Genomic DNA, 132748 nt, shown 5'->3' on the forward strand with positions numbered 1-132748 from the left:
GGTAATATCACTGTCAGGTATTTATATGAACGAGGTGAACTCGAAGGTGGTAAAAAAGAGCGACTGATCCTATTTGGAGTGTTACCACACATATGATATCTAACATAACAAGATCCTCAGGTAGACCAGCAATCTACAGATTAGATTCAACTGCTTCTCAACGTGGATTTACACGTGAACAATTACAAGTAATTCCCGAGGACACACAATTACCACCGCGATCACTTAACTAGGTCCTGTACGTCGATTAGATTACACTCAAGACAGGTCAACATTATATTTTCGCGTGTATGACCGCGATTGTTATCTTTTCTATCTACGGTAAATTGTCTTGGATTATTGCTCGAATATCTCCATAACATCACACAATTACAACTTGCACAGTGATTATTCTGTTGCTTCAGCGCGTTGATAAATTCAACATCAAGATCAAATTCTCGATTATTTTTTTTTATCAGATTGTTTATAACCAGCTAATTTTTTTCTTATTATATCGCCTAGATATTTATCGAGGTCATTACTAGTCACTGACTCTTCCAAGACAATTCGTCTCAATTGAGATATTTTTCTGACTCTAGTCACTGCGAGATAAACTAAGTTTGACCACTCGATACGATCATCTATAATCCAAACAACTGTATCGGTCATAGTTAATCCCTGAGATGAGTGAATCGTCATTGCATATCCTAGTGTCCACGGAGATTTGTTCAACGATAATGCATCTTCAACAACATCAACATCAACTGTGATAATATCATTTAATACTAAATTCTGTTTCTCGATCTGTCCTGGTATATCAACATCAATATTTTGCCGCCGTGTATCAGCTGGTTGATAACATAACGGAACTGGCAGCGTCGGAAACTGTTCTCGTTGTAACTGAAACAACTCTCGTTAAAGTGTATCACGAACTATTTTTCTACTTGCAACTATCAGATCATTTGGTCGCCACGTTTGTAGAAAGTCGTTCATGGGTGTTTCTGGAATTATTCCACGCATTACTTCACACTGAATTTTATTCGGTTGTAGTCTGATTAATTTTTTAAACTGTTTTAATTCTGCATCAAGCGCTCTATGATCATCTGTTATTTCTTCATAGTAATCAACGAAATTTTTTAGCCATCCATGTGGAGATAGTCCAACAAACGGTGGTGGTTGACCGTGATCGCCGCACATTATCACAGCAGTATTTCTTGTTAACAACCAATCTAGAAATATTTTTAATGTTTCTAACGGCACCGTGGATATTTCATCCCATATTATAATCCTCGGAATATATTTCTCCCCCATCCTTAAAGATGTCCATGCATCACCCTTCCATCGGAAGAAGCTATGATAAGTACATGATTGTACTCCTCGTTGCTTCATCTCTCGCGCGAGTCTGTGTGTAGGTGTTAGCACGATCATATCTGAGTTTTGAAATAGTTCGATCGCTCGAGTGGTTTTACCAGAACCTCCAGCTCCGTTTCGATAAACCGTTTTATTTCTGGTTATTGGATCGTATACCGATGGTGCAGAAGATATCTGATTATTTCTGCCTGATTTTATCAGGTAAAATCTTTAACCGCAACATCAGCGGATTCGGAATAATTAAGTATATATTCCTTTTTTATTCTCCACGAACCCCACGATGCACAAGTTCCTATGCTTAATTTTTCTAACATTATCGAATATTTTTTACTTATATAAAACGAATTCGTAACAACTCTTACAGCGAGTGTAGAAACTTTATTTATCATCGATAATAGATTTATCGAAACGTACGAGAGCATTGAAGATCTTAAATGAGTATACTGAGGTGACTCACCGTCCATATAACTTACAATTGTACCTAATTTAGTTCCATTTGACAAGAAAGCTATTTCTCGACTTATAAACGTATTTCTGTTCGTTGTATCAGCGATTATAAAATCTAACTCAGCATCATCCACAATCAATCTTGTACAATGTCGTCTGTGATCATATGCTCCTCCTTGGGTGAACTTGCCGAATATTTTTCTACCAAGATCTTTTGTAATTTTATTCTCGTAATCGATTATATACGGATTTTCATCATCAGAATATTCCTTTTGCTGTGGTAACCAAACTTCGGTTTGTTTCCGGTATGATAAAATTGCTTCACTTACAATCAACCGTGTTAACATCGCACAATCGAGCATATACCGTAACAGTACTATTGGTGCCCACATTTTTTCTAAACATTTTTTTCCAAACCAGGTATAACAAATCGCATGGAGCTCTTTAGACATTTCAAATGACTCGATACAAGCAAATCCAGTTAGGTCAAAATCCGGTAATGGTCCATTTATCGATACTCGTGTCATCTCGTGCGTCGGATGACCGAATCGCTCAAAGTACACAGAACAACCTCCGTATTCGACACAACTCAGTATTATGTCACTGAGAAAATCAGACCGAGTTGGTTTCCACGATTTTTTTTTCTAGCAAAATGAGTCGCAACTGACGGAACAGTAAAACAGTTGCTCAATAGTTCGTCAGTGTTATCAGTATATTGCAGTGCAAGATTTTTCATTTTTTCGTGGAGAAGATCTGCTCGATAAATAACACCATTTGGTCTTACAAACTGATCAAATTTATTCTTTTCTTCTATGCATGATTCGTCGTTAAAACTCTGAAATAACCATACTGACACAGGATCGATTTTACTTATTTCGTTAATAAAATCAAACATATCTCCATCAGAATTGTCTACGGGATAACATTTAACAGTTCGATCTGGTGGAAACACTCTTACTGCGTTAGTCCACGCGTGTGCGTTATGATCAATAATTTCGATCGAAGCTCCTTTTGATTTATATTTTGATTCATACAAAATCTCTCCTGTTATCGTCGCTACGGTTATTGGAAATTTTAATCTTTTTCCTAACTCAGCGACATCTTTGATGGACGCCCCGATGTCTTTAACCATCTCGCCCCACTCGTTTATTATTTTACGTTTTAATCTGTTAAACCGTTTCCACGGGTCGCGTTTGTAAAATGTTCTGGTACTCGTTCAGCTACACAGCTTATTTTTGAAACTTTCATCGGCGCCAGTTTATTAATGCTGGGTTTTTCATTTATCACATAGATTCCATAAATAACCGCGGTCACAAGATATGCTCGTTCATAATACGATTTGTCAATACCAGTCAGCGCTCCTGGTTTGGAATTTCTACTCAGTATGACAGTTTTTTTATTACTGTGGACAGGATCATATCTGTCACGGATAATCCAATTATCTGTTTCTGTCAACACGACAAATTTTATTCTGAAAAGATAACTTCTATCATCGAGCTGCTCAATAACAGCTGCCGCTCGTTTGTCATTCATCGTAGCGTCGATGATATCTTTATCGCGTATAATATTGAACATTGACCAGACACGAGATGCGCCATCTGCGTGAAATTCTTTCTTGGCGTAGTGAATTTTATTGATCAAACTTTTATTTTTCTTATCAACTAGATGTTTTATTGGTAAATCAGAAGATATCCTGTCCAGGTTGAATTTACTTGTTTTCCAAGGCTTGATTCTGGATTCTGGATAATCTCTCAAACTCAACCAAATTATATTTCAGACAAGTATTTAAATAAAAAATATAACATATACAATGTCTCAACAGGACAAGTGCAAATGGTTGATGATCGGATCATTAACTCACTGTAATAAATCCTGCAGGAAGGAATTTTGTGGACAACACATGCAAAACGTTCACCGTGGAAGCTTAGGACCAATACCATGTCTGCGATGTGGTGTTGGAGTATGAGGTAAAACAGAGTTGTGTGCGTGTTGTGGTGGTAATAAATATCGCGAACTTAAGAGATATTATGATTAAAAAAATAACGTCAATGACTGAGCTATAAAATCCGTGGAGGATTAGCTAACTAAGTTTTCAGACAAATTATGATTTAAACAAATGATATCATTATACAATGGAGCAAAATATGAACCACGAGTTTATAAAGCATCCTACAATAACAAACTACGAATCAAATTGTGATGGTATGATTAGAAATTGCAGGTTGAAAAAGCCAGTTGGTGTTATTAGTAATACTGGTTATCTAAGATTTTGTGCTGACAAAAAGAAAAATTATCTCTGTCATCGTTTCACATACAAGTGTTTCTTTGGGTTGATCAAAAGACGGTCTTGTGATCGATCATATCAACGGGGTGAAAATCGACAATAATTTATTCAACCTTCAAGCTGTTACACAGAGCGAGAACTCTGCACGTGGTAATACTGGTAAACATGAAAAAGTTGCAAGATCAGTTAAATCTCAAATACAGAAACCGGTGAAGAAATTATATTTCAATCAATGAACGCGGCTGCGAAATACTTTGATATTAACCCGCGTGTAGTAAAATATGACGCGGAAAATATAATCAGATCCACTCTTTCCAAGAAATATAAACAGAAAATCACCTTCCAATATTGTTAATGAGATAAACTATCATCACTATCAAGTAATTACGTACAATTATATTTATTAACTATTTATTTAATTATTTATCCTTTTGTCAGAAATTCCCACTTTTATACTACTTATTTTTTCGACTTGAGCGAAAGGGAGATTACTTCTGTAATATAGATTTCGTCGTAGATTTCTGATTTTTATGGTCGTAATTTGTCAATTAACCATCTACGTCGTAATTAATATCAATAATTATACTAAAGAAAGATATTTATGGTTTTTTAGCTCACAAAAAAGAAGAATAAACGTATTTCACATCGTACAATATAGCGAGCTATTCTTAAATCTGTTACGAGAAATCCAGGCAAAACACGCTGTTTTAATGCAGATATTTACAGTCTGTTCAGAAACCGCTGTTATAATACAAAAATATTTAAACCGATCTGCAGGTGGTAAAACGTCTGATGGTGCAGTGGTAGTATCTAAATATATTTTATTAAGGCAGAACACGCTGTTAGTGCAAGATATTTACAATCTGTTACGAGAAATCGAGGCAGAACACGCTGCTCATTTACATATTTACAATATATTTAGAAACCGCTGTTTTACTATATCTATACAGAAATATTTACAATATATTCAGAAACCGCTGTTTTATTATATCTGTACAGAAATATACACAATCTATTCAGAAACCGATCTGTAGATATATAATAACTTCTGAAACGTATATTGTTAGATGATTCGATAGCTCAGTTGATAACGTATCAAACCGTGATACTTGAGGTCCCAGGATCGAATCCCATGACTGACAACTGTTGGTGGTTTACGCTTATTAGCGACTTTTATAATTAATTGGGGCCCCGCCAGCCCTCGCCTCTCAACAGAACCCCTGCAACCACACGTCACTGGTGGTGGATACATGGGCTGATTATTGGGGGGTGGGTGTTCTGTTGAGCGAAAAGAATGGCCCCATATATGTTTGTGCCGTCCTTAATTAAGATTTCATTCATTGTATATATTTCATGTCATTCATTCAATGTATATGTTTGTGCTGTCCTTAATTAAGATCGTCATTCATTCATTGTATATATTTCATTTACCTACTGAACTTGCTAAAACACTCGAATAGAGGTTCATATGGGGATCGTCATTCATTGTATATATTTCATAAATGTTTGTGCCGTCATTCATTCATTGTATATATTTCATGTACCTACTGAACTTGCTAAAACACTCGAATAGAGGTTCATGTGGGGATTATCATTCATCATAGATGTTGTGTTGTGCCCCTCCTGAGCTCGCTAAAACACTCGATTAGGGGTTCACATGGGGATATATATTTTTTCATTTAAATAAATATATACCGTATAATAATGAACTACGAAAATATTAATGATGTAATTGTTGCTATTAAAAAATTGGAAAGATGGAATTAATATCTCTGATGAACTAAATCCTGAAAAAATTAATTTCTGACTTTGAAATTTTACAAGAACCTAAGAACCAAGGAATACACACACTATCATCTGAATACAAGTTCATAAAACGGTTTCAGGCGGCGATGTTTCAGTCGCTAGCTACTGTAGAAGATGATCAAGTGAAGGAATTCGTCCCTGTCTCTGCTGCAGTAGAAAAAAATTAGATCGGAGTTATCCCACGAATACGAGGCAAAAATATTAATTAGTACTCGTATAAGACAACTAAGAAAAATTATGTCAGCGAGTAACTTCGTTGGTGAAACGACCGAGCACGTGTAATATTTTATTTTATCAGAAATATTTTTATTTTATTTTATCAGAAATATTTATTTCATTTTTTCTGAAATATTTTATTTTTTCTTAAATATTTTACTTTTTCTGAAATATTTTATTTTTTCTGAAATTGATGGGGTAGTTGGTACTCAGAATCGTGCAAACCAATCAATTTCGTAATTTTGATGGGGTAATTGGTACTCAGAATCATGCAATCCAATAAATTTCGTAATTTTGATGGGCTAGTTGGTACTCAGAATCATGCAAACCAATCAATTTCGTAATTTTGATGGGGTAGTTGGTACTCAGAACTATGTAAAATGATCAAATTTTCAGAAAAAATAAAATATTTCAGAAAAAATAAAAATATTTCAGAAAAAATAAAACATTTCTGATAAAATAAATATTTCAGAAAAAATAAAAATATTTCTGATAAAATAAAATAAAATATTTGTGATCAAAGATCTATGATCAAAAATCATTACGATAAAAGTCTTTAAGACAGAAATCTTGCGATAAAAGTCTTTAAGACGAAGATCTACGATAAAAGTCTTTAAGATTTCACATTTAAATTTCCATGTCTAGCTATGATATTTAACTTCATATTACAGAATTAAAATTTCCATGTCTAGCTATGACATGAAGGATGAAAAAGGAGCCTACATGATAAGAACTTAAAGGGGAGGTAACTGTGTTCTGACCAAAATAGTTATATCAGTCAAAAATATTAATGTTCATTCACCTATTTAAATTAATTTTATTAGAACATACAGTAATTCATTACCCAGCATAAAATATTTTTTCCTCTTTATTAGTCTGTCCTTTCCTCTGACCATGGAAAAGTGTGTATGTGAGTGTGGGGTGGGGGACACACAATGTCAGTAACAAACAACACCCACTCCCATCTATTCAGACTTTCTCTCAAGTGCAGTGTCCACACCGTTAATAAAGAGAACGTCTGTATAATTCTCCCATCTGTTGTAGTTTAGACATATATGAACCGAAAACCAAATATGGTTCATTTTCTTTCCAAAGAATAACTAGATAATCTTTTGTTTTTCCATCGATTCTCTAATATTGCAGAAGGGCAAGAAGTACCACCACATCGCTAACAACCGAACACGGGTTTAGGAAGTTGTGTAGCAAGCAGTCAGGTTGATTTGTTTCTTTTAGCTCGGTGTTTAATGCCACTGTAATACACTAAAGTTAGGTCGTGTTGAGGCACGTAGAGCAAAGTGCCTTGCCCGTGGACCCACCACGGTAACGCATTCAAGCTTACTCGATGATTGGACTCGAACCCACTCCTTTTTGTCACAAGTCCGACATCTTATTAGCTGGACCACAGCAGCTATGGTAGCCAATCATAGATGTGGCCTCACCCTAATCTCTTTCTCCTTATTTGCAGCCCTATAAACATTTGCATTGGTAATAATTAACACAATGGAAATAATATGTATAATTAGGTCTTAGTTCTAGCATTTGATATCTTAGATTCAATTTAGTATCATATTTAAGCTCGTTCTTCTAATTATTCGTTCCATTCGGGTTGTGAGGTCTTGTCTTGTCTGTTTTGTATTTGCCTTTGAAAAAGACTCATTAAGAGTCGAAAGCGCTTTGGCTAGTTAGATACTAGTTGCGGACTGTTCGTTATCAGTTTATTGCATATATATATATATATATATATATATATATATATATATATATATATATATATATATATATATATATATATATGCCTGACAACAGACGCCTGCATATTGGTGGCTGAGATCAAGGTACGCCTGACATACAACTCGCCGTGATTAATGGAAGCCTTACCGGGAGCAGGGGGGCCCCGAGTGGCCAAGTGGTCTAAAGCGCTCGCCGTTACGGATCACTGCCATCTCACCTCTGTCTGCGTGAGTTCGAGTTCAGCCTCGGCTAACGTTGGTACGTGAGAAAGCCTGCCAGTAGCTTCTCGTGGGTCGGTGGTTCTTCCTGGGGTTTTCCAGAGTTCTTCCTCCGCCAATTATACTGGCCGCCATGTATAGCCTATCTTGTGCTGAAAATGGCGTTAAACCCTACAACAACAACAACAACAACAACCGGGAGTAGGTTTAGATCAAAGAACGCTTGATAAAATCAAATGGCGCGAAAAGAAAGACAATCAGTGTTCAAAATATTGTAATTTCTGTCATTGTTTTGGACTGGGCTACGGCAGTGTGAAACGGAAAATAAAGGGTTTGTACAACCAGTCTGGGCATGATATTGGAAATAAGTCAGAGTGGTGGTATAATGCGAGGTACTATAACGAGTGCATACTTTGTATTATTCTTTACTCATGTATCGCTCCGGTATGTCGCCTATATGATTCGTTCTCACTGACTCGTAAACATGACGTAATTGTCTCTGTATATTGTGTATTGTTAGCTTTCCAATGATCTTGAAGCATATGTTCATAAACATGTTTACATTTTAGGCCCAGCGAATCTACCATAACATATAAATATGTTTACATTTTAGGCCTAGCCAATCACATGATAATAAGGGGATGGTATGCAACTCATATCGTAAAATGAATTGTCTGTATTATGCGTCATGTGTGCAACTGTCAGCTAAAGCCTCTCTACAAATCGTTAACGACGTACACTGTAACGGATGAGTGATCTTCTTTACAACCTAAGCAGACGATAACTTACATTTCCCACATGACTCACGTAAACAATGTGCATTTGATAGGCCTTCAGCTATCGACCGTTTTAAGTAAATATCCCTTTTACCTGGATTTCTTTATGGTATATAAGCAATGTTCCTGATTTCAAACTTTTGAAATTGATTTCAAACTTTTGAAATTGTAAAGTTGAACCGTTGTATGTGAACAATTATTTCACATTGCACACATTGCATTCACCTTTCCAGGACGAAACTCAACGAAAAGGCACTGTTGTACCAAAATTAATCGTTTTAGAAATAAAGTGTAAGCTGTTTCGCGCAAATTTTTGCATAACTTTGTCATAGAAAATTCTTAGATATGTAGATCTGGTACCAGGAAAAAAAACACAGCAGTAATACACTCCCCTTACATGTTAGGCCCGTGTAGATTCCCTGTTCCCAACAAAAAGTGTTTCGCACCCTCCGGAATGTCTGATTTCTCCGCTCTTTAAAATTGCCTGACACCAACTTCTGGAAAAGAAATTATATATATATATATATATATATATATATATATATATATATATATATATATATATATATATATATATATATATATATATTTTTTTTTTTTTTTCAAGATGGCCGCTATCGCTTAAAAAGCTTGAAGCAGCTGTTCTGTTTTTTGTGCCGTTTTCATGGTGTATGTGCTTGTTGCCTGTCTTCGTCTACGCTACTGTGTTCATCATGCATTGTTCAGTTCGTATGTGTTTCTTCATCTCCTTGTTTAAGGAACGAGAATTAGACTTTTTCTCAGCTGTCTTGCTCCATTGCTACAACTTCCTTTGTTTTTGAACAAACCGCCATCACGTGATACTCGCCATTACCCTCATTAATTGCTTTAAATGACCACTCCTTGACTCTCCACACTACATTGTGCTCTAGACTAAACGAAGTGGGACTACATTCATCATTACCTAAATGTAAACAGAAACGAAAAAAGAAACGTTTCAAAGCTGGCCGGAGTAGATCAGGAAGAAGAATGCCAGTTATCTCCATTATGCCCTTTCCGGCACAACAATTTAAAAATTCGACCGTTAATTTAGATAACCTAATTCAAATCCCTATTAAATCGTCAACCTTTGTGTCAACTATCCAAGAGATACGTTTGCGTATTGCATCATTCAATGCCCAGTCAGTAGAACCACCGGAAAAGCGCACAGAATTAGTTAATTTTATCAACCACCAAGATATCAACATATTTTTCCTGACAGAAACATGGCTAAAAACAACAGGCGAAGGGCCCAAGTGAGCGGATCTAACACCCACTGGTTACTCCATCAACTCGTTCCCCCGCCACTCTCGCGGAGGTGGAATTGCTGTCATCACAAAGAACTCCATGACCAAACGTCTTAACCACACCACAACATTCAATTTCGAGCACACATCGTTTGAACTAGTCCAAACCACACTCACACTGGAGCAAAGGTCAGTCCATTTTCTTTTCTGCCTATACCGCCCTCCTGCTAGTAGAAAAAGCAAGCTGACTGAATCTTTCTTTTTGGAGCAGTTTCCGAATCTCCTGGAGTATGGAAATTCGATAGGTGGCAACCTGATTATTTTTGGAGATTTCAACTTTCACTTTCACTGTCCTGGAAACCCAAACACATCAAAAACTCCTAGATTCCATTAATGTTTTCAACCACAAACAGTCAGTTAACCAACCCACCCATAAACATGGTCACATTTTAGACTGGATTCTTTATAGACCTGATGATAACATTCTACCTACAATCACCTCAGCAAAAGAGTTCATGGTTATAGTCACACTACTCCACATTCGCACAAAACAAACACATTGGGCAGGGACAAGGTTTTTCATTTTAGGTAAAAAACAAACACACAAACACATACAAACGTACGCGCGCACACAAACAAAATACACACAAACACAATACACACAATCACAAACGAACGCATGCAGACATAAACACATACACACACACTTTTTGGTTAAGGGATAAAAAGAAATTAAGGGAAGAAAACAATCACACATACCCACACATACAAATATACATAGAAACGTACACGAACGCTCACAAACACCACCCCCCCCACACACAAACACTATATTTTGTAATTTAGGGATCAGTGTTTTTTTGTTAAGAAAAAACAAACACACAACCGTATGTGCGCACAGATAAATACAAACGTACGCGCACACACACATACACACATATACACACTAATGTACGCGCGCATACATATACATACATAAACGTACGTGCACGAACCCAAACAAAATACATACACAAACAAAATACGCACACACAAACGTACACGTGCATACAAAAACACATACATACACTCACTTTTGTGTTTAGGATCGGTGATCAACATAAAGGCCACCTACCGGCAAGTGGCTTGTAGAATAAAAATGAATAAAACGGTTTACATGCTTGAGACACGTTAAGCTTTCTATGTGTAAAATAGCTTGTAACCAGATCTTTTTTGAGATCGACTTTAACACTGTACAATTTTGTGTATCGATTAAGAAGTCTTTACAATTCTCGATTTTCTATAATGCATAGAAGGACACATCGTCTAAACCCTGGATCAACTTGCGTCACAGTTACTATAGAGATTCGCACCGATGGATACTAATTAAACAGGACATGAATGCATGTGAATACTGTAGTACCCGACAGAAGGAGGCTTCTTTTATTTCATTTTGGAAATTGGTATGTCTCGATTTACATGTACATAATACAAAGGCCGACCTGAATGTGCAGACGGTATGTAGCTCTGTTATATTACAAACAAGTTCGACAAAAAACAAATTATCACGCGCCATAACCACCAGGTCAATTTTTGCAAAACACAGTTCATTGTTTTCAGAGACAGACTGTGTCTCACTAACAATATCCAACAGACAAGAACGAAGGCAGATTGGAAGCAAAATATGTTTGAATTCGTGATTGTGCATATGGAGGGGTAAATAAACGCAGTTAATGTACCAACATTCGTTTATGATTGGTACTGCGCCAACCCTCACTCACAGATTGCCCAGTTTTGAGCTAAATTATATTAAGTTCATAGCCGTTTTTAAAATATTCTGAAAATGGAGAAAATCTATATCGTTAAATCCATTGCTCTATGTATCTATCTATTTCGTTCGTGCAGAACTAATGTGGAAATAATGAAAACGTTAAAAGAAATGAAATATCTTTTCTAGAATATGGAAGAAATGTAACCTTTTTCTCAGATGAATTTTATCATATAATCTTGATGGATACTGGTAGTATTGTGTGGCCATATGGCAACACAATGATTCTTAGAGGGCAATGTTGAAAATGGCAATGGGGGGGGGGGACAAGGCAAAATTAGCATTGTATTTATATGGAGACAGTGGTAGAATATAATGCCAGTGGGATTAACATTAGCATGGCACTCTTATTACAAAGGAAATAGCAGACCAGCACCAACACTTACTAACCAATACACCCTATTGCAGACCATCAATTACCTTAACCAGTCAATAATCAGTGTTACCGATCAACACCCACATCTACTGACATATACCCACTGACTAGCAGCCACGCGTACGAGAGAGAGAGAGAGAGAGAGAGAGAGAGAGAGAGAGAGAGAGAGAGAGAGCGAGTGTGTGTGTGTTGGTCTTTGTCCCTATAAAACTCCCTTTGTCCCTATCAGATTCATTTTACCTACTTACCTACCTACAGTAGCGCGTCAGCCACATAGTCTCTAGAAAAAATTGACCATGAAATACAAAACTAGGGACATAGAAATAGGGAAATAAAATTAGCATACTTAGCGACACTTTAGGGACACTATAGAGACACAAATAGACATATAAATCCAAGGGATATAAAATGAAGCTAACTAATCAAATTTATAAATAACCCATCTATAAATAACTATGAAATATCAAGCTCGGATCAGCTAAATCTCGAAGCGTCTCGAACAGACCACTTCGTGTTACTTACTTAACGACACCTTAGCGACACCATACGAACAAAAATAGGGACATAGAAAAGGGACATTATAGAGACACATTTTGGGACATTGTAAGTACATTAAAGCTACGCAACAATTTCCGCATAGCTATAGCGTGCTTAAGCATGTGTCTCTAAATAAACAAATATTCTAAAGCATAACGGATTACATATACTAGCTCAGCTGTCTATTCAAATTTATAAATAACTTATGGATAATTAACTAAGAGATCAATTGCTCTGTTCAGCTGAAGCTCGGAGTAGTTGTGTGCGTGTGTGTCTGTTTGTGTGTGTGCGTGTGTGTGTGTTTTAATGTTTTTTTTGGTGTGTGTATGTGTGCGCACGTACGTTTGTGTGTGTATGTGTGTTTTCTTCCCTTAAGAAAAAAACAACTTGTCCCTAAACACAAAAAGTAGTGTGAGTGTATGTGTGTTTTTGTATGCGCGTGTAATTTTGTGTGTGTGCGTATTTTATTTGTGCGTGTATTTTGCTTGGGTTCGTGCGCGTCTGTTTGTGTGTGTATTTGTATGTATGCGCGCGTACGTTTATGTTTATATGTGTGTATGTTTGTGTTTGTGTGTGCGCGTGAGAGAGAGAGAGAGAGAGAGAGAGAGAGTTACGTGTTTAGGCTCGAATAAACAGTAACACAAGAAAGAGTGAAAACAACAAGCTTTGAAAACTTTAACAAATAATGTATTTCCCTGGAAACATACTGTAAGAATGGACAAATAAGAACTTTTAAGAATCAAATCTAAAAATAATCCAAGAATAATCCACGAATATCATTTAAAGGTCCTAATATTGAAATGTCCTAATCATTTCAAGTTTGAGTCCCGACGAAGAATCCAAGATGGAAGGCAATGACGTATGATGTATCCTCTTCAATGTTGTTGTCTACAGTTCCTTGTAGAAACACAAGAAGTGATACTCCGGTGTTCGAAATCCGAATAAACACAATGAAGACAATGAATTGAAGCAATGGTATATCAGCGGCAACAGAAGTACTTCCAGAAGAGGTGGCCTTTAATTGGTATTTAGTCGATTTTCTTTCTTCTTCGCAAGAGTTGGTTCCAGTACCAGTACCATCACCACCTTCTCCTTCTTTACCATACGTCGATGATTTTAAACAGAGACAGAAAGAAGAATTTGAGAAAATTTTACAACAGCAGAAAGAAGCAGAACAAGCTTTTATCCTTCAACAGCAGCAGCGAGAAGAAGAAGAGGCAAGAAGGAAACAACGGGAAGAAGCAGCAGAGAAGAAATAAGGTCTAGGAGAGAATAAGAATATTGAAATCCAAACGGTAACGGTACTCTTAGACATTTTAGCAGAGTTAAGGAGTCTGAAACAAATGTATCAGACTTCTTTATTATGACCCAAGAGAAAAAGACCTTCCCGAGCCAAGCAACCCAACCCTGTTACTACGCCTACGATACCACCCCTAGTTATTTCTAACAAATCATCATCGACAGGATCCAGTCCAGAAGTAGGCCTTGTCCGTGGCAAACGCTTAAGGCAGTTAAAGATGATTACGTACCGTTCCTGAGTTTGTTTCTTTAAACAAATAACCCAGTCCTTTTCAGGGCCACCCACTTCTCTCGAGAAGAGATATTATTTCAATTGCCAAAATCAATTAAAACTCAAAAGCCCTTTGTACGACTCTGAATGAGTGCATGAGTGTAGATCCATATTCTAAAAATCAAAACCAAGAGACACTTACGTTTTCTACCTGGTCTATTCTGGTACAAATTTTACAATTTAATTCACAGCACAACACAACACTTTAAAAAGTTCATAAACCTCTTCTGTGTCTTTGTTCACTTTTTTTGTTTCTTGAATTTCTTCACTGACACAGGTTTTTCCTCCTCTTCTACACTTTCTCATCGTCTTCTTTTCTTCTCTTTTTTCTCTTTCTTTACGTGTCTGAGTACTTCCTTTGGGAGGGTACCTCTTCTTCCTGTTCCAAACCACTCTCTTCCTCTTGTTCCTGTTGTTTCGTAGGGCATTCTGAAGACCGTTGTCCTTCTTCTTGACAATCAAAACAGGTATCTTGACTTTTGTCTCTTCTGATACCTGTCTTGCTTTTTTGACTGTCTGGACACTCTGAAGACCCATGTCCTTTCTTCTTAAAGATATAGCAAATATCTTGACTTTTAACTCCAAAGGAGAGACAGTAGTCCGTCGGCTTGTCTGAAGAAAACTTTCTTATGACACCTCGCAAAGCTCTGATCAGAAGTTCGATCTGTGTGGGCTCTTCCATCGTTATTCTCTGTTTGACAGTGAAATGAATATTGGAAGGGAAGACACACACCCTTTATATATACGCTGGTCTGACATGGATATAAAGTGACCCATGGCGTTTAAAATGTAGTCATTTGACATTTCGCAATTAAGATGAAACGATGTCATCATATCGTGGAGAAAGAAGAAGTAAGTAAGAGGCAGAAACGTGATTTATCGCCTCGTACAGTAGCTGAAGTCTTAGCACAAATTCATGCCAGTGATTTTGAAGATGACATGAGCCAGAATCCAAACCCAGAGAGTCTACACCGAGACAAAGTTCACCACCATTAGTAAACCCTGAAAATTACTACCACATTTTAGAGACGAAAAAGCGCTCCTCTAGAAAATTTAAAACGACGGCTTACACTTACAAGGGGAAGTTTAAAGATTTCAAGTCCAAAGTACCGTTGGAGAAAACAGAGCGTTTCATCACTGAGGTGTGGGATTCTTTGTTAACCACACTGAAAAGACAATGTCAAGCCAAAGCAGACGATAGCTTGAGACTTTCCATTCATCACGACAGTTTAAAGTCCCCCGTTTGGATCGCGTTCAGCAGCCCAGCAGAATTATCACCGCCCAAAGTCATCAACAAGATTGAACACGTGCAGCAATTCAACAATAAGTTTGACATCACAGATGGAAAAGTCACCCTGTTCATGACCCACGTGTCCCTTCCCCAAGGGACAGGAGGCAAAAAGGCCTTTTTGGTGGACGACATTAGTAGCATAAAGCGTAGCCTTGTCTAAATTGACAACCCTCAAGACCATATGTGTTTAGCCCGTGACATCGTGGTGGTACGGGGTATGTCGACAAGAACGAAACGGCAGAATGGAAAACAGCTTGGCAAACGTTTCAAAAATAGAATCATGCCAAACAACGAAGACAAAACAGAACTCCTGTTACATCAAGCGAGGTTATCCAAAGATACATCCTGTGGCATTCCTGAAATGCAAAAATTGCAAGACGTCTTGGCTTCACTCTATACCTTGAAACTATACCCTTAAGAAGTGCGGAGACCTTTGTTGTTTCGAGGTAAAGGTTTCGAAGACGAAAATACATTCACGTCTATAATCACGATGAACATTTGGATGTCATTACCAGTATCGCCCCATTCCTAGGATACAGTTATCACTGTGCGAAATGTGACTATGGCTAAAACAACCGAGAGCAACACAAGCATTGTGGATCGAAATGCTCAGGATGTTTGGCTTCTCAACCCTGTCTGGACGAAGGACAAGAACGAGTGCATTGCCTTGCTTGTCAGCGCACTTTTGTTAGCTCTACCTGTTACCAACAATATCTGAAGACGCCATACGTACCAATAATGTCAAGGCACACGTATGTTCAGGAAAGAAACGATGTCACATTTATCACCAAATCGTGGACATGGAACACGAATGCTACATTCTAAAATACCATTCGAAACATCAAGAGGAAGACGATGACCAGAAGAAAGGCAATTTCATCTTTTTCTATTTCTAATGCATGTAAGAGACTGTCATTCACATTCCTAATTTCTGCGTGGCTCGTGCGTATGCGAGAAGCGCATCCAATAACCAATCTTTAGTCATTGCACTCACTGCAGCAAGACTGCTAGAGGAAGTGAAAAAATCGTTTGGGGACCGAGCACGCTGGTCGATTTCGCTCAGTGGATCTTAGGCCCCATCGACGAGACTGGAGCCAAGAGGATATCGAACGTTACGGAGATTGTCATCGCCATGCCACGGTGATAGCTCACAATTTCTCGGGATACGATGGGCATTTTCTTTTGAGATACTACAGGGAACAAAATACCGAACGCCCTAAAGTGACTTTAAACGGAGCCAAAATCATTTCATTTCCATGCAAGTGGGACAAGTGCAGTTTAAAGATTCAATGAGGTACTTGGCCATGCCTTTGAGTCGAATGCCTAAAACGCTTCGACTGACAGAAACGGCTAAATGTAATTTTCCCTACTATTTCAATACCGAAACTAAACAACACGCCATTCGACCCCATTTTCCTGAGGCTCACGACTATGACCCCGACAACATGTGTACTGAAAAACACGGAGGGATCTATCCTTTGAAAGAAGCCTGTACCATTGCAAAGCGTGTTCCTTAGTGTACCGTCAACGATTCATGCCCGAGAACACCCTAGCTGTCATCAGTCCTCAAACAACCAACTTTGGCAAGCGTCAGTACTCGGTCAAACGGTCAAAACCCTACGCTGGCTGCATTACTTGTGCGACAATGAAGATAAATGGATCCAACACGCCCGCAACGGAGGAGGTGAAAAGACCATCGGAACGTATTCAGTGGATAGCTGCGACTTATAAACCTCAAGATCGTGTATGAGTGTAACGGTTGTCCCCTTTGCTACCCTCAACGTAGCACCAAAAATCAGTTTTTGCAACAGACTATGAAATACTTGTACCAGAACACTTGTCAACGGCGGTTGAAGTTAGAACAGAAGGATACTAAGTGGTTGAAATGTGAGAACACGAGTACGATCACCGTTTGAAGAAAAAAAAAATTCCGAGTTTAAGCGCATCGTGGAAAGTTACAAGCTGGTGGACCCACTGAACCCGAGAGACAGTTTGTAAGAAGGACTGACGAATACAACCTAGTTGCTGTATCACGCTGACGAAGAGAAAGGAGAAGAAATCAAGTACTTGGACGTGTGTTCGTTGTGTCCTTATGTGTGCAAATATTATCGCTTTCCTTCAGGGCACCAGCAGTTGCTGACAGAACACATTGATCTGGACAACAAACGACAATACGAAGGATTGATCAAGTGCAAAGTCTTGCCTCCCACGGACTTGTACCATCCCGCTGTACCTCACCATTTCCAGGGAAAACTGATGTTTCCTTTGTGCCGTACTTCAGTTTAAAGGTGCAACCAAGACCGACCTTGTGAAAACACACAGGAAGAAAGCGCCTTGATGAGAACGTGGGTCAGCGTAGAATTATTCAATGCTCTGTACATGGGATACCAACTGTTAGAAGTGTACGACATTTACCATTTTCCCAAGACAGAACAGTACCACAATGGCGACAAGACTCAGAAAGGAATTTTCGCAGACCACTAATGCCTTTTTGAAACTGAAACAACAAGTCAGCGGATATCCTTCTTGGTGCCTCACTCCCGAAGACCAAAATAAATTTAAAGAGAAATACTGGGAGCAGGAAGTCATCACTTTAGACCACATAGAAAAAAAACGAAAACGAAGGAAGGCGATTGTTTGCCAAAGTGATGTTAAATTACTTGTGGTCCAAAATGGCACAACGACCATGTTTACCTAAAACGGAGTATTTGACAGAACCTTCCCCGTACTTCCAGATGATTCACAACAAAACCAAATACATGAAACACGTGGACGTCGTTCGTGAGGATTTGATCTTAGTCGATTATGAAGAACTGGACTTTGTATAAGCCGACGAATTTGGAACTGTCATCATTGCGGCCTACGTGACAGCCCATGCTCGCTTAAAACTGTACGAAACTTAGGAACTGTTAAATGATTGCATCCTGTACTTTGACACGGACAGTTGCATCTACATTGATCGCCCGGGTCAACGTCACCCTGACATCGAAGGAGGCTGTTTGGGAGCCTTGACCGACGAACACCCGGACGAGGATATTCTAAATTTTGCTAGTGGTGATCCTAAAAATTACGGCTACGAATACCGGGACCCACAAGGTGAAGTGTGCACAGAGTGTAAAGTCAAAGGATTGTTATCGCAACAGTCAAGTTGTGAACTTTGGCATATTGAAAGAAGCCGTGCAGTCTAGACAGGATGGAAACTTTAAAGTGACCACGTACGAACCGCACATGATTGTACGTTTAACCACTGACCAAATTTTTAGTCGACCTTTGGAAAAAGTGTATCAAATCGTGTAACACAAGCTAGTGCGGTTTCCCAGTCACTTCACGTTACCGTATGGACATGTCGGTATAAAATATGGTTACAAGAGGATAGCCACCAACAAGAAGGATGACTTCGCCACAGCAAGAATCGAGTGAGAGACCCATTGGTAACTCCAAATTCAAACCATACCATTTTCCTGTGTTCTTGTATGACTAGTGTTATTGTGCCCGCCGATTGGAAACGTTTAAAAAAAACATGGACAGAGAAGGATGCTTTACTTCAAATGTTTTAGTTGAACAGGATTTGTCTACTTGGGACCTGAGACTGGATTGGGATACGAAGTACAGTGTTTCATGTTGTGATCTGAACCTGCGAACGGATCGATGTATCTATAAAAATTCAGCTATTCTGGAACATACTCGGTGGTCTCCGCACTGTCCATACCGTTCTAGGACCGTTTCACCCATCACACTGCGGTACATTTATGACGGTACCTTGGAAAAGGTGATACCTTTGTCCAGTCATAAAAAAGGAACGATGTACAACCAAGAGACTTAATTACGGCTAGTATAAAAGGGACAACGTCCAAGACCGATAGTTCATTGTAACTACCAAGACCAAGCGAGAAAGATGAATCCTTTTAAACAGACATCATTCAGGTGTGGGGACTCTCAATTGGAGTGCCATGCTGTGCCTTGCAATGAGAGCGATGCCGTACGCTGTGACCTTAGCGACGCAATAAAGCATCATGTGAACTTTGTTATGATTACTACTACTACTACCACTACACCTACCATGGAAGGTGATGCTGTGCGTGTGAAACCTGACGGATGCGATAGCGATGCCACTCGTTATCGTGGACTCTTGACTGTTTTTCATTGTCAATATCAACCTTCGCGTAACAACATGCAGCTACCACCCTACGGATGTCAACCAAAACTCCTACGGTTTTCACCCTACCCTCATCGAAACTTACCTGTAAAGGACGAATATTCGTTCCCTGTGCGTTTGTCTGAATACTGTGACTTTGAAAATCGTATTCAAACATTCCAAGGAAAATGGCCTAAATATCTGGGAGGACCTACACTCGAAGAATTAGCCAGAGCCAAATGAACAGCAAGAGAAGATCTAAAAGGAAGTTTGGCAGGGACTTGCCAGAGCAAAATCTCAATGGGTGACTGTAGAACTTTTGTGTCGAGAAATTCACAAGAGGAAAGTGAAAGAAGTCAACAAACGGGTAAGATTTGTCTGGATCAAGTGTGTGTTCATCCTATTATTCCGCCTTAGACCGTTTTCATCAGAAGATTTTATTGACATTCTTGATTGTTACCCTGAATGGCAGTGGTCAGAACTTACATTACTTTCGCTCTAGGAGAAGATTTTAAGTAAAATAATACTGACTGACATGATCATGGATACTTTACAAGAGAACATTAGTGGTTTGCCCTTCGAGTTGAGAGAACGCATTTACCGAAATCTGGTCAAAATACAAGTTCAACGCAAAGAACAATTGCATCCGATACGTCACCGATGTTTAAACCACTAGTACCTGAATCCTATAAGAGGACTAATTCAGATGAAACTGTTCCAGTAGTCAGACATTGTTAAACTAAACGTGGTTTGTTGTGATTCGTACTTTTTACTACAAGGTAGATTTACTGCAACGAATTCCAGAAGAAGAGTTGGAGGATTACCAAAACCTTTTACACAACGTAAACTTAGTTGAAGAGGAAACTTTTGAACGGTGTCTTATGATGTGCAACTTAGTAACTAAACCATTTTGATTCGCCACTGGAGTAAAATTATCTATCTGTAGAAAGTACACTTGTTGTCTCCGACATAAAGAGGTATAAAACCAGCCTACCATGCCACAACCTTTATCAGAAGTGATACAATATATTCCGTGGAAGGAAATCAATGACACCATTCAAACAGTGGAGGATTAACAACACTTATTGCGAGAACTGTGTCCATTGAATTGGGGTCAAAGTGTTGTGTGTGTCTTAGTGACTTCCTTTCTGATATTTCGTTTACCAGCCAATTCCTGGTGGACTCTTTATTAACAGTACTTGCCACCAAATACAATATGAAAGTGGTTCCTTTAAATGTCCAGAAGAGACGCATTTTGTTAAAAGCCTTGCGCTTTAATCTTGATACTTCTCGACCTCTACGGGAAAAAAGATTCGTTAACTTTTAGGTACCGAAGATGTGTATGACGATGTGTGTGTAGCTTGTGACTTACACCGACAATGGACAGATGTACGTGACTAGAAAAATTGCGGTTTTGAGACTTGGACCAAAGAAGTGGCCCATTATGCTCAAGAGTTGTGAACCTCAGTTGTGTCAAAGGAAAAATGTCACATTTAAACCTGTGTTAGTGACAGTGCTAGAAGAACCCGTCACCGAGGACAACCACTCCCTTAAGGACTGTCATGGACATTCCCGAAAGATTATTCCGGGAGGACACCTGTGTTTTGTGACTGTACCTAATGTAAAAGCATTACACACTGTCCCTAGAATACCTTGGTTACCAAAAACATGTTGTACTGTGACTTGTTTATATTCCACTTTGATCGTTTTGATGTTGTTTTTTTATTATTGCTGTGCTTAATAATTTGGCTTTTATGTATTTTTGTCTTTCGTGTTGTTCCATTTTAACAAGCAAGAACTGTCCCGATTTAGTCCCTTGCGAACCCTTCCACGACGCGTGATGCCTGTCATCAAGTTGATACAACGTAAAGACAATCAGTGGATAAAAATATAAAGAATAAAAATGGCCTAAGATAAAGAATGGGAATCAGTGATTTTGTGCTCATGAACACCCAAAGATCTTATCCCCCCCAAAAAAAACCATCCCTCTTCTATACCGAAAGGAAAGAAACGGAAAGTCAAACATGGGGACATGTTGTCCGTCCTGTTCAAAGCTTCTCCACCAAAACTCATTCTAACTGCCTCCAAAAATGTCATCGATACCGTGTGAGAATGTTGTTTGAAAATCTTCAAAGGCACGTTACCTTTGTCTAAACACCAGAACCAATGCTTAGCCAAACATCGTCACGTTGTTCGCCAAATGGTTCAAAAGAAAATACCCATTCGTCAAAAGAAGATGTTGGTACAACGCAGAGGAATTTTCGCTCTGTTGTTAGGACCATTGCTAAAAGGAGTATTGGGAAAGATGATGGGAGGACTCGTGGGAGCAAGAAAAAAAGGACCAAGAAGATAAAAGGGACTTCTGGAGTCCAAAAATCTCAGACGTGACCCTTGAAATCGAATGGAAGGACTAAAACTAGCTTTAGTGCCTTACAAATGATGGATGGAATACCAACGTTGGCAGGAACAACGGATCCTGCTTTTGCATCGCAATCCGAATTTGACCTAGATGTCCCAGTCACAACATGAATTGCAGTCGTTGATGGTCACAACGATTTGTCGGAAACAGAAAAATCGCAAAAGTACGGTCAAGTCTTGCATCGACTACAACTCTTTCACCAGAAAGCTTTAGACGAAACAGTTCTACCCATTATGAAAGATTTTAAGGTCTTGATGGAAGTACATCATCATCACTGCCACCACCACCAAGACAGACGCAAGCCCACGAATGCTTGAGGAAGAAGAGGTACGAGAAGTCTTTCAAACACATTCAGCAGCTCCCATTCCTAGTAAGATTTCAGCGTCCTTGTTGACCCGTCCCCCACACCCCAACGAGAAGAACTGAAAGCTTGGGTTATAAAGATGATGTCCCCTCCTCCTTCGACAAGAGTGAAAAGAAAGAAGGGAAACCAGAAGTAAAAAGGAAATGAAGACCAAAGTCATTCCATTACCACCAGCTCCACTGCCCTCGACATCTACTCCCGCGGCACATCAGACACATAAAACCGTTACCAAACAATCATCTCGCCCCATTCATAGTAGCATCAGCGAAGAGTGGGCGACTTATTAAAATATGAAGAAGGTGTTAGCCAACATATACTACGATCCATCCCATCCTACAGGACACGGAGTAGTTCAGAGATTGTATCGTGTTGCCAAAACTCGACTGAAAAGTCTCCGTTTGCCTCAAATGCAACGATGCTTGCAAGAACAAGCTACCTACACTTTACACAAACCCATTCGTCAAACCTTTTCCAGAAGTCGCTCTCGAGTGGAGGGCATCGATCGATCATCAAAGGCAAGCCGGCTTAGCCGATGTCTCTGATTAGGCCACCTACAATCGTGGCTAAAATATTTGTTTTGTGTCATCGATGTCTTTTCCAAATTGGCCCGGGTCGTGCCATTGACTTTCAAATCGATCAGTGAGTTAGTGCGAGTCCTCCAACTGGTGTTGAAACAAAGCGGTCGTCACCCTCCTCGATGGCAAACCGACAAAGGCATCAAATTTCTGAACCAAGCTTTCCAAAAAGAATTAAAGAAACGTGACATTCATTTTTTCACCAGCGAGAATCCCGAAACTGAAGTTAGCATCGTGGAACGTTTTCAACGTACCTTGAAAGAACTCATGTGGAAATATTTTACGCATCACCACACTCTCAAGTACATCGATGTTTTACCACACTTGATCCAATCGTACAACCAATCTTACCATCTTACCCCCCAACTAACGAATCCCGAAAACGAAGTGACCGTTTTCGAGCGCCTGTTTGGTACTTCCCTACGGTGGCTGTCTTGGGGAAAGGTAGAGTGTTGGTAGTAGGAGATTGGGTGCCCATTGGCAAAACCAAACGCACTTTCGAAAAGGTTACTTACCCAACTGGACCACCGAATTGTTTCGTGTCACTGGACGAGTGCGTGGCCGTCATCCTATCGTCTATAAATTGGAAGACATGGACGGGGAAGTGTTAAAATGAACGTTTTACTTGCCCGAGTTACAATGCGTCACCAAAATAGAAGATGAAGTGTACGACATCGAAACCATTCTCAAACGAAGAACCCGTAAAGTGGGAAAACGACGTGTCAAATAAGTTAATGTACGTTGAAAAGGATATCCTCCCAGTTTTGATTTTTGGATCGACGCTTCGCAAGTCATCGACTATAAAAGAAATGACCGTCATGCCCTTCCAAGCAGCCTCAGCTATCGCTACCACTGCGAGGACCACTCCTTCACACAGTTCTTTTTTGCAAGATCTACAAAATTAATCCTTGTGGGTGTGGTGTGGAGAACCTGTGCAGAGCAGCAGAATGTAAGAACCACACGACCCACAAACCATACTAATTACCTAAATGACCATGCTCACCTACATAGGTCACCGGGCGTCATAGTAGATAATTACAACACCCACCATGGATAACACAAGTAAAAAAGAACTCATCATCTGGCAATGCAACTGCAGGGGGCTACTTAACAATCTCCTAGAGCTACAACTTAAGCTCAATAACGTAGCCAACAAACCTGACATTATCTGCCTCCAAGAAACTCACTTGACTTAAAAACAAAAACGCCTACCGAAAATAAAGGGTTACTCCGAAGGAATATTTAAACACCGTCCCAATGGCCAAAAGGGAGGCGGCCTAGCAATATATACAATAGAAACTCTAACCTATTCGGAAACACTACCAGTTCCAATTGCCCTAAATAACCAAACTAATATAGAAGCACAGTCAATATTAGTAAGTACAGGAAAAAAAAAACACCCAAATAATAATGTACGATCCAGGAGGCAATAACTACCCAGTCAATTTAACCACCTTTCGCCAAATTACAAACAACACTACCAACAACTTAACAATCTGTGGCGACTTCAATGCGCACAGTGAATTATGGGGTGGGGATAAAACAGATATAAAAAGAAAAACTATCGAAGAATGGATAACTGAATGTAATCTAGTCATCCTTAATGACGGGTCAAAAAAACAAGATTAAACCCTGAGAATGGCTCCCTCTCAGCCATAGATCTGACCATAAACACCCCCAAAAAATAGCACAAATTACTAACTGGGGTTGTAGATCAAGGAGATACAATAGGTAGAGATCATTTCCCAAATATCATAATCCGCCAAATAAAAACTCAACATAATCCCATTGAAGTCCCCCTAGATGAAACTATTACCAAACAGACTGGGGCCAGTTTAAAACTATACTAGCTAAAAAAACATAGAAAACCCAGAAAATCCAGACATCAACATCTATCATGATAATATAGAAAGTGCAATCATCAATGCAGCAAAATTAAGTATACCAAAAGCCACAAACCCCAAAAATAAACAGGCAGTTCCATGGTGGAGTGAGCAATGCAGTACAGCACTTAAGGACCAAAAAAAGAGCCCTAAATAAATATAAACGAACCAAAACCAAATTGGTATCCTCCAATATAAAGATAAAGAAAAAATGCTAAAACAAACCATAAAAACAGCTAAAGATAGTTCATGGCAATCCTTCTGCTCCAAACTCAATCTAAAATCAAACTCCAAACAAGTTTGGGATATAATTAGAGCCATTAAAGGGAAAACAACCTACTCAAACCCCAAAACTAAGAGGTGCTACCACCAATAAAGAGCTGATATACTAGACAATCATTTCGCCAACATGAGCAGCATTAATAACCATACTAAAAAATTTCAAAAACAGAGGCAGGAAATATAAAAAACACAACCCCACCTCTTTCAAGACCTAGGAACCCATGATTTGAATCCAAATAGCGAGATCACTCTACATTAATGGGATATACCAATTAGCTCCAAAAAAAGAAACATCCCCAGGCAAAGACCAAATAGGATACATAATCTATAAAAACCTACCCAACGATATAACAACAGCCATTATAACGTTATTAAACACAATTTGGAATAATGGTCAACTACCTAATAGCTGGGAACAAGTCTTAGTTATTCCCATCCCTAAACCGGGCAAAGACCCCAATAACATAAATTCATATAGACCCATCTCCTTACCAATAATATATGTAAACTAATGGAAACCATAATCTCAAACAGATTAAAACAACACTTTGAAAACAACTACCTCTTATCTGAAAACCAGTGTAGCTTTCGAAACAAGCGCTCCACCATCGACAAACTATTCCGACTAGAAGCGGATATAAAAATAGCATTCAACTCCATGAGAAAAACCGACAGAAACCTCATAGCGGTTTTCCTTGATCTAGTAAAAGCTTTTGACCTGGTCTGGACTACAGGATTGATTGCCAGACTAAACCACTTCGGAATAACGGGGCGATTATTTAACTGGACAACTTTCTAACAGGTCGCAAGATTATAACAAAAGTAGGCAACACCCACTCCGAAGAACTGTCACTTGAAAATGGTACCCCCCCCCAAGGGAGTGTACTCAGCCTTACGCTCTTCAGTCTTTGATTAATGAAATAGACCATAACATAGCCACCACTAAACTTAACCTTTCGCAATTCACCGACGATAGCGGAATATGGAGGGTAAGTAACCCAAGCCGGCAAACCAGTTATTAAAGAAGTCAAACAAAGTTTTGATAACATAGGGATATGGGCATATAAATGGGGGTTTAAAATCTCGCACGAAAAAACAGTAGCCATCGTCTTCTCCCTCAAATGAAACTATAAATTAGAGTAACCAACCCTATACATTCAGGATCATCTAATTAAATATGTAAAGGTGGCAAGGCTCCTATGTATGTTTTCTTGACAATCACTTAGTATGGAACCACCACATAGATCATCTAGTACAAATTTTCAGCAAGGATATAAACTTATTTTTTCGTTCAACATGGGGATCAAACCAAGAAACATTGCTAAGAATCTATTGATATTATATACGGTGTTTGTCTTTTTTCCTTCCCGTGAGTGGATAGTAAAATATGGTTATGTGGATAGTATAGCAAGTGCTTGTTTTTCTCCTTCTCGTGTGTGGATAGTATATTTGTGGGTTTTTGAATGTATATTTTGGGTTTGTTTTTTCTCCTTCTCGTGTGTATGGATAGTAGATAATATGTGAAGTGAGTGTAGGGGATGTTTTCCTTCACGTCCGTGCTTGACATATATAAAGTCAAAGCGTTCTTCGTTCGCGCCTTTCAACGTTGAATAAAGGAAAGTGGTGATAGAGATTTTTAACCAGTTGAAAGATAGTTGGTATTGGATGGTGGATGCCGTCTATGTGGTGGAAAGGCTAGAGAAGGAATGGAGGTATCCGGTTACTAAGGACTTTGTGACAAGTCAAGTGACCAGCCTGAAAGCTGTCAGGGACCTGGTCCAAGGCATGATCGAAAAGGAAGTAAAAGTTAAGATGTTTCATTCAACTTCCGTATGTGAGAGTGGGTACATTGAAGGAGGCCCTTGATAATGTGATGAAAGCCAGGTGTTGTTTTAAAAGACCTGCTGCATTGGACAGAGTGGTCCGTTGTGAAGTGGGGGCTGAACCAGCTAAAGAAAGCAGAACTAATGAGAAAAGTGACGGAAGAAGAAGTGAAGAAGTTAAAAGAAAGGTGATCTATGGAAAGAAAAGAAAGCGAAAACAGAAAGAAGACTAAATGAAATCTGGATGAAGGTGCAGGAGAAATTTATATTGATTGGCCATCCTGACTGGATACCAGAGAAAGAGAAAAAGAAGAAAGGAATGATTGACAAAGTGAGGAAATGGTGGAAGACCTGGAGAAAACAGAAAAACCCAAATGCCTTTTTCAGGGTCCCTCATATGCCTCGAAAAGATTTGCTTTCTTGCCTAAAAATTGTTATTCGGCAGTTGTATAGGTGTTTGTTGTATGTTGCATGTTGTATGTGTTATCTCTGTCTCTGTTCGTCCAGTCCCGTTCCCGCCAAGCGTTCTAGGTCTCCCCCCCCCCCGCTGTTTGCTCCGATTGAGGTCAGCTCCTTGCTACATTGTTGCTAATCGTCAGTATCGTGACGTCACCTTACCTGTTCCATTCCTATTGTCTGTATATAGCCCCAATACTTTTGTCCGTATATAGCCCCAGGTATAAGTTTTTTCCGTAATACAGGCCCGGGGGGGGGGGGGCTGTAATGTATTTTCCCACTGTCCGTATACAGCCTCCCTTCACTACTCGTATACGTCGGAAAAAATAACTTTAGTTCCATATAAAAAAGACGTTAATGGAACCCTACCCCACTAATTGCTTATCACAGTCTCACAAAAATGGCAGTCTTACAATACAAGATACATTTGTTACTAGATAGAACATATTTGTCAGAAAACATATTGGTTGAGACTTTCATTTCAAACTTTGGTCCGACATTGAGAATTATTGATTTTTTAATGTACATAATTGTTTTGAACTAATCGAGCAGGTTTACAAGCAGACCAAAAATGTAATGTTCTCTCTTTTTACGCTGTGATCTTCCAATGTTTCATTTGAATATATATTCCAGTTCTAATGTTTTTTTTTTTTAAACAGATGGCACCTGTACAAATTTTTCACACTTAGACAACAGTATATATTGCAGAATAGAGGGTGGGTGGCTGATGTTGAGATGAGTAGGTGAAAATGTATGTATGTATGTATGTATGTATGTATGTATGTATGCATGCATACAAGTAGGTAGGTATGTTTGTAGGTATGTATGTATGATGCATGTATGTATGTCTTGGTATGCATGAATTTCCACTGCAGAATGTGCTCTTAGAATGAAGAGAATTTACCTGAACTAAGAACGATAATGAGACGGCAGAAATAAGTAATGTTTTTACATTGAACGTTGTCACCTTTATGTAGACGCGTAAGTGGTGCAGGTATGCGAAAATCAATACCTTAGAAATAAACGTTAACACACTTCAGGCCTTCGATACTGAGATTTACATGCCAACAGTAATGAAAGATTATGTTACATTATCTAGAATAAATATACGAGTGCTCTGTTAAGTGTACTCGTATATATTTTAATTCCTGGTATACTATCTGTATACTTCTCCAAGACGTTTATTTGGTTTTGATTCGATAACAGATCAGTATAGTTCAAATTTGTCAGAGAATCCAGTAGAATAAAGGGAAACGTGTTGGAAGTTGGTTAGAACAACGAAGAAGGCAGGTAAGGTGACATATTGACGCACTACTGATAAACTACCTTTGTGATTACAGCTTATTTTGACCATTAACAGATCATACCTTATTGATATTAGTTGGATTTCTGAGATATTATGTCACTAAATAGATAGAATACCGTTGGCGGAAATGTTTAATGGGTTATAGTGCTTTCTTTAGAGTTCAAGAATATTTAGAATAGACCTCGTAGAGTATAGCGAAAATATATTATCTTTGATTACTTCTTGGTGGGATTGTGGTTATCTGCCCATGGTTATTGACAAATAATATTTAAACCAAGGTAACTCGAATACATGAAACAGCTATGGTAATTAGGAGGAGAGTAATTTGACAATTCAGGTAAGGACAAAATGCTTGTATTTATAAGACACCTGACTATCTACCGCAGAACAATGCTAAAAAGACATGGTTTATTATGAGTTTGGAGAACGTGCAAATGAAAGTTATAAGAAAGGTTGATGTGACCTTCCTATGACTAAAACGGTACAACAGTTGAGAGAGAGAGGGTGTCGTTGAATACGATTTGCTTTGCATATAAACGCTTCGAGCTGCACGAAACTTTGCGCAATGCCTGCAGTTTTGTACTGGTTCTCGTGTCCATTTTCATTTGTGTTATCATTATCAGATTTTCTAGTTCAGAAATCATCATTTTAATCTTTTTTCTTGTTTTAACTGAGTGTCCGACATTGACAATATTCCGATTGCGAAAAGCGGTTCAGGTATGGATTTTGTATAAATTATGTATGAAGATGAATCGACATGCCGCTTATAACAATACATAATTCATATGTATATTTGTTTTATTTATATAATAAAAATGTTAATAAATATACAGGACAAAATTGTGTAAATACGAAAATAGAGAAGCATTTTTGATTAACGTAGACTCAAATACAAATGTATACACTGTACACCATAATTAACCGAAGACAGTGCAACTGTCACGTGACGGGAAGAAAGGGAGTTTATTAAGTTCATCTTGGAGCACCTGGCTAGAGTAAATAGGTTGTGTCCCTCTAATTTCAACCTCTACCTTGATTATTAGCCGATTAGACACCTCTTTGAAATTTGGTACAAAACTTAAGTTTAATAAGTTGTAATAAATGATAACAAATTTTGAAAGCTGCATTTTTCGTTAAAGTTACCCTAACATAATTGTGATGCCCCAGTAAGTATATTTATGTTTTTAATGGGTACCATATTGCCAGTATTGTATCGACGTTACGTTAAAGCCAACATCAAAAGCTATACATCTAATATATGTTCGTGTTTTATGCCGGCACAGCGACTTAACGTTATGCGATCATAAAAAAGAAAAATACTGTAAATTTTCATAGCGCTGTGTATTTTCATATTTTCATGAAGATTTTCGCTAAGCGAGCATCATGTTTTATATATATATATATATATATATATATATATATATATATATATATATATATATATATATATATATATATATATATATATATATATATTGTTAGTGGCCTGTCTGTATATTTTCCCTCCGACTATCTATCCATCCTTTGGTTCTGTTTATTAAACTATTTACATAAAAACTAACTAAGAGCGTTATTCTCTTATTACTGAAAAAGTGCACTATATTGTTGTACAATAAACTACCGTTACATATGTGTAGTAGAATTTTGACCCCTTTTCGTCGATGGATATACCAATGGATATGCCAATGGATATGCCGAGATCCTAGTGTAGGATATACTTTTTTGTTTATTTTTTTTTGTCTAAATATCACTGCGTAGCAGTCTTGAGAAAGGTGAAGGCATAAATTAAAATTTGTGCAAGGTATGTTTCTCAAATACCTCCTTTTGGATGATAGAGTCGAAAGAGTTGAAAACTTTACTAAGCTGATTAAGGGAAATGGGAGTTGAAGTCTCTCTTAATGAACATTGTAGGTTGTGTTTGTCTCTCTCCACCCAGTTTTTTTAAATTATATATATATATATATATATATATATATATATATATATATATATATATATATATATATATATATATATATATGTGTGTGTGTACATAAGGAAGAGCAATCGATATAGTTGATCAGGGCATCTATGGATGAGCTACATGGTGGCATGAATTAGAATTTAGGTCTTAGGGATAGGAAAATCTAGCAATCCCCAGAGAATATCATCGAGCATGAATGAACACAAACATACTTTTTTATGAGCCAAGAAAATATTTTTAATTGATGAGAGAGAGAGAGAGAGAGAGAGATCGCACTACAGGTTAGAATGATATAATTATAATAATTATATAAATGCGTATACATTAGATCTCGAATCAAGTTTATATTAATACGTATTGTCTAAGAAACCTTATTTGTCATGCTAAATCTATAAAATCTCTCACTCCAAGGAATTCACTGCTGCATGGACACCGGGCTGTAGGTCCCCACTGGTACAATAATGTGTTCTCGACGAGTCCATTATTGAATGTACAACATATAATGTGTGTCTTCAGCGCCGTCTTTAAAACTACTCATAAGGTTATAGTACTCCAAACATACTTTGCCAAACATTTTTATTTTCATTATTAGGGCCAATTAATGTTAGAATAAGCGGATTACTGGTATCGGATGTAAATCGAATTTGACTCAGATTTACTGTTGTCATTTTCATAAGGTTGCATCATGACTACAAAAATATATGGACTATAGAAAACTTGATGGACACATGCCTTTGTCGCACCTGAATTTTCACATGAATTGTTGGTCATAACGGCCTCATTTGTTTTACCTGTTACTGGTCGATCAGTTCTAAATGCATGTCTGTAGATAATGGGAGAGATAAAGTGATTATAGTCTGTACAGAGTTATATTTACTGTTAAGGAATGACTTGTAACTTATCCTAGCCGAACTAAATCCCATAGCAGACTTATCTTAGCCGAACTATATTCCATAGCAGACTTATCCTAGCCGAACTATATCCCATAGCAGACGTATCCGTTCGCACCAACAACCAATACAGAACTTCTTGCAGTCCGTCCTCAAGGGCAGTTTCGTTTTTTGTAAAGCTTGTACGGAAAAATAAATATTGGGCTTTCCCAATCCTAAAGAATATACATAATCATTCCGTCAATTGTAAAAATAAATCAATTGCTGATAAAAGATCATAGGGTCTCAGTGTTATTTCTGATCCCCTATAATATATTACTAGCCTATCCGGATTACGAGTAAGTGATTATTTTACCATAAAGTTTAATATGATACATATAAAATGAGGTTTGACGGCTCATAATTACTGTTTTAACGCCACTTTTGCTAGACAACATTATTATTTTTACGACAATGGCAGTAGGGATGTTGAAAAATAATTGATTAAGATTATTCCTCAATCTTGTATACATCTGAGAGAGAGAGAGAGAGAGAGAGAGAGAGAGAGAGAGAGAGAGAGAGAGAGAAGGTGACCCCTATACACTAGTATGATTATATATTTGTATACCCTTGTAGTCTTTATTTTCCCCTTCTTTTAATGGGACCATAGGGAATTCAGTCGTATGTGTTTGTTTAAATAAATTTCGGCACTCATTATATGTACACATGTGCATATAGGAGTATAAATATAAAGTTGCTTCATAAGAATCTATATGTAAAAGTACGAACGTTCACGTGTCATCTTGTATGCCTGTACGGTGGGTGGGTGGGTGGTTGAGTGGATGAAGGTAGGGATCTGATGGTCGGACGGGTTCATGCATGTATGTAGGGATAGACAGACATAGTATGTAATGCATAGGACCAATATACTTAAAGCTTTTAGCCTCTGTAACTTAGGCACTGTGTTATTTAGGTACTGTATTATTTAACAACTGTGTTTCGATTTGAAAGAGGAAGAATACATTTACGTGTTTTGCTTTCTTCTTCAGGGTGAATTAAATTTGAAAGAATTCCGACCACACTGATCTGTGATAAGAAAAATAGCATCACAATTTAATATGGATAGCAACCCAAAGGGAGGTAAGTGATCATCAATAAAACAGTTAAGCCTCCATTATCCAAAATGTGGTTAGCAGCTGCCCCTCTTTGCGCTCGGCATTAAGTGGTTAAGTATTAGGATTGGTTGGCCTGGTGTCAGGATAATGTGACTGGGTGGAAGATGATACTTCATGTCGGCAATATGATGCCCCAGTGCTTGACAGCAATATAAACTGCCTCACTGCAGACATCGTAGTGATACGACTAAAATTGTTAAAGCTACGTTAACAATCTAAATCACACACACACACACACACACACACACACACACACACACACACACGGGAAAGAAAACAAACTCTCTACGGACTCTTGTGATACAGTCGGTCAAGAATGATTCAGTCTCAGCTATACTATGACGTGTGTACGTACGTTTCTACGTCTGTTTGTTCATCTGCCGTGTTGCACATTGGATCTCAAGGGCAGGGAACGATATGTGTCCCTCACCCCCCACATTTGGAGGGGGGAGGGGCACACACAATTTAAATTGTAGTAAATAGTGCACCTATAGTGCTGAAAAAGGAGTGAAAGAAGAGTAAATAGTTGGAATGTTTTACACATTGACAAACTAATAGCCTTCTACAGACATACAAACAAATTGGATACACGAATAAAAACACTTAAGAACTGATTCAGCTTATTTATTGGTCCAGTGTTGAAACATCTGATATTGACATTAATGCAGTATGTAGCCATGTAGTTTCTACAATAAGGAATAATGTTTTTTTTATTTATTTTGAACCATATATTTATTTATCTCAAAATTTGGGGCTCCGAGTGGCCTAGTGGTTTAAAACGCTGACCGTTACGGATCATTGCTATCTCACCTCTGTCTGCGTGGGTTTGGCCAATGTGGGTATGTGAGAAAGATTGCAAGTAGCTTCTCTTGGGTCGGTGGTTCTTTCAGGGGTTTCCCCGGTTCGTCCTCCACCATTTATACTGGCCGCCATGTACATCCTATCTGTGCTGAAAAATGAAGTTAAACCCTTCAACAGCATTAACAACAATAACAACAATCTCAAAATTGGCACCCCCTTGTCACTTGAGAAACAATGGCAGCAAGTTTTCTTGCAAACCTTTGCTAATTTTGACAAGCGAGGATTGATAATGTGATCGATATGGTGATAGCTGAAACTCGTTGCCAGATATTACTTACAGACACGATAAATTCAATAATTAAGTTTCCGAGTCCTGGTAATCAAACCTATATTTATCAGTATAGATGCATCTTGGATGACAGCTTCTGTGTGGAGAAAACCATATGAGCCGCGGTATTTTGTGTATCTACATGTGTTTGAAACATATGTTTTCAATTCCGCACCAGTCAGCTGTTAAATTCAGTAATGAGTGTTCAAACCTCAACTCTGTATAATGACTGAAATTCAATCTTATATATATATATATATATATATATATATATATATATATATATATATATATGGGTTTGGCTGGTGGCCAGGATTGATTGTAGGAAAATGAAGCTTTTGAAAGCTTGTAATTGAGACCTTGGCGAAAATTCACTTTAGAAATTACAAATCAATGAAAGAAGGGACTAAGTTTGTGCATTTTTAATATCCTTGATGCTTTTCGCTATAGAAATCGACACGGGGTACAAACAAACGGAGATTGTGCGAATACTGAAGTAAAAGTCATATTGGACATGTAGGTGCATTTACTCGACTCGAATTAAATTTTCATTGTTGTTATAAAATTTAATAATAAAATGGTTTAACCAAAGTCTATTCAGTCCTAAATGCTGAATGTTCTGCACGTTAAATGTCATCATACATCTTCGAGACGAAAATTATTGATCGCTTTGGAATTTTATAATGGTAGCCAAGTCAAGAAAAGATGATATCGTGTATATTGTAAGAAATAACAAGATGGAACATTCAATCCGGTTTGTCATGGATCACAAATTTAGATTGACCTCGTCCAAAAATGTCCACATAATTTGCCATTAATTTTGCCGTTAATTGCGTCTCGGGGTTTATAAATAATGTTCTTCCAAACATTATTAAAAAATTAGCATCCAAATGAAGTGAGTAATTGTTATTCAAATGCACGTGTAATCAAATTACATTAAGAAAGCAACCATTACTGAAATGGTCGGTTTTAAACGCCTACACGTCCTTTTACTTTACTGCTATTGAAAAATTGCCATCTTTTAAGTTCTGTTGTAATTTGTGCATTACAGTCGGTACGAAATGTTCACGAGGGGCTGGGGGAGGGGGTTAGTGTTTTACCTTGTTTCAGAATTTGCCAATTCAGTCCAGGCCCTAGGATGTGCGCCAAGGCAGCAAGCGATGAGTGCGGGGCCACAAGCCAAAAAATTGCATTGCCGAGTTGATTTCCTGAAAGCGAGGGGCCCAAGGTGGTTGCCTCGTTCGCTTTGCTCTAGAACCGGGCCTGTCGTAACTGTTGATTTTGCTAAGTAATAATTGAGTGAATTACAGAAATTATTCTTAAGTTGGATTTGAACTAGAGACCTCTGACAGATGCAACGACCTCTCTACCAGCAGAGCTAAACTGATTATTTGGTTAGTCTCGCTCACTTTCTACCGTCATATGATATATTTTTTAAAACTATGTTCAAAAACTAATATTTCGCACAGAGCGCTGTCATCTACCTCTACTATGTAACAGTAAATTAATTTTTGATAGAAGATTCTTTGGAACAAACTTGATGGAGGTATTCTCTTGAGTCTCGAGTAAAAGTTGTTTCTAAGTCGGACCCCCCCCCCAATTTTTTTTTTTGTACAATCAATGCATTTTAAATAATCATTATCGGCCGAAAGGCAATATTTGTATGGTGTTGATTTGTGAAAAATGTGTAAAAATATTCTATCTTCTTTAAACTTTTCGTTTGCATTTAAAAACCTGCTCATTTTGGAAGCAATCAATTTTCATAAAAATATACATTGTTCCCTTCAATTTCTCCGATAAATTATATATATTCTTTTTTTCAGGTTAAACCAAATTTTGAGAGGAGCTATGCAATTGTATATAATGTAGGCTGTGCAGTGGCTGAGTCGGACCGCATTGATCTGTGATAACGCAGAGAGTATGACAAATCAACATGGGTACTGGCAGGAGTACGGATCAAAATCAATCCAAAAAACAAGGTAAGTAATCATGAACAGAAGAGATGACCTCCATTATCCTATCTGGTCGGCTTGAGGAGAGTGGATTAAACAATCGATAATTTAGACTAACGAGTCTATATAAAAATATTGTTGGGTCATAATGCAGATCCGGAAATACGGATAGCTTAGATTTTTCTAATAATTTGTTACTGTCAGTTATTAGTCCACCATAACCTGAAAGAAGCGGCTATATCAGAACTTTTGTAATGTCCGTGAGTGGCGAATGTTGTGCCAAACATGTGAGGTATTTAATTTACGAAATAAACATGAGACGCCAAAATGAAGTTCTCTTGATTATAGAAGCAGACGGAATAGATTTTATTTGTTAATTAGTTTTTGTCTACGCATTAAATTTTAATGCATGGTGACTTGGTACCATTCAGATAGTTTTTAAATTACCAAAGGGAGTTGATGTGGCTGAGTGATTAGTGTGCCGATATTGTGACCAAAAGAGTGCGGGTTTGAATCATGTGCAAGGTTGGCAGGGTGGATCGCACGGGTATGTCTCTGGGCAAGTCAGTTTTCTTTCCTTTTATTGCCTTTGCACGATATAACCCATACTTTGATCATTAGTCCTTTATTGTAACAAAACGAAATATGTTCTAACTCTTAATTCGTGAACAGGACAAAATCGGTTTCGTCTTTCTTTCTAATATCCCAAGTCTGGTCAAACGTTTATGTCCAATTAGCATATGACGCAAGACTTAAATTCACAAGTAAAGGAAACACAGTCTTATAAAAACGTTTATTGCTGAGGGATCCTTCATGTCTCAAGAATTATAGATTAGCAAGTTGGACAAGAAAGATGCTGCATTAACGCAGCATATATATATATATATATATATATATATATATATATATATATATATATATATATATATATATATATATATATATCCAAGGGTACACTGATGCAACACGTGAAATATAGAAGCATGAACATTAAATGCTCAAGCAAACCCACCCACCCCACAAAAAAGAAAAAAGAAAAAAAGATAAAGCAGAATCGATAATAATTCTATAACTCCTACGTGTAGATTTTCAATAATTGGAATAAGGTCAGGCAGGTCAACATTTATTGTAGAATTATGCACTATGTCATCATAAAATAGTTTTTCCATGCCTAGAAGAATTGATGTCATAATTAGAAATTAACCTCAAGTTGACAAAGCGTTTTTTCTTCTTCTTTTTTGTTGTTGACAATTTACACCATCCTTGTGGATTGTATTTCCAAATAGTGTTAGAGAACATGCGCGTAGTCAACTATTTGCCAAATGATTGTTGTTCTGTTCCATCGGTTGGCATGAAACATATCAAACATCATCATGACAAGTTCTTTTCTACGCGTACTTTTTCCGATTTCCAGTGGAAAAAATGTTTTGAAAACATGACATTTTTTTTCTAAGTAAGATATAATTGTGTTTGCGGCATTTTTACTGTAAATTTTCTCTAATGTTTACGACAGGTGTCATTTAATTAACCACGAAATCATCTCCAGGGACATGTAACCCTGGTTATATGTATGTACTATTTACTTTTTGTACTTTGCAGAATCGTTGCTTTTTTCATTATTAAAATTGTCGTATTCAAACTCCAAAGAAATCAGTAATACATCCACTAAAGGTTGAACTATGCTATACGTACTTTTTGCACACTGGTTCTGATACATACAGTATCTCAGTCATCCCGTGTATTCCTCAACCATGTGGCGAAACATTAATTAACATGGTGGATAAATTACCCATCTAAAAAACATTTGTGGGAGGGTATGATATGAGACTCCTTTGTTTCGGTTGCTAGGAGAATGGACAAAGGTAAAATAAACAAAAGCAAATACGCTGAAAAAAAATTTAAATTTTGTTCTATTATTTTATAGCATGGTACAGTAACATTTTCGTAGCATGTAGGGGCAGTACAGGGCCAAGGGAGGGAAGGAGTTTGCAATAACACCATTGGGAATTTGCCATAATTAGCAATGGAACTAGTTCCACTTCATGTTTTAATCTTTTAAAATTGAAATACACTGTTTGTCACCTGTCTCCTTTTATTAATATTACTGCTTCTAAGAAAGCGTTAACGAATAAAAACAGAAAGAATACCACAGTGCTACCACATGTTTTTGATGCTGATAAACACTCTTTTAGTTTTCCAGCAATTTTTCATTAGTTAGCTAGAATATTTTTATTAGGTTTCACGTTCTTTCTTCTTTAGAGTGAACGTATCTAATTTAGTAGATTTCCAGATATTTGCAATATCTTTTTTATGCTGTTTTTGGACAAAGTTGTTTTCTTTGCCGGAAACTAATGATCATGTGACAGGTGTTTAATAACAGGTTTTAATGACTATCTGACAGCTTTTACTTTTAAGTTTTTATTTTTCAAGAACCTCAAAGACGACAAAAAGATCAAGAGAACTCAAGGGACTGGAGATGCATGCAACAGTGTTTTTTTCTTCTTGTAAATAATAAACCGGCAACGACAAGTTTAAAATATATTTTGTTTAAACAAAACGTCCCAGTGTTGAATTGTTATTCATTAAATTAGTTAGACGTATTTAGTCAAGTTTGACATCATCAAGATAATACCGCGATTACCTTAATGATGTTTAAATGACGTCAGGATAATTATATCACTTAACAATTGTGATATCATTTATCCTGCCTGGTGTAAATTTTCATTTTCTTTGCATTATATGTATTAATTAACATACGTTGTTTTTCAATATTCATTTAACTTCCTTTAATCTGATCTTATAACATCATCGGCTTGCTTTTCCTCACTTCACCCCCACCCCGACCCGCAGCCCTTATTGATGTGGCTTTTATGTTAACGTAATATTATTGTCGGCATAGGTGAGATGCATTCTTTATTAGTCTCAGGTGTGGTATTTTGCATCTCGTATACAAAAGTTAAACTAAGATCTAGTTCCATGGCTCCACTTGGAAAATCATCACGCTTTCACCAAAAACCTCGACATCCAAAATGTATCTTTTTTCCTATGTTTCTGCATGTATAGTGTTTGCTAAAAAGAAGTATTCCTAAATGTAATTGCAGTGATTTTTACGGTTGACATCGCGTGGCCCATGAGGATGCACATATATAAGACGCTTGATTGAATTACCGTTTGAACGGACAGAGCGACACACGCTATACAATCTAATGTTTCCGCTAACTCTACCGAAAGTTTGTTCCCCTTCCCCAGCAATTTTGAAAACGAAAACAAAACCCCATTAAGGATGGTAAAAAAAATGTAAAAACCATCTAACATGACTAATGCTGAGGTGGGTCTTTCCTGTAAACAAACAAGCCCACCATTCGGCTGGCTTGACTCTGGCCCGCGGGACGTATGTTGGAAACCCTGCTTTAGAGAGCTGTTTATAGCAACGGTACAGCTTTATTGACACTACGGTAAATATTGAAGCTATGCAAGCATGTCAGAGATTACAAAGACATAAAGATGCCAGAAATACTCCTCAACGAGAAGTAGCAGTTTAGCCGCAACGAAAACTTTACTAGATGCAGTTTTATTTACGCCATCGTTATTGTAAGATGTTGAAAACAAAAATAAGTAAATGAAATCTATTATTGGTGTAATTGACCTTTGATCCTCTCCCAAGGGACTCTGGCCCAGGGAGACAAAATTATAGCTCTGTCACAAATTGTCACCACATTGATAATCCAGGCAATATGTTTTTGAATCTTCTTCCACCATTTAGAACAATATTTTGATACGGACGAATGGACGGACAGTAAAACGATAGGTATCAGAATTTTCCTCGTTAAAACATGTGGATAATTATAAAGCCTCTTTGAGTAGTTTTATGTTTATTTCTACGTATTGTCAAAGAATATTTCTGTACCATGAATAAACAAAATCTCATGCTGAAATCTCTTACAGACAAGCCGGACGGAGAGCAGACCGAATCCAGATATGTGATGATAACTGGAGTAGGAAACGTTGGCAATAAAGATATCCTGAGGATACGTTTGGAAAATGCCTTAAACCAAACAAATTCAGTGGATAAGATTGTCTATGGGAGCAGTTTTGATAAAGTGGTTGTCATCTTTAGAGATCGAGTCAGTACGTATACACGTCTATTAGTATATGTTCAAGCTGAGTTTATTTATTTTAATCGAAGAGGTGTAGCACTATGAATCTGCAATGCAACGAAACCAACAATACACCAATAAATTATTTTCCGTTCCTTGTGTTTTTGTGTTCCACAGATGATGAGTACACAGTCTAGAAGTTAATAAGGGAGACAGTTAATATAGACAGAAACTACCGTCTTATGGCCAAGGGAGACAGTTATTGTAGACAGGAGCCATTGTCTTATGGCTAAAGGTGACATTTATTGTAGACAGAAATCAAAGTCTTATGACTAAGGGAGACAGTCATTACAGACAGGAGCCACTGCCTTATGGCTAAGGGAGACATTTATTGTAGACAGGAACCACTCTTTTATGACTGAAGTATTTTGTTTATTCGTATGAATCTGGAATTATGCTAAATAGAACATTAAAAGAAAGTGCCGACTTGGACACTATACAGCAACCAATCTCTCCTCGGCAAGGGTTTCTTTAAAATGTTGATAAGCCATCTCGGCAGCAAAATTCAGTCTAAAGCATTCTTTTAATTTAATATCGTCAGATTACGTACAATCTTTAACCGTCGTACATTTTATAGGCCTAAATTTATAACTATGGTATATCAGAAATATCTCAATAAACATTTTTTTTAATTAAAGTTTTACTATTTCACATGTTCCTAAAGATTGCAAAGAGATGAAAATTAACTACACTGTTTGACCCATACACACACACACACACACACACACACACACACACACACACACACACACACACCTGTAAAACGTAAAGTCTGGAATATTAAACTTGTTTTGCATGTTCTTTGTGTTGACATTACCGCATTGATTTTACCGCATACTTTGTTGTTGCTTATGGATGAAAATCATGTTACTTTAATTTATAGATCCCAAGTTCCTCGAGAAGTTTTTCGAAAAACAATCCCTTCGCTATAAATTCGAAACAATTAAGGAGCCAACAGTCGTTCAAGTTCTTGACATCCCACTTGGCGAAAAAGCGTTGCTTGCTGTGAAATTATACATAACTAACAAAACAAAGTCAGGAGGCACAAAGGAAGCGGACTTTTATGGAAAACCCGACCCCACCTGTGGTTACTGCTTGATCGACCTAAAACGTCCAGATGGTATGAAACAATTTTTATTTATCTATTTTCCTCTGATTTTGAGAAGACAACACACACACACACACACACACACACACACACACACACACACATATATATATATATATATATATATATATATATATATATATATATATATATATATATATATATATATATATATATATATACATCCAATTGAATCTTGAGAAAGCTTGCCAGTAGCTTCTCGTGGGTTGGGGGTTCTTTCCTGGGTTTTCCTGGGTTCTTCCTCCACCATTAATATTGGCCGCCATGTATAGCCTATCGTGTGCTGAAAAATGGCGTTAAACCCTACAAAAACAACAACAACCAATTGAATCTGATCAGTTTCTCAGACTGTGTACAATAAAGCCCTTCGATTCTCTTACTGTATTAATTTTGTTAACTCTGAGATCATATCATTTACTAACATCCTAACTATAATTGGGCTTAGCACACATGGGTGTGTTATCCTAAGAGTATATTAAAACATCTTTTAGAACCGTAGGGGTTCTAGCACGACTATTCAAGGATGCATACGTTTTCCTTAAACACATTTATTAGTTTATATTGGTGACCCATACTCAAAAGTGAAAGTCAGTTTTCCATAATTAATTTTGTCGAACGCATTCTTAAAATCAACAAATGTCAATCAAATCTTCCCCATCTTTGAATAATTAGGTTTTCACATATGACTTTATATTGAGTATGTTATCAACAGTTCTCTATTTCCTTTTAAATCATGCTTATGTCTCATTGGTTTGAATGATTTCATCTACTCAAGAAAAATTATGTTGTTCAAATATTTGTGAAAGATTAAATACATGACTTGATAATTATTCGGATCAACTCCCAATTATATTTATTGGACCGATAAAACTTTCAACTCCCTTATTGGGAAAGTGTCCAGAATCTAGCATTTCATTAGAAAAAAATTAGGATTGGTGGGACAGTCTTATTAACTGACTGATTGTAGGTAATTGGAATCATACGAGGTAATTGTAATCATACGAGGTGGCTGGAAACATACGAGGACCAGGAGTTTAAGCTGTGTTTGATCTTTTGGTCAATTTTGATATCATCTAACATAGTTTCAGTTATTTTTTATGGCAATATTACCATTTCGCCATCATTAGCACTATTTTAATCATGTTGAAGCTTTTCAAAAATAATCGGAACAACTGATTTTTTTCCAAATATAATTTCCGTGTCATTTATATATATATCCCGTTACACACGAGGTGAAAGGGTGTGCGTCATGTTAATTTGTCTCACTAAAATTTCCAATAATTTACGATGTGTTTTCTGAGTTTTGGGTGAGTTTTGGTAGATGTGAAATTAACAACTTTAGCATCAGAAATATGTATCGACAAATATGTGACGACAAATATGATGAATTGCTAAAAAAATGACTCTGTTTAGATTGAAACCATGAACAAAGACGTTTAGTCAAATATACAAACCCGGACAAAGGTGACTTTGGTTCAGACTTCACGGTCATAGAGTATACTGTTCACCTATTGTTAAGCTTTAAGATTAGTATTGTTGTTAATTAGTGGAGGTGTCGGATCAAGTGTCTCTTTCAGCCAGACAAATCTCTGATATCGACATCACTTACAAACGTGGAAATCAGATGTGTACCTTTGGCACTTAAATGTGTCTGGTATTTCCTGTTAATTGTACACGGTATGTAGGCCAATCCAGGTTCTGGACCCAGGGGTAGACACCCAAATTCCGACCAAAGAAGCAGAATACTTCCACAAACGTTGCAAATGTCATATATCCCTCTTGATATTATAAGCCACACCAACATCCCCACAAACTTGCAAAACATATTATTTACATGGGTGTGTAACAATCCGGTTAATCGAATACAGCCGAAATCCCTTTTCACCGCTCATAATATGTGAGAAAGGGGAAATATGAATGATAAGAAATATATAGAGAAGGCAGAAACAATATATTCAAGCATAAGAAACTGTATGACTGAAATAAGAAATGAATTGAGGAAACTTAACGAATGATTTATTTCCAATGCATGTTCCTAGGTGAAGTTGGAAAATTAAAATGAATTGCTTAAATATCACAAAATAGTCCCGTGCAAAAAGATTGAGACTATAACGGAGACAGTTAATGAAATGGAAACGCGATTGCAGGCGAATGAACAAAGCTAGAGCAATACGAGACCCATTTAGTCTTTATAGTGTTCTTGAATACGGGGAGAGAAATGGCATAGATGTTGCTAGAGCCATCGGCTGCGATGAAAAGAAAAATCAAGAACCGCGATCATCAGATTTTCCAAATTTCCGGAGAAAGAAAAAGTGTCGAGAGGCTGAAGAAAGAAAATGAAAGAAAGAAAGCCTAAAGCAGCTGTCAGGACCACGGCTGAGACTGAAGATACAGCTGCAGCTTACAAACCACTAATTGTGCGCATAAAGCTGAGGACTTCCCATTCAAACTGAGAAAGGCTCGTGCCAACCTTTACCCGATGTTGAAAAAAGATATATAACAAGAAAATTCAAATACGACAAGTTAATAGTAGTTAAAGGTATATATTTCATGTGGTTAGAAATGATGACAGCACTCCAGCCGAGGTCTACAAAATCTGTATGGTGAAGACTTATCTAATTCTGCAGTTTGTTTAGTAAGGAATATATCTGGATTGTGTCATAAGTGTTATAGTGAGATAATATTAGATTTTATTAACTATTTTGAAAAATTGGAAATACTAATCTTTGTTGAAATGTAGGCAGAAACCGTATATCAGTTTCCTATTAATGATTATAAAAACGTTGATATCATAAGAACTAAATCTCAAACAGCTAAAACAAATTAATTTGGGATCTAGGAATTTGTTTCTGAATCGCTCTTGAAGCATTTCAATATAAACAGAGCACAATTACGTCAAAACTATAGCTTGGTTAGTTGTATCATCTAAGTTAAGCATGCTGAAGTGGAATTTAATGTTTGTTGTTTTTTTTCCTTCTATGTCTCACCTGAAAACTCTGTTCACTCCGAGGTAAATGTCTGTATAGTTGTAGGTAAATGTAACAGCTGACCTAAACGGAAGTATGCTAAGTATAAAACGATTGCTGGTGATTTCAGTGATGATACGGATACGGAAACATGATAGTGTTATAGACCTACTTCAAAAAGTACAGTAGACGAAGATGTGTATGGTCGGGCTCATCAGGACTCAAGGGAGATAAGTCACTATGGAGAAACATTTCTACAACTATGCTAGATGACTGGGTTAATGATTGCTAATGTTAGACAGATAAAGGGATAGGGAAATATATACAGGGCTACTCAGCTCAGCAATAGATAATGTTTTAGATGACGTATGTCTATTAATAAATATATCGTCCTTTCACATGGATGATTGGTTAGAATCTAAACATATGCTCATTATATTTTCCCATGACAACATGTGCAAATTAGAGCAGAAAGCTATAAGTGATTTTGAGATAAATTAGTAGATAAATTCACATGGAACAAAGAAGAGCTGCCTTTTATTCAAAATCGCACGGATCTATTATCTCAGAATGTTTATGCATTTTTAAATGATACAGTGAATGCGTCGAAACAATTGAAGGTATTTACCATGATGCTGCATCTTCAATGAAGACAGTCAAAACACAGAAGAAACTAGCAGCGACAAATCCAAGAAAATTTTCGTGAGATCGGTCTTGTTTCGACAGAGATTAAGACAGTTCAGAATACAAGACACAACTGAATCATTTCAAAATTATACATTCTGCAGACATATGTATAAATCTCTTACAATAAGCAATCAAAAGCAATTTGAATAATAAGAAGAAAAAACTGCCTTTAATCTGCATTATCATTTAACAACACAGCTCTTTTGGTGCCTGATAAAGATTCTAAGTATTCCTGCACAAAACAGTATCACATTTGAAACTTTGTTTGAATATTTTTAAGAATTTTCCAAGTTCTGTTGACCTGTTAAAGGACAAAGAAAACGTTCATATAGTTCATGATACTCCAGACTCCAGAGTAAACTGAAGCATGGCAAAGCTTGGGGAGTAGATGCTTTATCCAGCAATTTCGTTATAAGTATGAGGCAACGTAATTACACCAATATTAACAACAATATTGAAAATAAACTATCGATATTGGATAATATCCAGAATATTGGTCAACGACTATCATTATTTCGATTTTAACAAAACGTGATGCGAATGAGCCCTCCAACTACAGAGGCATTAGTTTGCTACCTCTGTTAAGTAAATTATTTACATCGATTTTAATTAACAGGATGAATGAATGAATGGAGGAAACTGAATTACCTAGCAAAGAAAAGCCAGTTTTAGAGCGGGTTATTTCTACAGCTGATGCTATATTAGCATTATGTACAATACTCAGTAAATGTTTAAGAAATCATAGGTGGAGATCCTATGCTGTATTTATAGACTTTGACAAATTCATTAAGACGAGGTCCACTGTACCGACGCCAGTTAGTGAAAATATTAGTGTAAAAATGTTACAGATTGTTAAGTCATTTTATAATGATGTGAAATTATGCGGTAAGTCCAACACTATTATTACTGAGGTGTTTCGTTTTATTGCCTTTAGTCCTGTCGTTATTTTTGAACGATCTGAAATTGTTCTTAGCTGATGAAAACACGCGTTTCGGTAGAAACGTTAGAACTGTTTTTACTGTTGCATGCGACAATTTAATTGTCTTTGCTGATACAGCTCAACAGTTGCAATAATATACTCAGTAGACTGCATACATATTACTATTAGTGAAAATGAAAAGTGAATATGGAAAAAAAGAGTGATTGTATTTTGCAGAGGTGATTATCTCAAAATTTAAAAAAAGATGTGCTGTGGCCCTACAGAGTAACATATTAAATTCTATTAAAAATATCTAGGATGCATATTGCCTTCAAAATCTCCCTGCATATGTGCCAGAAAACCATATCTTTCAAACGTTGACGGATATTCATGTTTTAAAACAAAGTCTTTCAAAATTTGGTAAAATGCTGTAACGGGATTGCGTCATCTGTTTTACTCAAATATAGCTCCCATTCTTAATTATGGAGCTGAAGATAGGGTTTTTATGATGCCAATGATATTGGAGAAGTTCATATGTCATTTTGTAAATATATTTTTGGTACATCTAAATCTGCTCCAAATGCATTCATATATAATGAATTCGAAGAAATTAGTATACAGAATATACGATATAAACATATTTTGAAATACTGACGTAAAATGCTAATAATGCCAGGAGACAAATGACTAAAAGATATCTATAATGTTTTGGAGATGGAGATTTTTTTGTTACATAATCAGTATGCTTTGAGGGAGTGACTTTCAAGTTGGAGATGATACATTATGCTATGAAAATATATGTTAACAAGAAAGCTTGTATCAAATTTATAATGTTAATATAGAAAATGAATTTCATTTTATAACCGCTTGTCCGCATTATGTAGAATTACGAGGAAAATATCTGCCCAGCTTATATATAGAAATTCGAATTTAGAAACGATCTGGACATTTACACAAAAATTATATACGGTAAATTGATAACTACTTTAGCTATGTTTTCCAAAATCTTTAAAGATTAAAGTTTGCTCCATGCAGATTTTAGGGTTCTCTTTAGTTTAAATTGTTTAACTGATGTGTAATATATACATCTATTTGTATTTCAACCTAGATAAAAGTACAGTATTGATTAGTTGTACGTATGAAAGTTCGAATAAATGAGATGTTCTTCTGTTACATACTAAAGCACATTTTTGTATTGCATGATGCATGGATACGTATCATGGGCCAGTTAGCTATATTATAAATAAACAATATTATTCTACATTATAATTAATTTATTACACTTTCTAAACTTAGCATCGTCTACTCTGGCAAAAATCATTTTCCCTTATTGCTACAGTTAGCGTATTTTTCGACTTGTTCAATGTCATATCTAGAACAAGAATACATGGGAGTTGTCATTTCAATGAACTGGCTGCTTTAGGCAATGTGTTGTTTCATGAATACCATATGTAAACAAACTTCATTTACTGTACATGAAGACATTAAGCAGGAAAAAGGTATGACAATATTCTCTCCAATGTGATAGCTGCAAATGCACGCAACTTTACCATTATACCTGCTATGTTTTCAGATTCGAGTAATAACTGTAGTGCGGACCCACGCATGTTAAGAAGTTTACATCTTGCCCTATAAACAATGACGTAATTGGCATAATAATGACCGAAGAAACCATGCAAGACTATTCACGTCCTTGACTAAGTAAAGACTGTTTTTAATGTACAAAAACGCTCTCAGTACATGTATTATTAAAGTGCGTCAGTATATTGATGCAATGTGTAAAGTGGTCCATACAAATTAAAACAGCCGATTATATATTTTCTATGGTCGTCCTATAAAAATGTACTAGAGTATCGATACAATATAAAAAATTATACAGTTTTAATTTGTCATGATTCTCGGATAATTAGCATCACTGTTAAAGTTTGTTACCTATGAAATAAAGCTCCTGTTCATCTCTTAAATATTAATTATCAGAAACAGTTTATGTAATGGAAGGACTTTGAAGTTTCCTTCTGACACAATTATGTATACGTCTATTAACTTTTTTTAATCTGAGGTCTTCGGTTCTTGTTTGCTATAAAAAGCTTAACGTTTAGAAACATCAAGGCATACTCACAATTTTAACAAATGCAATCTTCATATCTTATCACTGTAATTTAATCGAGTTTCATTGTGTTGTATTCAGACATGTTTTATATTTACTTGTACCATATTTGGTTGTTTGGGCCTCTTTTTCAATGAAGTTAAATTTGGACTTCGTAAGAATTTGTTTCAAATGTTCGAGTTGTCTCTTACTAATTGTTAATTCTTTCCGAAACATTTCTGATTTTATCACTTTTTCGATGTAATTGTTCATATATTCCTTCAGGCGGGAAGATATTAGTGTTCAGTGTTTCATAAATTCGAATCAAAGGAGTTACATTTGATGCTGTGAATGTATTCACGGTCATCAAGTTTAATCGGTCCATTCGCTCTCAGTAATATTTGACTAATACGTTGATCTTGGTGCACGATGCAAACGAATTTTCACTTTTGTGTTTTGCATGACAAGATTTAAAGTTGAGATAGCTATGCGTATAAATTGTTTACTATAGATTTAAGTAGAAATACGTGTTTCAGATAATTTGACGAGTATGTCGACAAAAGTATTATTTATTTTACTCTGACGTTTTGCAAATTTTATATTTTGAATTAATTTATTAGGTTCCTGGAAAAATGTCTCTAGGTACAGGTTTATTCCATATTATGAAGCAGTCGTTTACAAATCTCTTCCGTTTTGTTCTCAAATAATTCCTAAATTCGTGTCAATGTTTATACCTCTTTCTATCAAATAAAGTCTTTCGTGGCTCACTAAGACTATAGAACCATAAGTTGGTGCCACCTTGGTGCCCATAGACTGTAGCAGTGTCAGACTGGGTGTTTGTCTTTTTGGGCTCCTTTGGGGTTTTGACCAGTCGCTACAGTCTCTGTTTCCCATGACTTGGCAAGCAAGCTGAATACCATGTGCAACCAGTGGATGATTAACATTAATGATCTACGAAAGTGACTAAAACGTTCACACGTTTTTGTGGCTGTATACAGTATGGCAAGCAGCAGTGTTGAATCGGTAAATACTTGCCCAAGCTATACATCTGCGTAATACATTAACCAGTTACAACCCGGTACATCTTAAATCACTATATCTCAGTTCAGTTGCCAGAAAATTCAGCTATTTTGATTCAATTTAGCAATGATGCCACACTGATTGACGTGCAAAATCACGTGCGCGATCACACCAACTGTCACCACGGTTATTTCTCTGAAGTTGATTTAGAATATACGAAACATGTACATGATGTACACTACCATTATCCGCCAGCACCACATTCTTTGTCAGTTTCTGGTACACAGTTGTCCCCATATCAGTGAGACATCTTTCATTAATCTGGACGTAAATACACTGAATGTACCAAACCTAGAACCAAGTCTCAGGACTAAAAGCAATTATGTATTACACGTGCACAACTGTCAGCTATATATGCTATTGGGAATGCTTATAACCAAGATCCATCGAGTGCTTAAATTTTGCCAGCATGATTGTATTGCCCCATACATTCCGATGAATAGAGCTATGAGAACTAAGGCCACGAGTGAATTTTAGAAGGACCTTTTAAAGCTCGTGAACAATACTGTGAAAGACCACGGATAATCTGAGCAAACGAAATTGAACTGACCTTATCCGTGATAGTCAACAAGACAAATTTCGAAGGCTTATTTCTGACCCGGCCTTTGAGTATCGAAAAATATTGATGTTGAGCTTCCTGTCGATCACGGTAAGACATCTAAATTTCGAAATTCAAGTTAAAAAACAAACAATCTATGCTGGTTCGTTCGTGTTGGACTTATCGAAGCTGCTAATGTATGAGTTTTACTATGATAAAATCAAATCGTTTTACCAAGATTGGTTCAAGATGTTGTACATCGACACTGACTCGCTGCCGATGGACATCACAAAGAACAATGTGTACGTGGACATGGCACAAAAATGACATGTCAATGAATCTGATAACATCGATTATCCGGAAGATCATCCGTTCATTTGTAGCACCAATCAAAAGATTGCTGGTAAATTCAAAGACAAATGCTCGGGTAAACTAGTGAAAGAAGATGTAGGGCTGTGACCTAAAATGTACTCGAGTGTAGTAGGAATGCATAGCGGTCTCTGCTCTAAGATCATAGAAAAGGCAAATGGTGTTCTACGAGTTCTTGTGCAGAAAGATCTCAAATCTATTATCGTAACGTGGAATGTCTTCGAGAGCGACGTGAATCTGCGCACACGCAAAATATGATAAATATTGAATGGTGGATATCGATGCGTCGAAGTGAGATTGTCACTGCTTAATACAAAGTGATTGATATTCCCCTAAGGAATCACCACTTAAGCGTTTGGCTATCATGCTGTATATATATATATATATATATATATATATATATATATATATATATATATATATATATATATATATATATATTGTCTTCGAGTGGTTGTAACGGTTATGAAATCATTTTCTGAGTGAATGTGACAGTATCTGTCGAATCGCATTAATTGGTTTTAATCAAACTGTGTGTATCATTTGGTTGTTTATTGATGCTTTAACTAATGAAGCCATGCTTCCCATTTGTGGGACCGCTGTAATGTGCTAGCACTCAGAGATATTATTAAAATTCCTGCGCGTAATGATGACCGAATAAACGTTTTGCCAGTGTGCGAATACATAGCCTGGTCACGATGTTTATTAACATATCCAAAACGAATTCGCACAAGATGTTTGGTCAACAACGCAGCAACAAATCCGAAAAATACTTTGTTATGGTCCGATTGTAACGATCGTAGCCATTTTATAGGTGAACGTTTTTAGATGCATTCGAGTGCATGTGCGACACTTGCATAATCTTTTAACGTCAGTGACTCAGTTTCTTTGTATCTGCTGGCAACATCGACAATGGTTAGCACATACTTGAAGGTGCGCAATCGACCTTGTCTCTCACTGACCATGTAGAAGAAATGAGACCAACCTGATTAACCTCACTGGGATTTTGGACATCATACAACCCGCGTGAAATCTGTCTTCGTACACGTACTGGTACTGTCTTGGTACAGCTTACCTAACAAGATTCGAGCAAAACCATGAGTGACCTTTGCCGAGCTTGCGAACTTTTCTAAGGTGGCGTCACCTCTCCAATGCTCACTCGACCTGCAGACTATTTTTTATAATGTCTGGATTTTGTATCCATTGTTTGTTTGCTTATATCAGTACAACTTACTTTTAATGAGTTGACTTTTCTCCACGAGACGATCTATCAGTTTTGGAGGCTTTGCCGAGTGGATTTTGTCCAGCGAGTACAATTTTGAATTTCTTACCTCCTTCGACGATCCATCTTGCAGTTCGTTCTCCAGCACCTGGTCCTGCATTTGTATTTAAGTCACGAAGCAGATACATCTCGGCACGTTGACGTGAACTGATGTCATTTGATGCCTTGTTAGCAATTTCATTTCGGTAACATGCAGCATCAACACAATTTACGGGTGCTTCACCATTCTTTGGTTAGTTATTAAAATCGACTCGTATATATAGGGGTGTACCGGGTCAACATTAACTGTATCGAGGGATTTTCTTTTCACTTATATGTTTATTTCATAAAGCTCCTGGTAGTTTTGTTAAAGCAGCTGCGATATCACCCCGACCTTTTTTTATAAACGTGATCTTCTTTGCTCCACATTGATTACAAATTCCAGTAATCGCAGCTCGTCCATTGCGTGTTTGAACTCAAGTTGGATTTGCGGTACGTGTTTTTGCACGATATTGTACATACTATGAAGACCAGATTATACTTTAATCTGTATTATTCAATGGCATCACGAAAAAGTAAATTTGCTGAACATTTATTAAAAACAAAGATTTTAAGAAAATCAAAGATTTCACCTTCATTGGCTTCTCTGCACAGCAACACCTAAGCTGTCCAATCATGGTGATATATTTTCAAACTCAGTTCGTGTACTGACCATTGGTCCCACTGGATTAGGTAAAACAAAACTGTTGCTGAATATGATAATACGATGGTTGAAGCTGGATCGCTTGTACGTGATTTCACCATCCGCTGATGACCAACCATGTCATGATGTTTTACAAGTTTTCAAAAAGCGCTGACTGACAAGAGTGGCAGGGCCACCATTGATTTATTTTCCTCCATCGATGAAGCATAAAACTTGACGATTTGGATGCAAACGAAAACAATCTTGTAGTGTATGACGACGTAATGCCCGAGAGCCAATTCAATCCCACACAAATATTTTCACGTGGTCGGCATAGAAACACAAACGTGATTTATTGGCCTCAAAGATACGAGCATGTGCCTAAAGTGATCCGTGACAACCATAACATGTTGATAATATTTCACGGCATTGATGCGCATGACTTTGGAAATATTCATTACACCTGGTACGTTGCCGACCACACCCCGGATTAATTTCGTGACATTTTGCGTGGATCACAAATAATACGTATATTTTTCTCACTACTGATTTGACTGGAACAGGCAGTGGTACATATTGTGCAGGTCTAAACGTAAATTAGACAATCATAATGGTCATATAAGCTTTCTACCAGCTAGGTCATAGAAGAGTATGAAAAGCGACGCCGTAAAGCTGCTTGTGAGCACATGTAATTGATTCAGATTGTTACAGAAGGCCGCCCAAAAGTCAAATATGTGTTACAGTAACGACAAATTGCGTGAGAGGACATCACAGTGGGCTTGAACAAACATTCGCACGGCTTGTTAAACAAACAATAGAAATTGCGGTTCCTGCCGAAGCTATTAAAAAGGCGACAAACACAACAGTTTGACAGGTGGCAACGCTAAACGGAAAAGAAAAAGAACCAGGACCAGTTTATAAGATAGCGAAGCTCATCAGAAAAGAATATTCAAGCAACAACACAGGCAACTGCAGAAGTTATTAGATGCTTGCCAAATGCGATATCAAAGAAGGCGTTGGTGAAATTGGATAAGCCGTTGCTGTACTTGAAAAGGCACCCCGTGTACTACTTAATGAAGACGTGCAAACAACGGTTCAATACTTTAAAGAAAATATGCGCCAGATGATCTTCACAAAACCTATAGAAGTCGCTCTTACCAAACGTTCCATCAAAGACATCTCTCTCTCTCTCTCTCTCACTATCTATCTATCTATCTATCTATCTATCTATCTATCTATATATATATATATATATATATATATATATATATATATATGTGTGTGTGTGTGTGTGTGTGTGTGTGTTGATAATCATGGAATTTATTGGAATCAATTTGTACAAACATATAATGCATTTGCAAGCGTAAAAACTGAAGAAGGTGACAATTTATTAGCAGAATATATGACATAGTATGTATATCATCCAATGATGCAATTACAACCACAACAACGTTCTAAAGACCCAGACGATCAAGATGTTACAGAGGAAGATCTGCAGTGTAATCAGGAGGAACAATTCACATATCAGGAACAACAAAGACGTACAGTACGTACCCCTCGAAGGGAAGAGTTAGCTCTGCTTCTACCAATAACAATTGAAAAACATGCAAAAATGTAAGACGAAAAGTAACAATTTCAAAATTGGCCTGAGCAACAACCTAGATCCAAATTTTGCTCACATAAGGAATATTCCGAATGAGGGAAACGAATAAATAAAAGCGTGGTAACAGCATCAAAGAAAATAACCTGCTGCATCCACACCCAAAACAAGGACCTGCTATAACACAGGAACAGCCTAAACAAGGAGAAAGCATTGGTGGACTGACCCGAACAACCTCGTGAATCAACTGGAAAAGCTTGTGGGATCCGTTCGAACAAGCAACAACGCACCTGAAGTAATTGATGCAGCTACACTGCTTTGTCAGCTATTATTGACCAATGACATCATGGACAGAAACACATATCGAGCTCTGAGGCATGAAATTGTTAAAGATATAAATGACGCATACAACAAACGAAGTTCGTACACCCACGATAAGTTGTGAGAGATATTTCGTAAGGAAACACTTCGTGTTTTGTGTGATATGTATGCTGCCATGCAACAGATTGTTGTAAATACAACCCAGAGCGTTACCTCGATGATTACAGTATTATCAACGAAACAAGAATTCAGTGTGGTTTGTTCCACCTGTTACTGCTGATGAAAGTTAAATCACTGACGCTTGAAAATGCATTATCATCGCTGAGAGTTTATTACAATTGGCCTAATATTCGATCACAACCGTTTGGTGGTGTGTAGGAAATATCTCTCTTGTTTTCGATAGATAGTTGTACGATCTGGCAAAAGACTGAACTTAATGCCGGCGCATACGACAAAAGAAAAGATCAATACAGAAATTCGACAAAATATTTTGTTCCTGACTGGTAAATACTCTACAGTATTCATACGCGAGAATGAACCAACGCTTAGCGCTATTATCTCAATTAAATCTCTGTTTGAGGCTGAATTGCACGGTTGTCAATAAGATCCAATTTAGGTTAGCCTGACATTATTTCACATGTCAAATGAGTTTTACGCATAGGATATCATATCGCACATGACATTGTAAGGATTACTTCAACAACGCAGATTAAATTAACTCCTGACGTGTTAGTGGTAGTTACAAAAGCAGGTCTGAAACGACAGGCGTAGTTGTTCAGGGTTATGTAGTGTTTGATTATCGATTACACTTGCACCACACTTGTATCGTTCACATCATAATAATCGGTTGATACACATTTGTTTTACACTTGTGTTTCACGACGTACACGTTGTGGATCAGCGGAGTGAAACATTGACGATACAACTGTACATTAGAGATCGTCCTGACATTTAAATATAATGACAGTCGTGATTGGACGTGGGAGACCCATGCGAGTTGTTAGCGCAAGAAATCCCACTTACGTGATATATTACGGAACTTGCATCGGTGATGCTGTTCGTAGATTGTTCACAGGCGCACACAAAAGTGCTCAACACTCTGACCTCGTGCGATGCACCAATCTCTAAACATGTTCCAATACGAGTCGTTCATAGCATCGACAGTGCTGCTGTGTATCGGATGAGGCAACTGCGATCGCAGGTAGAATAATCTCTTCGAGATCGACAACGAAGATTTGTGACTTGAGCACCACCAAAAGGGGTTACACTACCATCGACAGAAATTATGTAGCCTGAGTTAGGCAAAATCATTAATGAAACCGTTCAGCAATGATTGTCAGAATCAGTGATTGCAAAACTGGCAATGGGGTGAAGATTCGGAACTCGGAGCCTTCTAAAAAGGTAATAAACAAAATCAAGACTGTATAAACAATAGTCCAATTCAAAGGTATATCCGATCATGCATTTGACAATAGTGTGCCTGTGTTTGTGGATCGAAGTATTACTCATACCCGGCCAGACCCCTATAAATTGAAAATAAAATTGCAAGTGATAGGCACGTCTAGGTTCTTTCGTCCATGTGAGACATTCTTAAGGGAAAACTTGCACAGGTCCACGATCACAATTATACTGCCAGTACTACAGTTGGATTTGTTAGCAACATAATCATGGCATTATTTAACAGAGCACGTTGTTCCATCGTAGGAAAGGAAAAAGAATCAATTCTTGACAACGTAGACGTAGTCATGAAAATCGTTGGATTTGCTAACTACAGCGATAATTACAAGAAAACAGCTGATGGAACTATTGTGTTTGTCAAGGATAGATCTGATAATGCGGATTCTCAACAGTATACAATGCGGCGTTCTCATACACACACCAATCCTGCTAATGATGCAGATGTACAAAACGTAGTCCTTGGCCCTAACGGCACGTTCAATTGTGGATTTGCCCAGCGTCAAAGATAACTTCGCGAGGCCTATTAAGATTTTCTTGTGCAGTTCCCCTCAATCACATAGTTGGGTTTTGATTTTTGCAAGGTTAGTTTTGGAGCTAAACACACAGTCACATTAATCCATAAGAAAATCTCCAACTATGCAATTTAGCATGATGCAGGTGCCACTGATGTTAAAGTTGCATTAGAAACATTAACAGTGTGGATGCCCTTGTTATCTCCTTCGCTGACTATATAATCATGTTTTTTATCGTCTTAATGCGGCCAAGCGCAATAACACTTAATCGACATTAAATTTATCGAAGTCAAAGGTGACACAAATGCAAAAAACATGTGGAATGTTTCCATTCCTTACAGCGATTCTAGCGTTGTTATCAGGAACAGCTGCTGCAGTTGCAGAAGCTGCGGCGTCAGTTCCTATCGGAACTATATAGGGATGGCGCCTGAATATATGGTGGATGGTCACATAGCGCATCGTAGACGTGCAGGGTCTATAAAAAAGAAAAGGCTCTCGATTACCCGGAATAAGTCGTCGAATACCATAGGGCAGAGGTTTTCGATTACACTGTACAACACGCAGAAGGTCACGCCGTTGACCAATCTTGATTTGCTCGCTATGAAAAAAATTTGTGAAACATTTTCGTGGTGTCTTTATGAAAAATCAATTTGCATCGATGGTGCCACACCCACGTAAAACGGTATTGTCAGTCTGGATTTGAAAACAGGGCCTGGTACTCATTGGTTTGCTTACGTGGTATCACTGTGACATGTTTGTATTTTGACTCGTATCGACTTGCGCCACCAGTTGCGGACGACAACCACTGTTTTATTCGATTTTACCAGTATACACTGGATGGACCAGTATGTAGCAATCTTGTTGTTGAAGCGTTGCATGCACTTGAATGTTCGCCAACCGTGGGAACACTGATTTCACATTAAGGTACGTTTAATATTATACAAAATGTTTCTTAGCATTTACTGACGCTATGCAGCTCGACGACAAGGAGCTGACGTGGCTCTGTTTAGATTTTCTACCAAAGCGGATTTATCTGAATTGGCCAGTTGTTTTATTGTTGGTGTTGATCCAGGCGAGCTTGTGATTTTTGAAGATCAAAATGGAAAAGTTAAAACGCCTCATGTTGATATTCAAAATGTTATTGTTAAATTCAAAAGAAAACTTACTAAAGTCACTGAAAACGGTGGAATCAGAGTCGCTAGTGTGTCAATTGCTTATATCTAATAAATTGATGATATTAATTTTACAAGGAGACAATAGGAGGACGATCAAATTGCTAATGTGCCCGCACAAGCAGGCGTACTAACTTGTGTGTGTGCTTTGGATTTTTAGCGTAGGTTTAACACATTATCTACTAACTCCATTTACATTATATTTGCTGATAACCACTGATGGAAATATAATAGATATTAGCAAATAATTACTGGTTGAATTATTTTTCATAATGTAATTGGTTTTGATAAACCGAAATCTAACATCTTAACAGCGCGCAACTGTAGATCGTATTTATTTATTGTATCAAGTTATTATATTGGATCGAGTCAATGAACAACATTAATAAACAACAATCCCGGTGAAAGAGTAATAATACGTAACTAAAAATAGACGGTACTAAATCTTTCGTATTTACAACAGCAGTATTGTTAGCTAAAGATAATGTTCAGATTGAACTATTTCACATTTTCCGGCCGATTTCTTAACCGTTTTATGTATTTGTGTTTAACATTAGATTTATTATATACGTGACGGATTCTCGTCGCGGTAACGAAGTTGCGGATTTACTAAAGTGGTGTTTGAACAATTGACGGCGGATAATAACATTGATGATAATTTTGTCCGAATTGTCGCCGGTTATCTGCGTCAGAATGATGTTACCATGCATCGTATACACTCAAATATGATGACGATGCTAAGCGCCAAACAGAAATTGATGGTTGGAACCAACCTAATGTAGAAATGCCAAATCGAACCGACCTTCAAATCATTGCATTGGCACTTGAAAACGCTTAATCGTTAGCGGCAGAACCAGGTGCGAGTAAAGACTCAAGATTGTTCCTACAGTCGCGATCCGTTCACCCCGGTTACGTTCATCAAAGAATAGCATGCACCAACATTTTCGCAATTGGGAAAATAAAGATCTCAAACATTTTTAAACAAATACGCACTTGTGCGGGCAATAACTGTTGGGCAAAGAGAAGAACGACTGTTTTAGACATCATGCAGTGGTACAATCAGTACAGTCCAAAAGAAAAGGGTAAGAAGCCACCATAACATACACTTGCCGGTGTTACAAGTCTATGCTCTTAAAATAAGTAACAAAAAAAGAGTGAAGACAACAAGTTTTGTAAAATGTAACAAATAATTTATTTCCCTAGAATGCAAAGTGAAAAATGAGAAAATGAACTTACAGTATTGCGAATTAAATCCCAAAAGACACAGCTCCTAGTAATAAAAAGTCCTGAATAAAACTCAGTTCAAGTCCCGAAGAGATTCAAAATTGAAGGCGGTGACGTGTCTCCTATAGCCTGTGAAGTACTGATGTGTCAGGTAAACAGTATGTTGTTGAGTCATAGAAATATCATTCCAGGTTTGAATTCACTACAAATACCAATGAATATCTTTATTCAAGAATTTTATCAAAGCACTTTTGTATATCCAGAGAAAATATTCACTTGTATTCAATAATTTGAGGAAAATAAAATTCAACCAAACCGGTCGCAACATAATACAACTTGAAGTTGCTAGATGTTAAAGCTTGACTGGTAGAATCCTCACAGATACAAGATAATATATGTCTCTGCTTGACCTCAGGTCACAATTAACATTTTCTAAAAACAGTCATTACCTAATGGAAAATAATTAGCCTTGGTTACTTACAAGACAATAAACTACAAAATTCACTTAGGAATCTCCAAAGCCCGACCCTGACCAACATATTTACGCCTTCTTGTTTACCTGAATATTAATCCTAATAATAAGCTGATTCACATAAAGAATAATGAAATTATTATTAATATTTTACATAAATTATTTTAAAAGGTCAATAAGGCCAAGCAGACAATGTTACATTACAATAACATGTAATGAAATAAAAAAGTAACAGACTAACAATTAAATTAAATATACATAACACAGGAAATTAAAATATCTCACAATCAGAAATTTGCTATCTTTATATGACAGTTGTTCCAGTAAAAAGGAGTAATTGGATAGATGTACATGTACATGTTTCACCTGAACCTGGTGAGTCCGGACAGGGTCTGCCATTCATGCAATTGTACTATGCTATTGTACTATGCGATTGCATTATTAATAGAAGAACTATGATAAACCCTCAACGTTACAAATGGCAGATCAACACCTACCAGATGAAATCACAAAGAGAACCGCGTTGATTGTGAAATACAAACGCGCGTGTTTGGTCGTAGATGTTATTTGTGGTCTTGATGCAGCAACAACTGCTGTTCTTGGTGTCGCTGAGATAACAACCACAGAAACCATCGTAGGTGTACCAATCGGGGAAATGTTGTTTGAGCTATATATAAAGTAATCGATGTCACTAAAGTTAGAAGCAAATTAATGTCGTTACGATTACAACCACGAGTGTGTATCTATGCAGAACTACTTGCAACGACACAAAGCAGTCTTAACACGATTAGCAACTGGACTCGGTGGTTATCAAAGATAAAATGATTAGCGTGGTCGATTTCAAAACCGCGCAGACGGAAATGGAAAATCGCCGATAGCTCTGAGCACAGATGATGAACCGTGCTGTTGCAGAGTTACGAACAACAAAAGTCGAGTTAAACAATCTTCAACTTGGTGGATCATTCTTCGCCAGTTAGAGAACGTGTGCATAGTATGCATTTCATACAACTTCTCTAGTATTCCAGTAAATTAATTGCTGTAAAGATTATAGGAAAATAAAAAAACGGGATGTACGGTAAAATACCTGAAAATATAACATACTATAAGTTATGCAACCATAATAGTAATCTCGTGTCTTCCTTTATGTAAAGTATATGCGAAAAAAATCCGATTTATGCTTCCGGCACCCTAGATAAAATAATGCAATTTTTGAACTTAAATGACGCCGGGTTGAGGGTGACCTCCCCCCTCCAAAGAAAACAACAGTAAAATGCAACACCCCACACAAAGGTAATCAATAAATGTAAACCAATAAACAACGACATAAACAGCAAACAGCAAAAAGGACAGCAACAAAAAAACCAGGAAAAAAACAACAACAAAGTAATGCCATTCTATTCTTATAAATTCTCTCTATACCCGATAATGGGAATCTCACCACTACTACCCTGGTCCCCGAGTGGCCGAGAAGGTCTAAAGCGCTATGCGTTACGGATCACTGCCATCTCACCTCTGTCTGTGTGGGTTCGAGTCTCGGATTCAGCCAATGTGGGTATGTGAGAAAGCTTGCCAGTAGCTTCCCGTGGGTCGGTGGTTCTTTCCGCGGTTTTCCCGGGTTATTTCTCCACCATTAATACTTTCCGCCATGTATAGCCTATCGTTTGCTGAAAAATGGCGTTAAACCCTAGAACAACAACAACAACAACAACCACTCCTCCCAACTCCACCTCTTGTGGACTTGTGATATGACTTTAAGGAAAACTTCTTATTTCATTCATACTACTCTCCGCCTCATTTAAATTTTCACTTTGTATTCCAACAAAATAAGTTGTTTTCTGAATTTTACTAAAAGTGTTGGTTTCGCTTTTTCTATTACGTAGCTTAACACTATAGAGTCTTAACTGTAGGAAAGATGTAAATACATTAAAGAGCACATTCACAGACGAAAACAAAATAGGTTCTATCCATAATGTTGGTATAATACAGAACATAAAAGGATCAGACCAGCCGAACATTTTTATTACCGAGACACAATACTGACATTATTTTAAGCGATGAGACCCATATTCTGAACTAGAAAGACATACCACAAAATGGAAACAAACATATCGGAGATGTTGACTTAAATCACTCAAGCCGACTGGCTCGAATGAAAAGTAATAAATGAGTATAACTTGCGCAGTTCTAAAAGTCGTAACCATACTTTATTCTTGATGTCTTACTGCCGTAATGCAGGAGAGATATTCCAGGCGAATATTTTGACAAAAAAACCGCTCATACATTTTACCTGGCATTATCCTACAATTGGCGCCATATATTTCCTTATATGAACCCGCTCGTCCCTTTATTTTCAGTAGTTCATCACTGAGTTGTTGTTGAGAAAGCGTTCGATGACCCACAATAGCATACAGCCATTTTTGTCCTATTCAAGTTTTTCTATTACATGTATATTAAATTACATCTTTTAAAGTACAATGCTTTAATCTGTTTGCAAATGTTTATTTGTGTTTCTGTGCTTATTAATATTATTGGCCATTGAATTATGGATTCATATATGCTTCAGACACGTATGGTATTCAGTTATTTACACTCCATCTTGTCTGTTTTACATCCATATCTTTTCTCTTTGACGAACGACATCTTTCTATGATCTGGTTCCAAAAACTGATGGATGCCATTTAATGTATGCGATCTCAATGGGGCAAAATTGATATTATCAATATCTAAATAGTATCTTGTCGATATTTTATATAAAATAATTTTAAAAAATAAAATAATCCACATCACAAACCTATTTCTGAAAGATCCAAATAATTTGAAACGGTGCACTAGGTAGAAGTTTGGATCAAAGTCATGAAGTAAAAATTGTATCCGATGTGAAAACACCCCTCCACCAATTTCTTCAATTTATACAGCATTAAGTAAATACGAGGCTACTTTAAGCCAAAAATTTCCAAGCATTACGATTTGATTACAGAAGAGCTAAGCGTTCATTATTTAGTCTATCTTTCTAAATGATGCCTCTTTTTTCAGTGGTCTATGGAGTTTCTGAAAGAAAACATTTCATCAGTGAAAAGGAGATACGTATTTTACCATATTACGAACATCTGGGGATAGCAGTGAATCTCGAAGAAAGACCAAATAATCCAATATCAGACAAAGTGGTACTGAGCGGAATGGATGCGGAGATTTTGAAGTTTATCCGTGAAAAGATGGAAATAGAATTTCAGAATTTCAAGAGAACTTATAGGATTACGTTAGAAGATCAAAATTTAAATTCACTGACGTTCATTCCTAATTTGGATGAGAATTCCAGTGCTAGCGACGAGCCAGCTGTGGGACGTGGGCCGGATTGGAAGGAAAGAGTAGAAAAGGCATTCAGTAGTGAGTTTCTTGACCAATTGCATGTGGAAAGGTTAGAAATAAAAGATGAAAGGAAATGGAGATATCTTCAGGAGAAGAAAGAAGAACTCTGCAGAGAGACACCAGCAGTAAACCTGTATCAGGATTCATGTCCCCTTACCTTTAAGGTTGTATGTAGGAAAATAGACCAACAAGTTCTCCAATCACTGAAAGTTAAGATTGAATCTATAGAACCTCCAGAAGAATCTGTGACTGACATTTTGGACGGATATAGGTCGATTAAACTCAGGGCATTCGAGGTACTTGGGTTCAAGGATGACATCGAATATAAGAATCGGGTTGAACTCCGAATGTTTGTGACTGATGGTAAGATTGAGTTAACTGGTCTGAAAAAGAACAATCAAGTAGCTAAGGCTGAAATTGCCAAGAAATTAGCGTCACTGGAAGAAAAGACGTGCTCTCCACCTAATAAGGATTATTTAGAAATTCTAAATTCTCCTCAGTTGATAGAGCAATGCAACCGTGAGATAGAAAAGAAACATCTCAGAGGGATTTGGGAAATCATATCGGATGGTGATAGTCAGATAATATTAATTTGCTACGAAGATATCCAGAAAGATACTTTCACACAGATAACAAACTTGATATTTGGACTTTTAGCTACTGATGTCATTGCCATCGATGGCAATATGGATCGTGAATCACTAGGTGGCCTAAGGTCTAAAATTAGAGATATCGAAAACTCCTTAGTGCCGTTTGCGCGCATCACGCTTCTGGAAGACTCAAACAATGTCGAAATTACGTGCAGGAAGGACTTGATGGTAGGATGTAAACAACAATTACAGGACTTTATAAATGTCAACCTCATTTGTACTTCTGAAATTTACATGAAGGCTGCAATAGCCGATTACATTTATGACGTAATGAAGTCGCAGATTGAACAGAATCTTTTAGAAGCTTGTGGAAAATCACTCGAATGGAACTTCAAGGACAGTAAGTTCTACATAACCGGTAATCACATTGTTCTATCGAAGTGTACGGAGGTACTGCACATGCTAGCCTCTAAAGTTATGGTTACATGGAGGCCAATCGAGCGCAAAGGAATACATAAATACTTCGCGAGCGGTGCAGGTACGAACATGGAGTCACAGCTAAATAGATGCCACCTGAGGATACTTGGAAAAGACGCTTTTCAGAAGCGGAAGATCCGTGCAATAGCAGTGACTAAAGAAGGCCAAGCCATAGCCATAGGAGTCATGGACCTGTACAAGCAGCCTGTGGATGCTGTAGTGAATGAGATGAATGAAGACTTTGAACAGTTTTGCAGAGGTAAGTTATGATTGATCGAATAAGTAATGTAACCAATTTAAGAAAGATGAGAACAATCTAAACCAAGTATAGGGATTCAAGAGAAAAGGAATTAAGTACTGGGAAAGATAAACTGTTGAAACGATATGTTTTTCCACCTACTTAAGAATCAATGCTGATTCTCCAAGTATATAATCATAATCTCATTAGGCTTATCACATAATATTTCGGAATTCTGAAGGATGTGTCACACGAATACATAAAATAAAATGATTTTTTTCTCTCAAGAAATTCAATGTAATTTATAGGAAATTTATCAAAGATAGGAATACCATATCATGTTCTATTCATTTTTCCGCCTAATATATATATATATATATATATATATATATATATATATATATATATATATATATATATATATATATATATATATATATATATATATATATATATATAAACTATCTCTAACACAGGGATTGGTCTGAGAATGCCATTTATACAGTTTTGAAATATATTACCTACACTATCCTATCAGTATGAAATCTGATCGTTTGAAATTTTGGGGCTTATTTTTCTAAGAATACGTTGAATGCCTATTATCGGGTTTAGTCTGAGACTCCTTTGACAAATGTAATTCATATTTAGGAACTGTCCAGTGATCAAAATTAGTACTTACTTTGAGGCAGTAGCTCACTTGCATTGTTTCATTGCAGGTGGAGAAGAGTTAGAGAGAGAAATTTCAGATTACATTAAAGCTAATGGAAAATTGACTGAAGGAAAGGTATTCATTACGGGTCCCGGGAAACTTCCATGTTTTAAAATTATGCATGCTGTAGCACCAAAATGGCGAGGTGGGACACAAAATGAGGATAAAACATTGGAGAAAACAATTGATAACATTCTCTCCACGGCTGAGTCAGCGTCACTCCGGTCCATCGCAATGCCAATGGTTGCAAGTAGGGCAATGTTTGGATATCCAACCAGAAGAGCCTCTGGAGTAAGAAAAACTTTGGTTCATATAAATTCCCGACCTTTGAGTGTTGTAAGGAAGCACTCCAGAGTGATAATAAACCTTCTGTTCATTCTAACAATTTTAAAGGAATCATACCGTCTCTTTGGTGAATACTTTATCTCTAAATTTTACATGATCATTTACAAATTGTACATAGCTATTTTTCATTTCCCTCGGTGGCATTAGGAGGTGATTATAAGACTATGAATAGTTATTTTGGATTGCTGAATCGCTCTAAAGAAAACAAACAATGAAACCTGATTTGGTCCACTAAGATCACGTCAGTATCTGTATCAGAGGCAAATAAGCATTCTCAAGCTAAACGTTGATCAGTCGAATTCATTGATATAAATTATTAGGCATGTTGCTCGGAATCTTACGTACTTTAATCCGTTTGCACTTGAAAAACAGGGTTTCCTACCCAAAACATTGGATTAAAGAAATTTATATCTCGTGATTTATATCGTAATTAATGAAAGATATATATATATATATATATATATATATATATATATATATATATATATATATATAAAGCAACATTTTCACAAAAGATGTGCTCAGTAGAATTGGGAGCTGCCAATGTACACGTATTAGTGCCCTTGAAGGTAATCAACAAAACTGGACATAATATCAAACAAGATGCATCCAACACACTATTATACACGGAAATTACAGAAATGAAATAACAATAAATAAATCGACTTATATTTTTTCTCCTTTCTTCCAATGTTTTAAAAATGCTTTTCTGTGGCATCACTCCGCTCATTTGGCATTATGTTCCGATATCACGACATATGTTTAATTTTCAACAATTTAGATATTTTTCATGTGGACCAATTACAAAGTAATTAGTTTTAACAGGCTTTATATTTGCATTTGAATTGGAAGCAAATACGAAAATGTTTAGGACACCAACAAGTTTTAAATCTTACGTTTCAAATATGTATGCAGGTATGATTTCACCTTTACATTAATTTGTGAAAATATCAGTTACGTTGTATCTAACCTTTTCTTGCAGTTTATTATTAATGATTTGTAAATTTGAATATTTCTTGTGAACCATAGAATGTCTTAGATAAAATTTTATATGTTGTTTGCACACACACAAAAATCAAATCCCTTTATCTATAATTGTTTATGCCATTCCCGTGAAAAGATGCTGGCTATTAAGTAGACTCGCCATATTATGTTGGACCCTGTCCTGTTGAAGAACAATTCCTTACAGTATTTTACAATAACCGATTTCTTTACATCCGCGGATAATCGGCCAATAGCTGAAATTAAACTTTCTTAATTATTTGTTTTATTTTCATTCACTTTGTTGTATTTCCGATTACAAAACTATTGGAGAACGTTTTGTTGGTTTTTAAGTCTCAACAATATTGAAAGAATATGCTGAACTTATTCGTCAATGCTTATTTTAATACATAACGTGTAGTATGAATTCATAAACGTCAAACTTAACACGAGATTAATCAAACAATTAATTGAATTATATATTATGTCAATACAATGATCTGGGCAGAAATTACTGATACATTTCAGTAAGTACATCAACAATAAACTTCGATGAATATATCACAGTTACAGTCATCTTGTTGGTAAAGTTTAGAAAAGTAAATGTAACAACTGACATACATATGCGTACAACAGTTAGGTATTGCGTATAAGAAATGAAACAATGACAAAGCATGGTATATTGTCCATTATAAAAACTCATTATAGATTTATTCATCGTCAGGCTGATGAGTCGAAATACCTCTTCCTTTTCAGATACTCTTGCAGACAATCATCAAGCATTGCTCCACAAGGTTTAAATCTGTCCGCGAAATCTACATTTGTGATACAGATCCTACTAAAATTCAAACATTCCAGAGACTGGCAGAGAATATATTTAGATCTCAGTGCTTTTCTTTTCCAATGGGGCAAAATCTGATATTTGGCAAAAGTAGGTACATTTTGTCGACATAAGGTTTTTATTTAGAACTAATTCATAAGGTAATCAATGGTAAAATATACTATTTTACTTTTGATAAAATGTAGTGATGCTTAATCATATATCAGTCGATTTGAAGGTTGTGTCTTATAAGATTGACTTGTTTGAGTTTGGACTCTATATTTCTTAGAATGTATCTTTAACATTCCACTAGAAATGTTCAAATTAAATTTTGCGTTTAATGTTTGACATAGGTACACAATTGGTATGAACATAGTGTTTAATTATGTTCTAATAAAATGTATAGAGTGATAACGTGTCTCTGCTGTTTGATTGTCTGACGACGAAGAAGATGGAGAATTTTGTAGCAGGAGCAAATAGAAGAAGTAAGATTGAGAGGACGTGAAAGGTGAAGATTATGTGTTTTAATTCTTTTCATAATAAAAACATTTTCAACCCCCCCCCCCGGCTTTGTTTCAGGACTATATTATTCATTAAAATTGACTGAGTATAGGTATAAAGTCCGAGTCAGTTACTTCTTCAAATGAGATAGTATCGACGTTTGATTAGTTTGCTATAGATGATGTTTAATTTAAAATGGTGCAATCAATATTTGTTCTAATTCAGCAATTGCGCAAAACCCCAACAAGAAATTCAAAGAGGGGTTTGAGACCATCGTTCAAAGGAGAGGCATTAGAAAAATACCTCTGCCGGCTGGCCGAAAAATTATAATCGCATGGGGAGACTTGGCCAAATTGTCAGACTGCACACCACCGTTGAAGGTAATAATTCCAATGAATATGTGTTTGCCGCATATTTGGCGAGAGTTTGAAGGTCGTAACTTGTAGAAATTCTTTTCTTTAAAAATCTCACAGGTAAAAGGTTCAGTCGAGAGATTAAATATGCAGCTACAATTTATGTGTTTTGCATCATTCCGTTAACTAAACGCTCTAAGTTTGTTGGTTTCTTTGTCAGTTTCTTTTACACTTCTTTGAAGTTTTCACCGTGTTATCGTGATGCTGATATTTTTATTCAGTTGTACATAAACTGTACACCTTCTGTCAATAGAGTCTCTTTTTTCCCCTTAGTTTTAATGTTTCATTTTCTTCTCTGCTTTCCGTTTGATAAAAGACGTTACACGATGGTGGTTGGATGGCATTATGTCGACTTCAGACTCCAAACTTCATCAAATTATTGAGTCAAGCCTCATAATAACTGCAATAATCTCTTCCTATCGATCTTGGAAAACGCTGAATAGACATAAAAGAACAGTGCCTAATAGTGGCCTCTAAAGTTTGGGATATTGATAGCAATAAAATGTACATAGTCATGTTGAATGTATGTATTTTAGCCTTAGTAAATTTAAGCTTGCAAAAAAATGGTATCAACGGCCCATATTGTATCACTGTTACTTATAATTTCATAACGAATATTTGCGAATTCTGAAGTGCAGAGAAAGAAAATCAAACAGAACTACACTATTGGTTGTATATTTTGGAAAATTTATAAAACTATAGTGTGTAACGATACTCGATTTGTCCTTTTGTAGACAATATATTTATTGTTTCTTCGTGGCAGATTGAGGTTGTTATATTCTTTGATTCTGACAGCTAGGCGGTTAAAAATACTTTTTAAACTTATATTTTTGAAATCAGTTGCCGGAGGTGTGTTCTGAAAATACACAGTGGTCTTATAGAGCAATGGAAATAACTGCTCTCAAAAGAAATTTACTCTGAGTCTTTAGTGTGGTCGTTGTGTGTGTGTGTGTGTGTGTGTGAAGATGTTGATTGGTTGGTCAAATATGGATGAATACAAAATATCCACTCTTCGGATATCTTGAATTGGGTCAGTATAGGGGAAATTAGAATTTAATGTTACAATTTGTCCATAGGATTAATATTAATATGGTACAATGAAGAAACTCTGATAATACATGGCCTGATGGATATCCGTTGACTTAACATGGGAGAAACATAGGAAATATTTAATAGTTTTGTAATAAACAGCTGCTAGAAAAAGTATGTGAAAAGTCTCAAAAGAAACTTACTCTGAGTGGTTAGTGGGGTCATTGTGTGTGTGTGTGTGTGTGTGTGTGAGCGAGAGAGAGAGAGAGAGAGAAGCTCTGCAGTGGCTGGTCAGATATGGGTGAAAACAAAATATCCACTCTTCGGGTATCGTGAATTGGGTCAGTATAGGGGAATTGAGAATTTAATGTTAAAATTGGTCCATAGAATTAACATTAATATGGTACAATGAAGAAACTCTGATAATACAAGGCCCGATGGGTATCCGTTAACTTAACATGGAAGAAACATATGAAATATTTAATAGTTTTATAATGAATAGCTTCTAGAAAAAGTATGTGAAAAGTCACGATCCTATAAACTTAAGTAGTTTTCTAAAGTTTGCGCAAGACAACAAATTGGGCATGCGTACTGCAATTTAACAAGGAAAGAAAATGGGCATGCGTACTGCAATTTAACAAGGACAGATATTGGGCATGCGTACTGCAATTTAACAAGGAAAAGAAGGCATTCTACGGATATTGTGCACTTCTGAGAATGTGACAGGTAGGTATAAGGTTGAAGTTGTTTGCATTTGCAAAAAGCATAATATATAGAATGTTGTCACAACTTGTGTTACTTTATGTACTGTGGTTGAAACTTCTTTGGATATTGTACTTATTGAAATTGTACATATTCTAGGCACAGAGTTAACCAAAATGACTGATTCCATGTGCTCCAAAGATCAGACTAAATTAGTGTAAAGTACTATCTTTCGCAGTTATTAAAATAGGGAAAAAGTATTTTTCCAGGCTAGAAAATGCCAGCTTCTGAAAGTGCAATGAGCAAATTTCCACATATGAAAAATGTAAAAAAAAATGTATCGGCTCTTGTTTTACAATTTGTCTCTGAAGCCCAGGAAGTGTAATTGTCCAATTGAACTAGCAGTTATTTCATACCAGTATGCCTAAACTGGATGCTCTATAACCGAAATTACAGTCATAAATAATGTACCAAAATAAAACGAATTAAATTAATTAATGTAAAGAGGAAAAAGATCTAGAGACACGTTTACTAAAAGAAGAACACACTAAGGTACAGTAGCTACAAGAGGAAGATAGAAAGTAATGACTCAAAATCAAGAATGACGAGAAAAGAGAACCAAAGTGTATTGTAAAGAATTACATAAGATTATAATAAAAACTGTTATATATATATATATATATATATATATATATATATATATATATATATATATATATATAACATTGCAAGAAACAAACCTTTGAGTGCTTTTGTCTTTCCATTAATGTGCCACAGATTTTGATATTTTCCTCTTTGTAACATACTTCTAACCTAAGAATTTTGTCGTGTTTTTCAATGATTGTATCTGTGTTTTATGTTTCTTTGGATAATCAACATACTCTACTAATTTATAATATTGATAAATAACTACATGACAACATACTGTAAACACCACCGTCTGCTTAATTGTGCTTTCCTTTCTGACACAGGTGACAAGATTTAATGAGTCTTTTGAATGTCAAAATAAAAACGTTTTCACATTTTGCTTCTACTAGGCGGACATCATCGTTAATCCTACTACGTCATTTCCTGATTTAAGTGGAGATATTGCAAACGGACTGAAAGCAGCGACACGTAATGGTGGAATGTTTGACTTGGAATCTGAGTGCAAGAAAAAAGAACCGCAAAATGGACTCCAGAAAGGCTCATATGTTGTCACTGATACACCGCATATGTCATTTGACCAGATCCTTCATCTGAGGATTGAAGGCGATTGGAGCCAAATGAATGAAGAGGTTTGCTACACAGAACATGTTTGACCATGTTGTAATTATTTTATATTAGGTTCTTTCATGCAGTGATGCATCTTTATACATAGAATGCGGGATCTAGGGATAAGCGTTATCTTCTCTGTGTCTTATATAGATGCTAATTTATAAGTTTAATCCGATTTATGTAACTTGAATTTAAAAAAGAAATCCATTTGGTCTGTGCGTATAGTTGAGTGCAAAATTTGAGTTATTACCCAGTGAGTTATTATGCACCTAGAACCCTTTGCTTTGACATTGTGCCATCCATTATGAGTGGTGAACGCATGGCTGAGTGGGTTAGGGCAATGGAAATTGAGAGATGGATGAAAGTTTTGTGATGCACTGCGCAGGTCCGATTCCAGCTTACAATGAAACTTTGTGGTATTACAAAATTGCTTCTTATCGTTTCATCCTGAGTTCTTTGTATAACAAATTAAAAGTACACGGTAGTGATAACTTACGTAAAAAATATTGAACTGGCGTGCTTCGTGTGCACAGATAATGCATTTTCGTCAGTGTGTACCAAAGGTAGCCGAATTTGGTCGTAAAAATACTCATCAAATAAATAATATTAAGAAAAATTGAGGTTAATATTAATTAGTGTACATATTTGCGATTCTGACAATAAAATTATACGGCGCTTTTTTATATAGAATTATGGGAATTTTTCTAAAAGAGAAGATTAAATATGCCATCAGAAATATGATACAAAAAGCTAATTATTTTCTCACTTTCTATCGTCACCGAGTGTTTCCCAACTAATGTTCCCAGAAGCGGTTAAAATACCGAATATTTCTTCCACACCATTTGATTGCATGTAAAGTGTATAATTCTTAATCAGATAGAAATGAAAATTGTTCATTTTTTTAAATCCATAAGATGCATTGCCAGTAAGAAACTCTGAAGCATTAAAATAATTTCATTATATTATTTGAGGCAAACGACAAGACTTAATTCAGCAATACCAATATATGCCCATACATTTGAGGCTTACAAAATAACTGAATGGTCACAGACAATTTATGGCGAAATGTAGGATGCACAGGTACCTAGTTAATTCTTCGTAACATTTAATAATTTGAAATAAGTTGCCAGTGGAGATAAGATAATGAAATTAGGTAGACAGATAGCCGATAGCATGGTATACAGCGGAGATTATATAACAGAATTAAGTAGAGACCCAGCTGAGAGCGTGGTATACACTTAATATTTAGCGATATTCGTAACAGAGAGAGAGAGATAGAGAGAGAGAGAGAGAGAGAGAGAGAGAGAGAGAGAGAGTCAACATGCTTTGTTGCAGGGGAATAAAATTTCACTACCTTTTTGAGAGAAACGTGTTACATCCCTTCCACATACCGCTTATGTACTGGAATATGGGTGCGTGAGATCAATTATGTTTCGACTAACCTGCATCAAAGTGAAGAGGCTTATTGTGTACGTAGCACTATGTATTTTCTCCATGTTTCCATTCTTTGAAGAATTCGAGTGTTTTACATCTAAGCTAACAGTTGTTTTCCGGAACGTATACTATATATCTCGTCTGTGGTGCATTAAATCCAGTTAACGTTAATCTGAAAATTGTATTGTATGTATACCATAAGCAGATGCCTCTGTAGAGTTACTATACTTCTATGTGTAATTTTAATATGATCTTTCTATGTGTAATTTCAAGACTGCGATCTTTTAATATCGAAGTTGAACAGCACGATCTTCCTATGCGCAATTGAAAGAACACGATCTTTGTATCTGAAATTTCAAGAGTATGCACTTTCTGTGTGCAAGTTAAATAGCACGGTCGTCCTATGTACAATTTAAAGAATACGATCTTTATATTTGCAAGTTAAAGCATAAGATCTTTTATTTGTAAGTTAAATAATACGGTCTTCAATGTGCAGTATTAAGAATACGACCTTATACGTGTAAGTTAAAGAATACTATCGTTCTATATGTAAGTTAAAGAATACGATCTTTCTATGTGTAAGTTAATACGATCTTTCTATGTGTAAGTTAAAGAATACGATCTTCTATGTGTAAGTTAAAGAATACGATCTTTCTATGTGTAAGTTAAAGAATACGATATTTTTATGTGTAAGCTAATACGATCTTTCTATGTGTAAGTTAATACGATCTTTCTATGTGTAAGTTAAAGAATACGATCTTCTATGTGTAAGCTAAAGAATACGATCTTTCTATGTGTAAGTTAATACGATCTTTCTATGTGTAAGTTAAAGAATACGATCTTTCTATGTGTAAGTTAAAGAATACGATCTTTCTATATGTAAGTTAAAGAATACGATCTTCTATGTGTAAGCTAAAGAATACGATCTTTCTATGTGTAAGATAATACGATCTTTCTATATGTAAGTTAATACGATCTTTCTATGTGTAAGTTAAAGAATACGATCTTCTATGTGTAAGCTAAAGAATACGATCTTTCTATGTGTAAGTTAATACGATCTTTCTATGTGTAAGTTAATACGATCTTTCTATGTGTAAGTTAAAGAATACGATCTTCTATGTGTAAGTTAAAGAATACGATATTTCTATGTGTAAGCTAAAGAACACGATCTTTCTATGTGTAAGTTAAAGAATACGATCTTCTATGTGTAAGCTAAAGAATACAATCTTCTATGTGTAAGTTAAAGAACTCAACGTTTCTCTGTGTTATTTACAGTGTACGATCATTGATGTTTAAGTTAACGAACACGATACTTTGTCCAAAAACATTCTGTAATTTTGTTTCCTTGTTAGAATGACATATTTCTTGTCATGGTGATATCTCTGTGCAGAGTATATGAATTGGATCCTCTTTTCTCCCGTGAAACGCGTCTTTGCAGCCATAAAATCACAGTCGAAATCCTTGTACCCATGATACACAAGACTAAGCAACCATAAAATCACAATGGAAATATTTATATCCATACTCGGTCCTACGTGCAAAATAACTCGAACTAGCAGCTACCATATCCTGCTACAACAAAGAATCATGTCAGTAGAGATGACTAATTCAAATATACTTTGGGTTTGTATATTTGCACATAAAGGATTTGATATGATTGCTTTTCTGTCTTTCTAACTGACGACATTGGCCAGTACCAAACTTCAGTTTACCTTAACTATTATTACTTTCATGTTTCTGTTCTTACATGCTTATAACCTCTGATACATTCTTTATGTACCAGATTTTAAAAGGTTACATCAAATCCTGCATGAAGTATGCATTGTTGGAAGACAAAAGGTCAATCGCTTTCCCCACAATAGGAACGGGAAAACTAGCGTATCCAAGAGACGCTGTTGCCCGATGCTTCGCTCATGCCATATCAGAGTTCAGCCAGGCACAGACAAGTGGATCTCTGGAGGAAATCATTATTGTCATATATCATAGGGACTCTGAGACAACCATGGTAAGTACAATGACGTGTACATGTCATATTTTGCACAAGAAAAACAATGTGTCGGACAAATCTAACGTATACTTATTAAGCCGTACACAGCTTCAGCAATGTTGATTCAATATTGCAATGAACCTGGACTTTTAGTCATGAATCTTGATGATATTTTTGGTTTAAATGGGGTCAGAAGTATGTCGAATTCCTGGAGATCGTAATTTCTAGATATTGCAGCAAATACGCAAGAAACTAGCAATACACATTGTACAGTAGTGGAAATAGCTTGAAATATTCGGTACCTTTTGGCCCCTTTGTCAATGGCAAATACGACAAAACACAAACACATACCTAAATATAAAACAAATGACAAATCTTAAAAATGCGAAATCCTACGCCTAGTTTTGATGTTTTAAAACATTATTCAAAAGATACATGTTTTATTTACAAAAGGATTGGAACAATTATGCTGTAGAACACTTCATACGTCTTTCTCGATTGGTATAGTTACCCCACCCCTCGCTCCAAAATTGATCACATGCAACCTTGTCTGCACGTACTGTTGCAATATTCTAACGGCTAATCAATCCTGTGTACTAGTCTCCGGTGAAAGTCGACATTTGGTTCCAGACAATATCCGATCTTGACTAAATTAGGGCACCAAATCGCAAATATAATCATCATATGTTTACAGCCCCGTTTATTCATCTTGTTCATCAGATACGCACTCAGGCACCTATCATTCCTACTGTTTTTGTAGTTATTGTTGGCATTATTATTGTAATGGTCTTTAATGTCATAAGGAGACAATGCATCATCCGGGATATAATCTAGAGTTACACAACGATACATTATAAAAGCTGATGGCGTCTTTTGTTGTTCATCTTTTCGTAAGGCAATGACATCTCGTTGTTATCGTCTGTTAAACAGTTTGGAGCGACATGGAGCAATACATATATTACAAACAGCGATGAAACGTTTAAAATTTCAACGCTTTTTGTGTGCTTGTATTGTCATTGTTATGTATTTGCATTTGCTGATGCCCTTAGTGAGAGTCTAAGGCTCATGGACTGGTTAAAAGCTAGTTTTGAAATATTCTTTGTCAGGTTATATATATATATATATATATATATATATATATATATATATATATATATATATATATATATATATATATATATATACATATAACGTGGAATGAATTGCCCACTGAACTTAGGCACAAAGACACAGTGATCCCATTCAAGAGTGCTCTTAAAGCTCACTTATTTCGACTGCAAGAACAAAATTAAAGACCTAATAATGTTTCCTACCTTAAATATTTTCAGCATGTTTTTCACGTTTCTAATTTCATGGTGTTTGTTTTTGTAATCATATCATTATATATGTTTTTATGTTATAGGTGTTGTATAATGTTGTAAAGTGCTTAGAGCTTCTAAAGACTAGGCGCTATACAAAGTCCTCATTATTATTATTTATTATTATATATATATATATATATATATATATATATATATATATATATATATATATATATATATATATATATATATACATTCGTATGTCTACCAGGCGTTCGAGCAAGAACTAGAAAGTTTGTTGGCAAAGCGTCCACACAGAATAGTAGCCAATATTGAGGAGGAAATCATGGAAGAGGAAGATAAAGACGAAGAGAAAAAGAAAAAGGGTATCTTTAATTTCCGCTTGCTTAACTTTTGCTGGACGACCGTTACTGTGGCCTAGTGGTTAGAGCGTCCTTCACGAATTCAGGAGGTCTCGGGTTCGAATCCCGTCCAACTCATACCAAACACTTATAAACTGTCAGAATGCAGAAATCGTAGCAATGTGACTGAAACATTGTTAAAGTTATGTCAAAAATCCAAATCACACACACACACACACACACACACACACACACACACACACTATTGCTGGAGCAATTTAATGAACATTTAAGCTCTTGAATTATGTCCATGGTCAGGAGAACTAGTTTATTTGTTTTTTAAATTTTTTATCAGAGAACGTTATTTTCTGAATAAATGCTCTTGTATTTACACTTATATAAAGACACCAATTTTTTAATATGTATAAACAGTCGAAATGAACGATGCATTAAGATATACGATGTATATGTCATTTCTTTAGTAATTACTATTTAAAATAAATGTTCTTTTTGTCTTACAATTGTATTGTCCGATCGTCAACTGATTTACTCCTGATCGGCAAATAGTAATAGGTGATATAGTCTGCATTCTAGTTGTTTTTAATGTGTCTTAAAATTCTTGATTCTATATTCTCTTGTTTCCTATGATGTACCGTGCTTAATTCGTTATTCGGAAAATACATTTATTGTTTGGTCAAGAATTTCTAAGAACACTAATAATTTTTCATGAATGTAGTGCAAAGCACACGTTGAAATCTTATGAATAGTACAGTGAAGTCAATTATTTCATTCTGTAGGTAAAATATCGGGTTCATCAAATTCAGACAACCCTTCGCCTGAATCTCCATTCATCGTAGGAACATATCCACTTCAAAATGGCTGTAGTCTCACCCTCAAGCACGGCTCACTTGAAGATTCCGGGGTAAAGATATTTTGATAGTGTATATTCAGTACTCGTTCATTGGTTGATCGTTGTGCGTTTAATATTTGCTGAGATTGACACAGTTCCAATAAAAAATAATTTCCTGAAGTCAGTGATGTAATGAAGATATACTCCTTGCAACGAAAATCCGTCAAAAGTTATAACACCAGTGGGAATGTTTAAGCTAATGCTTAAACACCCGGATTTATGCCCATTTAGCACGTGTCTCGCATGCATCCGTTTCCGTGTTAGTCTTTATTCTAACTATGACGTAATACGATTGGTTTATGAAATAGGTAACTAAAGGCAAATGCCTCACTCACTATGCTTTTTTTCTCACGATAATTGTTTCTCATTGTCTATCAAATAATGCATTATGTTTCCAAGACAAATTCAGAAAGGTTAAAACAAGTTTATTTCAATTAAAATTTTGGACATAATGTATGGTTAGACTTTTTAATGAACATGATGTGATGGATGCAAAGTACATCATCAGCATCCCGCGTCGTAGTAATGAAGTACTAGCATCTCTATGTGCACAAACTATAAAAATGAATAAGGTGTGGAGACAGGCAATTTATATTATCTCTTCACGCCATTGGCATAAAGGCATACTAATAGTGTCTTTAAAAGATAACAAAAATGCCAAAGATAATAGTTACAATGCTGTATTGCCCTAATATATTTAAAACTGTGTGAATTGTGTATATGCATATTTAGATTATTCATTTGGTCTAAAAAGGTGCATTAGGAGAGTGCTGAACATAATTAATTTTTTGATGAGTTTTAGCTTCAACAAAGAACGTGATTGATCAGATGATGTTCTGTCATAAGTAATAGGGATGAGACCAATAAGTTTACTTCTTGTTTGAAACTTGTTTGAGACGTCGATTGCGTCGAGTTCCTTCTGCACTTTTAAGAACTTTGGTACACCCACAAGTTCTATTTGAAGATTGATTATATTGTTTCGTTTCTTCTTTGCCATACACTTGCCAGTAATTCTAGTAATACATTTTTTGCGTGTAATAGGCAGTGGCACTCGTGTCACCGACATCAGGAATTCCTAAATTAAACGGAGTAATACCATCTGCCGTTAAGAAAGCCGCAGGAGGGACAACAATCGAGAACGAGTTACAGCAGAATTATGGAAAAGGCATCAAAGTAGGAGACATAGCGATTACAGGGGCGGGTAATATTCGGGGATGTAACAAGGTTTACCATTTAAAACTGGAGGACCACAACTCACAAAAAGGAAGTCAGGTAAAGTCAGACTAAACATGTATTTCTTCTTATGTAATTAGCTTCCACCTTTGGTCTTATCTAGTTGCAGGATATTCTACTTCGCGATGCAAGCGATGGACATAATTAAGCCATATCCAAGATCGATTCTGGCAACCCGTTCACTTTGTCTGCATAATGTATCCCTACCGTGATAATGGATGTATAGCAATCAGCATGTACGAATGAAAGCGAGTAATGTTTACGTCATCAACATATTTATACTCATGACTATAATCACTTAAATGAGTTGCTAGCTATGTTATTCGTTTAAATCGTTGTACATTCCTGATTATTCTCACAAGTAAGACAGCAAATATTGTGCTAAACCAGTATTTATATTTCTAGAATTCTATAAAGTACGAAGTAAGTTTATTGAAATTTACATTATTCTCTTTTTGGTGTTAAAAATAATTCCAAATATCGTCATATTTCATTTAGTTTATAATTGAGATCAAAACACAATGACACTATATCCTGACACGCTTATAACAGGGATATATATATATATATATATATATATATATATATATATATATATATATATATATATATATAGGGAGAGAGAGAGAGAGACAGAGAGCATGGCTTAAGTTAAATTTGATGCCATATAATTATCTCTTACAGGCTTCCTTGATCTACAACAGTGTAAATACGTGCTTAAGACAAGCTGACAAAGATGGCGTGTCTTCTGTCGCATTCCCAACAATAGGAACAGGTGGTTTTAAGTGGCCACCACAACTTGTGGCCGATGAAACATTTCAGGCTGTGAAGAGTTACATAAAATTCAGACCGAGTTCAGGACCCCCTCTACATATTATTATCATGATATTTTCTCAGAATAGTCCCGAAAATTTGGTAGGTGCATCCGACTAATTCTTTCCTGAGTTACACGCAGTCAGCTTCTTTCATAACCATTATACATATAGCGGTACATTGGGCAATATGATGCACATAAATGGTCCATTCCGCCCTTTAATATAAGTTCCACTTATTATCATCATGATGTTTGAAAATATTGCATAGGTTGGGAAAATCAAAAGTATTATAGGTATTCAAATATTTGGTAGAGCTGAAGCCACTGCTTCCCCAACGATGTTATGCAATTAGTTACGCATTTTCATTAGTTGATATATTCATAAAATGCGTATGACTATATTTAATATGGTGTATGTATTGTCACTGAGATATAGGTGAAGATTAAAGCTATTACATCTGTACAAGTAAAGGTAACAGCTAAAAGGCATCAATTTTGTGATCTGCTCATACAGTTGAGATGCGAATAAAAACGTTTCTTGTTTTTTTTTTTATCTCCACCTAGCGTTAGCATACTAAAGGTAAATGTCACCCGTGGCGACGATGAAGGTACAACGGGGTTTTGGAGCTCCAAAACCTCTGGCTCCCTTGGTTTTGGCACCCCAAGACCTCTTGCGCTCTGCCCTGCTCCGTCCCCGTTAGTACGCTATTGGTCCTTTGCAGGGATTGGGGTGTTGGATATCAGGAATGGAATTTTTTTCTTTCTCTCTTCACTTTCTTGTGATATGGTGTACGTGTAGCGAGATAGGTTAACTGATGCACATGCGAAAATTAAAGCTTTAGATCAGGGCAATCCAGCAAGTAAATGTAGCATAATTTAATGCATAATACACGTGTTTATTGTTTTGTTTTCTTCAACAACTCCATAATATAGCTTACACGTAATGTTCTCCTAACATGCATTCCAACTTTATCGGTGAAGGATAAAGAGGCTGAAGTTTTTCAAATAAAATTTGTTTCTTATGTTTGTTATTTATTACAGAGGGATTTTAAAAACAGTATTTAGCACAGATCATAGGGCATATTCCCTACCATGATTTGCTCTAAATAATACAAAACTTAAAAGCCTTTAATCTTAAAGACAAATTACGAAAGTACTAATCATACACAAGTTCTTTTTGACAAAAATTCAGAATGACGCTTCCGAACTAAAATGCTATTATGATTAGTTCATTGATAAGAGTCAACCGACAGTGTAACAGAGAAATCAGACCTGAATCACATCGAATGTATTGTCTCAACTGTAACCTGCAAGGATCATTCCTTTGTATTGTATAAAAATCAATCATAATCTTTTATATATGTGTTTTGTGGGGATTTTCTCTCTAAAATAATCAGCAAATTAAATTAAACATCATAGTAGTTTTGTTTAACTGGTGATATTAAAGTCTCTTACTTCATCACACTAATACAGGAAAGAGGTCGAGCCACCATTTCAGGTAGCAGGCCCTATAAATCTAATTTGTCGTATGAATCCAGCCTTGCTTTATTTGTAGAAGGACATGTGGTATTTACTACATTTTCAACATAATATAATTAGAGTGATTATAAAATGTTTTAGGCTATAATTGTCTCCGCTTTCAATCAGAAGAGCAAATATCGTTCTTGGTTTGTTTTTCAGGTGTTTCAGACAACAGCCAAGAACCAGCTTGGTCAAGGACGACCATCTCCAGAAAACTCTGGTGAGAATAACAAAGTGATAACAAAAGAGCTTAAAAAACTTGGAATCCTTGGCCATTAGTTATGACATATTTCTCAAACTGATCATATATATATATATATATATATATATATATATATATATATATATATATATATATATATATATATATATATATATATATATATAACTGTTACAGTAGTTTTTAACTAGCCCTAAGCTTATTTAACTTTCAATATTTGTTTCTGAAAGGCAATTAAAAAACAGAGACAAGACAATCAATAACCACTAAATAATTCGCTGTATGTACAAATGTTTATATGAATGTTTAGCGGAAAGTATTAGTTAAAACTTTTATATGTGGCACCTAATTGGTTTTGAACTCCCGACGATGAATTGACAACCCATCGGGTTTTAACCAACAGAAGGAGCAGTGCCGCCATCAATGTTTTGAACATAAAGTTGTATAATCGTGGATTATATCCTTGATTATTATTCGTTTATGTGATATAATAATAATAATAATAATAATAATAATAATAATAATAACAATAATAATAATAATAATAATGACAGCAACATCAACAATAATTAAAAACCCAGTAATAATAATAGGAACGTTGATGAATCATAAACTGAAGGAACAAATTATATAACCTAACAAACTAGGGATATAAATAGATGATGATTATATTTATACGATTATGCCGTTTTGAGTCGTCTTGATTTAAAGCGCTTGGTGTTAGTAGCAGATTCTCTTTCTTCTGCATCCAGTTAGATCTATTAAGATAGATCCTTTTGCTCAATGTTTTGTTTTTTCCGACATAGTGAAGGTCGCAGGTCAAACATATAATGCGATAATTAAATTGTCAGTTTTGTACTCTCATTATTGGACCATGTGTGTTCAATGTTTCGCTTGTCACCGTGCGGGAAAATGCGCTGGTTTCTTTCATATGCTAACAAATTTTGACTTTTTATCACATCAGCCGAACCAACCAATAGTTGCCTACCGGAGAAAACTAAACTTGAAAGACACCCTTGTCAAAGCTAATGCCAAACACAAACCTAGATCAAACTGGTGCAACTGTTCATGTGATAACAAGCGTTTCAGAACCTCTCAGCATATGACACAGACTAACACATTTCTCTAGCACAACGAAGGGCAAAACCCCCGAACATTATGATTTGTGATTTTGATTTTTAACGTAGCTTTAACAATTTTTCAGTCATATCGCTACGATGTCTGCAATGTGGCAGTTTATAGTGATGTCTAGCACTGGGGCATCATGCCGCAGACATGTAGCATGATGTCCCACCCAGTCACATTATCCTGACACCAGGCCGACCAGTCCTAACACTAACCTCTTAATGCTGAACGCCAAGCGAGGCAGCTGTTAGTACCATTTTTTAAGTCTCTGGTATGACTCGGCGGGGGATCGAACCCACGACCTCCCGCATCCGAGGCGGACGCTCTAACCACTAGGCCACCGGAGCGGTTCCCCGAACATTAATTGATCAAACAAAACGTACAGAACATAGAATGTAATGACATATATATATATATATATATATATATATATATATATATATATATATATATATATATATATATATATATATGTTGTAGAAACCGAAAACCTACATAAAAGTTACAAATATTCACAGATTTAATTGGAAGAAATATGTAGCTGAACAGAAGTCCACTCAGATAAGACTTCATGTCCTCGGCCATACTGTAATGATATACTACAAACTGCAATTGCCCACAAAAACAACTAGAGTTCTAAAACCAGCCGAAACAATGCGCGTTTAACCAAAAAGACCCCAAAAGGACAACAATACGCACACACAATCAGCCATATTCTTAAATCCCCATTTATTCGTTTAAATAATTTGCTCATTTTATTCGTTGTGGCTCTATTGTTCCTCGTTTTATAGGTCAATATCAGCTAGACTGCCATCTCTGTCATTGAAGTGCAAAACAATCAGGTGTGACATAAAACTCTTTCAACGTTTTCTTTTGTGTTTATTGTTTTGTAGTGTCTCTTTGGTTGTCTTGGGAAAGACTCCATAAGAATCGAAAGTGTTTAGACTAGTTTAAACCTAGCTTTGCACTGTTCGTTATCATTTTTGTTGTCTCCTTGTCTCACGCAATTTTTTGCTGAAAACAGTCCACTAGAATATATTTTGCTGCTTCAGACATTTATACGTTTCAGCAAATTCAAAGGAGTGAATGCCATTTATTACATCGAAGGCAACATTTAATTCAGTGCATCGAGATAATTAATGTAGATATTTTTGAGTCAATATCAGGGCTATTAACTACTAAATTAATGACTATTTTACTATCCTATATTCTTTGCCCGTGATTCAAAGGTCCAATCGCCAGTTCAGATGATGACCAAACCGTTACTGCAAAGTACTTGAACATGAAAGTTGAGTTACTACCTGGAAAATTGGAAGAATCGAAGGTAATGCTTGTCAGCATTCTTGGAACATTCAACAATACAAGAGTACCACTTAACTAAAACTTTCCTAACCTGTTGACTCTGTAATAATTTTTTTCATTATGAATATTTGAATTTGACTAATATGCAATTTGTATTATGTGCGTGTTTATGGAAATCAGTTATCACTATATCATTATATCATATAAAAATCCTAAGTCAACTAACGCAATGTTTACTATATATTTAATCCAAATACAAATCAACATAAACAATATAGTCATAACAACTTATACTGACTGTATATTGAATTACTCTCACTGGATAGGACTTAAAGTGTATATAACATAACGATTTCATCATAGCTTAAAATTACAATGGGTGATTCAATTTACATCATTGGCATAATATGCTAGGTATATTTCGATAACATGATGAAGATAGATTTTGAAAAAAAAAAATAAATTATTGAAATTGTTTTAAAATTTAGAGAAAGCTATACTTATCTCCAATATTATGAATCCATGTCTTAAGATATGTAACATAAAGAAAGTTAAACCAAGGATTTAATTAAAATCAACAATCAATTTATTTCTCCACAATACACACTAAAAATTTAAAAGACACTTCCAATATTGTGCAATATATTCAAAATAATCCTAAATGGCTCATCACTCATCCAAAAAATACAGAATGTCCCACATGAAGTCAAATAGTCTTAAATATCCTGATTAAAATGATACAATTCAGATCGTCTGTCAATGAATTCACAAAAATCCAAAGTAATGTGTTAAACTAAAGTGAATGAGTGATTTAGTAATTCCAATGAATATCGTTCAACACATAATTCCTCTCGAATCATATCTGATTTCAACAACACGATTGTAAACTCTGATCATAAATGGATTCCCAAAGATTGATCTAAAACAGGAATGAATTATATGTTTATCAACTCCCTATTTATGCACATTTTCATTTTACCTAAGTCGTAAAAGAAGGTGAAGGAACTGAAAGGAAGAAGCTAGTCTAATTGTAAACAAGACTGGTAATGAACTCAAATGCTATGTATACCTTCTATTTACAATGTATAATCATGGAGAAAAGATAGCTAAGTAACAATATGTTTACCACTTACAATCACATACAAAAGTTAAGCACTCAGTATAAAACAAATGTGCATTACGCCTTTGGAAAATAACTCTTTTAAAGACCAACATTATTCTAAAGCTTAATCATCCACTCATCTCATTATCCAAATCCGTCGCATCATTTTATCAGTTAATTAAATTAGTTATTTTTCAGCTTGATTGGACAAACAACGGAGGAGAAAATTTAAACGGGTTGTTTTGCATCAAAACGTTTCTAAACGTGACTTGGCGATGACACCAATTTGATATTAGGTGTGAAAATCGCATGGGTTCACAAAGTTCTCCTATCAAAATGAAAATGTCCCAGTTCGTTTGAATTTGAAATATGAGAGATTAAAATATCAGTTGCTATTAGGAGATGTAAATGTGATGGCATTGTCCACTAAGACGAAATATGCTCTTTCACTTGATGTTGTATTGATTGGAAATTGTTAATATAGAAGAATATACCACAGACAGGAGAATATCGTGTGAAAACAAATCCATAGATGAACACACATTTAAATGTTAACAAGGTACACGTTCTAGAAGAAATTGCTGGAAAATAATATAATCTGTTATGTTAATATAAAGACGGATGTGGATCTGAGAACTATCATCGATTTTGATAATTTTAAAGCTAAATATGGTCTCAACATGAACGTTCTTGCCTGTGAAGGTGTATTCTTCAATGTATGAAGTTCTCATGTAAAACGTTACAATTAGTTCTATAATCACAATTAGTACTAGATCTACACCATCCAGTTAATTCACCTATTTCGATTGGTATGACATAGATTGAAATAAAAATTAAACTGTAAATAATCTATTGGTAATACAAAAATATATAAAAATATTCTCATAATCAATTTTGTTATTTCCACAGTATGGGTTTATTATAAAGCATTGATGACATGTGTCTTGAAAAAATATATATTATATACATATATAAAAATACGTATCTTATATAACGACTATATTATTTAAATATGTACATATGATATTGACAGAGAATTTGAAATGTGCCGATAAAGGAGAACCAATATAACTCATATTCTCCCATCTACCTGTAAACAGATTTATCAAAGTAAAGTTAAACTGACTGTATATCCCGAAGCATGGTTAACATACCATGGCGTTACTTGATGAAGACTGGTTCCCGCCAATCTGAGATCTCTTTCATCTCGGTTAGTAAGGGAAAATACGTTATGTCCTTTCCTTATCATCCAAACGAGCATTACTTGTACACATAGTCACAATCATTATTGACTTAACAGACTCATATAATACACATGTTTCTCATTTCTCTGAACAATTAGTGTTAAAAAGAGTGATATCATATAATTATCCAAGTGTAAGTGCACAAAACATTTCGTAGTATAAGACTAAAAATGCATAATCGGTTTCTCCTGGCTAAAAAGAATTTACTTAGGCATTACTCTCTACATACAGGCTCCTGCATTATGTCAACTGCATGTTGACTCGATAGAAAGAATTTCTGTTTATGTAAATATTATATTATATTATATTATATTATATTATATTATATTATATTATATTATATTATATTATATTATATTATGTTATTTTATGTTACGTTACGTTACATTACATTACATTACATTTCATTATATTATATTATATTATATTATATTATATTATATTATATTATGTTATGTTATGCTATGTTATGTTACGTTACATTACATTACATTTCATTATATTATATTATATTATGTTATGTTATGTTATGTTATGTTATGTTACGTTACATTACATTACATTATATTATATTATATTATATTATATTATATTATATTATATTATATTATATTATATTATATTATATATATTATATTATATTGCATTGCCAATCAATCTAGTATATGATATTATTGTGACAGGCGGATGTTATCGTGAACACAACCTCCAGTTTTCCGAGTCTAAACGGAGTTATCGCAAAGGCACTCAGCAAAGTTGCTGGACCGAGTCTTCAAGCAGATTGCAATAAGAATTATCCCAACGGGTTACAAGATGGACAGGTAGCCTCGACATGCGGCGGTAATCTAAACTGTAAAAAGGTGTTCCACATCAAGCTATCCGAATGGAACCACAGCAAAGGAAAATCAGTAAGTTTACATTTTGAGTCATAAAACCGCCACTTTTACATAAGTTTCGAATAATTAAATCAGATGTTATTTATATTGGGAGAAATTTCAATATATTTATAATCTACTACACAGAAGCGATACATATTATGTGCACGAACTCGTCACCAGTATTATTAAAGAACTAAGAATGATTGATTCGCAATATTATTTATAATTTTTTTCTTTGATCGCTTGGACAAAATCATACGACAATTACATGTGATGCATTTAATGTGTATGTAAGATAAAGCATTTTTATTTATGTACAAACATGACTCTTTCAAAATTAATTTAATTTAAGTGACATTTCTTCGGGTATGCCTAACTACCTTTAACGCATCGTTGATAACAGTCTTGTTGGTTTCTTACATGAGACAGAGTTTTTAACTGCTCATGTAAAACACTGGGTGGCATATACTGCTCGAAGACGAACTTAAATGGTTGATAAAAATGGAAGAATCTTCTCTAAAAACACATCAGAAGTTGTGAGCAAGCAATATATTTTTGTTATCGCTTAAAATTACATGTACATCAGCGTACAGGCAACAAACACAGCTTGACGTCCACCCCACCCCACCCAAGAAAAGCGTCATGCGGCGAAACTCCTATAATTTTCAAAATTTTAATTGTTTTTTCGAAGGAGTTGAGGCCTTTAGTCTTTCACCGTAAAATGATTATAAATCAAACATGTAAATGTGTAGAAATATTTCTTTTGCACAGTTTGATTCCCATAATATCTCCAATACTGCGTGATGATAATTACTATAATTACACTTTATGAACGCGTTTAATTCTGTATACTTATGTGGGTAGGCATGTATAATAAATATTGTTCTCTCTGTTGTTCATTTGTAGCTTGTAGAGGGTACCGTGACAGAATGTCTGAAGATGTTACAATCAGAAGGATTTAATTCCATAGCCTTCCCCACGATAGGGACGGGTGGATTCAAGTATCCTGCCAAAGATGTGGCGTCCGCCATGTTTGAGACGGCCAAACAATTTAGTCAGGATAATCCTGGGTATCATTTGCGCGTTACTATTGTCCTGTTTCCTCCAGCAAATGACGTAAATCAGGTATGCCATTTACAGTCCTAATATACAGACCTTTTCTATACAATCCATATTTTATCATGTCTAATATTAAAACATCAATTTGTCTAATTGTGTAACTTCGATTTTTAACTCCCATAAGCACACACACACACACACACCACACGCACACACACACACACACACATACACACACGCAAACACACACACACACACACACACACACACACACACATATATATATATATATATATATATATATATATATATATATATATATATATATATATATATATATATATATATATATATATATACACACACACACACACACAGTCTGCTATCTAGTCTTCTAGTTACATATGGCACGTCATAAAATGCCCCAAGATAAACTAAAGGGAGAAAACTAAATTGAATAAATGACACAGGCTATGATTGCATCTAGAAACTTCCAAATCACTCTATTTGTTTATTTAGATTGCATACACATTTTATGTATGCTTTCTGCAAATACATAGAGAACATCACATGATATATGACTCAAAATGTAATCCCTCTGTCAAATGCATTTATGTTTTACAAGACGAATCTCGACTGTATGTATAATTCTGTCGGGCATTTATGCGCACCTAAGGTTTCGGTCTCCAATATTGAAGCAAAACGCATACCAAATTCGACCGATTGATAAAAATAAAAAAGCAATGTTCACCATTTGAAAAGAGGCAATTGTCGCCAGAATATTCTGGTCGAAATAATATTAATTTTGGAACAGGGGATACCACCCCCGTGTTTTCCTGACTCGTGATATGTCGGCAAGAGATATGCAAACTAAACCGATCTTGTAAACAAGTTAGTAAATTTCAACATTATATTAAAAAAAGCTAATTATGTGGAAGAAAACAACAATGAATAGGATTCAATGTGTCTACAACGTCATGCTGATGGGGACAAAATTACTACATAATTTAGAAACAGACTATACGTCGGGAGATTTCTTGAGAATTTATGTTCTAGCGGCAAGTTAACATGCTGGGTAGCAGAAGATTTTGTACATATGGGACAACTTCTTGCAAATTTGGAAACTTGAATAAAAAAAACAGTATTTTTTTCCGGTTCACATTTCCATCTTTTAAATAATGTATTTATTTGTAAGATTCTAAAAGATGCATAGTAAATCGAATTTTCTGAGTTACAGGTTCAAGAAGGTCATGGAGTGGGTCTTCACGTTGCATTTTGAAATCACATTGAATGTGCATTTCGAGTCTACATGTGGGATATTTTTGCACACATTATGAATATAACTTTTCTTAATTAAAGTACGATATTTCTTGATATAAAATGGATTTTCGAACCAAAATAACACGTGACCCACTGTTTAAAGAAATGACATATGGTTGCGCAGAATTACCCGACGCGCAGAATTGGCCGAAATGGTGGTATTTAGTTCGGATTTATAGTTAGAAATAAATATCTTATGCAGGGTTGCATATGATGTATAAATATATAAATTAATAAGGAAAACTACGTATGGATGGAAAAAATTTACTTTTCTTTGTGATAAGCAAAGCCAAATCCTGTACAATATTATACAATAATAAAACGATGCAAAGAGGTTATTTGTATCTTCTTTTTTCATGAGCATTATTTTAGTCTTATCAATATTCACTTGTGAAGAAAATCTCTCACATTAACCTTTCAAAATGATTTCGTAAAGATTGTAGAGCATCTTTAGATATACAGTGTACACTTCTTCATTTTATGCTTAGCACGCTATTGATGTCGGACTTGATGCTTTGAACTATGTAATTAATAAAGAATATAAATAATAAAGACGATAAAGTATCGCCCAGCTTGACAGCTCTACCTGAGCCAAAATAATTTGATATTTATTCATAATACTTAATGAATTACGTTAATGATGCTATATAGTTCTTACAGTTTTGAAAATTTTAGTATGCCTTCATTTGCTAATTATAAGCACAGGGGAGATCTAATAACTATATATAAAATCGGCACATCATTTACAGTTACATTAAGTAAACAACAAAGTTTGATTTAAGACAAATCCTAATTTATTTTGTTGGTAGATCGTTTGATTTGATAACTAATTGGTTGATATATGCTTCTTGCTAATGAATAGGGGAATCTCTCTGATTTTTCGCTCTGAAACAAACGCCGTAGATAAAGCGCTTCTATGTCACAACGTGTGTTGCGATGGCCTGGAATTACTAGGGTCCTGATTCGATCTGTACCTCAGTTTGGAAAAACAGTTGAAAATACAAATGTTATACAATGCGTTCACAATGTTTACAAGTATATAAGTGTAAAGTGAAAAAAGATAAAAGCATTAGCAAAATGGTATTTTATTAATTGTTAAATTAATAGGTTTAAGTAGCCCTCGATATAGAAATAAGCTAGCCACAGTTTTTACATATATGGTGACAAGTGTTCAACTGGAAACAAGATACGATTTTCTTCATAATTAGTGGCATTCCTTTTTTCCAGGTATTTAAGGACATCCTTAGTCAGACTTTCCAGGATGTACAAAAGGATGTCACTGAGAAAAAGAAGAAGGGAGTTCGTTTTGCTGACAGTAACTATTAAACATTTTATTTTTATTTGTCATTATGTTCTGCAAGGTGAGTTGCTAATGTTGGTATGCAAACGAAGCATTTGTGTTTTCTATACGTCTACAATAATTAATCTTTGCAGCATCAGTGTTTGTTTTGGAATCAAACTCATGTATTAAATTATGATTGTAAAGGCTTCTATGCCACGTGTTCAGAATTTTACATTTTTGTCTTCGACTTTTAATCACGCTATGATTTAATCGACCAATACATAAAGTTTAATCAAGTATATCAAATTCCAGCACTTTGGAAAATGAGTGGACTGTCATAGTTTAGAATTGCAAGCGACGTTTTCTTGTGTTTTCTTTCAGTTATAATACGTAATTTGGTAAAATGTTTTATATACTAGTAGTACATGTAATGGAATTGTTTTCAAGTTCCAGATGTCGACGATGATGAACCCCTTCTTAGTGAAAATCTAACTAATATTGACCCCGAGAAACGTGATTTTGTTTTGCTGAAGCTTATATCGGATAGCGTGGACCAGACAAACAAAGCTTTCCAGACAATAAGAAAACAAGTTGATCAGGACTTCTCAGGACATGAACCATTGAAGAACGACATGATTGGCAAAATGCGGCTAAGTGATGTAGGTTTAACACACGTGCTAACAAAGTCTGCATGAAGTTTTATTTTAGAGAAGTTATCGAATAGACTTTGGTACATGGCACCCATGCGATTATGAGAATTATGTTTTAGCTGAAGATACATGAATAGACCAAGTAACATTGCCTGATAAGATACATTTACGTGGATGTATCCATTCACTGGAATCGACGTTTTTCTTGCATTTTTTTGGTGTCGATTTTACTGTTGTCTTACCCACACAAATAATCATGAATGCTTCATTTCATTAGTACTAGCCGAATGTATGCGACCGTAATGCGTTTATAGTGGCTCGGAAAACAAGAAGTTTTGAAAAGGGGATGAATGATAAAGATTTTGTTTTTCAAGAGGTAGTAATTAATTAAAATTAACTTTTAAAGAGGATAGAAGGAATGGGAATAATATGCTTGTCAACTTCATTATTTGGCATTATTATATTTTCAATTTTGTAACGGTCAAAGAAAGGTACCAATTGGTGCATCAGTGTAACTTACATGTACATTTCGTCGAAATATTTGGTAAGTATTATTCCTCAGAAATAGTAGTTATTACACTTAATGAATCGCTTATGATGGTTATTTCTCCGTTCTTCAATACACTGGATTTCGTGTGCGACACTCATTGAAATCGACTTCCTTGTTAAATCACCTAATCAGCTGAAGCTTGAACAGCCACAGACAAATAGTGTACAACAACCATGTATGATTTGTCTTTTTCACTAACTTTTACTTTCGTAATAAATACGGAATGTTTTTATTGTTTCCTTATGCTTGGTTGCTTTGCGAACGCATTATAAATATATATATCATGTTGTATTTCAGATCCAAGAGATAGAAATGATATGCAGGAAATTAGATGTTGAAGTCGAGATTTCAAAACAAGCCAATGAAATAAACTTTGAGGGTACTTCTGGCAATGTAAGGAGCGCTAACGAGCAAGTACTAAAAGTTCTCACAGTAAGTAATGCTATATTTTTAACAAATATATTGAGACTCAATTCTGATGTCATAATGGTGCTGGTATTTAAAGATTTAAAGACCCTGGTCGTTGTTTTTTTTCTTGGATATTAAGTTTTACCAACGGAAAGTCATTTGACAATTAGAGTAGCGTTTCCAGCAGTACATCACAATTTTTATTGTCTGACGGATTCCAGCTATGAATGATAAAATTACAGTTTTGGCTGGAAATACGTTATATTTTTCTGATCGTTTGTTTATTTCTGTCATCATTTTACTATCAAGCATAGAACTCCCGATCTTAAAGGGTAGTATTATCTAATCATTAGTTTCATCATTACGTCATTTACAATAAGTCTTTTCAGTGATGCGTTGATTTTGATATCTTTTTAGCAATTTTGTTTTCCTAAGTGTGGCCAAGACGAAACTAATCAATATTCCAGATTTGGTTTCCTTGATAAGATATATTGTATGACGTATATATCGTAGCCAAGAGCTGTTCAACAATAAGTAAATCGTATTCATTGAGGAAGCCTGTTGTTGTTGTTGTTATGGGTTTTAACGCCATTTTTCAGCACGATAGGCTATCATACATGGCTGCCAGTATTAATGGTGGAGGAAGAACCCGGAAAACCCCGGAAAGAACCACCGACCCACGAGAAGCTACTGGCAAGCTTTCTCACATGCCCACATTGGTTGAATCTTAGACTCGAATCGCCGCAGACAGAGGTGAGATGGCAGTAATCCGTAACGAACAGCGCTTTAGACCACTCGGCCACTCGGCCACTCGGGGCCCCCATTGAGAAAGCGAATGATGATTAATGGGATTGGAATAAAAATAACATAATGTAATTAGTTTGCTCGGCTTTAAACTGACATAATATTATATGAATAAAACGAGCCACGTAACTATACTATGTTTTACGATACATGTATTTACAAGTAGCGATATGTCTGCAAAATGAATTATCAAGGAGAACATACATATATGTGATCAAGTGATTGTGGTTTTTCTTAGTTTATTTTGTAAAATAAATTTGTTTAGTTAGATTAATAAATTATCTTTTGACTGAGAAAGATAAGACAGATTCAAATTTGCGATACGTTGGAGATAAAATGAAGTGCCTCGGCAAATATTTGCTTGGATATTCAGGATTAAAAATGACTTACAAAAAGGAAAGTATACTATGTTTCAGTCATAATTGGGTTATATAATACATGAAACCTCCTTTTTTGGACATTCTTACATAGCGACCTAATTATACAGAGAGATTATATGTCAGTATTCGACAACAAGTAAGAGTTACTTCATATGGATCATTCGTTGTAGTATATAGGTACGGATGCAACTCTAAATTATTTTTATACATAGTGCAATAACCATTGTGCATGAAACATCAAGACACTCCCTCCATTAATATATAAACTGGTCATGTTATCTTTATTTAATTAGACTGTCCTAATTCGTCCTAATTCGACTAGTTTTTATATGGTCAGACAATGTCCATGATTGCAAGGTATACTAGATTTAATATAATTTTAGAACATTAAATATTTTTCAAGCAGCAATGAATTAAAAGCACTTGATCAAAACTTTAGTATTAACATTTTTCGTATTATTTAAGGTAGTAATTTACCAGGCTCTTTGTATTATGGATCTAAATCAGGATAATGCTTCACTTTCAAGATAGATACGCATTTACTACATGCTTTGCGTCGTAAAAAATAAGTAGATTTTTCACATAGTCTTCATTAATTCTGTTTCATTTGGTTTAATTGACAGATAATGTCAGCAATAAACTCAGGCCGATAATTATTAAGCTTGATACGTGGCCCACTCAGTCAGACATTACTAATTTACGTCAGTGACTGTTCTAAATCCATGGAGAATTCCTAATGGACCTACTTAATGTGTTAAAACATTTTTATTTAGCGGCATCCTATGTCTCACGATGAGTAAATAATTTTGAAAAACTGATGTGCCTGTTGGTCGTATGACTGTTATGGTCTTTACGAATAGTTGTACAGTTTTATTGTACACAAGCACCATTTAAGTTTGATATACTTTGTCAAGGCTAATCTGATTTCTTGGGATGAAAAAAGATCTTAATAATATGGCGTCATTCCCATGATGTTTTTCTTTCTATTCCGAAGATAAGTTTTTACATTGCAAGCTCACTTTGCATTAACATGGGTTTATATCATTGTTAGACATCTTTAACAACTGTTTCAGACACTAAATGCGTCATTACAAAGTGAGACTGTGGGAAAACTGGTGCAACAATACTATGAATGGTGTTATGAAGAGACGAAACACATTCTTATACCTTACTCCAAAAAAATTGGGATCGAGTTGGAAATCGCTTTCACAAAAGGTGACAAGTCTTACGAGTTTACCGACACAGATGATCTGAAATATTGTGTTGATTTTTCAAAGTACGTGGAATGTGAAGTAAACAATAGTTCCAACATGGTCAAGGTTGTTCGACTGGATAGAATGACGGGTAAGTTTATATTTAATCTTGAAATAGTTCAATACATGGTGAATCGATTATCTATAAAACACCAATTATGCTGAAGAAACATAAAAGCATATAAGCCTTTGGAGTCAACAAAATTGTCTTGGATAATCATACATAGTGCTGTAGCCAGAAAAGCAATTTTCATTTTGTTATTGTTGGTCTTAATTTTATGTCAATTACTCTATCAATGCTACGATTGTAACATAAGCAAAATGTCATAATCATTGCATGGGACAAAAGGTAAATCGAGCATATGGGACTCGCTGAGTAATCTCCGAAGATCAAAGTCAAAATTTGGATTAAACATATTGAAGATCACGAATATTTTGGAAATGTATCATATCTAGACGAAACGCGAGAAAAGATGCAAATAATTTGTAAATTTATATCTGTAACATTTACCAGCTTTAAGAATGGACCTCACTAATAATAATAATAATAATAATAATGAGGACTTTGTATAGCACCTAATTTTTAGAACCTCTAAGCGCTTTAAAACATTAGACAACACCTATAACATAAAAAACATATATAATGATATGCAAACAAACACAAACACCATGAAATTAGAAAACCCAGAAGAAAAAAAAACATGATGATAATATTTATGGTAGGAAACATTATTAGGTCTTTAAGTTTATTCTTGCAGTCGAAATAAGTGAGTTCTAAGAGCACTCTTGAATGGGATCACTGTGTCTTTGTGTCTACGTTCAGTGGGCAATTCATTCCACGTTGCTGGGCCCTGGTATGCAAAAGAACATTGTCCATATGACTTCGTTTTCGTAGTGGGAATAATGAGTATACAATTGTCAGAAGAATAGCGTAAGGATCTTGCTGGTGTGTACACATGGGTGAGGTCGGATAGGTATGTTTGACTGGAGTCCGTCAGTGAAACGTAGCACAGAGAACACATTTTATGTTTGATTCTGGATTGAATGGATAGCCAGTGTATGGTACAGAACAGCGGGGAGGTGTGCTCTGACCGTGGTACTCTGAGTATGATCTGAACAGCTGTGTTTTGAACTGTCTGAAGCTTCTGAAGTAGATATTGAGATGAACCATACATAACTGAGTTACAATAGTAGAGTTTTGAAGGTACTAATGAACATGCAAGTGCTTTAGTGGCATCAGCTGAAAGATATTTGCGAATGGAGCTGATGCGTCTCAGCTAAAGATATGCAGCCTTGCATATGTTCATGACATGTTGGTGAAACGTGGGAGGTAACTGTCCAGAGTGACACCTAGGTTTCGTACAGAATGTGTGAATTTAATGTTGGTGTAACTGATATTCATTGTTTGAGATAAATGATGTGACTGAGAAAGGCTTTGTGTTGTGATCAGAATGGCCTCAGTTTTATCATCATTCATCTGCAGCTTGTTACATTTCATCCATGATTTCAAATCAGAAATGCACCGCTCTACACCTTGGATGGTAGCATCAACTTCAGTTGGGTGGCTAGATTTGTGAGGCACTGGATGATGATCTATGCCACTTGTGAGCAGCTGAGTGTATAGAATGAAGAGAACAGGCCCAAGAACTGACCCCTGTGGAACACCACAACATAGTTTAACTGGGCTGGAGCGTATTCCATTTGCAGACACAATTTGTGTCCTGTTCACCAAGTATGACTTGAACCACAGTAAGGCTGTATCAGGAATGCCAAATACATGCTGGAGACGGCGAAGGAATATATCATGCTCTATAGTGTCAAATGCTGCAGACAAATTAATGAGGGTGAGGACTGTAATCTTTCCGCTATCCAAAGCAGAGAGAATGTTATTAACTACTTTTAGAAGAGTAGTTTCTGTACTGTAGCAAGGGCGATATGCAGATTGTACATTGTTAAAAAGACTGTTTGAATTCAGATGAGATCCATATTGGGATAGGACAACCTTTTATAAGATTTATTTTATATGAATGGGAGATTAGAAACTGGGTGGTAGTTCTTTAAATCGTTATGGTTGAGTGTTGGTTTCTGCAGCAAAAGCTTTACAATGCCGGGTTTGAAAAATGATGGGAATTCCCCGGATGAGAGAGAGAAGTATTAATAACATCAGTTAGTGAAGGCAATACTGGATCTAAGCACTCAAACACCAGTGATGATGGAATTGGATCAAGTTCACATGATTTTGGTGCACTCTTCCTCCCGAGTGTACAGAATGAAGAGAACAGGTCCAAGAACAGACCCTTGTGGAACACCACAACACAGATCAACTGGGCTGGAGTGTATTCCATTTGCAGATACAATTTGTGTCCAGTTGAGCAAGTAGGACTTGAACCACAGGCTGTATCATGAATGCCAAATACATGCTGGAGACGGTGAAGTAATATATCATGGTATATTGTGTCAAATGCTACAGACAAATCAAGGAGGGTGAGGACTGTAATCTTTCCGCTATCCAACGCAGAGAGAATGTCATTAACTACTTTTAGAAGAGTATTTTCAGAACTGTGGCAAGGGCGATATGCAGATTGTACATTACTAAAAAGACTGTTTGAATTCAGATGAGATACAAGCTGGGATAGCACAACCTTTTCTAAGAGTTTTGATTTGAATGGGAGATTAGAAACTGGTTCTTTAAATTGTTATGGTCTAGTGTTGGTTTCTTCAGCAGAGGCTTTACAATGGTAGTTTTGAAAAATGACGGGAATTCCCCTGATGAGAGAGAAATATTAATAACATCAGTTAGTAAAGGCAATACTGGATCTAAGCACTCAAGCAGCAGTGATGTTGGAACTGGATCAAGTTCACATGACTTTCGTGCACTCTTCATCACGATTGTACGTACGAAATCCATAGAGACAGGTTCAAATGCTGCTAATGGTTGCCGCTCAGATTCTGTATCCCAACTGTATGGTGACGACGAGTCAATTGAAATTGTGTTGTCCAGCTGATCTCTAATGGTTTGTACTTTGTCACGGAAGAAATTTGCAAACAGGTCCGGAAGGTCGACTAGAGAGAAGGTAGTTGGAAGTGGTGTAAATTTGTTCCTTGACATTAGCTTGTTAGTAATCTCGAAGAGCTCTTTGTAGCTGGAACTTTCTGGAACTTATTACTGTAGTGGGCCGATTTTGCTGCATGTACTAAGTTTGTGACATTCTTCTTAGCGGCTTCATAGATTTACTTATGAATAGTGAGCCTGGTGGAAAGCCAAAGCCTCTCAGCTTTACGGCGGTCTCTTTTAGCAGTGCGAAGCTGGTCCCTAACACTGCTATACCATGGATAACACTTTTAAATTGATCCTCTGCACTTAGTGACTGGGGCATGTTTGTCGAGCAATGAACGCAGGCAGCTATCGAGTTGCTCTGTTGTAGGAGGTAGGCAAGTTGTTAGGTTTGCTTGTATGGCATGCATTAGTTTGGTTCTATTTATGATACTGATATTTTTCTTAGTAGCAAATAAAGGTGGAGTGTAAAGGACTGATACGTCAAGATGGCATATAATGCACAGGTGATCTGATGCAAGTTCGTGTGATACCAGGGAGGAACGTTGAATATTATCATCACGTCTATGAAGAATCCAGTCTAAAATGTGACCATGTTTATGAGTGGGTTGGTGAACTGACTGTTTGAGGTTGAAAACATTAATGCAATCGAGGAGTTTTGATGTGTTTGGGTTTCCGGGACAGTCAAAGTGAAAGTTGAAATCAGGTTGCCACCTATCGAATTTCCATACTCCAGGAGATTCGAAAACTGCTGCAAAAAGAGAGATTCAGTCAGCTTGTTTTTCTATTAGGAGGAGGGCGGTATAGGCAGAAAAAATGGACTGACCTTTGTTCCAGTGTAAGTGTGGTTTGGACTAGTTCAAACGGTGTGTGGTAGAAATTGAAAGTTGTGGTGTGGTTAAGACGTTTGATCATGGAGTTCTTTGTGATGACAGCAAAATTCCTCCTCCGCGAGTGTGGCGGGGGAACGAGTTGATGGAGTAACCAGTGGGTGTTAGATCCGCTCACTTGGACTCATCGCCTGATTGTTCCAACCATGTGTATGTCAGGAAAAACTCGTCGATATTTTGATTGTTGATAAAATTAACTATTTATGTGCGCTTTACCGGTGATCCTACTGATTGGGCATTGCATAATGCAATACGCAGAGATATCTCTTGGATAGTTGACACAAAGGTTGACGATTTAATAGTGATTTGAATTAGGTTATCTAAATTAACGGTCGAAATTTTTAATTGTTGAGGCGGAAAGGGCATAAGGGAGGTAACTGTAATTCTTCGTCCTACTCTACGCCGGCCAGCTTTGAAGCAACGTTTCTTTTTTCACTTCTGTTTACATTGAAGTAATGATGAAAGTAGTTCCAGTTCGTGTACTCTAGAGCACAATGTAGTGTGGAAAGCCAAGGAGTGGCCATTTAAAGCAATTAATGAGGATCCATTATAGAATAATCGGGTTGACTGGCGAGTATCACGTGATTGTGGTTTGTTGAACAACAAAGGAAGTTGTAGCAGTGGAGCAAGACAGCTGAGAAAAAGTCTAATTGTTCTCGTTTCCAAAACAAGGAGATGAAGAAACACATACCAACTGAACAGCCAATGCATGATGAACACAATAGCGTAGGCGAAGACAGGCAGCAAGCACATATATCATGAAAAACGGCACACAAAAAACAGAACAGCTGCTTCAAGTCGGTTAAGCGAGAGCGGCCATCTTGTACTATCATCTTGCAATATACTGGTATTAGACATTGATCTCAAATAGCTTTTTATTCAAGGATAATCCCACATATAAACAATATTTTATATTCTCATTTGTTTCTCCGTTGACTTTACATTGTCAGAATCATTCAGTATTTTCCGATATTGAACTCTCAGGCAAATACACATATTGCATTCATAAAGAAACTGCTTTTTATTGTAAACAAACAATGGACGCAGACGCCAGCACTTTGGATTTGTAAAGAAATCATGCACAATCGCGTAAGAGGCGCTTTACGTTGTGGTTGTTTAAATTTGTTTCTGAATGAACTACAACAGATGCTTTGTGGACTGCCACATACCAGCTGCTTTGGCAAATTCCGCGTTAAATTTGTTGATACAATGTTTCGGATTTAGGCTAGATGCAGTATACAACAGACGCAAGAAAGGGGCCTTACAAATAACATCCAATTTTCAAGTCATAAACTGTCTTCTTTAGCTGGTGATAAGAATGGCAAAAAGTATACTTAAAATTTTACATCTGAATTTCCTCAAAAGAAACTTTCTTAGATCTGCAAATTAGAATTACAGGAGCCATGTCATAGGTTCCCAATCTTGATTACACATTTCGAAATTGTACTGTAATTACGATGATAAGTAGTGCAATTACATCCTCCTTACTGCACTCAAAATGAAATAAGCATTAAATTCCATAGCGTCTTTTTGATAATTGCAACTGAATGCCTTAATACTTTCCCCACATTTTGATTTCAAACATTCAGTGACAGAAACAGAAACACATCTGCAGATGTCAACACGCTTCTCCCTCGCTTCTTCAATCCCATGCATTTCATGTGGAATTGTCACATAGAAATCCAGTCCATACTCACAAACTTTCGAAGAATCGAAAAAAAATACCGAAATCTATTCATTCCAGATCAAACGGAAAAGTTGTTGCAATGCGCATTAATTCACAATATGACTACAAATTTCAATTTTAACTAGACACGCCATTTTCGTTAGAAAGATATGTCGAGCGCGCGGCTAAGTTCAAATTTATCTGGGCGGAGTTATGTGCGCAGTAATATTGTCGTTGTTGTGTAATGATGAACATGCGTTTGTGTGTTTAGTCTGGAATGCGGCATACATTCAGTTACTTTGTTTAGTGTAATGTATTATGTTAAATAATTAAGTATTAGGTAGAAAAATAGTTTTAGCATATAATAAAATGGTTACTGCATTTGTATGGGAAATATGAATTCGTTTTGTCGGATGGATATACTGCACTCCCAAGGTGAGCAGTATTTCCATTCGAAAAACTCGTTCATATTTTCCCATACAAATGCAGTAACCATTTTAGTATATAGCCCAATTAATTGCAAAAAGATATGTGTTGTTTTAAATAGACCAGCGATAAATTAGATAAAACCTTCTTTTTTTGTTGTTGAAATATAGATTTTTGTGTAATTATTAGTGGTGAAGTCTCCAATTGGTTCGGTATCGAAATTGAATGTAGGCGGGGGATCAGCTCTCCCTATATATGTTTCAAGTTTGCACACAGTTTTACCCATTTGATACGAAAAATGAAAATGTTAGCGAAATTATTTTAAGTAATCTAACCTATGTTCTCTCTTATGTTGACATTGCATCGCTTACTCTTGGTGGTTCATAGAGTAAGATCCAAATGTTTATTTTACTGCAGCAAAACCAAATAAACAATAAAGCAGCTTATCGTGTAATGAAGCACAGCACAATACACGTGTTGTCAATAACAAAAGCATGTCTTCGTACGTAAACAAAGTTTTATTCATTTGGATTGAATACATCTCATGATTTTATCATTTAGGTAAATGTATTCCTTGTTACGTTTACATGTGAGAGACAAAATAAAATTTGGTTCCTTTCAAATTAAAAATTATTGTGTAATGCAAATTCATTTTTAAATTCAATACAGGTGTTTTGTGTCTTTATTATTCCTCAATAAATGAATGCATACGTGGCCATAAAGCGCTCTACATGGAACAATTTCTGCTCATCTTTGAAATTGAAAAGTCTATGAACTTTGTAATATATGTGTTGGGATGATAAATAACTCTGCCAATCTAAATCCTACTTAAAGTGGCTTAGTTAATTTCATTTCCTGTTTTCCATCGTAATACCACTGTCTATCTCGCTGTCAATGATAGCTCTATTTTCTTTGCAAATGACACGAGTTTGACATTAAAAATAAAAACGCTGAAAATGAAACTTAAAAGAGAATAAACAGCAACTCCCCTCCAAAACAAAAACCACTAAACTAACAACGACATCTTTACACATGCTTTAACTGTGATATTAGAAGTGATATACATGAAAGTAATTATTATTCCAGTTTTCGAAATGGGTGAGATACAAGTATATATGACGCAGCAATCACACAAACGGATTTAAGGGAACCTATAACCAGCATGGAGTACATTTTGTGATATTGATCTTGAGACTTATGCAGCATGATTTGTTGGTAAAACGGTTTCTCGAATCTTTAAGGCTTTTATAGTAAACATTGATAAATTAGTCCTCAGACTTGTACAAGTATCATTTTGTATAAACGACCTAAAAATATTACAGTTAGCTGTTTATATAGAAAGTTGGGTAAATATTTTCTTCTTATTTCTTCATATAGCGGACAAGCAGTAATGAAATCTTTACTTATAGCTAATACTTTTTATATCTTCCCGTGTAACCTCTGATTGGCAAATTCCCAGCTTTAACCATAGTGATTATATGACGATAATTGCTATCTCCCAACAATACTAGGTATCTTTGACAACTGAATTCTAATCCCACTGACCTATAGAAACGCAGTCTCTCCATCGATTTAGATTACTTAGATTTGTTACGTGTCTGGGTTCGAATAACAAAGAAAGAGTGAAAACAACAAGCCTTTTAAAATTTAACAAATAATTTATTTTCCTGGAAAATTCTGTGAAAATGAAAAAAGGATAAAAACGTACGGTTTCAAGAATCAAATCCAAAAACAATCTGAGAATAATCCACGAATTAAATTGCAAAAGTCCTAGTAATGAATGTTCTAATCCTGATGTAAAATCCAAGATGGATGACGATGACATATGCTGTAGTCAGTACTGTGCTTATATAATGGCACTCCGGTGTTGGAAGTCCAAATTAAATTTGAAAGCAATGTCTTTCCAAAATTTATGAGTGAGCACTCCTCAAAATATTTCCAGATAATAAAGAATTAATCCTTTTGAAATCCAAATGGTCTGATGATAGTTAACTCAAAATCTGGCTACAACAAATTAACTTGACGTCATTGTGAAAAACCTAAAACTGAGAGAGATCTCTCTAAAACAAAGGTTATATTGTATCACAAGACGCAATTTGGAATTTCCCCCAAGTTGCGAAATCAGAGGTGGTCACGCGATCGTGTTTATATCATGTACACGGAATATGGCCTTGAATAGACCGATGATTTTATTCCCAGAATAAAAATTTAAAAAAGTATTTACTTCATAACCCGCGTAGTCCCATCATGAACTTGACAACAACCAACCATTTTAAAATAAAATAGAACGTTTGCTAATTTTGAAGTAAGGCCAGCTTCCAGGCCAACACCTGAAGTTTACGAAAAGAATGATTCAGGTCAACCAATTTTCTGAAAAAATATAATCTCCAGTGATTAAATTTACATTACAATAGCATGTAAGAAAAATAAAATTAAAAAAAAAAACCTGACAAACACTTAAATTAAAATACGTAAATGATGTGTCAAGAATATATTTACAAAATGACAAATGAGCATTTTCAAAATCATTGGCACCATAAAACCAACAATCTTCAGCCCCATAGTTAACGAAAGGATTTTTTTTCGCGTCAAATAGACGAAACAATCCAGATATGGGTAATCTACCAAATGTTGAAAGATTATTTTTCAGTATATGCACAGCCTGCAGCGCCTGCAAGGAGAGAGTTTTTTGACACATATACCAAGATATTTTGAAGAAAATATGCATCTAAATACTTATAATATGATTCAGTCTTTATCTCTATATGGCCATAGTACCACTTATAGTAACTTCTGAGACAGCCACACCAGCGAAATACAACGACTCTTGGTTTTTCCATATTCACTTTTAAGTTCAACTTTAGGCAAGATGTATGCAGCCAGTTGAGCATATTTTACAGCTGATGAGCAGTGTAAGCAAAGATAATTAAATTGTCTGCATACTACAGTAAAATAATTGTAATGGTTCTGCCAACACTCATCTGTTTCCTTTAGCTCAAAAGGGTTTCAAATCGTTCAAAAATAAAGAAAGGAGTACAGGCTATAAAAGACTACCATGGACTTAACACATGCTTCTACATCATTATAAATTGTCCTAATGATTCTTAACATGTTTCCACTAATGTTTTCTCTAACTAGCTTTTGGTACAGTAAACGTCCTTATATCATATCAAAAGCCTGTTCATAGTCAATAAATACTGCATAGAGTCTACCCCTACGTTTTCGTAAGTATTTACAAATTAATATATATAATATAAATATATTATCTACTGTACAGCAGATAATATTCTATAACAGATAATAATAATAATAATAATAATAATAATAATGATAATAATAATAATAATAATAAGAAGAAGAAGAAGAAGAATATGAATACTACAAGTCAGAGTAAATGACATCTTATGTTATGTTTTAAATTAACAGGTGATTTGCAGCCTTTACCTGAAAACTGGAATCAAAAGGACAAAAACAACCTAGAGGTTGTTACACTACAAACTACGGACAAGGAGTATTCAGATGTTGAAACCAACTTCAGGAGTACAATCGGCAGTTTTAAGCTCAAGATGATACACAGCGTAAGAATGTTCTTTTCCATGTTATTTTTCAAATTTTGAGATGTGTGATGTTGAGTTCAACATTATTTGTGAGTGTGATAAAGACTTTGAATTATTCCATGTCACTTTCCAGGCATTGGAAGCTCTTATTCTTTGTTGCTAACGAAATGCACTTATCCTATTTATCAATGAAGATCATTATCCATTATTTTCACAGATAAACTCATATATTATGAACGACTGCTTGCACTTGTCATCCTTCATGTTTGACGAATGGTATACCTTCTTCAGTCCCTTAATGTTAAAATGAAACTTGCAAAAGAATAATTAGTTATGCGTCATCATGCCATAAATCGAGATTATAATTTAGTTTAATGATTCCACCAGAGAGCTTTGCTTGAACATAATGGAGTAAATAATATATTGTGTGTTGAGTCCATGAATGTTCAACATAATTTCCATATACAGTTGTATTTTCAATGTTTGTTTATAAAGACCAATATCATAATTCGCTCATTCTACCAAACAATGCTACAACTGATAGCAACTCATGCTATACGGAGATTTGTATTCCCACTATACTGCCTGGATGGGGAGGGAGGTGGTGGTAAGGGCACAAATAGGGCAAAAGATGTTATGTGTATGTCTTTGCCGTCAAATACTATTTAGCAATGGCAAGTATATCATATATTTTGTAATCTTGCTTTACACACTATCTTTATCTTATCTTAAACTTTGTCGCAAACAAGCAAACGCGGAATATCTTTTGATATAGTTATGGTGGAAGATGCAAACATAAACATGACTTATTCAAGAAACAAAATAATGAACAGGTTACACATGTAGCATATACAAGAAGGGAAAAGAAAGTAGATTCAAACACTTATCACACTGCATACATATACATACAAAATGAAGGACGTTCAAATGGGAAGCATATCTACATTCAACACAGACAAATGCATGAAAAGAATGCAAAGTGATTTTTAAAGAAATAAATCACTGCAAATATTTGTGAACATTCGTCGAAATTTTTGATTGATTTGATTGGGCAGTGATTAACCCGCTATCCACTATCAAATATCATTTACCATAGGAAAGGTCACACGCAGTCGTTAAAATCCTAGTGGGTCATTTACGTTAGAAAAGAGAGCACGATGTCTTAAAACTTCTATTGTATCATTTACCTTAGCAAAGAGAGTACGCAGTCTTAAAAACCCTATTAAGAATTAAGATAAAATCTGATTCAGAATATTGTATGTAGATCAGACAATCTGGCATTTACCATCCAATATTTTGTATCATAGTAAAGATGGCAAACTTCATCTAAATTCTAAATGACATGCAAGAAGCAAGGAGCTGTCCTTTCTTTCATGTATCGGGTCATTCAGACAAAAATCTAATTCTCAAGCTATAAAATTATGACTTATACATGAAGAGGAGATTTAAATGTATTCTTGTACTATACAAAGTGCTGCAAAAGAATACTGTGCCTATGGAAAACGAAAGACGAAAGCATACACGATTGAATCTAGTGAAACCATGATCTTTTGCCGGCAATGAAAACGAGTACATGTTCTGACTAATACGCTTGATAAGGAACAGTAAAGGAACGGCTCGAGATATTAGCAATTAATCTTTACTTTTTGCGCAAAGAATTTATGTCATATATGTAAAGAACCGAATAGCAACTTATTTCTATAGATTGACAAACTTCTTCTGGTAAAAGCAGGGAAGACTGTCATTGACTATGTTTCACAGATCGAAGAGTTAATATATTATCGCAAACATACTTATTTTAAGCAACCAATATGTAAAACAGGTTAAAATTATCAGAAGTATAAGCACATACCTGGCGTTTCGGCTCGAGTTTAAAATGTAATTTAAAAAAAAATATTTGAAGGTTTTTGCATGAACACACGAAAGTACAATTTTGTTAATATGCGCATCAATTACCACGAGGAAGTAAATTATACTCCCGATACATTTAAACTCGGTCTGTCATAATAGTCACAAAACGTCTATGTCATAATTGTCACAAATATGTCTTTGTCACAATAGTCACAAATTCGTCCATACTCTTTAAAAACTCGGATGACATAGGAGATTCAATGTACTGGGCTTATGTTTATCATGTAAATTCATATTGTAGCATGTAGAGTTTAGGCCGAAATTACTCTTACTTCAAGACGAGAGGAGGGGAGAACGTGTATGTGTATGTGTCATATCGCTACGATGTCTGCAATGTGGCAGTTTATAGTGATAGCACTGGTGCATCGTGCCGCAGACATGAAGCATCATGTCCCACCCAGTCACATTATCCTGACAGCGAACACTGACATACAATAAATATGTTTCCACAAAACTGCGAAAATTTTATGACCCATTCATGGCAGGAATATGTATGTAATAATGTATAGTCCATTTCATGTGAAAGGGGTAAATAAATTGAATCCATGTGGATCAAGGCATCTTTCCACAGGGTTCAATAATTCTTTGATCTTGTAGACAAATTGCAAAAAGAACACGAAGCTCCGAATACGGGTTGTAATACTTACAGAGTTCGTTACACACACCGTTGAAGGCAATTATATTAATTTCAACTTGATATTCAGTCAAAGTTCAGTGTGACTTTCTGAGATGTAAATCATTATGTGTAGCTCAGTAGACAAATCTCCCAAACATTGAAATGCAAACGTAATAGACACGAACCCCTAACTCGAGAATAAAACTTATACTGGTGATTGTATTCACAAATTGACGTAAAATCAATTCTAATACAATACAAAATTTATTACTTTTCGATATAAGAGCGTGAAAAACAGATTTCTAATATGATACACTTTCACGTTAGATAGATAAAATAGTGTACCAATCGTTTAAAGTGTTGTATATTACACACCGTATGCAGTAATTTGTGGCAGTTGTTAAAAAAAAAAAACAACTTAAATTCAGTTTTCACACAAAACAACAGAGTTGTTATAAGAGTAAGAAAGCCAAAATGTCCTCAATGTTAGCACGAAACACTCTGTTAAATATCATTCAACCTCAGGGAGTTACGAAGATTTTTGAAAAATAAAATGCATCCGTAATACGAGATAACCCCTTTAAATTTTAAAATCCTTACTGATCAACTAAACGAGAATTTCTGGGCTAATAGATATATGTGCACTCAATCGATTCGGTTCATTTAACTTACTACATCTTGCACCTTGAGCAAAGCTGGTCCAAAACTTAATGTTGTACATTTTCTCACACCAGAGGATTATCGTTGAGAGAGAGAGAGAGAGAGAGAGAGAGAGAGAGAGAGAGCGAGGGGGGCGGGGGGGGGGGGGGGGGAAATGGGGTGGGGTAGAAGTGACCCCACATGTTGGTACTAGTATTACAAATGCAAAACAAACATCACTCTTTTCAGTCCTTAATTATTAGGGGCAGATTAAGCTATTAGAGATAAAGGAAAAGAATAAACAACTTTCATCCATAATATTTATTTCATTGAATATATTTACCTGTATTCGTCATAAAAGTGTGTCACCTTATGTGAAGGATGCATGAAGCAAATTAACAATGTCAAAGGACACGTTCTGTCCATGATCAAGCTTTTACTTGTGCTTGTGAAATGCAGTTAATTATCCTGTCCACACAAATAAAAACAGATTCAAATGCAGAAAGAAACCTAGTATTAAATAGTATTCGTATACTTTTTTTTATAACCATAAATCAGTTTTCCTATTTCTTAATTTGTATTTTATATCTGACGCAAAAGTTTGTATTTGCTTCATTATCATTGTCCCTATTCTGCGTAAAGTTGTAAAGAATCTCGCATTTACAGATAATAATAATAATATTATCTGTCTCTATAAAAAAAATCAGTGCGCGAAAATCCACCGTAATTAGAACAGTATAAAAGCGGTCAATGAATTGTGAACATGTATGCAAATCCATCAATCATAATCCTTTTAATTAGCGATATACTTGCACTTGACGGCACCAAAAACGAAAGGTAGGTAGTTCAGTTCGTCACTGAGACACCGACATCGATAAACACCGATAGAATCAATACGGTCCATTCCTGTGATGATTGCATTTCTTGTTTAGCTATCAGAAAATGATTTGAAGATATAATTGACATAGGATAAATATTTTGATAACAAGTTTGTCGTTCGTGTTTTCTCTATTAATTTATACATTAAGCCATTCATACACAATGCGTGTCGCATTACACCTCAGAGAATAAAGGCTTGGTAATTCAAATATTAATGTTCATAAATAAGCGCTCAAATGATTGTCAACAACCTCGCGACAATGAGTATATAAAAATGTTACAGCACTTACTATTCTTTCTACCCATAATGACAGCATGAAACAAAGCAACTCAATGGATGACTCAGAGAATTCTGGGTACTGCTCAACATTAACCACGGTGTTTTTATATGTTTATATCTGTGTCATGAATACTTACATTTTCGGATACATATGGATACATAATCATGGCTATTATTCTATATACAATAAGCAAAATTTTGAGTTTATATAAACCTTTCACCTGAACCTCACTAAGATAGATAAAACTATAATTTAGGATCAAGAAAAGCATTTGCTCAATTTAATCTTAAAGTCAACACGGAGAAAATATTCATAGCCATGTCTACTTATGCTTGTTACTTTTTCAGAGTAAACTCGACTCAACGCGAATTTTAAAATTAATTGCAAATAAGTATATTGAGTGTTTCATATGAAAACGAAATTACCTGAGAAAAGTCTAATATATAGTACATGGGTACACATGAAAATCTTACTTGCTTCTGGATTTGTTTTAAATTTTAAGACATTCCTCTACAGTAATCAGGAATGGAGAAATATTTTATACACGTTGTACGACTTAATTTTCAAGAAACATGAATTCACGATACAGTAAAAGAAATCGGTTTTATGAAACCGGCGCATAGATATAGTTAACATCCAATTCGTTGGCGAAATGAAATCGCAAGGTAAATATGTTTTCCATCCTTAAAGGATTATCTTTCCTCGACCATTTGCGCCCTACTACCGGGGTTGTTGTTGTTCTTGTTGTTGTTGTTGTTGTTGTTGTTGTTCTTGTTGTAGGGTTTAATTTCATTTTTCAGCACAAGATAAGCTATGCATGGCTGCCAGTATATATGGTGGAGGAAGAACCCGGGAAACCTCGGAAAGAACCACCGATCAACGAGAAGCTACTGACAAGCTTTCTCACGTACCCACAATGACCGAGCCGAGACTCGAACCCACGCAGACAGAGGTGAGATGGCAGCGATTCATAACGATGAGCGCTTTCTCTAGACCACTCGGCCACTCGGGGCCCGCTACCGGGGGTTTAAAGAGATCTACTCGTAATAAAATTGGTCGAGCATTTAAGAAAATGGTGAAAATTATGGGGAAATGCAAAAAGAGTTAATTATAATTGAATTGCCAAGTTACAGAAGCACGGTACCAAACTTAATAGATTACGATCGATTCACCTTCTTTTGTGGTCCCGTTTCGTCGGGAGAAGATGTCGTTGTTGTTGTAGTAGGGCTTAACGCCATTTTTCAGCACGCGATTGGCTATACATGGCGGCCAGTATTAATGGTGGAGGAAGAACCTGGGAAAACCCCAGAAAGAACCACCGACCCACGAGAAGCTACTGGCAAGCTTTCTCACATACCCACATTAGCCGAATCCGAGACTCGAACCCACGCAGACAGAGGTGAGATGGCAGTGATCCGTAACGGAGAGCGCTTTAGACCACTCGGCCACTCGGGGCCCCTCGGGAGAAGATGTATTTGATTGATAAAACAAGGAAAACAGCACCATTTTAGACCATCTTTTGTATGTAATCTGCATATTTTTCTTCCCTTGCCTTTAATCATTGAAATAAGTTAGTTCCACTTGTAAAGTAAACCAAATGACGGATATATAATTTGTGATCGAATTTACGATAGATCGATTTTTATTGACAGGTGACATTACTTGCACTGCTACTCGGCTTGGAAAATGCATTACACAGCATTTTAGTAAGCTATCCTGCGATACCTATTTTTGAATCCGATGATATTAAAAATTGCTAAAAATGTCTTGACGGATGGAACAGTTCACGTAGGAGCTCTGCGTATGTTATCTGGGTCCTTTTCCACTAGTTACGTATATTGCCTTAGAGCAGATACACCATCTCTAATCCCGTCGACTGTAACATTAAAGTTTAGACAAATTAGCCTGCTTGGCGCGATCGGCAAGACACGCTTATATAATGTGAAGCAGATTTCCAAGAGAACAGTTTTAAAATGATGAAATCATTATGCTGCACGTCTCGTTTTGAGGACAATACCCTTTTAGGAGTCCACCATAAAAATGCAGTCCGGTGAGATCTCACCTTTTACATCCAGCACAACCTGTGCGATAACCATGATCAACACCAAAATCAGCTACTGCCTTTGCAAAGCGGGGCCCAGTTTGGATCATTTTGACAGGGACCCCCGTGAGCACGGTATTGGGAAATACACTTTTAAGCAAGTTCTATATGATATTGAAAGAAATTCTTTCAAAGCTTTAAAATTACTTTATATATATATATATATATATATATATATATATATATATATATATATATATATATATATATATATATATATATATATATATATATATATATATATATATATTAAAGTTACAAGCGCGCGGGGCCAATGTGAGCGCGGCGCCCGATTGGGTCAAATGGGTACAATCGGCCTAAGGCCGGCCCTGACGAAAACGTTTTTAAGTTCAGAGCACCTATCGCATACACTTTAACCACGCATAGGCATCTTCCAAAACATTATGTAGGTGTTTCCTGGTAATTGTTTTCAGTCATTCAGTGACCTCAAGTCCTCGAAATATGGTGTTTATTTTACTACAATAATTAGCTTCCGTATCTCAAAAATAAATTAGCTGGATGTGACCATAAGAGGTTTAATTAAGCAATGTTTCATGTCCACGGTTCTTGAAGTCTCGTTGCCCGCCTGCAGGATATGCTGCATAGACAGCAGAATATGTTCGGGGTGGGTGGGATTGTTGCATAATTAATTAGCACCGACTCATATTTAGAAAAGGCCTCTTTCTTCAGATCAAACGTATCCAAAATCGAACGATTTACCAACAATATGCGTTGAAAAGGAGATTTATGCAGAATCAATACCCGAATCCTCAATCAGTGGAGATGACACTGTGGCACGGAACGGCACTGGATAATGTGGACAAAATTAACCTGAATGGTTTCAACAGGAGTTATGCTGGCCAAACATTTGGTAAGAAAATTAGATGTACACTGTTTGTAATTTTTTGGAAACAAAAGCGATTTCCAAAGTAGAATAAAAGCCGTTGGAGGGTCGTATTTAGTTTTGTCAAACAAGATTTAGCAAGCCTCAGACTCAGCCTGAACATATAAATGTAAAGTTATGGTATGTTTCGTAATTGATGTATCTTGTAACATTACTTTAATGTGTCTAAAACAGCAAGGGAACGGTTCCTCCGAAATTGAAAAATGAAAAGCTTTAAACATTTAAGTTTGCAACAATATCCATAATCAGGGCGACATTTCTGTATCTCATATGGACAGCTAGTTTTATCTGATAATAAATTTGATATTCAACAGAAATATGAGTCATGTGTATAAATTTGGTATATTCTAATTTGGAATATCACCTTATGACCTAATCCAAATAACATGATTCAAATGGATGAAAATATACACAGTCTTGGACAGGTTAGATTAAGTATTCTAATTATCCTATGTCGGTACATAACATAGTAACCATTATCCGATTTCAGAAAATTTGACATCTTGTGCATTTTTAAGTTTTGTGATCTGAGCTGCCTCAATGGCAGATTTTCCCTTTTTATTACATAGTACTCCTTACACACACACAGACACTTACACGCACATGCCTAAATAAGACATGGACTTTGACAGAGCTATTTTCTGTTGTTGATATTTTATATGTGGACTTTGACAGAGCTATTTTCTGTTGTTGATATTTTATATGTGGACTTTGACAGAGCTATTTTCTGTTGTTGATATTTTATATGTGGACTTTGACAGAGCTATTTTCTGTTGTTGATATTTTATATGTGTACAATGAATGATGCAGGAAAAATTACGGAAATAGATATCAATCTCGTTTTTCTAGTATGAGACTGTGCAAATTTCAAAAGTTTAAATGTTTTTGTCATCATTCATGTTTCAAAATGCAGTTTGTCTCATGTGCTTACTGCAGCATGGTACCTTTGAGATGACTGAAATGATTTAGTATTTTGGATTTATACACTTGAGAATAAATTACTAATATGCAGAATCTAAGAAAGAATAAACGAAGTCTTCAAAAATGTCACGGCATTTGTTTATTAGGCCAAAGTAGGGCAAACTCAGGTCAATAAAACTGATTTTAAAAGGAAATCTTTGATGAAAATCTGATATAAAATGTTCAAAATAATAACCAGATCCATTGCTACAACAAACATAACAGTCACCGATTGATGAACAATACTTTGATCACTCTATTTTTTATCTGTAATACAACATTCCCCCACTCCTTATTTTGAGTACGTCATAAACGTGATTCGCAGAACATTTTTTCACAATAAGACTAAAAATGAAAGTATTGCAATTTTAAAAATAGCGCACCATTAAAGGTTTTAGTGATAGACGAAAAATGGTAGAAAAATTTTTGATTTCAATGGTTCTATTTTGATCTTTATTACAGACTCAGGAAGTCTTATTCTTATTTCATAAGTAACACTGTTATCCTAATCTCATAAAATCCAGTTGTTAAATGTTTCAATTTATTTATACTAAAACTTTTTGCATTATATCTTGCTATTGAACAATTTCTACTTAATAGTGCCACTGCCAAGCACGATAACAAATTAAATACATTAGCTAAAAATATCGTCTGTTTTGCTTCAACAGGTAAAGTTTGGTATGGGATGGGTGTTTACTTTTCAACGCAATCAAAGTATGGATGTGATGATAACTACACCAAGAAGGATGCAAAGTTGCATAAATACATTTACCAGTGTAAAGTTCTTACTGGAAACTCCACCATAGTGGCACGGGGTTGCATGGATAGATATCCACCCACTGACCCCGCAACAGGGATCAAGTATGATTCTACGTCGAGTCCGAGCATGGACGAATACGTCATTTACAGCGACACGCAGTCATATCCAGAATATCTCATTGAATTTGAATAATTTGAGACAAAAATATCTTTCTTACCATATTTACAGTGTTTTCATTATATAGGTCACCGGCCCTTTTCTCATAAAATTTTCATATTCTTTCTGGAATGCTGCCATTGACCATCCTCCTTTTGATTCTGAAAGTTCGGTGTATTTTATTTGAAAGGAGGCCACATTGTTACTAGCATAAGACATAAAGGCAGGTCGAGACTTAGGACATTTGATTGGTCATTTGTAAGTTATAGTTTGCCCCCAAAATGTACCAGATCATTGGCTTAATTTTAATTTCAGACTTGAATCTTGTTAGTTAAACGCAGGCCAGGTGAAACTTACTTTGATTAATATTAAATCCAAATATTTCTGTAAATAAGGGCCCCTTTTTACTTGTTACTTGGATTAATACTTAAATTCAAGTCAGTCTATAAAGAATGGTCCTTTTTACACGTTACTACATGCAATTGTTATTTTCAGATTTATAGCGTTACTCGTAAGATAAAAGAGGTGTTGAAAACAATGGTTGACGTAATGTTCAATATTGACGAAATCAAAGTACTGAGAGTTGCCTCTAGTACCATTAAATGGTCCTCGCATATTGATGTAAATATACACTCAGATAGATGGTCCCAATTTTGTTTCCTTTCGGCACTTTTGATTTGATTTTAGAATTAAATCATTTGTTTTCTTATTAAAGTGATGAATAGCACTAGTAGGTAGTTCTAACTAGTTACTTTATTCTTTATCTTCCCTTACTTTCTTGTGCAAAGTTTTTGTTTTGTCTCAGATTTATTTTAATCTGCATCCTTCAAAGGCTATGTTATCTGTTGGGAGAAATGATTTGAGAGTTGAATTGAAAGATGGTAATTTTTTGTATATATCTGATAGAAACAAATTTTGCACAATACGGTATACCTTTGTATATAGGTCGTGCGTTGCAGCTTGTACTGGTCATTTATTTAAGTTTGTTGTCGAGTTTTCTCATGCTATATATGTTCCAGAATACTTGTCAATATATTATGTATTCAACACTAATTTTCTAATCAACATTTTGTGTATTCTACGCTAATTTTCTAATCAGCATTTGATGTATTGTTCTCCAACGTCTTGTAACTGTCATTAATACTTTCCTCTCTCCTCATGCACAACTGTGATATTCATAATGTGATTGCTGTGGCGTTCTCTTCACTCAAAATGTGTAGTACGAGAAAGGATTCGGTCCAACGATTCTGATTTTTACTCAGTCCTCTCTGTTACTTTTGACCTTTCTAAAATGTAATTGTATGAGATAACACCCAGTTGTAATTGGGTCTGATTAATATCACTCTGTTATATGCTGGCCTCATAATCGGACAATTAGATTTATGCATATATACAAGTGCGTGTAAGTTTTAATAACTCAGAACTTCGGTGACACGGATTTTTTTCGTAGGAGAATTTTGTTTAAATTTGCGTACGGATGATCACAATTTTACCTACCTTGTACAGTTAAGCTACACATACATGACAATCTTTATGTAGACATTATGTATGTATGTATGTATGGATGGATGGATGGATGGATGGATGGATGTGTGTGAGTGCGTGTATGTTCTTTGATATCTCTAAAACTCTCATTGAATGGTTAGAATATATCCGATAATTTTGCAGTTAGATAAATGAGTATATATATATATATATATATATATATATATATATATATATATATATATATATATATATAATGCAAATCAGAATAATGTTCTATTATCGTCGCCAATTTTATAGATAGCCTTTACAATCAGCTTTAGCAGCTGTAAAGGTTAGCAATTTCATCTATGACAGTGGTCTTCAAAATAAGTATATTGTAAAAGATCAGAGACAGCTATGGAAAATAAAAAGCTGCAATATATATGTAGAAAACCATTAAGTATGAACAGATGGGAACCTTGTTTATAATGACATCAGGACCCTATTTTATTTTTAGGGGCCAAAATAAATACTCCAAAAGTAGTGGCAATGGGTACATAATTTGAACAATGGTTTACATCGAGCTAAACGACCATTTATGTTATAATCTGGTCGATTCTTTTATGCTAATAAACATTCCAGGGGAGGTAAATGGTTAAAAAGCAATCCGACTTGGTGTAGTCACTGTATTGGAATCTGAACCATTCCACAATCTCCAGTATCCACGTTCTGGTGAATCTACTCTCTGATTCCGTCGGAAGTACTCCACATTGGGTAGACATAACTTGGAGCAATAAACTGTTGGTTAATTGTTTGAATGTGTGGTTCATATATTTATTGCATTGAAAGCTTTAAATAGGAGCTTTTAAAAAAAATTAAACTGTACTCACCCTACATGACGATATGTTCTCTTTAATTGGCATGAAATATAAATCAGATACCTAGTGAATATTCGGCTTCTACGGGATTTTGTTATTGCGTCACCTTCCTCACACCATCCGACCATTACCAAGATCAATTAGGAACAAGACATGCTTTTGAAAAGCAGATCAAATGACTTGGCAACGAAGTGAAATGCATATACACTTTTATAGAGATTAAGTCTTCATAGAAATCCACCTCGTTTTCCCCGTTGTTTGTCTTGTCTGGAAGAGTTTTTGTGCTTACAATCTCACGGAATATACCTTTTTTCTATCGTGCTCAAATGTCACAGTGTACTTCATCGAGGTTTGCTTAAAAGAAAAAAACATAACACTTGCCCTACAACAATATGCAAATTATACTTATGTATTCGCAAAGAATTGGCATATATATTTTTCGATCACAAATAAGTGAGCTTATTGTGGACTTTTAACAATCAACCAATGAATTGTTTCCTATATACTCATTTTGACATCATGGTCTACTGTCTGTCTGTCTGTCTCACACAAATACAGGAACACACATACAAATTATGGATTAATCCTCTGTTACACATGGATGTGTCATAATAACTAGAACACCATATGCTTCATAGTAAATTAAAATGAAGACTCATTTTCTTGTCTCAGATCATCTAATTAGTGTTGATTAGTGACCTCTCAAATGTGTTCGAACTTGATTGTGCTGTCTACTTTCTACCGTCACCGTCAACATACGTAACTCCTGGCCTGATTGAAAGCGATTGTTTTTTTTTTATTCTTCTTGCTCTCTGCCATTCTGGGCGCTCGCAACAGGAAATAAACCTTTCACAGGGGCAGTTTTTTTGTGTGCAAAGCATGTACGAGGAAAGATGTGTTAGATTTTCCTAATACTACAACATTTCCTCGACAATTGCGTCATTTCTAAAATTATTACAATGCTCATAAAATATTAAAAAGCTGAGTGCATTTTCCACCTCATATATAATACAACTCCCTATGATTTTCACTTGTAAACTAGGAGATCTGGATTAAGAGCAAGTAGTTATCTTATCATCAGTTTTAATATAGTTCATACAAAATGCTGGTAGAAGAATCCTAATATGTCTACCAGTGAATATTAATACCGATATTATAGTTACTGAATTGGCTGAAAAATATTAATTAGCCATGGCACGCTATAAGGGAGTGGCACATTTAAAGTATTAATTAGCCATGGCATACTGGAAGGGCGTGGCACATTTAAGTATTAATTAGCCATGGCACGCTATAAGGGCGCGTCACATTTAAAGTTTTAATTAGCCATTGCACGCTATAAGGGCGTGGCAATTTCAAGTATTAATTATCCATGGCACGCTATAAGGGCGTGGCACATTTAAAGTATTAATTAGCCATGGCATGCTATAAGGGCGTGGCACGTTTAAAGTATTAATTAAAAGTTAGCCATGGCATGCTAGAAGGGCATGGCACATTTAAAGACTACATGCTCATGTTAACATGACTCAAAGACATGTAATTGAACATCAAGTTAAAATATCTTTGAGATTGCAATGCTTTAATAACAGTGTAGCTTGAACTCACTGGTGATTGCTCTATAATGTGTTCAATAACATTGTAAATTGACATAACGGGTTCTCTTTATAATGTGCTTTATAACATTGCAACTTTACATCGCTTGGTGTTGCGATATAATGAGGCGATCATTTATGCATGAATGATTCCATCCGGCAATATTTTTATTCAATGGTGAATGTCTATATTGCATATTGTAATACATTTAGTTCAAACGGTGAACATATTCTTGTATACGTGAATGAGTAGTAACTAAATGCACGTGAAGCCTTTGCTGTAGTGGCTAATCAGGTAATTACTTATGTGCTAACTATGCTTTTAACAATGGTCATACTGTCTATTTCTTGCTGTTACTCCAATGTCACCAAAAATAAGACTTCCCTCATACAACATCTTGATTCTGGGGATATACCATGCTGCAAGGGTCTGAAGCAGTTTTAAAAAATAATAGGACTGGAGAAAGATCCAGTTTAGTTGTTTTATTGTGAGCTGATTAAGGTGGCTCTAATTTCACATCATAAGATACAATGATTTACATAGTTTCCTATCTTGTGTCCTGCGTCAGAAAATCAACATGTCTCTCTCAACATCACTTCATTCTCAGTTTATTTTCTGCATAATGGTTAATGTCTACAATGGCTGACGGAGACAAGTTAATGCTTTGAAGATGCAAGCTATTGTTATATATATATATATATATATATATATATATATATATATATATATATATATATATATATATATATATATATATATTGAGTGCTTCACTTTTGTCCGTTCATGAGGGTTGTTGATAGAATGTTTGCATACCTGTTGTCACGATCGATGAGGGTTGGGAATGGAAAAGTGTGCCTACCTTACTTTTGTGAACTTTTGCTATGATATTAGGTAGTAAATAAGAGCTTAAGAGTGAGTGGATTTTATAACGAAAATTACGGTTTTCCAAAACAATCTGTTGCATTGTTGGTCAAATGGGTAATTGTATATAGAAATGATTGGTAAACAATTATTAATTCTTATTGTATATTAGTCTATGGGAATCTGTGATCAGAAATTTGCAGTTGTATTCTGATATAATTTGAGAGGAATTATTTATTTAAATTATTAAACTGAATAACCAATCTCTCATTCTTATTTGGACTAAAGCACTTCTTTGGAACTATTGAGAACTCGTCCAAAGATATCCTGGTGTTATGCATATATATATATATATATATATATATATATATATATATATATATATATATATATATATATATATATATATATATATATATAAACTGACAACGAACAGTGCAAAACTAGTATCTAACTAGCCTAAGCGCTTTCGACACTTAATGAGTCTTTTTCAAAGGCAAATACAAAACATAGACAAGACAAACAAATAAAACACAAAAACCGTTGTGTCTGCAAAACTTTACACGGCTGTTTCTACAGGATTTAAAGATTTAATTGTATTATGTTTCAACTAGTTTATTTCAGCTAGTTGCTGATGCTGGAAATAGTTTTATTGACCTAAAAATCGATGAGCCATAACGACATCTGTTGTTTTATGTAAATTTATGTAAGAAAAAATTGTAACCCGGTTTTTGTGTTTTATTTGTTTGGATTATATCATTCTGAAACCTGAAGACTATTGGTACATCAGCACGGTTAAAATTATTTGAATTTCTTTATTTTTGGACTCTTTATAGGATTATTATGGACTGAGTTCACAATAATACAAGTGCCTTTTAATCTTTCGCTTTGTAAATTAAAGAAATAAATTATTTGTTGATTCTACTAAAGTTGCTGATTTCGTTTCTTTCTCTTACACACCTTAAGACATACATTCGTAACAATGTAAGGTCAATGTCAATTACAAATAGAAGGCATACATACATCTTTGAGATGTAATTAATTTGAATGACTTCTAGGCCTTCTGTTCTGTCGTTTGGCACGCTGGGTGGTCATCTGGAAATGTAATCAAACCGTTGGAATTGACATGGACTATACGCATTCGCGTGACCGTAAGAACTTCACGCTTGCAATCGGTAGCGTGCCTATGATCTTAAATATACTAATTCCTAAAAACAACCAGAGCGGAAATATTTCATTCAATATTATAATGTGGAACCATTCACAGATTGCTACGCATATTACTTTAAAATGATTTGTGAGCATATAAAATGCTGACACCTTACTAGCAAACCAATGAAAAGTTTCTAATCTTGCCGAAAAGAATAAATCACTAGTTCGCTTAAAAGCGTTATACAAAATTATCAAAGATACTTAAAAGGTGTATGATTTTTCAAATACGTATCCGGAAGAACTTGATAAATGAATTGACTTACGAACTATATTGGAAGATCAACGACGCAAATTTGTCGCCGAATATAATAAAACATGAAAAGTCATTATTTGATGTGGCGTTTGGTACGGTTGGGGTGGGGTGCTCCCAATATATTATTTAAATCACTATGGAAGTCCCACCAAGCTCGATTTTGTAGGAAGAGAAATTAGTGACAGATAGAGGTAAAGCTCTGAGCCTCCAGCCAGCAATGTCGACAGTTAAATTATTGAGAACACAAAGGTGAAATTCAAAGGAATAACAGTTTAATACAATGTAATATTCAAATGATAATAATTTCCCAATCACTCTTCTTTCTCTCGACAAAGTGATAGCCTATTGAATCCTGTGATTTATAGCGTGAGATCGCTTTTCCAATTGTCTTTGTTTTCTACTCATCTGCATCTCTCCTATCCTGTCAATTCCTTCTCTCCTTCCGACTTCCCTCATAACTCCTTCTCCTTGACTGCTCCTTCTCCAATTTCTCCTCCTCGACTCCTTTTCCTCCTCCTCCTTGACTCTGCTCTCCGACTAGCCTTCTATTCACAATCGACTTCTCAACTAGTCTCTACTCCGTCTCTCTCCTAGAGATTCAGGACTAAACAACAACGGAAGTCTTTCACCTAAAAGCTTCCTGTGAAAACACAAGGACGTTAGCATATTTCCTTAGCCATCTCGTCTCACACAAAACCAACAATCAATCATCAGATAAAGGCTATTACATTTTTCGGTCACGCATTCGTGCACATCGAAATACCCATACGCTCTTGTATGGTAAACAACGTAGTAATAAAAGCACGCTATCAACTACGTATCATACAGACATCAATAAATTGCGTCACATCCGTACATATATATTCTTAATCTCATTATACTGAACAGTAGTACAGCAATCAGACACATCTCTGTACATTACACTCCCACAAGTGTACACAAATATTCAAATATCCATATTAATTATTTTTACACACTGCAACCATTTTCCAAAGTTACAATTCAATTCAACAGTTGCAAGATCTAGAATATCACATGAGTAAATTATAAATGCACTAGTTTACTACGAATTAACCAAATAGCGAATTACAATATTAATTCTAACTACGATCTAGCAATCAACATAATTCTTTACATAACCATAGCTCATTTCTCAAATACGCATGTAAATTAAACACTACAAAGGTAATTCTGCGTACTAATGATTCTAGTAATGAAGTATGCATACTGCACATAATTACAATTACAATGCCGTCATATTCTGCAACAATCAAGCAAATAACTCACTGACCTTTACGAAGCTTTTTCTTTCCTTAGGATTTCCTAAGTTTTCCCGCCAATTCACGAGTGGTTTCTCGGAGTTATTCTACAACTTCTCAGCACGATGTTTCACAATGACTTGGATTTCTAGTCTAAAGTACTCAGTTAAGTTCGGGTTGAAATGGATATCGATTGGATATCGATTCTACCCTGCTCTATTCAACTTAGCAGACAATGCTCCGGCCGTCTGTCAACGTGGTGAGATTACGACGTCAAAAGGGTCCTTTGTACTTGAACAAAGCTTTCAACGTCCACATGTGATTTTTGACACCCAACAAAGCGGGACTCTCGTAATAATTACGAACAGGACCACTATAGCCGCAGAGTATAACATATATACATGGCTTCTAACCAGTTCCTTTGTTCTTGACTTACGTAATCGCGGGAAGGCAACGTGACATTTCATATTGTGCAAAAAAATTTATAACGGTTGATGTTAGCCGAGTCGCCAGTGAATGAATCTATTGATCAAGACACTGAATACGCCACCAGTGATAATGAAGACCACAATTAGATAGATACTTTCAGTATGAATGTAATGATATCCTAATGATCCATTTATAAACCCCATTCTAAGCCCAGAGACGGAAAAGCCATAGAAGAGTTATATAAACCATTCAAAACGTTCAGAATGACTGGATTTGATGCCACGCCATTATGAATACTGTAAATAGCATTTGTTAGCGCTACGTGTTGGCCTTGGAGCTCGACCATATCCTAGATGTGCTAACAGAGCAAAGTGCATAATTAGCTTTGCCGAGCGAATATTGTCGCGCGTGCAGGCTATAATTTCGTCGAACCTGTCTCTGTTGTTACAAATGGTCTCATTTGGGAAACAGACACATAAGTCACTGGAATGCAGCCAGGTTTGAAGCGATTTCAGTTTCTGATCCTCCTAAAGTAAAGACAGTAATACAAATGACATCCTTATGAAAACATGCCGACTGTAATTCAACTATATCAGTTCTGGCGAGACTTGCGAATGCAGTTAACAAGCTGTATAAGGAAGGTTGACATACTTGTAATATTAGGTGTTTGTCAAGCGGATTTACGGTCAACTGCAAAGCAACTTCCCAAAATCGCAGCGCAACATTATATCAAGATTCCAACACAACCCAAGCGGGCTGAAATAGCACAGGTAGTAGGTGAAACCAAAAAACGTTCCCGTCGTATTTAACTTAATATTGCTACTGACGCTCGCGAAAGAGCATGACCCTTATAAGTACCTGAATTTGAGTGTTATGGTCACAGTTGTAAATTATATATTTTTCGGGCAATTATTCTGAATGCAGGTCAGGTAAAGACCCGGTAAAACGTTATTTTAAGTTCAGAAATCATATCAATATTACAGCGCTCAGAGACCATCGGGGTTATAGCAGATATTGTTCTCAAAGTGATTTTGAATATGCCGCTTTTCACTGACAAAATCGTGGAATCATGAAGGTCCGCTTATGATCGTAAACAGTATATACACCTAGGCCATCATTCATTAAATCGGTAAAGGCTTTGCAAAGATTCTTGAGACGTTGGATAAATACGCCAATATAGGATCAGGATAGACTGTATTTAGATGCGTTCATCTGCATATGTCGCCGTTTAATCCATCATTTGGTTGAATTACATTTTGACGCTATTGTTGTGTGCTGTGATAAATGTACAAAATGTTGACAACTGATGTTCTGAATGTGCGCCCATGACTGCATTGTATCACACTAGGAACAATAGAGGCCAGCCTTGGATATAAAAATCACATCTTGGTGAACTTAAGTTTGGTAACTTACAATTTTCATACAAGTCAGTGACTTCATTAGTTTTAAGAACTTAATCCTGGCATAATTATTAATATAAAGGCCTGCAGCCTGTCCAGCAATCAATGCACATATACATTCAAACAATTTAACATTGAGTTTGTTATTGTTGCACAGTCCATAGTCGTTATACTATTACGTGTGGATAAAATATTCTCAACAAATAAAAAAGGCACAGTAAGTACGAGGGTATGAAATTTCCATGCAGATTTTGCATGCACATATGTAGTACTCAACATTAACTTGATGAGCGTAACTTTTACGGAAAAGCCGCAGCTTACAATCATGCCAGAACCTGGTAAATTATTCTGCAATTTAAAGCATTACAACAAAACACGCCTACATCGATTGCTTGAACATTCCCATGAGAACTTAAAGTTCTAACGATGTTAAGCAAATTACAAATTTGTCGAACATGTCCCAACCGGATTTTTTTCATCTTATAGTCAGATGCGACGGGAGAACAGAGTCGGCATTGATGTATTGTCGCCTGAACTTAGCTGAGGTGTCTCGTATCCACTGGAAGTTAAGGCGAAATGCATCAGTGATCATCTCTGCTTCTCGACAAATATGATAATGACGTATGAGAGCATGCACGAGTTTTCTACTGCCTTTTATTGCTGGATCTGCGATCGCGTTTTTGCCTCCACTAACGAAATAGTGCGTTACCATTGTCACATTAGTAACATATATGTAGAGGAGCAGCCCAGAACGCATTACTCTACAGATACGAATTTAACCAAATACAACAAACATTCACGTACTGCTTCATACCCTGCCTGTGTATGATGGTCACACAAGAATGCATCAAAGGCGCCAATACCCTTAATCCCGAGCATCATGGGAAAATACATGAAATTAAGGCTAGGTCAGTTTCAATTTATTGACCTGTAGCAGTTTCTGAATTCCAGCCTTGAAAAGCTATTCATTGACCTTCTTAATGTTTGTTTTACAATCACCAGTCAAATATTTTACCACTAACACTGACAAGTTGAAATTGATAACTATAAAAGGAGTGTATCCCTACGAGTACATGAACTGAAGGGACAAGTTTACTGTAACCTCGGTAACGGTCATGATCTATGAGACGTTTCTTGACATAGCCAATCGTGTCTGCAATCCCGATCCCGCACACTACTTTTCGTCACAGGAATGGCTTGGGATAAGCTGCGGTCTACATTCAAGTTGTGTTGAATGACTCACCAACAGAGACCATCAGCTGTTTATTGCACGTGGTATTCAAGAAGGTATCTATATAAAAGCTTACCGCTAAGCGCACGGCAACAATCCAAAAATTTATAGATATGGTGCCACTGTCCCAAACAGTTACATCATGTATCTTTACGACAAATGTATTCTCATTGAGTACGACAATGAGGCTGATATCGGATACATTTTTGAAGTTGATCTGAAGGTTTCAGACGAGCTTCAAAGCAGCGACAGTGATTATCCACTAGCACCAGAAGCGCTGACATTGCCCAGTAATATTATGAGATTATAAATAATACTGGATGCAAGTACATAAATGTAGAAAGCTAGTATCAAACCTAGGGAATAAAAACAACACATTTCAAAATGGTGGTCTGATGTTAAAACCCTGTTGTCCCCAGAACCGTTTGACATTGTTTAACCGTCCACTACTACTTATAGACTTAGGGTCCAGACAATGTTTACATTATTATCAACTATGCGTTGTAATTGGCGTGCAAGAAGTATAACTACTGCAGACAACAAAATGAAATGAAGCAAATTTGGAGGAAATCTACATGTACATCCAAGAAAGAAGTTTTTCTAGTGTTTACAGAATTCTGATGACAACGAAGAATTAAAACAGTGCTGTCTAACCTGCGGCCCGCGGGCTGGTTTTAAATAGTCCGCCAGAGCTCGAGTATTTTTTGTGCATTTATGTAAAACAAAGTCAATGGACTACTTTCATAGTATATTTCAGTGCTGTCCAACCTTTTTGACACAATGGGCCACTAAATTTCTTTTCTTGAAGCCGAGGTCCGCAGCAGAAAACTTAAAAACAACGACTATACAAAATTATTTACAATTGTTTATCTTTATTAAAATTTATTAAGCAATAATGTATGTATGCTTTTTAATAGTTCAGCGCACAAACTTATAGCAATAAAAATTAAAGCACATTTTTAGTGAGATATTTGGCTTTGAATTGTACTTGCAATTTTATTTATCTACCGTTGATATTCAGTAACTGCTGTGCTCATTAGAAATTCTAATATTCGTCAGTCAAAGACTTTCGTTATTTTTTTTGTACTTGATGTTGGTCAATGCAGAAAATCCAGCTTCGCAGACGTAGGTACTTCCCAACATCGTCAATATCTTTTTAAAACATTTCGATATATGTGGAAATTCATCAGAAGAAACATATGTCATCAGTTGGCGGCGTATCCTTGTGTTTGTTACGAAGAGCCATATCATGTTGCATTTCAATTATTTTAATTATTACACCTTCTTCTCCTCCCAATAACTGCATCTTTGTGGCTACAATATAAATATCACATGTAAATGGATTTTCAACAGAGAGTAGCAGAGGAGTCAGACTGCGAATGTCTTTGAAACGAGCAGAGAAATCCATATTTAACTTTTCTAATGATATGTTGAACTGCTCACTTTTGTCTAGATCTGGAAATTCTTGTGGTGTCTTGGAAAGTGCAGGAAAAGTGTGTAAAATATGACTGATTCAATTGACTGATGAATAAGCCCAGTTTTGTTTCAAAAACACTAATTTCCCTTTAATCTGAATGAAATATAAATCAAAGAGCTAATTAATGCAGGGCTTCAACAGGATTATGTCACCTTTTGCACGCCATCCGCCTATTACCAAGATCAATTTGGCACAACAAATGTTTTTGAAAAGCAGATCAAATGACTTGGCAACGACGTGTAACGCAAAGATAAGTAAATATAGATTAAGACTTGATATAAATCGACCTGCCCCCCCCCACTTTTTTCTTTCTTGTCATGAAGAGTCATTGTGCTTACAATCTCGCGGAAGATACCTCTTTTCTTTCATGTTCAAATCACACAGTGTACTTATCTTAGTTTGCTTAAAAACACAAAAACTTTTGCCTCACAAAAATATACAAATTATTAATATATCATTTCAATAAACAATGAATTTTTCATGTGTATTCATTTTCTCACCCTGATCTACGTTTTGTCTTTCTGTCTGTCTGTCTGTCTGTCTGTCTCTCTCTCTATCTCTGTATCTCTCATGCATACATACACGCACACATACAAATTATGGATTAATCATCTGTTACAACTAGAAGATTCATAATAAATAGAACACCATATGCTTCATAGTAAATTAAAATAAAGACTCGCCTCTTATTATGTAATTAGTGTTGATTAGTGACTTCTCAGCTGTGTTAGAACTTTTTCTGTACAGCCAAAGACGAGAAGAAATTAGAGGTCAATGTAATGCAAATAGCAAAACCCTTATTCGTATAAATTACCCCTTCACTTTGCTTTTCTTTTCCTCTTTTAATTATCATTTGTTTGTGCATTCTTTTATTGTGTAATTCTCTCATTTGACTGTTTTCTTGTGTATTGACTCTTTGATCATAGAATGAGTTAAAGTAAGTCAGAAAAAAATAAGTAAAACTCTAATTAAATTGATACATCTTGCTCCCTCTCTCTCCAAAATAAACGTCGCATGTCCATGCTTTATTTGCTCCTGAGCCCAAAACAAATTGCTACGTACACTTGTCACCAATATTAGGCATGGAAGTCACAAAGCTACGTCTTTAAACCAAGTAATATATCGTTTCAACATTGTTATTTATTATCAATTATTATTATTCAAATGAAGCATTATGTCTACTGTCATCGTAAGCATCCTTAACTCATGACCTGATAGAAAGCGAGTGTGTTTTTCTTCTCTCGCTCTCTGCCTTGCTGGGCTATCATTACAGGAAATAAATCCTTCACAGAGACCGTTTCGTTTTCTGTACAGCTTGTACCATGAAAGAGATATTGGGTTTTCCTAATCCTATGGAATTTCCATGACAGTTCCGTAATTTCTAAAAATATTACAATTGCTCATAAAATATTAAAAAGGCTGAGTATATTTGCCACTTCTAATATTATCTAACTTCCCGATGATTTTCACTTCTAAACCAGGAGAGCTGGATTGCGAGTAAGTATTTATCTTATCATCAGTTTTAATTATGGTTAATTTAAAATGCTGGTAGATGAATCATAACATGCTTAACAGGGAATATTAATCCAGATAGTATAGTTACTGAATTGGTTGAAAAGTATTACTAAGCCAAGACATGTAGAAGGGCGTGGCACATTTAGAGGCTAAATGATCATGTTACCATGACTCAAAGACATGTTATTGAACATCAAGTTATGCTATTGAACATCAAGTTATATATATGACCTTGGAATGCTTTTATAACAGTGTAACTTGACATCGCTGAATGTTGCTCTGTAATGTATTTATAACATTATAAATTTATAGCAGTGGGTGTTGCGCAATAATGAGTTTTATAACATAGTAACGTGATATCGCTTGGTGTCGGTTTATAATGAGTCACATAATATTGTAACTTGACATCGCTTGGTGTTGTGCTATAATTAAACGATGATTTATGCATGATCACACCATTGAATAGGATTTTTTAAAATGGTGAATCTATAAAACGAGTATATTGTAATTCATTTAGTTCAAACGGTGAACATATTCTTGTATACGTGAATGATTAGTAACTAAATGCACGTGAAGCCTTTGCTGTAGTGGCTAATCTGGTAATTACTGGTGTGCTAACTATGCTTCTAACGATGATCATAATGTCTATTACTTGCTGTTACTCCAATATCACTTAATGTCTGACTTCCCTCATACAACATCTTGCTTCTGTGGATATACCATGCTGCAAGGTCCATAGGCAGTTTTAGAAAACAATAGGAATTGGAAAGATACAGATTAGTTGTTTTATTGTGAGCTGATTAAGGTGCCTCTAATTTAACATAATAGATACAGTGATTTGCTTGAATCCGTTCCTGTATGCTGTGTCAGAGAGGGAACAATTCTCTCTCAACATCACTTTAATATGAGCTTATTTTCTGCGCGATGATTAATATGTACAATGGCTGATGGAAACAAATTAAAGCTGTAGAGGCGAATTATTCTTGTGTATTTTAGTTCAGATATTATGTCCTTCACCTCTGTCCGTGAATGAGGTTTGTGGGCAGAGTTTTGCTTGCCTTTCTTTTTTCATGATCGTGGTTGAGGGTTGTGAATGGAAAATTGTGTCTGCCTGACGTTTTCACTATTTGAGAAGTAAACATGATGTTTACTTTATTTCGATTTCAAAAGGTGGTGGAAATTTGTATCGGGAATTTCGGTTTTCTAAAACAATCTGTTGCATGGGTGGTCAGATATATATTTGTATATAGAGACGTTTAGTAAACAATTATTAATTTTGGTTTCATATAAGTCTATGGGAATCTGTGTTCAGAAGTTTTTAGTTGTGTTCAGATCTAATTTGAAGGAATTATGTATTTAAATTTTTGGCATTGATATCTTCTCGTTAACATTTGGGCTAAAACGTTTCTGTGGAATTATTGATAATTCATTCAAAGACATCTGTGTATTTGACCTTTGTTCGTGACTGAGTGTAGCCGTTGCCATTATTAAAAGAGTTTTGCATTGAATATATGGGTTCTCTCTATGAAATTGTATTGTTTATTATGTCAAATAAAATAGTATTATATAGATTTTAAAAACAAAGTCTTCATTCCTGTTTTTTACGTTTAGTCTGTGGAATCATTTACTTCCGCGTTCATATATAATGTAAGGGGAAGTATTTATTTAACTTATTAACATGACTTACAATGTGTTCGCTGACTTTTGGACTAAATCATTACCTTGGGATTTTTGTTAATTCATTCTGGGTTATATCAGTATGACACATCCAGATTATTGGTCCAACAGAACATTTAAAGTTTTTTGAATTTCTTCGGAACATTTTCTAATTTCGAACTTGCGATAGGACATTTAGGATTATTAGTGATTGAGATCACAATACAGTATGTGTCTCCTGAATTTTTCTTTATATTTTTAGGAAATAAATGAATTGCTGTATTTTACTAAACTTAATTGTTTCGCTTAGTTTAACTACGTTTAATACCATGGAGTCGTAACATTTGATTATGTCACTGCTGTACATCAGGACATTCGAGATTATTAAAATTCGTTTGGAATATTCTATAGTTTTGGACCTGTGATAGGACAAATTAGGATTCTTTGGGATTTATTTCATTATGATGCACGTGCCTCTTAAATTTTCACTTTCTAAGTTAAAGAAATAAATTATTTTCTGATTCTATTAAACTTGTTAGTGTCGTTTCTTTCTCATACGTAATTTAAGACCTAGAGTCATAACAATATAAGGTCAAGGTCAATTACAAGTGAGAGGCACGCATACATCTTTCAACTGTAATTTTTTTGAATAACCCCTGGGCCTTATTTTCTGTTGTTTAGCAAGTTAGGTGTTCATCGGGGGTTGCATTCAAGCTATTGTAATTGATATAGACTGCACACATTTAATCTATACCAAAATTTCAAACCGTTGACGCTAGCCGAGTCGCCAGTGAATGAATCTATTGATCAAGACACTGAATACGCCACCAGTGATAATGAAGACCACAATTAGATAGATACTTTCAGTATTAATGTAATGATATCCTAATAATCGAGACTTTACAAACCCCATTCTAAGCCCAGAGAAGGAAAAAACCATAGATGATATATATATATGTATATATATATATATATATATATATATATATATATATATATATATATATATATATATATAAACAATCCAAAACCTTCTGAATTATCGGATATAATGCACTGCCATTATCGTTACTGTAAATGTATATGCTAGCTCAACATGTCGGTCTCAGAGCTCGAGAATATCCTAGATGTGGCATCGGAGTAAATTCAGGTAATCAGCTTTGCCGGGCATATGGGGGGGGGGGGTGTCGTTTCGCGAATATTACTGCGCGTGCAGGCAAAGACTCGCCGAATCTTGCATTGTAGGTAAGATTGGCCCCGTTTAGGATACAGACACAGATACAGACGTCAATGAAACATTAGGCAGCTTAAAGCCATTTCAGTGTATGACCCTCCTAAAGTATAAACATTAATAAAAATGATTTCCTTATTAAAAAATTTCGACTGTAATTCAGCTACGTAAACAATATGAATGAAAAGTGAAATTCGCCAATAAATCCAACCCGCTCCGATTTGATTGACTGTTGATCTAAGACGGGGCTAATAATAACAAGTTCCAAAGGAAATGTTTCGACCATGAGGTTAATGAACAACAATGTAACTGTTGATTAACAATGATAAGATATATAGGATTTATGTTATGTGGATTTGTCTACTTTAAGCAAGTATTATATACATCAATTCAGGCATCGATCTACACATTCATTTACTTTTCTCTTCCTTGAAAAAGCGCACCCATGACATGCAAATGAGACTGAATACGTTTGGATAATACAAGATCTGAATTAGGCCCAGCGTTTCGGGAAAACGACTATGTTCCCAAATTTCGAGTCTTCATTAAACAAGGGAATAACACAACAGTCAACATGTTTTCATTTATTGATTAATTTGTGACTTTAAAAATACATCGATTAGTCCATATATAAAACAGCGATCGCGTGGAAAATATTAATCTTCCACTCTTTATCAGCTACAAATCATGGCTCATACACACACACACACAATGTTCACTATACATGAATAAAGTACTTCATCTTTGCTGGGTTAACTTGAACACAAACTAAAAATGCCACTCCTTGTTTGACATAAAGTGCAAGAAGCCTTATTCCATATTTATAAACATATGACCTTGACTTTTGATCAAGTGTAGCAGACTTGTTCTCGAATTCGCCTTAAACCGGACCACGACAGTTTCTTTTTTATTTTCTTTCAATGAAAAATTGATTGCCGCAGTTGCAAATCTAAATATATAATAGAACATATCGTTATGCCTCTTTATTATCTTTTATGATTCCTCGTGCTTTATTAAACCTTGACAATATATATTATGATTTAAATCACAATACTGTACGTTCGTTTTAAATTTTTACTTTGTATTCTAGGGAAATAAATTATTTCTTGAATTTTGCTTAAAAGAATTACATTTATGCATCTAGACACGAGGTTTTCTTTTCCACTCTTCAGAAGATAAAGATAACAAATCCAATGAAGGTCCTTAGAGATCTGTATATGGTGGGGGTTTTTTTTCCCATTCATATTCAGTTTAAGGTCTCTTAGGATGTGCAATATAAACAGGATGGATTTTCCGCTTTAACTGTTTTATAACCATTTTTAACAACCAATAAATCATTGTGTCAAAACAAATAAGATTATGAGATGCGTGTTGGAATTGTAGATATTTGATCGCAATTCTTTCATCATTCGTAATTATTATTTCTACTGTTTCTTTGAGGATGCGTATTAAATTCCAGTATTCATTACATTAACCCATCCGATTTGGGATTTTAAAACTATTCTTCTATTTTCTTCTGTCCTTTCGGCCTTTATATACATCATGTATAGCTAATCCTGCAAGTATTTTATAATCATTTATCATTTTAGCTTTCTCTGAAAAATATTATTTTGCGTCAAAAGTAAAAAATTATTGGTATTGACACATTGCAGAGTTATAAAGGGATTTACTGAGCAGGAAAACGATGTTTTCTACTCATTTATCAAAAACGTTTATATGATTATATCGCTGTGATACATTAAGACTTTCACTAGTTTCGCAATTCAGTCGGAACATTCTATAGTTTTGGACTTGTAATAGAACATTTAACGTTATTTGTGCGTGTCTTTTGAAATTTCACTGTATTTAAAAACAACACCAGGTCATTAAGTTCAGAAAGTGAAAGAAAATGTTTATTCCGATTGCAATATAAAGTTACAATTATGAATAATATGCATTTCAAAATGACTGCTTTGTCAACCTTGTTCTAATATCTCGCGTAATAAGCATTAAAATTAGGATGGATACTTTGGACAAACGGTATTAAATATAACCTGGACCGCCTCACGCCGTAATGCTGTATGTATGTATGTATGTATGTATGCTACAGATTTCCAGTCTTCGCAAAATATTACTGTGTTGCAGAAGAAAAAAGGAAAAGGGAGACAACAATCACGAGGCTATTAGGGAAATATTTGAAAAGAGATGACACGAAATATAAAGTTCTAACAAGAAAAGGAATTAACTTAAACGGTTATGGAATTGTTGGAGAAAGAAAATATCGAATTATGTTTCATTTGTTCATATGTATAGTCATCTGTAGTTGAAATGTTTAATTGAACTGTAAAGATCAAACTTTTGGACGTAGTTTTAGGGAAACCAAAACCAGATAATTGGAACGATAAGCAATTTATCTTCGTATAAAAACAGTAATTAAAATTATTAGTTGTTGTTGTTGTTCTAAGGTTTAACGCCATTTTTCAGCACAAGATAGGCTATACATGGCGGCCAATGTAAATGGTGGAGGAAGAACCCTGGAAAACCCGGGGAAGAACCACCGACCCACGAGAAGCTCCTGGCAGGCTTTCCCACGTACCCACGCTAGCCGAACCTTGGACTCGAAGCCACGCAGACAGAGGTGAGATGGCAGTGATCCGGAACGGTGAGCGCTTTACACCACTCGGCCACTCGGGGCTCACAAAGTTTTAGTAAGAGCGGCAATCAAAGCATCCTCAGACATTTTTGTAAAAACAGTAGCTTCACAGAACTGTGTGAGGTTGCTATGATCGACTAGAGCGTGTTTCTGTTCGTAAGGCTCTACTTGATTGGCTTAAGTCCTTTGTTACACAGTTTATAGTGGCCTTTTAGGACAATGACCTTATTGTTCCTGACGAGAAAGAAGAGGACAATTCAGTAACTACTTTTGACGTATGCTTTTGCCACTATGAATGCACATGGATGGTACGAAAAACTTCGTTTCCTAATTAATGGCGATTTGTTAGATATAGTTTCTCAGAATGTTAGTCAGTTTTTCACGTGAACATGTACAAGAAATGGTATTAAGTTCAGAAGTGATAATAGAACACCTTTCCCCATTACTTCTGATATTTCAGTATTTTTACTTGGCAATTAATTTACAATCTATTTGCACCTAAAGAGAGATGTTGATCATAGATAACACGTTTATTTAAGAGATAGCAGGAAACGACAAAGGTTTTAAATCGTGAGTACAGTATTGGGTGGCGGATGGGTGGTTAACTGCAAAGTCTCAGTGTGGATATAGTAATCAAAGCTCCATCCAGACTTTTAACAGAGGACATATATTATTTGAAAGTTGCTACTATGCTGAATAAATGACAGAATATTTTTTCTGCTCAAAGCTTTTAAATCGTGAGTGCATAGTTTGGTGGCAGATAATTGATTAATTGCATTATGCAAACAGTAACAAATGCTCCATCCAGACTTCTGCGAGAAGTCTTCTATATTTGGTAAGAATTGCTAATATATTGAAAAAATGAGCCGATTTAATTTTTTATTCTTGATACGGTTCTTACTATGTGTGTGGGGGTTGGGATGGGGTGGGATGGAGTTGGAGGATGTAGGAAGGAGCTATGCGAAAATGAACAGTAATAAAATACATCCAAACATAACTCCATGACCGAAGACCCTGTAATTGTCGCTTCAGTTAACTGCACAGGTGCTCGACGTGAGCTTGATGTTGACAAAAATCTGAAGGAAAACACCATACAGAGTGACAAAAATACCTTAGATTACCCCCATGACCCATTCTGACATAGGACCCTCTCTATTATAATATATAAAAGCGAAGGTACGTACCTTGCAAATACTTCGTTCCACTCATGACCCTCAATTTCCTTCTGCTATTTCCGTCTTTAAAGGCACACGCCCATACTATATAGCCTATTTTACTCCTGAGATATTTTTCTGTTCATCATGCCATTATTGACCTTTGTGCGTTGTACCAAACTGAAGTTACGGGCTCCGAAACGTGTGATTTTAGAAAAAAATTCATTATTGAGATAAGTCCGAACTCATGTGATAATATGAATAACCTTTTGAGCCAATCATATTTCGGCGTTGACGTGTGCCGCATAGTTTACCTATTTTGAAAATATAGTCGCATGTATACGATGTATGTGCAGTGAAGAAGACAATGTCTAATTCTTGCATGGAATATGATTCCTAAAGTTGAATCGAGTTAACAGTAAGTAAAAACTTTCTTTGCATCTACCACTGTTCTGTAATTCAAAAACGGATGCATTGTAAAGTCGCAAACATGGTGC

The 132748-nt window shown here is 35.7% G+C and overlaps 1 protein-coding gene across 1 annotated transcript; it reads left to right on the forward strand.

The window, feature by feature from the left end:
- Positions 1 to 28692: 28692 nt before the first annotated feature.
- Positions 28693 to 117731, forward strand: LOC149785142 (protein mono-ADP-ribosyltransferase PARP14-like). The gene is made up of 26 exons (XM_089978906.1): positions 28693 to 28901; positions 32799 to 32889; positions 35877 to 36032; positions 39951 to 40133; positions 41046 to 41282; positions 61672 to 63330; positions 64026 to 64309; positions 66101 to 66275; positions 66891 to 67045; positions 69847 to 70086; positions 73284 to 73505; positions 75060 to 75174; positions 75948 to 76072; positions 77102 to 77332; positions 77978 to 78208; positions 79788 to 79848; positions 82203 to 82297; positions 85305 to 85529; positions 86406 to 86624; positions 89106 to 89193; positions 89608 to 89819; positions 90658 to 90792; positions 93026 to 93296; positions 102669 to 102820; positions 109917 to 110097; positions 111759 to 117731. The coding sequence occupies exons 3-26, from the start codon at positions 35987 to 35989 to the stop codon at positions 112040 to 112042; spliced, it is 5826 nt and encodes a 1941-aa protein (XP_089835032.1). The 5' UTR covers positions 28693 to 28901; positions 32799 to 32889; positions 35877 to 35986; the 3' UTR covers positions 112043 to 117731.
- The last annotated feature ends 15017 nt before the right edge of the window (positions 117732 to 132748 follow it).

This window comes from Sinohyriopsis cumingii, chromosome 13, assembly GCF_028554795.1.
Source record: "Sinohyriopsis cumingii isolate HCF-2022 chromosome 13, ASM2855479v2, whole genome shotgun sequence".
In the NCBI taxonomy this organism is placed as follows: domain Eukaryota; kingdom Metazoa; phylum Mollusca; class Bivalvia; order Unionida; family Unionidae; genus Sinohyriopsis; species Sinohyriopsis cumingii.

Coding starts and splice junctions, on each gene's coding strand:
- LOC149785142 (XM_089978906.1), top strand. CDS start 35,987: ATGGGTACTGGCAGGAGTACGGATCAAAATCAATCCAAAAAACAAG. Junction 66,276..66,890: donor AAATCTGATATTTGGCAAAA/GTAGGTACATTT, acceptor GTTCTAATTCAG/CAATTGCGCAAAACCCCAAC. Junction 79,849..82,202: donor ACCATCTCCAGAAAACTCTG/GTGAGAATAACA, acceptor CGTGATTCAAAG/GTCCAATCGCCAGTTCAGAT.